The sequence below is a fragment of the Calonectris borealis genome, chromosome 12 (genome assembly GCF_964195595.1).
Source record: "Calonectris borealis chromosome 12, bCalBor7.hap1.2, whole genome shotgun sequence".
Lineage (NCBI taxonomy): Eukaryota > Metazoa > Chordata > Aves > Procellariiformes > Procellariidae > Calonectris > Calonectris borealis.
Genome location: NC_134323.1, coordinates 3565591 through 3673089, shown reverse-complemented (window position 1 = coordinate 3673089; position 107499 = coordinate 3565591). Strand labels below are relative to the sequence as shown.

General features: G+C 38.0%; 1 protein-coding gene across 2 annotated transcripts; it reads right to left on the bottom strand.

The window, feature by feature from the left end:
* Positions 1-15502: 15502 nt before the first annotated feature.
* On the bottom strand, positions 15503-61452 carry ESRP2 (epithelial splicing regulatory protein 2). Of its 2 annotated transcripts, XM_075161067.1 has the most exons (17): positions 61340-61452; positions 60955-61107; positions 59911-60039; positions 40765-40878; positions 38748-38862; positions 37916-38014; positions 37739-37793; positions 36790-36900; positions 35361-35493; positions 35124-35166; positions 34302-34603; positions 32060-32281; positions 30552-30750; positions 29132-29324; positions 27923-28100; positions 19211-19322; positions 15962-16315 (listed from the first exon to the last, which is right to left on the bottom strand). In XM_075161067.1, the coding sequence occupies exons 2-16, from the start codon at positions 61087-61089 to the stop codon at positions 19233-19235; spliced, it is 2118 nt and encodes a 705-aa protein (XP_075017168.1). In that variant the 5' UTR covers positions 61090-61107; positions 61340-61452; the 3' UTR covers positions 15962-16315; positions 19211-19232. The 2 variants fall into 2 exon arrangements, with proteins under 2 accessions (XP_075017169.1, XP_075017168.1); XM_075161068.1 differs by lacking the exons at positions 19211-19322; positions 61340-61452 and having other exon boundaries at positions 15503-16315; positions 60955-61236.
* Positions 61453-107499: the final 46047 nt, after the last annotated feature.

Below are 107499 nucleotides of genomic sequence, written 5' to 3'. Positions count from 1 at the left end.
ATTGTGTTTCTTCCATCCAAAATACACCGGGGTAGCTGATGCATCACTGAAGGCCACTTTGCAGACAGTAGAGATCTGCTGCGGATGGGCCCAGGCAAGCAGAATCAGAACTGGATACCATGCAACATAAAAAAATGTTCAGTGGTCATGTTAAAAAAGAAGAAGAAAAAAAAATCACGTTATTGAGATATTGAGCTTGCTTGTTGAGCTGTTCTGGAAGTGTTTCTCGAGCTCTCAAATTTGTTTAAAACAAGCAAGCACCTTCAAATCTTCATTTGGTATTGCTGGCACTCTACCGAGTCAGACAGACACAATTAAGTTTTCTACTCTCAACAGCATACTGACATTTTAGGATTTTTTTTTTTTTAGAAGGTAAACTGCAGCTTGGGGACAGGGGCAGGGTTGCTACAGCATTTAATCAATGTAGAGATCCCATCTTTATGCCTGCTGTTCTAATTCCCCCCAAGAAAAGCCAGGGATAAGAAAAAAGTTCACAATTAGACACAACTCATCTTTTCACCGAGTTTTCAGGACACTTCTCTGGAAGTCTCTCTCCCTTTTGTCTAGCAAATGAGGTGCGAGTGCTCACAAAACACACACCTGAATCCAGCTTAATACTTTGTGAGCTTCCCAAAGGCATAGACATTGAGCATAAAGTGAGAAGTTAATGGCACACCAGCTTTATTTGCAACTGAGAGGGAGGTTTAGGATCACATGCAGTTTGAATTATTTCTCCCCATTTGTATATTTTGAGTCACTTTATTCTCAGTAAGACTCCCACAAAATAAACATAAGCAAGCAGGAATAGATGAAATCTTACATGCAGAAAGGTCACTGAGGAAAAAAGCTTTGGCCCGCCTGCACTGAACCAAACAGAGCTAATCAGGAGGTTCGCAACCTCTACAGTTCCCTCTGTACCAAGCTCCAGTAAAGCCACTGCTGCTTCTAGTTCTAATTAACTAACGACTGCACTATCTTATACCTTTTTCACAAAAACAGTGATAGAAAATAGCCTTTCCCAGAAGACGCTAATGGAATGACAGCTAATCAAGATACAATGTCTCCAGCTGAAAGCAAAGTCTGAATTTCTGGTACCACTGCTAATATGGCAGTCACATATGCTTAATCATAGGGCTGAGGAGAACAAAGCAGAAGAGTTCAATGGAGACTTGCATTTAAAAGGAGAAAATGCTAGGAAGCCTACAAAGAGGAAAAGGTTGGAAATCGGCTGCCCCTGAGCGCTGGGTAGTGTCTGCTCTCTACCAAGAGCCAGTAATAGGCTACATATAACTACAGCGTGCTGTTTTCAGCGTACAGACTGACACAGAACACAGGGCCTCATGACACTGTGTTCTGCAGCAAGGGGCAGTATCCATCAAAGGGAGAGGAGAGAATTTAACACCTCATTGAGGCAAAAACTAAGTTTAGTAAAAGAACTGATGTTTAATATGTGGAAACATTTACATACATATGGAAGGGAAACAGCCTTTATTCTAAGAGGGTGGCCCCACGGTCTTCTACTCAAGAAAAGAATAGGATCTGGAAGAAGGGGGGCAGCAGGAGAGATTAAACTGGTATAAATCTTCTAGAAGACTTGAAAGGGAATAATGGCTATAAAAGCTAAAGATGCCCCACCAAAAAGGTGGTAGACACAAAGGCTAAACCCTTAAGTAGCTCTTATCAGAAGTGGAAAGAGCAAAGCTGTTTACTGCACAAAAGGAAAGCTTTCTCACATAGTATAAATGCAACTAGACTAAACATGAGATTGTTTGTTTATTTATTTCTACACATATGCCTTTTATTAAAAACAAACAAACAAACAATAACCCCCAAACAACAACAAACCTGCTTGCTCAGAGCATTATTATTGAACTCTGTTTGCACAACCTAAATCACACTTAACTCACAGTAGTTAAAGTAATCTGGGTAACAGCAAGGCATTCCTTATCCTAACACGTGGTGAATCCACAAGCTGAGACTTCAGGACACTTTAGCAAGTGACCCAGCTACCCAGTACTTCACCCACTCAGTTGAAATAGTAACAGAGCAGGTTCCCAATGCAAAAGGCACAGCTCGGGGAAGGGCTGACAGCACATGTGCCAGAGAGGCAAAAATAACTTCTAGTAACTGTTGGCCAGGCTGGATCACACTTTCGATTATGAGATATTTCAAATAAATGCAAAAAACTCATGTTAGTCACCAAGGAGACAACCTCCACTCAGCTTGAACGCAGCAAGTGTTTAATATTAATCACAGGAAGTCAAGAAATTAAGAAATATCATAGGTAGCTGAAATACAGATTAGTTTCAAGTAGGTATTACATAATTATCTGAGTTTGTGCAGGCCACTAAGGTAAATTTGTTCTTAAGCAACCATCATTTGAATTCCATCAAGTTATTTTCCACTATGTCCCACAGAGATAACAAAATTTCTGTTAAGTACTGTGATCCCCAGTTCCCAGAACTCAATATATGTTTTGGTTCACATTTCAGGTCACATATAAAAAGCATTTTAGGGTCTTATCGGTTATGAAATGCACCTTTTAGTCTCAGTATTTGTCAACACACCACATATTGATCATGAGTTGTTCCATCACTGATCTTTCCTGTAACTCAAACTCTTAACCATCCACAGCTTTATCAATAATTTCCCTCCCCACTCCCAGATAGATTTACCACCTAAAGTCAGTCCCAAATCAGAAGAAATTTAAGGTGCTAATGGAAGGATAATTGCTTCTTTCCCCCTGCATGCCACTCAGTGAATCTATATCAGATTCCACTTGGGAGGAGAAGAGAAGAACCAGTGGTACAGATCCTCCTAGTGAGGAACCCGAATGCAAAAGCCAGGATTAGACAGGTTCAAATGATGCACTCGCCACAGGTCCCCAGCTCTCACTGTACTCATGAAGGAAGCAAGCTGCTAAGCAGCAAGTATGTGGGGAGGGGGACAGGATAATGCTATTCAAGTGCTTATATTATCTGCAACATACACCTGCAATGGCAGCAATGCCTCCTGCCAGCTTTTTGGTTAGAGCTGTTTGTGTTATCTCATTCCATTCTGTTCCTATTATTTCATATTTACAGTCTTCCTTTTCAGCTCCAAAATTCTGCTGTTACTGAAAACTACTCAGGTTCACCTAATGCCTTATTTATGTCCCAACATCAAATTCACTTAAGTGACAGATGGTGGTTGATGAACCCTAGAAATTTTTAACACATGCTTCTCTTCTCAGTTTCATTAATTTAGAAGTAATGAATAATTTATATATAAACAATTCAGTGTCCCTCTGTTGTTCCTACAACAGTACAGAACCATCCAAACCACATGAAACAATTGCCTCAAACACCAGCCATGCTAAACAACTGCTCAGAAAGCCTTCAGTCTCCCCCTGCCACAAAAGGTACTACCTGAAAGATAAACAACTCGTTGTTTCCACAAAACAAATACACAACTAAAGAAAAGGACACATGAAGGTGTGTTTATGAAAGGCAGCGTTAAATATTACAGAACAGATTCCTGGTACCCCAAAATTTACCACAGCGCATGTCTCAACAAAAATTACGTGAGGGAAAAAAACCCTCTACAGCCTTATTTGTCTAAAAAGTATTGCAGGATTTGCACAGAGAAATCTCCCTTTGTAAGAAACAACATACTTGGCAAAAGGGGCTGGATTCAGAGGCATGGCCAGGTAGGACTGATGATTCAGTGAGAGCTTTCAGGAAGAGAAGCTGTTCCAAAAGGAAAAAATTTGTCCTTCAGGAGAAGGGCTTCCTGCTGTAGCAGAGTTAAGAGGAAATCTTTGTTTGCTCAGTGTTGGGAACATTTAAATTATTTTCTCTAAAAAATCTGCATAATTAAGGCTGGCCTTGGTTGGCCTTCCAGCAACTACTGTAGCCACTCCACTGGCTTCACACAGCTGGAGCAATGTTTACAACAGTTGAAGAGCTGAGCTCTTCTCAGAACATGGTGGGTGGGCTGGGAACAGTAGGCACAAAGTGTGCTCACGCTGCACAGCAGCAAACTGTATATTCACCAACATCAACACCCTCCTCTCCGCTCTGAGCTCTGACTTAAAAGCCAAACCATGCACCTCAGTTTGTCAGACACCTCTTGATACTTCCTATAAATATCTTCCCATCAGCATGTCCTCCCAGAAATGTCCATTAAATTACTCTTACAGCAATGCAGAAAGGATTATTTATAAAGCTCCACATTAGCAATCTTTCACGGAACGCTGCAGTAAGATAAAAGCAGAGGCACTTTTTGAAAGGGAGGAATGCTTTCCCATCATGAAGCATTATCAAGAGAACATTATCTTCAATACTTTAATACATTTGAGTCAAAAGGCTATATGTGTGGCTTGACTATTGGTCTGAAATGAACTGCAATTACTGTATTTACCTAGAAAAATAACATTTTTTTTAAAAGTTATTTCTTTGTGCTTCCAAATGAAAGTCTGGACAATTGCGGGGGGAAGTAGGGGATTAAAAAAAAAAAAAATCACAAGTTACCAATCTTATTCAGTGTTGAGATACTATGTGAAAATAGAGCATGTAAACAATTTTAAACTAAATGTTAACATCATGCTTCAAATATACCCCAAATGTAACCAAAACTGGATGAGCTCCTTTCACAAACGAAGTCTAGATTTAGGGACTATCAGAGGAAGCCTGGGCAGTGATGGCTGTTGCTTTGGGCAGATTGCTGGCCTAGACTACTTGTGCAATCCATTCAGAGAAAGGTTCAAGAAAATCACACAACAGATAACTCGATATAAAAGGCTTGCTATGCAGAGGTTACAAAGTGGGGTATATTCTGAAGAGGGAACATACAAAGAACAGGCCAGAGAAACGCGAGACCCTTAGATCTGAAACAGTCTAGGCTGTGCCACAAAGGCATTCTGGAAACACAATTTGAGGAGCTACTCATGAGCATCAAAAGGTAGGAGAAAAGCTTTCCTTTCACTCTAATCTTATTATATCACCCTTGGTATAAATTTCCACTTCGATTTTGATATTAAAAAAACCAAACAAACCTACCATGCTTTACTCATTTTAGCACTGCAAAGCCATCACGGTGACAGGGAGTGTTTTGGATTATTTTCCATATTATTCATGGTCATCTATTTTCAAACTTTGCCATTGGTGAAGAAGCAGCGAGGTTGAGTTTCAGATCTTAGATTTTATTTATCATTCATGAAAAACATCTTGTTGTAAATCTAACAAATTTGGAGTGATGGAAGGGCAGCAAGCATGAAACTATATAATTTCTAAAGCACATCAGCAGAAGAGAGAAGAGGGGATAACTGGTATTCTGTCCAACATTGTATCTTCCAGTCACACTAGTTGCCATTCTGCATGGCACGGCTACTCACTCACAAAACTACCTAAACAACATGGGTCTGCAAAGCACTGTGTGTTACTTGCATCAAGAAAGGTACTGAAAAACTAATCTCTTAGGTATCAATGTTCCGCTGTTGATTTGGGGGACTAAGGATGGAGTTTTTTTAAAAGGAAAATTCAAAAAACACCCTATGGTTTATGTGGGTAAAAAATAAAAATGAATGATAAACCACAGAGTCTTATTTTTCCTGGGTACACTGAACAATAGAGAAAAACATTCAAGTGGGGGCAGGGAGGGCAGTGGTTTTGAGCATTCAGGAAAAAATGCAAGTCCTCTTACACAAAGAGTTTGTAGAGTTCAATTTTTAGTGACATAGTCTGTTAAACAGCAACCACATTTTTCCTGTATACTTCACAAATTTTATATCTATAGCTAATATGAAACTGAATATTTCTGAAATCAGAAACAATACATAGGAATGAGAAGAATTTCTGAAGAGACGTGCTGTGCTTGCTAAACAGAATTCAAAAGTTACTCATTAATTCAGTAATAGCTTTTCTGAAGAATTTCTGACTCAAATGCCAGAGTTACAAATTCAAGGATTCTAAGATCCAAGGGTGTCTGCTTCATTACCAGCTCCATAATTATACCTCAAACAAAATTATGTGCTTTTTACAGTGACATCAATACAAACATTACATGTTCCCTCTTGCTAAATAAGCCTTGTTTTACAGGGATGAAAACTGAGGTCCTGGCATAAGAAAAGCTGTTCTTTGGCTCTTCCTTCTGATTTCAAATCCAATTTCCTATTCTACATCTAGAGGCTAAACCTTCATTTATGCTCAATGACAGACATGCAATGAACAAACTGCAATTGCATCCAGCAACCTTTCCCCCACTTTCATTTATTTTAATTGTCTCAAAAAAAAAAAAATCTAGAGTCCATCATTTTATAATCAGTTGTGACTGCAGCCCATGAGACTGGCAACATGAGCAGAATGACCTCTGTGCTGTTAACTGCATCCCTACTTTTCCAGCTTTTTGACATAACTACACTCAGTGCTGCTGAGGCTGCGTTGCTGGCAGTTCCAGAGCTACCCAGCTCAAAGCTGGTTTAGTTAAATCTACAAAGTGCTTTGGCTGATTTTTCTCCTTACCTTCACTGCTCCATTTCTGGCCTGTCCAGGATTACCCCAAGAATAGTCTGCCAGCAGTAATGCTCTTTGCCTCCAGCTCATCCCATCCTATCCACAGTATTGGCTAATACTGCAGACTGCCTCCTCAGCATATTTGCAACCTGCTTTTCCTGTTCAAAACAGGTCAGAAAATCATACCACCTTCAAAATCCTTAGAAGAGTGATGTTAATCTCTATGCCACTAGCCAAAACAGTCTAGTCATTACAAACCCTCTGAAAGCCACAATATCAGAAATTGAACTTGCACTGCAGTTGGAAGGTCTTCAGGCCCACCTCAGTTGCAAGTTACTACACTACAACATCACTGTGCTATTTCCTCAGAGTGGCCATATTTAAAAAAGAACAATTGGGTGATGTCCTGGTGTCAGTGAACAGAAGGGGGGGGGGAAACCCAACAAACCACAAACTAAAAAATGCAACCCTCAATATTGCCTTCACTGCATTCACAGTTTCCCCTGTTGTTAGCACGCTGACTCTCTGTGATGCCATCATCAGTGTCTAGGCCCATGGCATTATAATTTACTTTCTTTTCCAAACCAGCTCCAAAACTGTCCCCACAACCTGCAAATTCTGAAATTCAGAATCCTTTATCTTCTGGGGGCTTACTTCTTATGAAGTAAGATCAGGTTACTCTAATAAAAACACTGACATGCTGTTATCTCTCAGTCACCAATATCTTTTAGCTGAGCAAAAAGATTGAATTTAGAGACAAACAGAAGTCACATGTCATTGAAAACACGGAAGCTGCCATCCTTATAAGCCTTTTCCTCCTCACAAGCAAGAGAAATGGTCTTTTATTCACATGAGCACTAACAGGTATAATTCCAGCTTTTTACTGCTTCTTTAGGATATATCTACTTATGGCCTGCAGACCATCTAACCTGCCCTCCAGATCCTATCAGGAATATGATATACTTGACTTCTGATAAGTCATTTTAGAAGGATTTACGAGGTAAATACCACAGACAAAACATACAGCATTGTAAGCAATCTTACAACTTATATTCATCAGGCATAGATTACTTCAGTCTCAGTAAAAATTAAGCAAAATTGCTTACAAACAAAACAAAAATATTTTTAAGTTTTCTGCATTGCTTTTCGAAAAAGGTAGTCCTGACCTTTTCAAGGACATTTTAAATTAATGCTACTACTACAATTAATATTCAATGTAGTTTCCGTGGATTTCTACAGTAAAATTCATGATTGCACAAGGACTGCATTGCATCAAACAAAAGAAAGACACACCTAATCCAATGGGAACAAGACCCACATTTTCAGGGCATGTTAAAAATAGAATTCATTGGATTAAGTTGTAGCAACAAATGTTACACTCAAGATGAGACTCAAACCGTCCTTTCCTCACTTAACTGTCATGCCCTGCCTAGAGATGAGGAAGCCCCTACTCCTTCCCTGCCTTTTCTGCTGTTCAGTTACAGCACATCTTTTCTTTTCTCCCGCAGGTCTTTGTGTATCTGCCATCCATGAGGAAGGCAGTACACACCTGGACCTGGGAAGACAGATCCCTAACAGCAAAATAGTACGGAAAACATCAGGAAAAGATCTTGCTCTTCCTGACAAGCCCACAAGTGCTAGCTTTCAATGCAGCAAAGAAAGCTAAATTCTACTGCTACTCCATTGCATACATCAGAAAGATTTTTCCAACAAACCTTTCAACAGTTTTTCAGAGCTTCTGGAATAAAATTCCTGTAAGTTTTCCCCTCCCCAAAATACTATCATACATTTCATTCTTCCTCTCCTCAGTTATTCTGATGTGGTTTCCTTCCACCTCTAGTCCGTTCTTGTGGATGGTGGTAAGAAGAAATAGAACAATGTTTCCTTCATTTTGCTCTTGCATACTTTTTAATATCATTCTTTTAAAAGATATCCAGAGTAAAGATTTTGATGCCTTTTGCACATAAATACATATTTTAAAAGCTACATTTGCATTAATTTCAAGCATCCTAAGTTATTTTAAAAGGGAATATACACATATAAGTGACTCACGGCAGTAGCACATCAGCTTTTCCCCCACGCCCAGCAAGCAGAAAATTAAGTGCTGATAATAGATGATGATTAAAAACAAATAAACCAGCAACAACAACACAAAAACTTTCAAAAGTTACAATGCTGTAACAGCCAAGCTAGAGGTAGGGACCAGTACAAGAAATTGATATAAGCCAGAACAATTGCACATTCATCAGGTCTATTGTAAAAGCTGCTCTCCCAAAAGAAAAGCAACACAACATATTGTTGTTCACATTTTTATTTATTGCTCAACAAGGGAAGAATTTCCTTGAAGGTCTACGAGCAGTAAAGGGCATTGAACATTTCCAGGCTTTTGACACAAGGTGGGTTGCATTCTCATAAGTCTAAATTTTTTATTCTATTGGTATTGGCTTAACCTTGCTAAATTTTCTCTAAACTCTCCCTTGTTTCTACCATTCCTTTGTACTTTACGCTACCTCAACATTCCTAGTGCAAGGTCAGAAGTCTGAGTAAAATACATACTCATTACACTTACAGGAAGAAGGAAAAGAAGAAAAGAAAAGGAAAAAACCCCAGCATTTTAACACTAGAATTTCTTATGTCAAAAATTAGGGGTTTATATGCTTTCACTTAAAAACATACCTTGCAAATGAGCTTATGATTTTTTCCTTATAGTTCTGTTGCTACGCTCATATTTTAAATGAGTTTAAAATACCTCACTTAATCCTGAACTGTGTGGGAAACATCATGACACTCAATACAGGGAATGTTTCAAAGCAACAAAAATCTACAAAGACAACTCACGTGTTTGAAGGTTAAGGGTTGTGGGAGAGAGTGTTTGTTTGTTTAATTTTTTAAATAGCAGAACTATTCATGTACAAATCCCCTCCTCCCCAATCATTCCTAATTTCACAGAATTCTCTCTTGAACAAATGAGGCAGTCCCAAAATGTGGCAAGTGCTAGAGCAACACAAGAAGATCTAATACTAAACATTAAAAACCTCTCCCATTTTTATGATACCTCTTTCTGCGCACATGCTATAGTCTGAGTGATTAACATGTATGACATCCTCTACAAAGAGAAATTCTGAAGACTGTCAGTTCATGGTGCTCAACACAACCAAAGGAAATGACCTGAGAGATGGGGAAAAGGCTGAAAATGAAAACAAGCCTGCCTCATCAATTTGCCTTTTTCTTTACGAAGGGAAATTAACACATACCAGGTGATTCAGAACATCAGACATGGGCCTTAGATGGAGGGGCAAAGTAAATGTCAAGTCTGGTTCTCTTCATGCTGAGCTCCAGCTCCCTCTGAGCCATATGCAGAGGCAAAGGCAGCACCAGGAGGAGGGCAAGTACTGGCGTCCCTGTATATCTGGCCACCATGCCAGGATATCCAGCAGCTATGGATCTGGAGTAGGCTGGAAACAGGATCCAAAGCAACAACAACAGCAAATTTGCTCTCTGCCAACAGCAGTTTACAACCCCCAGCACTGAGGAGCTGAACAAACAGCTTGAGAAAGTCACCACCTCTCAAAGAGAAACCCTGCCAATATTGAGGCCATTATACCGCACAAGGAAACCAAGAATCGACCACAAGGCCAAGAGCAAGTAAATCAATCAGCAAAGCATAAACACCACACTCAGATCTACCAGTTGAGAGCAGAGAGCCATCGCAATCAAATGCATGTCCAGCTTGGGCTGCAATTGTGTTTTTCGCTACCAAATTTAATTGGTCATAAACTCTTAAATTTATGCGATTAGTATAAACTTTTTTCTTAAAGCCCAAAGACTAAAGAGTCATTTTGCTTTCATTTCTTGGACCCATAGTTTCTTATGTTTCAAAATAGTATGTCATTTTAGTATGACCTAAAACAGGTCACACTTAAAGCACTCCTTTTCCACTGGATTTCTGTTAGATATTTTAATGATTTCTTTTTGTAAGGTAATTTTTAAAAGTTTATTTTTCTGACTAAATAGAGTCAGATACTACTGTAATTTTCACAATTTGAAATAAATTTGTACATTTCAAAACAACCCTATCAAATACCTGTGAATGCACCACTCTATATGGAAAACATTTAAAATAGAAAAACAAGAACAAAATTTTAAAAAAATTAAATCAACTGTTTTACGGGGAACATAATGACCTCGGATTTTAAGACTAACGGACATCAGATTATTTACTGACCTTTGCACGCAGAAGCTTCTACTGCAGTTGCTAACAGGAAACTCACAGGCCTCCGAGCATTTGTGTTTCAAATACACTACTTGAAAATCCTGATCGAAAGGGGACATCTACTGGTAGCAAAGATTAGTGTAGGCAGTAAACGCCAAACCAACAGTTTAACAAAATTACAATACCAAACTAAAAATCCACTGATGCTCCTGACAAATCTAAAACCTGCTACTCCTGACACTAAATAAAGATTAATAAAAAACGCAAAAAAAAAAAAAACCCACAGCAAAAGATATTCTCTCAAAGACCCAGCTAACATTAAATAGACACAATTATAACAGTACTTTAGTAACGTTTACAGAAGGGAAGGCATTTTATTTAAACTCTACTTTTTATCAACATTACTTCAACATGAAGTAGCTAGATTTTTTTTTTAAATCATCAAGTATATAAAGTAAAATGAAAAAGGAATATAATAACACACCAATATAAGAAATTGCAACTGGCAAGTCTAGATTAACATACCATCATCTTTATTTGAATATTTACATTTCCAACTGCATATCCAGCTAAATAACATAGTGGCCCTCATCCAATTATATAAAAAGAAAAAAGGGGGAAAAAATATCAGGCCTCTGGTTTATTTTGGGTTTGATTTTTAAAAATCCATATAACAAATAGATCTAAAAAGGCAAAGTTTTAAATTGACTACAGGCAAACCTTGGCACATATCAAGAGAGTTTTCTGCTTTAGAATATTTCAGGTTATCTTTGGATGCAATCAGCTTTTAGAAGATACTACAGACTTTGTCAAATACAGATCTATACAAAACAGGATGCAACTGGTTAAATAGCAAGCCTTGTGATTCATTTTAACTGACTGAAATGAAACAAATACCATTTCAAAAATGAAGGTGTTAAAAGGTTTTTTTTCTTCTAAAAAAATCAGGAATTGAGTTTCACTAACAAAAGTTTGTTGAAAATATCTTAGTTCACATAAATAAGCAAAACTTATAAGCCTGTCTAGTGTGAGTCTGCTCTGCAGATGAAGAAATTCCAACACAAAACACCTGATCTGGAAGCACAGCTGCAACTATTAAAATAGTAAATGGCCATTTCAAACTCTTCAGTCTCACCTCATCTCAAACAAAAGTAATAAGAATAAGCTATCTTCTCACTAAACTGGGGAAGAACACCCATAGGATAACCAACATATAAATAATTTCTAGGTAAAACTATCAGTATCAGGAGAATGGGAGCAGAAATACACGAGTAAAGGTATCATCTCCAAACTAGCACTATAAGAAGCACGAAACTAAGAGACGAAATACAAACAACGCTAATTCTGTTCTTCAATTATATAATATAGCAAATCAAGTGCAGACTTGCTGATTTTGAGCACAGAATAAGCTTCTTTTCGAGAAACAAGTTTTATGGCTGATGACACAATGTGAGGACCCTTTCTTTAACAACAGTAACAGTCAAACCACAGTTCCTTCCCAAATTTCACTTCTTCTTTGGTGAAACAGTTAAAGCTTCACACTTTCTGTATTTGTTTTTCTTATTCCATTAAACCACATGCACATAAAGACAGCAAACCCTTTGATAAGGCTTCTGCAACACAGCATGGTCTAAAAATTCAATCACAATGAATAAATGCATACATCAAAGAGAAGAAAAATATTTAGGCCTTACCCCAAGTTCCCAGCTTTCTCCAGTGGCGTAAGCCATCATTCAAAGACGCACGATGCAAGTGTTTATGTTCTATTTGTAAAGGAGAACTCTTGGATTTGAAAGCCAGCTCATCAGCTATAAAGCCTCTACTGCCAAGCTGCAGGTAAGCAGCTCCAAACTGACATTACTTCTGGTGCATGCTGCTAAGATATAAATGTAAGCACACCTTAACTTCCACAAGTTACCTGCCATACCTGAGGTCTCCAACATCCAACAGATGTCTGCCTCAACACAAGCCCTCCTCCCGGCCTCAGAGCAGACTCCCCCCTCTCACAGCTGAGCCACATAGACCCTCGGGGGCAGCCCGCCTGCTGGGTCACATCCTCCAGGCCGGGAAGGGAGGGCCTAACGACGTGGGATTTGTTCCTTAGCCTGTTGCAAGAAAACTTCAAACGCCGACTGCAAACGCCGCCTGGTCGTGCCAGTGTCTGGGGGAAAAACTGTTTGCAATCAGGTGTCGGGTCTTGGGACACGGTGGAGGGAGGCCGACGTGCCCGCTGACATGGCGGGGGAACGGGCCCTCCAGGGCCACAGCCACCTGCGGAGGCTCCTCCGACCCCCCAGGGAGCCCGCTCGGGCACGGGCCCGTCTCACTTTGACCGCGGAGCAGGGTAAAACGCCAGGCGGCAGGTGAAGGCCGCCTTCGCTTTTAATCTCATGCGGGCCTGGGTGCCTGGGCAAGCCGCGGCCGGCGGGAGGGGCCGGTCACCGCGGGCCCCGCGCGGCTGAGGGGAGCAACGGCCGCGGGGCGGGCCTGGGCAGCGCGAGCCGCCGGCCGACCCCGCCGGGGCGGGGGGGGAGGGGGGAACCGGGGCCCTGCAGACCCGCCCGGAGCCCCGGGAGGCGCGGGGGAAGGGCCTGCCTGCCCCGCGACCCCCCGCGCCCCAAAACAAGGCCAGCAGCAGGCCGTGGGGAAGGCACCCTTTTTATTATTATTACTACCGCCACTACATCATTTTATTATTTTTATTTAATCCTGGAGCAATATGCATTAAGTGAGCTATTCCCCTGTTTGTCCTTTTACTATTATCTTCTTTCAGGCTTCTTTTAGGCAAGACCTCAGAGTCTTCAATACAAGCAAGAAAGTTCGGAGTAAGAGTGCCTCCAGGTCGGGCCTGTTGGCAGAGGCGCAGCGGGGGGCTCTGGTCTAACCAAACCGCTATCGCTGCCCTTGCAGTCGTTTTGCACAGGTAACTTCTAAAAAACATACACTGCTCACTAGGCCCACGTCAGAGGTTCTATACAAACACGCAGCCAGAAACGTCCGAGTTCAATTTCTGTAACTAGTTTCCACCATTTCATGCTGAACAGGGATTAAAACAGCAGTGGGTGATAGCTAAACTTCCTTTTTAATAGATAGCTAGATACAGACTTTGGACATGGTAGAGTCTGCTACTAATTTCAGTTCACGTTAACACTTAAGAGTTTTAAACTGCAATCATTGTTGACTAAACCATAAAGGTGTTAAAGAGCAAGGGAATGTGCACATCTAAAACATGGCTGACACATTACTTGAGGTGCTCAGCTTTCCCAACCTGCCAAGGTGCAAATCGTGCATAAACAACAACGGAAGAAGCTGTAAAAAAGACTATGTGCTTTTAGTAGGTTAAGCATCATTTTAGCTAACAGAAAACCACAAATTCCGTACAAGCTATTAAGAGAAAAATAAGATGTTTCAACTGATAGCAAAGCCATAACCAGGTGACCAGCTGGACCATGGCAGAATGTGACAGTGTGGGCTGGTAGCCACACAGCATAGGTATACTGTATTGCTCAGGATAGAGACTCCCAAAAATTTTAAAACGGAGAAGCATTCTCCTCAAAGGCACAATGATGACGTTAATTATAATGGTGCAGTCCTCTCTAGTATTACTTTAAGATTCTTGGTAGACCTCACCAAGACAAATCTTGGAAACAGATTAATTTAAACAGTCCCACTTTAAAATAATGAAAAAGCTTTCTCTCCAGTCCCACCTGATCATGATAAAACTTCAGATGGGAGGTTTTAATGACGAAATGGCATCTGGCATGGGATGCTTCTGACTAGAGAGGAACAAACATTATTTTAATACGGTTTTTTTCTCCTCTCCATTTTTACTACAGAAAGGTTGTCTGGCTCCATCATAACATCAGTGTAGCATTTTGCGTTGCGCAGAAAAGGGAGTGACCCCTTGGGCCAATTAAATCCAAACATGAACACAATTTCAAGTTCAGTACTTTGTTTCCTCTGGCACCAGAAGGAGAGAATTAAGCATGTAAACAGCTACATCACATTGCCTAAAAAGTGTTCCACTACAAGAGAAATATATATCATGCATATTTCTGGCTTACCAGCACATGCAAAAAGAAAAAAAAAGAAAAAAAAAATCACACCACTCTCGCAAGGTACATATGCTGACCTTTCTCCTAAATCTAGGACAAAGAGAAAAATGAGTAAAAGGTTATTTATCAGAGAATGATGCCCCATGAAAATATATTAAAACAAAGCCAATACACATTGTAAGCATCTCTTTTATTTGTTGTAATATAAAGAAGCATACATCATTCAGTTCTTTTAAGTACAACTCAAATTGTACACTAACAAAAAAGATCAATTCAGACATCCATGAACATGTCACAACAAGATTCATAACATTTTGCTCTGCTGGTATTGCACTTGGAATGGTTTTGAAGTAAGGCACAGTAAAAACAAAGTCATTTAGTGCTTCTACAGCAGATGTCTTTCTTTAAACACATGCTACATGACGTAAAAGTACTTCTTCTAGCTTATGTATATACACACAGGGAAAAAGAAAAAAGCATGCACTAGAGGATTTAGATTTCAACATATCTTGTTGTTTCATAATATACAAATAAAGTAGTTTAAAGTTGTAAACAAATTGCATGCACATAAACTAGAGCAAAATCTTTAATACAGTATCTGAAAGCTATTATGCTTAAATAAAAAAATATAACTTATTAGTACTCAGGTTTATGTGCCGTTTTTGTCCTGTAGAGATTAAAAGTTTGGGGCTGGGGGCAGGGAGTTATGGTGGGCAGGGAGGATTTTCCTGGTTTTGCCATTGTTTTTATTTTTTTTGCTTTATACATTGGCAGCAGTACATTGGTAAGAAAGACAAATATGGCTTTTGCAAAACAATGTATAACGAAAACATGAGAAAGCAAAATTGCATTTGGGGTCCAGCATCCTGGTATTTTCCAGTCAAGAACAAAACAAAAATCAATATGATCTACGCTTTGAACTGGGAAAGCTATGCATTCCAAAAGACCTTTCTAAAGACATTTAAACTCTACAAAAACCAGACACTTTGTCAAGTGTAAACCCTTAAAAACTAAACACAGAAGAATCTGAATGACTCAAAGCTTCGCTTTCCACTTCAAATGCTACTGAACAGGTTTCTCCCATGGCTGCGATAGCTGAAGTGCTATTAGATTGTCTTCAGAATTAACTAGATGCCAGGAGCGAGTTTGCTTATTTTTAAACAAGTACATTAGAAATTAAGTAAATTAACTGCATAATTTTTGGTTCCACTTTATCTTTGGCATAGGATACGCCATTTTTCAAATTAAATACAGGACATGTACCACTCTACATTCCAACATATTATGCTGAAAAGGCACATTTGCTGCTGCCTGGGTGGCAAGGGAAGACTTCTTATTTTGCAAAAGGCACGGTGTTTAGTGCGACATTCTTTCCCCATCCCCCAAAGAGTGTTTAGTTAGACCAGGTACAGTTCTACATAGCGGCTTCCCAGGAGCTGTCCATTTTTCTCAGCCACTGCTTTCTTAGCTAGATCCAGGCTTGGAAAAGTCACCAATGCCTCTCCACTGGGCTGGCCACTAAAGTTGTAAAGAACGAGGATGGAATCTGCGTGGAGCTGCAATGGTACAAGACGACAAAAGAAAAAAAACTATTAAGACCAGACACCACACCTGGAAATGCAGTTTTTAATGCTGTACATCTGGGTCACTCCACTCCTGTGCCTGTGACGAAAAGATTCTGGATGTGCGAATAGGAAGGAGGAGAAGGGATCAAGGATTAAAAGCTTGGCTTGGAGAACAGCAGCAGCTCTTGTTCTGCTGTTGTACTGAACAGAATGATGTAGACATAATTCCATGCAAAGATTTTGCTAGGGAAGTAATTCAAATTAAAGGTTGACAAGAAAAGAAAGACTTAGATGTTAACAAAGGGTAAATGGAGCAAGAAAGTCCAGGCATTCAGTGAATAATTCTTGTACTATGTGGACCACTGGCCAAGTGACAAAGACTATAAGGCATGTGAATACTCACACGCAAAGTTTAAAAAAAAAATAATTATAGAGCTGTATTTCTGTATTGGGAGGATGAGCTGAACTTAATACAGGTATACAATGCAAGAAAGATTGTTTGGTAAAACAAAGCAAAATTTTGTGCAGTCCAACTGAATTAAATAAACCTTTATTGTAATTTTAACAAGGATAAAAAAAAGCAGGATAGCAAATGAGATTATTTAGTCATTGGAGTTGATTTACTTTGGAGTGCATTTGCCCTCCTGAATTCTTAAAAGGCATTTTCAAAATGCTGAGTTTAAAGCAGACATTTCTGTCTGCCCTATGATACCCCAGCCATTTCTCACAACATGCTGGAAGTCCTTCCAAGCTAAGTTCGGAAGCCCTATTTGTTGCATAGAAATGGATCTCAGTGAAGTTTCAAAACCAAAGGTTGAAGGATCAAAAGCTCAGCATACAAGATTAGTTTGTTGGAGAAATCAGTGCCAGACAAAACATATGGTCTATGCTGGAAAGCCAACCAGTTTTATGAGTATTAACCCAATTCAAGTTAAGTTTATGTGACATATGTCCTCATGATTTTATAAAAGGTTAAAACATTTAAGAGTTTCACTTCTTGTAGAATTTATGCATGCCTGGTATACTGCAAGAAATATCAGACTTTTCAGCTATTACCAGCAGCAGTTTCTGATCAGCTTTACATTCAAACATATGAAAATAAAGCAAATACATGCCAGAGCTTCACTCACACAAACACTTAGCAGGCAGTAAAAGTATTCTTAAGATATAAGCAACAGTACACTTGAGAAACTAAAAGCATGTGTAAGACAGTTAGTACAGACTTCATATAATTTCTTCTCACAGAAGTTAGTTAGTCAAGAAATAGCATGCAGAAAGAAATTCAAAAGACAAATAAATCATCGTATCAGAAGCCCAGTTCAGGTTTGGACGTAATCTTGGTTTATTTCAGAATAACACTGTGCTCAAAGAGAAAGTTGTACACAGTTCGGGTTGCGCCGCAAATCTGAGCTAAAGAGATACTCTGCTCTAAACCAGCTCTTTGCTGTTAATCCATACGGGATCAAGTCGTTTAGCACATCAGTCCTGAATGTAAGTTTAATATCACAGTTCAGAGGCTGCTGAAAACACATGGAGCACAGTTAGACCTCTGAGCACAGAGGAGAGCTTTAAAAAGTAGTTTAAATAGCAGCCTTGGTGTAATACCAGGGTAAGGATCTGGAAATTCATGTTATAAGAGTTGCATAGGAAGTTAGCAGAGAAGTCTACACATTCTGCCAGCAACATAATTAAAAGGGTTAAATAAAACACTTCAGTTTCATTCTAAGACATGTACATACATATTTTAAAATATAGATTCAAATCCGTACAAATCTTTTTTTCTGGATGTTTTGTTCTAAAAAGAGTGGTATCTGTATGATACAACTTCGGACTGCTTAGAATTCAGGATAAGCTACTCCATGAATTATTTCCTAGTCAAAGACTGTTTCCATCTCATACATAGTAGAACTCTATTGCTGATCTGGTTTTCCAGTTAATCTGGGTAGAACAAGAGAGCCAAACAGATTGTTTGGTCATATAAATATGGAAATGTTCAGAATAATAATGGGTGTTCTTCTGCACACCACCAGACCACGCAGCCTCTAATCTATCTTCTCCTTGGCAGATCTAACAGTATCATGAGAAACCAACTAATTTGAAAACAACTGAGTTGATGGTGATTGTGTGAAGGTTTAGCTATGAGGGTACTTCTATCAAGGCACAGTATTCGACTGCCCTTTTGTATTGAAAAAGTTTTGTGTGGGTTTTTTTTAAGGAGAAAAACACGTAGTAACTAATCAGTAGCATTTTGCATGCAATACAATAGTATTGGGAAGTCACAAATTCCACATAGGTCACAACAAAATTTCTTTAAGAATTTCTTCTTCAAAAATGCAGGGAAGTTTACCATTAGCAAATTTAGTTAGTTGCATTAGAAAGCCACTATACCAAAGAAACATCTAAAAAAATGTAGTAGTTCACATTGCATTAAGGAGATCAAGAAACAGAGAAATTAATCTCTAGACAGCTATGTGATACAGGAAAGAGAAAGCTAGAGGTTTGGGGGTTTTTGCACATACATTTGTGTGTGCTTTGTAGCCATATGAAGAAAAAAAAATCTGCTGCTGCTATGCTAAAAATAAAATATTAGACCGAAATCTTCACATGAGAAACAAACACTAATAAACCCTTCTGGAAGTTTAACACACCATCTGAGCAGAACCAGGCAATCACACTACCTCCACCACTGCTATCCCATCAACGACAGATCACAATTAGCCTATTTCTTTAGGTTAGTTGATTTTTTAATAGGACAAAAGCAGAAAGGTTAAAGCAAGGATCCCAACGCAAGCTAAGAAGGGGAAAAAGCCATAAGCAAAAAACTCAAGCCCTTCTTTCCCTTCCCATTCACCACTGGAGATCCAGTTTCTGCCAGTCGCGTCTTACCTTCTTCAGAAGTTACAAAGAGTTACAAACAGACCCACTCTTTCGGTGCTTGTAACACACTCCTTGCTTGATCGCTCAGCTGAATAAGGCCATTGTAGTCATCAGGTGCATACTACAGTACAAGTGTGATATATGATAATCAGCAAGAGAGGAACAGTTCTGGTACAGCAAGCCACACAGATGATCATTTGCAACCATAATTAAGAGCATCAGCTATAATAACTGGCAGGAGACAGTGAATTTGACAGATACTATTTTTATGCAAGATAAAAAAAAAATATATCAACTGAATTACCGGTTGTAGAAAGATTTAAAGTAAACGCATGTGGGGAATATTCTGAACTGTGTATTTGAACTGTTCCGTATCAAGGAAGGGAAATAGTTCAGACCATGAAGTGCTCCTTTTTTTCTTCTAGTCATGAGACGGCAGCATCAGGTAACAAAACTCAGTTTTGCATAATCATGCTTCCAGTAATGACTCTTACTGGGACAGATGAGCATCTTCCAGCATGCATACTGAAGTGGGGGATTAGAAGAAGCGTACGGATCTCATTCAGATCTTTTATGGAGTCATGGAAATAAACTGCAGCTTCTCCAGGTTGAGTGATAAACACTTCAGCTGCATATAATAGTCTTACATAGGCTACACCAGTGTAGTTAAAGAAAAACAATGTCCCAGCATGAATGCACTTAGAAGATAAAATAGCATTTATACTAGTATAGTATATTTCCATATAGGAAAAAGAAATAAACTATACAATGTAACTGCATCATTGTAGTAGAAGAATATTAAAATAAAAATAGTGACTGTACAGTACAGCCACACCAATAATTTAAAACAAAAACCCCCACATGTGGATCAGACCTAAGAAATATTTGAGATCCTGAATCTGAACAGTAGTTATGCATACTATTGCAGGCCCTGGTACAAATATAAAATCTATAGTCAGTAAATAGATCTTGGGGAATATGAAACATTGTTTTGTATCTATCTCATAATCTTTCCAAAATTACATATCTTGGAAAGGGACTGAGCATACTTGCACATGCTACAAAGACCACTGGAGTAGCTCCTGTAATCCAGAAGGCAAAATGTTTAGCATAACCCAAGTTATAGAATATCCTTTCAGTGGCAAGAAGAGTTTCCTGTCTCTCCCAAAATGGCTGTTTTGCACTAACATTTTAGAGGATTGCCAAATGCACACAATGTAGACATACTATGCTGCCTTCTTTTGATATTCCTACTAATACAAAAAGTCTCCTGCCAGCTTAGGGACAAAAAGGTATTATATTTGAGTGTACAGGACACATTGTATCCATCCAAAGTGAAGTTGAAAAGAAAAAAACCAACCATCACAGTATACACCTTCCACAGAGAACAATAACCAAGAGCCCAGAGAATGTAAAAGAACAGAACCTCCCAGAATTTTTACTACTAAATTCTAGCCACCTTCACATCTAGACCCATGCCATTAAGTAAAAGACAAATATAAGAAGTATTTTCTAGATAGTCCCTGCCAGGGCAACCACACCGTGCAAATATTAGATTTATCAGTTCCCAGACCTGCCCTTGAAACAAATCTACAAAACGTAAGTTTACTCTTTGGAAGGAATGTCTCAAGATAGTACATACTTTAGATTATCAGTAGATGTACAGTAGGTAAAGGTCTATAGTCTCTTGTGAGGGACAGTGTTTAAAAGGTTACACTTGAAATGCATAAACAATGAGAAAAATATGACAGTGGGAAAACTACCCCCCAGTATAACCAGTTGCAAGTTCACTGAGCTAGATTCCTGTATAAATGCTATCGAGACCTGAGACAGTATGACAATACAGAGACAATAAGAAACTTCACGTTGTATTTTCAAATCCTACCCTTAACGCACAAGTAACTGGTAAGAAGTTGCCAAACACTGCAATAGTTCCCCTTAAATTTAAGCGAAATAAAATTAAAAGCAGACCTCAGTGTTAGTGCCTCCACTACCCTCCTCTTATCCCACTACCATCTCATTCCTACCTTCCTTGCTTCTCTGAACTGAAACACAGCCGCTTTCTTCAGAGCTGCTGCCTTCTCCCCTCCTCCCTTTGAGCTCACAGCTCTTGCAGGGGTTAGACTTCCCTTCCAACCTAAAAGATGCTGTGATTCTTTCTCACCCAGGGGTTTCCACTTACTCTCAGTATGTCAATAGTAGCATTAAAATATAGTGGTCTACTGGAAGGACGCAGTAGCAAATCTTGCTTTTTAAGCCATTACTTAATCTATGAAATACAATCTCTATCGAAGTTTTCCTTCATTTCATCTTATTAAATTGGATACTCTCATATGCTCATATGTGTTGAACGAGGGAGACCCGTTTCCTAGAATAACTGAAGGAGAATGCAGAAATAAATTCAGATAATAAAGCAATTTCTCTTTTCCCCTTGAAGTAGCCATGAAGAAGTCTAGCTTAGTCTAGTAAGGAAGATCACACAGAATACCATTGTTAAATTAAATTGTTAAATTAAGAGCTCCATTAGAAAAGTCAGCCTCAGAGTTAAGGACATCAAGATATGGTTCTCAGCATACGCTCTGGTGCTATACTGACTTGTTCCAGTCATCAGAGATGGGAGCTAGGATCAAGAAAGATGGAAACTAAATATGGAAACTAGGTATGGGATAAGGTTTGCATTTAGAACCTAACCTAGGAGAAGGAAGCAAAACAGAATCTTCGCAACGATTAGCTCTATGGCAGGCTGCAAGGTGGCAGGAAGAACATGCATATATACTGGGGAAAAAAACCACAGCTGACTGGTACAGAGATTACCATTGAATAGTGAAGAATGGTGTTTCCTGTTCCCTACATTCTTCTTCTTGTTATCTCCCCTGTGACAGTGGAGACTTTTATAGCTTAAGACATGTCTGTTAATAATGGCAAAATTACGTTTCCTGAAGGACATGTTGCTTCTTTAAAGAATCAGCAGTTTACCTTACAAGCGCAAGGTAAATACCTTTCTGGGTATTAACATTTGAAATGGCAGAGATATTTCAACTCATGTATATTAAATAACACATATTATAATATTATTATATAGTCTATTGTAATATGTTATTTAATAAGTGACAGATGTATATTAAATAACACTAACTCCTCTCTCCTAAAGGAGATGACCATTTCTGACCAACAACTACCTCCAGTATGGTAGCATCTCCCAGACAGACCATCTGCTACGCTTACTGCAGTGCAAGTCTTTTTAAGATGTTAGGAATCAGAGACAGACTGGTTAATAAAGAGGTAGTATACTACACTCTCCTTGTACATGTTTTGTTTTTTTTTTTTTTTTCTTCAAGCTATTTTATTTCTTACAGGAATACCTGCTATGTTGAGAGGAATATGGGACTGTCCTTGTCCCCTCACAGACTGCACAGATTTAACCAGGTCACTAACCAGTGAGACATTGATTTCCATTTCATTTTTGCAGTTCCTACAGTGGACATTCAAAGATCGGTCTAAAACAGCATATGCAAAGCAATCTAGGGAAAAAAAAATCCATTGCTAAAAACAAAATTAAAATTTGAAAGTATATTTAGACATGACCCAACTAGGAAAAAAACAAGGGGAAATGAAAGTTAAAAATAGTTCCCACCTGGAAAGGAAAACATCGTAGGCAAAATGGCCTCTTCAGGATTGCAGCTGCAATTCTAGCCTAAACTACCGATAAACTCTATCACAGAACGGTTCCCGAAGGGAAGAAAATCCATCTCTCAGACTTCGGGGAAAAAAGTCTAGATATAGTAAGTCTGGAACATAGAATTTGATTTAATGACTAGGTAACTGTAACCTTTGCCACAAGAGTCAGGAGAAATATCCTAACCTGGCTTTGCCACTAAAGTATATCAATTGTACCTTAAGAGTGTCGATACAAGCACTGGCAACCACCTGAATGCTCTGTGGAACAGATACCACCTGAATGTTTTGTGGAACAGATAGTGAAATATGTAATGCCTGTTCCCAAAAATACAGCTTGAAGATGGTGCCACTTAGACTCTTGCTTCAAGCATGGGAGGCAACAGACAGAAACAGTAACCACTAATTTACTACACCCAGTCTCACAGATGCTTTCTCCACACAGGCGACATTTCCAGGTGGAAGATAAATTTAGAAATGAAGCGAAACAAACAGCTCAACCCAAGTGCATGGGGGTGAGCATATAATAATGTCTATATTGCCAGATGACTTCAAATACCAGTAAGTGGGAATTCTTCCTCTACCACATCCTCTTTCCCCTCCCTAGTCAGAAGGTGCTATGCCTAGAATAGGCACACAGACGATGGGGTATCCCTCTCAGACTACGAAGTGTCAGATTTCAAAAGGAACCCATAGGAAATAGAGAATACTTCTTTGTTCAAGCATGCATTTCAGAGAAAAAAACTAATCCCTAAAAAGTCAGTAACAATGAAGCCCGCTGTCCTGATAGAAGAGAGAAATGTTGTTAATGCCCTTGGAATTTAGCCATCCCATCCACTTCCCTTCACTTCCTTATTACTGTTTTAAGCACAAGCCACCCTCCTCCTCCCCCCCAACAAAGAGCCTTGAATTCTGGGTCTCTGAAGACTTGGAGGATTAATATACTGCAAAAGCTCTTTTTAGCTGCTGATAAAAGGCACCTAAGCCCAGTACACATTTAAAGAATAGTATTTATTTTAAGCTTTCCTACATAAAAACAAGTCTCTACATTTCAATCCTAGCCTTTTTCAGCAAATTCAGGAGGCTTTAAATAAAGCTCAGATGGTGACCGTAGCCCCTAAATCTTAGTCTTCTCCTAGTTTATTTTTTTTTGCTAGTCCTGAATGAAACATACACCTAAATAGCAAGTCTGCTTTCTAAGAACTAATCCACACGGTCTTTTGCAGGCAGACATGAGTTCACTTTACATTCATGCCAACCTCCAAGAAACTGGCCAACTACTATTAAATGCATGCTGAATCCTAGCTAAGATGACAGTTGTGAACTAGCTTTTGGTCAGCTAAGACCATGGGCACAGTTAAATTGCATCTACTTGTACATAAACCCAACAGTTCTTGTCAGAATACCAACTCTGTCAATGTTAGCAATAAACCTGCATTCTCATAAGAAGCAAAAAAAAAAAGTTAGGTCATTATTTGGAGACTAGAAATATTTCTTATTGATTCATTTAGTGGCTAAAGAGTAAAATCCATAGAGGATTTAGCCAGTAAATACAGAAAAATACTTTTTAGTGAAAAATTTTGTTCTGATATGCACAAACAACTTCATGTAAACCCATCACCCAACTACACCTGTTCCTTCCTTATTTACTTGATTTCTCTCACTACTTCTACAACTGTACAGAGTGACGGCCTAAAGTAACACTGAAAAGTCTGTTGCATGGAATTACTATTTTTGCACCACTTCTTCCTCAAATTTTTCCCCATAGGATCTGAAATATGAACTATTTTTCTTAATTCTAGAAGGGTCTCTTCACAATCACATATTTTTCAAATTATAAGGGAATTTCCTGTAAACAACCATAGATCCCTTACTTCAACATAATGCCCAAAGACCAGCATCTGCTGAGCAGCTGGTGTTTTAGCACCTGTCAGAGCAACTACTGCCATCCCATTGTCCTATCTGAATTTTATGGTGGGGGTTTTTGTTGTTGTGGTTTTGGTTGTTTTGGGTTTTGTCGTTGTTGGTGGTGGTTTTTTAAGTATCCTTTAACTATGTATCCAGTACATGATTGGAGTCAAATCAATAGCCCTGTTGCATTACAACTAAAAAGCAGTTTAACATGAATTACTTACTGAATCAGAGAGTACTAATATTAGCTCTTTTGAAGATTACAGTACACTACAGTATTATACAGAAAGGTGATGGGGAAAATTACCACCTCCAAGAGTTACTATTAAAATTCTTCACAGGTTTTTCAAGATTGTTTAATGCAAGATACATTAAACACATGCAAGCTGGAAGGAATTTTCAACAATAAAAACAAGAAAGCAGAACTACAAGAAGAAATCAAGCTGCTGAACCACTAAACAAGAGGCTAGTGCTGATGAAATTAATTGAAAACTAAAATGCTGATCTGCAGATTCTTACATTATTTGTTATTAGAAGCATGTACTGATGTTGAGACCAGCTTGTTAAAGCCCATGATAAGCAAAGTCTATCTCTTAAGAGGCAGGTCTGGTATGAAAGGTGCTTTCCCTTAAATAGCAACATGTGCATTCATGCAATATACAGAGCCCATGAAGACTGAAAGAAGAAAACGGAAGAGAATAAAGCACGAACTAAAACATAAAACCTGTTCCTTTCAGACAAGGACATAGAAAGGCAAAAATCACACTTCAATCTCAGCATCTCCGATCTGGTTCCCAGAATACCAACATTGAAGCCCACTGAATACCAACATCAATTAGTTATACAGAGATTAAAACCATGCCCAAACCACTGATGATTATTAGGGGCTCACTTTATAAACGAGCAGAAGCATCGTGCAATAAATCCTTGGGCAGCAGCAGAAAATGAAAAAATAATGTGAGGAGAGAGGAAAGGGGAGAAAAAAGAAAAAAAGAGTAGTTATTGCTCCAGAGACATAATATTGTCCCAATACAGTAAGTCACCACCTCTTTTTTCCCCTAAAGGAATGAGCGAGTATAAAACTAGCATTACCACATGCGGGATTCCAAGAACAATTCAAAATAATTCCTTGGCTCCTTTATAAGATATTGAACCCGATCTCATTTGGACAACATCTTCTAAAGAAATCAAAGAGGTGACCAATTTAATAACAGTAACTGATGATGACAGGAGGTTGCAGCAGAATAATATAGTTTTCACCTTGTGGCACAATTTCTATTCATTTGAAACATTTAATTGTGCAATACAAACACTATGACTGCTCTCCAAATGCAGAAACAAGGAAAAGGGCAAATTCAGCACCAGTCCCAAAGTCCAGATTCACTAAATTGAAGATTTAGTGAAAGACAGAGTTACTAGACATTGTCACTGACCTGTTCCATGCACAGACAGGTTCAGGTCAGATTTTTCAATGGTGCACTTAGTCTTCTAGCTGAATTTCAATTTAGAAAATAGGCTTCCCCACTTAAGGTTTTAATACACCCACCCATCCATCCACCAAAACCCCCAGTCAGTTGAAAAAAAACAAAAGGTAAAATATCAATGGCTAAGCAACAGATGAATGATTACTACTGTTTGTCTGGAAATCATGAAAGCCACAAGTAATAGAATTTGGTTTGAACTCTGGAAATATTTGTTGAAGAAAAAGCCCTAAAATACAATGACATTTAGTTTGTCAAAATTCATCACACTTTTTATAAGCTAACCTTCAAATTTTTCCACTGAAAAACCAAGTATGCGAAACTACTTTCAAACATAAACGTAACATTTGAAAAGAAGCCACAAAAGGTAGAGCACTGTACCTTCCAAATACTCAAAACTTGGTACATATACATTTAAGCATCTGTTCTCAGTCTACATTCATTTACGTAGCAGACATCTGGCTCTACAAATTAAAGCCCATTGTCCTTTAAGAATCTTAAAGAAAGAAAAAAAAAAGAAAAAACACCCAACATACCATGCCTGAATGTTTCATATTAACTGCTGCTATGCATTAAAAAGAATCCATCTGCATCCTACCCTTTAGCAATATCACTGTTATCCAACTTAGAGAATTTTGAAGGACAAACATGCAAAAATTGTCTTCTTTCCATACATATCACTTGAACAGTGGTTTGAGACCCACCAAGAAGATTTAAGTCAGGGCTTCCAAGTAGTACCAAAAGGGCAGATTTGGTATTTGTGTAAGTGCTGTTATCCACAGAAGTTAAATACTCACCAGAATATACCATATTCAATTATCTTTCCTTTTAGCAAACATGTGATGACAAAATATGGATATAGATACAATATCCTCTGAGATGAAAGGCAGAAGACATGGAAAGACCCATTCCATGAATTCAAATAAGTGCTGCCGGAAAAACATGTTTGTACATGGTGCTTTTTTTTTTTAATGTTCCACAAGAAGGTAAGTTTCTATGTGTTTGCTCACTGATAGAGCACTGAATAAGTACATACTGACTGAAGTTGCCTATAGCACGTAGAATATTTGCTATCAGTACAAAATGGTTTGGAGAATACAGTTTTCCTTTAGGTTGCAATGTAATGCAGTTTTAATGGAAAATGTTCCGGCCTGTAGCCAAAATAATTAGTCCTCGAAAGAGTGTCTGACGGAGGCATCTGTCTCTCTTCTTTTGCAAGCAAGTCACCATACCTAGGTCACAGCCTTTTGTACTAGAAATTTGCTCTCAGCAGACTTAAGTCTTCAAGTCTTGAAGGTCAAACACTAACCCTACCTTGGGCTCCCACCAAAAAGTGGTCAGGACTGAAAGCTTTTGGCAGCCCTCACCTTCCTCTGGCAGCCCCTTCACACCCCCACTCACACTGGGGCTCTGCGCTTTCTCCCTCTCCCAACTCAAACCCAAACCCTAGACACTAAATCACTGCTTTCAAATTAGGTTATGTCTATCATATAAGAAATAAGGCAAATTGTATATTACTCTTTGGTCTGCCAGTTAAATATACAACATTGAGCTTGCACACTTGTTCAGCAATTTCCAAAAGCACTCACTTGCTCAGTTTGATCATTACTCGGAGGTCCAAATACAATATCAAGGAGAGGGACTGCATACTAACCTGGTACCCCTGGAAGAAACTGAGTATCTCCTTCATTCCTGTGTTATATGGCAAGCCCTGCATACGGACTAATGCTCCAGGCTGTGGTAGAATCGGAGTGTGGGTGGCAGTGGCAGCAGCAGCTACAGCTCCTGGAGGAGCTGCAATATACCCCACCGTGGTAGGGGATACTGGAGGACTGAAAGAGAAAAAGGGGCAAAATTGTTATGAAAACTAATAACTGGTTTTAGTACTCGGAATAGGCAAAGATGAAACTGAAAATTTGAATTTGAGAATTAGCCCAAAAAACACAGAAAAATAAGCAGCTGTGATGTGGACTGCTTTGTGGACTTTCTTCATTTCTCTTCAGCATCTGGTAATTTGTTTTTAGAGAAGGGAGGGAAAGGATAATAGCTAACATTTGTAGTTGAAGACATAGAGTGTGGCACTTGTTATTTCACAAGGGAGAAGAAAAATAGTAGCTGCAGATGACTTGTTCTAAAATTGTTAATAAAACCATAAAGGAAAAAAAGCTGGAGAGGAATCATGGTACGAAAAACAGGTAAGGGCCCAAATCTGGTACTTCTGAGCCACAAACCAGTGAGTAAAGTAGCATCTCTGATCAGGGCCCATCTAGCAATTTACCAGATACTCAGGCTAGTAAGTGTCACAAGCCTAGGAACTATCAATGAAGAAGCTATTTCCCCATGGACGCAAGTACCAGACTTCAGCGAGCCATGTTGAGACCATCTGTGGGAAGGGAAAAGGTGGAGGATCTTCTGTTTTGCTTACACATGTAAAGTGTTCTTTCATCTCACTGATAAAAGAAATCAAACTTAGTACACACCTATGATGAGTCTTTCAGTATGGAAACAGTATCGTAAGTACAAGAACAAACTAAGGGATGAGGGTAGAGGCACGTATTGACACAGCCTCTCATTTGGCCAAGAAATAGAACCGCCTTGATGACATTGCCCCAGTGCCAAACACACTGTTAAATATTAGACCAACATTATCACGAGATTCAAACAGAACCTAAAGAAAAGCTGAACTTCCTTACAAGGCCACAGAGAATCAGTTAAAATGGCTACTGCCTCTGCTGATGAACATCAAGTTCCCAGGATTATCTACACCAGAAATACAAATTTAAGAGCTGTTCACAGGTGACCACACAGTTGCCTGCTCCACTGAGATAAAATGTCAAGAAAAGCAGCTAAGTCTAGGGGTTACCTGGGATAGTAAGCTGTGTAATTCATATAAAGCTGAGCAGCCTGAGCTGGGTAGTAGGTAACAGTAGGAGGAGCAGCCGCGGAGGCCTGGGGAGTCCTGGTGGTTGGCAAGAGGGCTTGTGGCTGGTAAAGCGCTGCCTCTGCTGGGATCACAGCTGCTGTTTGGAAAGCAGCATAAGCTGGTGGAGAAAGACCTAAAAACAAACCAGGACACAGAAACAAAAAAGAATCAGAATGGAGATCTCTGCTATAGGAAGGGAATTACTCATCCCAATGTGATTAATACCATCTGGGCATGATTAATGAACGCTTGTACAAAGAATGCTCTCTACCCTCTCCCGTGGAGACCCCGCTACATCACCATGAATGACAACGGAGGCATTCGAAATGAGCAATTCCTAAGAGTTCACAAGTCCTAGAGCTGAGCAGCCTTTTCCATACACAAATGCAAAGTAGGGAACTTCACAGTAATTCAAAGAAAGCATAAAAGCCATGTGCATAGAGAAAGCAGGCGTGCACACCAACACACCCTCTGTTCTTTCTAACAGAAGTTGTACTCTATGGGACAAAAGTACCATAATATTAGCTACACACAGACATCCACAACTGCTGACCATGAGTCTTCATGTATAAGCCTCCTACAACTTCAAAAAGTATTTTTAGGATATAGCAAATGGAAAAAAGAAAACCACACTAGATCGCTAGTCTGATGCATTTTGATGAACAAATATCTGATTTGTATAGGAACATAAAGCTTGGCTTGGAGTGCAGTCAAACTGTTTTTAAATACTGTATTTGGCAGCTTTTTAGTATTTTGCAAATACGCCTTGGTATCTGCTTAGTGATTTGGTAGTGAGACTGATTAGAATGGTACAGTAAAGTTCCATTATAGTTCCACAATAAGGTTCACTGTAATCTTAAATAAAATAAAAATATAAAAATCTATCAAACTTCACCACTCTATGGTCTGTAGGCATATCATTCCAGTGGGTGTTTTCCTTCAAAAATAAGCCCAAAGAGTACCTTCTCAATGCTCTAAGGCAAGATAGCAAGAGCACTCATTGGCAGCTAAAATATAGAATTTCTTCCCCTCTTAAAAATCCCTCTAATTCCAAGTAGGTTTCACTACAGGCAAGTCTACCGCAGAGCTCAGAAGAACAGTACACCCATAAAAAGCAAAGTGTGCAACAATTTCACTGGCAAGGCCTTGCTGCCCTCTACTCACCACCGAAAATATAATAAAAATGCCTCTGATCAGTCCCATTATTGCCCGAAGGGAACAATTCCAATCTCGGCATGTATACAGATGGATGATTATCAATCATGGCAAAACCCAAGTCAAAAGGTGAAAGGCCACAAAGCTTCAGCACCTACCACATATCAGCCTTTAGCAGCAGAGAGCAGAAGAATTGCAGACTTACATGGTAACTTACATGGCGGTGGGGATAAGCCACTACGATTTAAAGTGCCACCCATTAAAACAAAGTTCATCTCCTCTCCTGAACACTGGAATACTTCCACATAACGGTCCTTCATCATTTTTTTGTGACATTTTTGAGCCACCATAAAGGCTTTGTCAGCAGATTTCATTTGGATAAAAGCATCACCTGACGGTCGTCCCTGGGGGAGGGGGGAAATAATCATAAGTCAATCTGTTATTAAAACACCAGAGCACAAGAAATGCAGAAAGTACTAAGATCAAATGTCTACTGAAAGTCTGTATTATTCTTCCTTCTCTGGCACCAATGACTAATAACTCAACAATTATTTTTAGGAGCAGAAAGGTAAGACTCATGTAACCAGCACTCAGTTAATACTACTTCCGTCTTCTGCAGAAAGAAATAGAGAATAATTTAGCATGGAAACAAAGTTTAGAGACCTCTAATCCAAACGCTGTTCAAAGCAGGCTAACTTTCAGGTTACATCAGGCCATTCATGGTCTTCTCCACTTGAATTCCAAGCATCTCCAGGGGTGGAGATTCCACAGCATCTCTGGGAACCTGTTTGTGTGCTTAACTAATTTCTCTTTGTCTTTTTTTTTTTTTTTCCCCCTTTTCACCCAATTGCAATTTTCCTTAATGCAGTTTATTAACATGGTTTCTTATTCTTTTGCTGTGAAGCTCTAGAAAGAGTCTGGCTTTGCCTTCTCTGTAACTACTTTTTAGGTTATAGTACAACAGTATAAAGCTCCAGACATGCTTTGGTAAAGTCCATAGCTACATTACAAAATGATTTCCAGGTCTGATTTTCTGCAATCTGACAGACATTGCTGTATGTATAAAATATTAAAAACTTTCTTAACAAAAAAGCAGAACAAATATAGTAGATCTCTCTCATTTGTTTTCTTTAATACCTCAATATTTCTGTGGCTAATAGAGTTTATTTTTAACACAGACAACAAGGAAAAAATATCCCTATGATTATGTCATTAAAATATATCCAAACCACAATTTTTAATTATCAACTTCCTTTAAAGCCCGAGAAGTCTCTAATCAAGTTAGAAGTTAGGAAAACTTAATTTTTCCACAAATACCACTCAAAAAACATAGCCACAGTTGAGCAGAAACCCTGAAGCTGACAGAGCAGCTATGCCACCTAGCATGAGACATTCCGTCTTGTGTATTTCCAGCACTTGACTGAAACACAAGGGACCATTTAAGACAGCCTCCAGGATAAAGCTATCATTAAAGGAACAAGCTTCAATCCTCCCCAGTCTTATGCATACATACATAGAAAGAAAAGCAAGTATGTACGTAAAAGGGGAGGAGAAATGAGGAGAAGGAAGGAACAAAAAGACAGGCAAACAGAACATAGTATTTTCTCAAGATTATAGAAGACCTAAAGCACAGCCAAGAACAGGTAAGCTATCCTGACTTCTAACCCTATTCAAAAACTGGAAAGTTAACTCTCCCATGCAAAATGCTGTTACCTGTTGATTAAGGACCATGTGAACTCCATGGGGCTTGATATCAGCCGTGGCATCTCCCATAAATTCCAGGATGTCATCAATGCCAGCAGTGTAAGGGAGGCCTCTGAGCCGGACACAGTCACGTATGCTACCCGTGGCAATGGTGTATGGTGGGGGTATGACAGGAATGATGGGAGTTGGGAGAGTGGGAATAAGAGGTGTTGACATGTATCGATTAAGTACCTGTTGAAAAAAAAAAGCACATTGATAGAGATTTACACATCTGGTTGAGCACAAATCAATTCTCACAATACTATTTCACACATTTAAATAAATCCACTTCCAACATCAGAGGAAAAAGAAACCTTCTTAAACCAAATTATTGCAGATAGTTTCCTGTTGGGCATTTGAAAGTTTTAAACTTGGAAGGGGAGAGAGGAAGTCTTACAAATTTAATTTGCTAGACCCTAATAACAGACCTTTCTAATCTCATTATAAAAAAGTTAAAAGCAGATTACAGTTCATTTTAGAATATCCCAAAAAGGAACATTTGAAAACCACATTTGTGCTAATAAACCAGTGTTGTCACATACAGTTCTTACTTAAATTAGGGTAAATTAAAGACAGTCATTTTAAAAGAACCGAGACCTGAAATAACTAATAAGTAAAAACACTAGCTCTAATTCCTTCATAAAACCTGATCGGTTTATGAGATAAGAAAAGAGATGAGAACTATAGGAGACCTTGATCTCAACATTTTATTTTCTCTTGACTCACTCTCAAATGACGAAAGGAACATAACTTGCTGAAAAACATATTTAGCAATGATTATCAGAAATAAACAAACACATTCCACTAAAAGAAGTACCAAAAAAGAGGTTACAAAGCTTTAGTTTTGTCAATAATGATTCAGCCTACGGAGTTTGTCTCAAGAAAGTTTGCCTTTTTCCAAGAATCTACTTGTAGCACCTTTCAGGTCAGAAATCTTCTCCCTCAGTTGTGTACAGAATATTGCAATTACTTTGTCTTAACACTAAGTAGATGACAGCTGGCTTTACCTCTTGCAATTTACCTCAAACAAAGACCCTGTAATTCTCTAAAAAAAAAAAAATCATCTCTTGCTCAAGCAGCAAGAAAATTAGGGTGTCACCCTAAACAGCTGTCGTAGAGGAAGAAGTAATGACATATTGACAGAATATAAGATACACAAGTTTTATCCAGGTCTCCCTAACAAAAATGCGAGCAAGGACTTGGTCACTGTGACAGAATGGTTTTGTTCCTTAGAGGACTTAGCTTCATTCTCTCTAAGGAGAAGAACTGAGGAGGAAGGGGAAAAAAAAAAAAAAAAAAAATCTCACCATGCCATTTCAATTAGTCTTCACAACACACATACGAGATTCTTGGCTGTTCTAACCTCCGTATCACAGTACTATGGGTAAATGGCAGGTCTACAAGTGTGGATATTCTTTCCCTTGCCCCATCACTTCTATGGCAAAGACTTCTCATGTTACATAGGTTGAAACAGTAACCATATTAAGTTTTTATAGCCAGTGGTTATGCAAAGACCAGATCAAATCTTATAATTCTCTTTGGCATTATCAGTCTAGAAATATTTTGTGTCAGGCAGAAAAATGCAATATGCAAAGTTTTTCAGAAGCTGGAACTGCTGGTGCCAAAATAAAATGGTTTTACCAGTTTAAGAAGGTGATAATAGGAACTGGTGAAGAATAGGGGAAAAAAGTGAAATATATTATCTTAGGAAAACAAATATTTCACTTCATTTCACCAAAAATCAAATACATCCTCATAATTCTTAGTTTCCAACAAAGCAGTTGTACGAATGCATCCAGATTTCGATATAATGTTAGAAATTCTGTACCTGGAGACCAGAATTTAAAGACAATACTGCAGATTTTCAAGAAGCATTACTACAATACTATCAACCTAGTATATTTTAAAATTATTTTTGTGATTCCAGTCAATCTTTAAGTAAAAGAAAATTATAGAATGATTTTTACTTCACAATCTGAGGAATGTTAAAAAAAAAAAAAAAACACAAAAACCACAAACAGTGGCAGTAAAAAAACAAAACACAATGCTGCGCAATTTTCCATGCCAATCAGGAAGCACATATTGCCCATTCTAGAACTTGACATCTTTAATATAATAGACTTTCATGGTTGTCTACAACGTATTTGCATGTAAGCGTTAGAAGAAATGTTTTAACTGTTAAGTTTCGAGTCCCACTGCCAATAGTTACAACCTGTTGGACTTCCGCTGCTGTGCTCCTGAAGAGTTCAATGTAACGTTTTCCAAGTATTTCTTTGTGCTTTTTAAGTGCATTCTGTGCATATTCTTCACAGGAAAATAACACAAATGCATCTCCTGTGGGCCTGCCATCTGGGTACTTGACAAAGAGAAGTCCTTCTTTCCCTCCTGTGACTGGGCACTCTGGCCCCAGGAACCCCAAGACATCCTCCTGAGTAGCAGTGAACGGAAGGCCTCTCATCCGGATGATAACTTGATTCTCCTTAGACAAGAACTGGGCCACTTCGTTGGAGGTGCCTGGTGGAAAGATAACAACATATGGTCAGCCAACAACATATGGTCATGCTGGTCAGTCAATTCCATAGGATGCAGGAGTGCCAAAGCATTAAGGAGCAATATAGGAGGTAAGTAGCTAGCAAAAAACCCACAGAAGACCCGAGACACTACTAACTCCCAGTAATCTATTTTTAAGTGAAACTCCCTCATGCTGAAAGTGTTTTGTATTTTAATGAAATTGGAACAAAGATGAGATTAATGTGAACTTTTACAAGGTACACAGACGTTTCCACTGCAAAGGCTCATCTTCCTCCCAAACAGCAAGACCTGTCTGTGAACATCACAGCCCAAGTGCTCACAGCTCAAGTTCAACCACATGAAACCAGAACTTGACAGGGTCAAGTATTCTTGGAAGGCAAAACAGGAAAAGCTACTTCATTATCCACTTGTGCCCTCAGCCAAAAAAAAAAAAAAAAAAATCTAAACTAGAACAACACTCCTATGAACTTCAGTAATTACACTGAACTCCAACATCACTTACCTCCTGCAATTTTTAAAAATTCTTCCCCAGTTGCTTTGTAAACCTTAAAGAGAAAAAAAAAGTCACACATGAAAATTACAATATTCAGCTCTAAAACATATGTGCTCTTCCACATGTGAGAGAATGGTATTTTGGTACTTAGAGCAAAACAGAACTGCAGCCTGTTCTCTTTTAAAACTGTAGTCTAAAATATTCAGGTTGCTCTCCAAAGATTTATTTCAAGTCACTACTTTTTACCTCAATGTATCTGCTACCCATGTGATGCTTATGTCTTTCCAGTGCAAGATCTCTCTGTTCAGAACTGACAAACCGAACCAATGCCTCCCCATTTCTTCTTCCTTGAGCATTCAGACAAAGAGCGACACCACCTCTGGAAGGTAAGACCAACAAAAATAAACTTAGTTTGAATCTTTAATACATATAATAAATCATAGAATCATTAAGGTTGGAAAAGACCTCTAAGATCATCGAGTCCAACTGTCAACCCAACACCCCCATGCCCTCTACACCATGTCCCTAAGCGCCTCATCTACACGTCTTTTAAATACTTCCAGGGATGGTGACTCAACCCCTTCCCTGGGCAGCCTGTTCCAAGGCCTGACCACTCTTTCAGTAAAGAAATTTCTCCTAATGTCCAGTCTAAACCTCCCTTAGCACAACTTGAGGCCATTTCCTCCCGTCCTATCGCTTGTTACTTGGGAGAAGAGACCAACACCCACTTCGCTACAACCTCCTTTCAGGTAGTTGTAGAGCGCGATGAGGTCTCCCCTCAGCCTCCTCTTCTCCAGACTAAACAACCCCAGTTCCCTCAGCCGCTCCTCATCAGACTTGTGCTCCGGGCCCTTCACCAGCTTCGTTGCTCTTCTCTGGACATGCTCCAGCACCTCAATGTTCTTCTTGTAGTGAGGGGCGCAAAACTGAACACAGGATTAGAGGTGTGGCCTAAATAAACAACTGCTATTATCCACAACTTAATTTCGTTTTTAATGTAACACAATTATACTGCAGAAACTGCTTCAGCGACATCTTGGATCTCATGCTTTTCACCACTTTCTCAAATTCCATGCAGATGTAAATTTGCAAGCCCTTCCTATCATCTCAGAGATGCAGATTTGAATTTCCTCATACCTCTAAATAAAAAAAAAATTATATATTTTCTCAGTGTTGAGCATCTGGAATATATATAAAGTGACAGGTACGCTAAATTAAACTCACTCTCTTTATAAGACATGTACACACATCAGTCATATGAAAATTTCTTCCAAATAGCACTTGGAGGTTTCTGAATGTGGCCTGTTTAGGACGTATAGCAAAATACTGAAGAGTTGGCATAAAATTAAAGCTTCTATTATATCTTGGACTCTGCCTTGATTAATGCATTAGGAGCTTCTCCCTTTAGGAACTAGCAATAAATGAACGTAGGTTGGTTTTCAATTGGTAAGTCTCTTTTCTTCTTCACACACTTCAAAACTCCTTCTTGCACGCCTAGGGCTGGTAAACCTGTTCAGTTTTTCATGACCATGGGGTGGGAAGGGGCCTGGGTGGGGAAAGACAGTAGATGCGAGGAGTCTAGTGGGGAGTGTGGGAGATGTGTGTTAAACAAATATTAAAATAACTTGTTATTAAAGACAAAGTGATAAAGCAAGACAAATTCTTATTATCTTACTTGGCAATGTTGAGTCCTTTGAAAAATCGAGCAATATCTTGGTCTGAAGACTGCCATGGCAAACCTCTGGCACGTATTACTGTCTCACTGTCCACTGTTTCAGATTTACTACTGCACAGAAAGAAGGAAAAATAAAAAAAAAGAAGCCAAAGTAAGCTTTAATCTAGGTTTTCCTTTATCTTACCAAATTTCATTTTGCAACTAATTTAACTTGTAAATCAGGAGTATATTTGCTGTTGAGAGTCTTTTAATTCCATTACTCATTTCAATAAAGAAAGGAAAGGTAACTGGGATAATTCTTTTATGTATTCAATACCTAAGATGCACTATGTTGTCACCACATTGCAGTTCCTTAAAAAAAAAATAGGAAGACCGTCTCAAAGTCAAGTGATAAGGAACTGGATTAATTTTATTTGAAAGATCTAACAATCCAACACAGACGGTTACAAAGCAGTTCTAAATATGAATACCTATTACTTATTCTTAAGATGTTTCATTCTCCAGTTACTGCAATGTATTTGAAAATAAAAAACCATTCTGTTTCTTCTCTCCCTAAACCCAATATGCAATATAGCATATTAGACCACTCTTCAGAAGAGCCGTGTAGTTCAGCTGCATATAGGGTGCACTAGCCATTACCCCTGTTGACTTAGGGAAAGTTCACAAATATTTCTTCACCACTGGGTAAGATAAGTCACCCTCACTGCCATGCAAAACAGAAGCTAGAGAACAAAGAGCGTTTAACTTGCAGTGACTTTAAAGAGACGGACTAAAGTACAGCATTCAACATACCAGCTATAGTCTGTCTACACTAGACTACTCAATACACTGTTACTGTTCTCAGGAACCAACCTACTTTCACAGTGACTGTGGGGAAATATTCACAAGCTTTCCTTGCTGTAGACAAGACTCATCCTCGGTTGTAAACAACCGTGACAAGGGAACTTACCAAGGACCTGTTTCATACTTGTATTTCACAGTTTCAGGCTCAGTAAATATGTGATCTGCAACAAAAGAGGAAATTGAAATATAACCAGGGTCAGAGATTACTTAAGAATGACAGTACCACTGCCAATTCTTACAGAAAAGGAAAGACTTCAGCATTCTGTATAAATAGGTCACTTACTACAACTCTCAGAGAGCATGCTGAAAATGATAGCCACCATGGTTTTCACTTGCCACACGCCAAAGTCCTCCTCTGTTTCATCTGTCCCTAAGCCTAGATCTAAACAGGTGATTACAGAAAATAACAGACTTGCACAATCATTTGTAAACAAGTCATAAGGCTTTCCTGATATTAACACAGAACTGGTAATCAAATTCAGTGGTCTTAGCGGGGACACATGACCATTAGATATTTGTTGCTCTGCTCATAAATTGGTTAATATTCACTTTAACGGTCAACAGTCTGAAAACTATTGATAGCTTACATCATTTCAGTGTTAACAATTTAAAAAAAAAAAAAAAAGCAGAATAAGTTCCTATCACTTCAAACATAACTGAACTTTAACCACATTCAGCTGGGCCACAAAAATCCTCCTAAAATGTAGATGTAGGGTGTTGGTTTTTGTCTTGTTTTTTTTTTTTTTTTTACTTAGTTCTAAACTCAGTTCAGTCAGTAGAAACAGTAGAAGCTTGCAGGCCAACTGGTGCTGAAAAGGCCTACTGATAGCTAAGCCTTTCCTTTAAGATCAAGTATCAATGCAAGTGATGTTTTTCTTTAGTGGATTTACTAAATATGGTTTAGAACTCATTGTTAGACTCAAATTGAAAAAAAAAAAATTTACAAGCGGAGCCGCCCCCTAGAACACACACTTAAGCAAACATTCCTTCCATTTTACCTGTGAGTTTTTAAAACCCATGTCTTCGTTTAGAAGAATTAAACCTGTAACGATCATACAGATAAAACCTAAAGAAGCATAATTGATTCTGGTGTAAAAGCTGCAGCAAAAGGATACATTCTGCCATGGTCTTGATAGTCTGATCTTTCACGGCGGCTGAACTAGGGTAGCAAGTATGAAATTCTTTGCGCAGATCATAAAAGGAATAGAAGCAGTCTGACAGCAGGAAGTTCTAGAAGGAAGGCAAAAAGTTTGTTTTGTACACACCATTCCTTTAAATTCTGATTAATATTTTTGGACTGAATGAGGCAGTCTCAAAAATCACATAGTTGTATGTCATCAGCTTGTCTATGATAGACCAGTTTAGTTCCTTTGTAACACAGTTCAAATTCCATAGCCTTACAGAATTAGATCTCTAGATGAGCAAACCCAAATAGCTTCCGAGCGGCAGACCTGTACAAAAGAGCTAAAGACAACAGCTAGGGGAACAAAAAAAAAAAAAAAAAAAGAAAAAATCTAGCTTTTGCTGTTTTATAACTACTCCCATTTAGGATACTGTATTTTCTCTTTTGCAGCTACACTGAAAACCAGTATTGTACCAAAACATGATAACAAAGTTTAAATAAGTATTGTTACAGTGTACAAAATATCTTCCAGCAACTTAAAGACATTTATTCATCACTGTTGTGTATTGGATAAGAATTTCAATTATATAACAGTGTTAAACAAACTTTTAAGCAGCCCTTCATTCAGACATTAGCTTATTTTTTCAAGGAATAAAACAAATAATTCTGGTCTAATTCACTATTTTCTCTCACACTCTCTGACTGTTTTACTATATAAAAGTTTGACTTTGGTATAACCAAAGAGCACCCACCTTTGTAAATAAAGAATTAAGAAAAGTCACAAGGTAGTGCTTCTTAGAATGGTAGGAATAGTAAGAGCTAAGGTCTGAGGCTTACTCACATTTAAGGTGCAGGGAGAAATGAACTTTCACAAATGAAAAAGCATTGAAAGAGAAAAAAAGAAAAAAAGAGAAAGAAATGCAATATTAAGAGACTCAACACTTGATTAGATCCATTCCTTGATCTGGTATGGACAATTATTTCTTCCACAACATTACAGTGTTTGTTTTGTTTTAGTCCATTTGTTTCAAGAGAGAAGTACAAAGAATTACCCCTAAACCATATTGCAGGATGGATGAAGTTAAAAAAAAAAAAAGTACTATTATATTTGAATGTTAAATATCATTCCTTTTCCCTTGCTTGCTTCATCCCTACATAAACATGCGCTTTTCATAAAAAGTCACAATGTTATGTTTTAATATAACACAAATGCCAAACGAATATTTGTAGAAACTCAGCATGAGCCAATACCCTTATATAGAGAAAAAAAAATACAACTGATCAGTCAACTCCTTCCATGTCAGCAGCTCCCATTCCTGTGGGGTTCCTGCAGACCTGCCAAGCAGGCTAACTCAAGAGCCACCACTCTGCACAAAGGCAAGATTCTTCTCCCCGTGCAAGACAGCCTGCTCTAAGCCCTTGCAGGAACTTGGAGTGGAAACTGCTGCTTTGTGTGGGAGCAGCAAATAAGCTGTAGCAGTACTTCCCACTGAATAAATGCAGATGGGGAACCACTGCCATTCTCCAGGGCAAGTCACTGCCTGTGTGTTTAGTCTCTACAGGACATTGACACATGGCTCCTACCAGTTTCAGATCTTGGTAGAAACCCATGGCTCTGCACAGAACCTGTGGTTTAACTCAAGCCTAAACAAAGCAATAGTTCTCCATCACCTCTGCTGAGGTTAGACCTGTACCTTTGCTTCCATTTCTTAATTCACAGAATTCAAAGTACTTGTATTGCTCCTCTCTATTCTGTCTTTCCTAATTTTCCTCTTCATTACGCTCATCTGGGTGTCCTCAAGTACTGTAGCTGACTTCCAAGAGCAAGTACCAAGAACTACTTCTCCGCCACACAGGGTTGAGACAGGGAGGGGATCATCTTAAATATTCTTGGAACACTATAGTTCCCAAGGTTGAATTGTGTTGCTTATCTCCAACTCACATAAGCTATTTTCTTTGATGTCCTTAAAACACAGTACTGCCCTCCTGCATCAGTTCTGATCTCATACCTTCTTAGATGTTTCTGGGTGGAGGACTTGTCGAATGAGTAACTGGCCATCACTGCAGAGTGTGTAAGAGCTCCTTCCAAGGACTTTCAAATCACTGGATACCAGCTGACTAAACTGAAAAATAAATTGATAAATTTCATTGTACTGACTGATACAGATAATTCCATAAAACAAGCAGTTACCATTATTAAAACACTTTTTATTTTTAAAAGAAGATTAAGTAATTCAGCACTTTGTAATAGCTTTTGAAAAAACATGATAGAGAACAGAGGTGGGCTCCTGATAAAGGTAGGCAAAGAAACTATATGCATTTGCGGAATAGAAAATAAGAACACCAGCAGTATGGTAAAAAGAACAATTAGGACAATATGGCAGAATTATAAGTTCATATGAAAGGTCATGGTATTATAATGGTAATGTTCAGAATCTGAACTAATTATAATAAAAGCTATGAAATATTTGAAATAAAAAAAACCTTTCAAGATCAATCACGATACTGATTTTGCAATAGCCTTTCTTCAACTATGGCACCTTTGACTTCAGTTATGTCCTTAAATTTTTTTTTTTTAATTTGAACTTCAAAAAGAAAAAAGCTACCCATCAGGATTTACTAATGTTTCAAAAGTTATATGCCAAGAAAAGCCAACAAATTGTGGTCTAATACCTTCAAAAGGGAAATTACAGTCAAGTTGGATCCAAGCCAATGAAAGTTCTTGGTAGAGGCACAGTGTTACAAACACTAGATAAAACAAAATTATTCCCTACCTGTAGAATGGATAACCCCCAATATATTAATTCTCAGGAGGAAAGGGCTCCATCTGTGTATTGTTCAATGTTATTTTCCAACCTTATACAACAATTTCTAGCCTTTTATTACTCCATACCAGTGTTAAATTCCTTGCTCATAATAGTCAACTAATGCATTATAGTACCTACACGTATCAAATCAGTAAATAGTAGCTTGTTAGCTAACTTTCAAGGGGACAACTATAATTATTCTAAGCTTCCCTCTTGATGCTACTCCCTCCCAGGAAAGCATCACATCACAAACAAAGCAATAATTAACATCATGATGCAGTAGCCACCCACTGCTCTCAGCAATAGCTTGCAACTCCAAAACAACCACCCCCAAAAGCAAATTACAAGTTGACTTGAAACTCAGACAATATCTTTATGCTGTCTTTTAACCTCTGTATGGGGGGCAAAGAGGGTTGGTTTGTTTTATCATCGACACATATGACGCTTTACATAGTTACAGTCTCTGCTCAGGAAAGATGATGTCCTAATGATCTGATCCACAGCTACACGGTATTCACTGTGTGAACAAATGTTGCAGCATCTGTGTCCCAAAGGTAAGGCTCCTCAAGGGAGAAATCATGTATTGAACATGATTTAGTAGGAGCAGAGACATGATTACCCAGGCTTTATTTCAAAGCAGCTGCTCAAATCCAATTCAGGCCCTTTTCAGAGAACTGAGGGACAGAGCTGGGTAAGGAGAGGCACTTGCATCAGCATCTTGTGTAAGTTGCTTAATTTGCAGATATATATATAGATATAAATATATCTATAAAATGAAGTTATTTAGTATCAAACAGAAGATATCTGAAACTTTAAGAAGGATGAAATATTCCCCCCAGCCAAACCCTTTACAATGCAATTCTTTGCACACTACCAACACACACAAAACCAACAAACACTCACTCCTCCCTCCCCTCCCCTCCCCCCCCCCCCCCCCCAAAAAAAAATGCAAACAAACAACTCAAACTCTCGCAGATTCAGAAAGCCAGTTTCCTCCCGATTGCTAGTTCAGGTTGTCTTCCTACCACAAGTTGAAGTCTTGAAGAACCTGAGGCTATAAAGCAACTCATTGTTTAAGGATGATTTAAAGTCAGAAAATTGAGATCTGAGAGTGCTCAAAATACCTCAGCTGATGTGTAAACACCAGAAAAAGAAGAAAATTCCAGAGGACTCAAAAGGAACCACTTCAGAAATGCAGTTCTGGGGACTGCCACAGTCACAGGCCAGCAACAAATATTCTCACCACAATAACAGACATGAGGAGAATTGCCTTCCTACTAAATGCAGCACCGTATTACTTTCTGGTTTAATTTCTGGGCACAATAAAGAGCAAATATTTGTAAAAAGGGATTGGAAATGGTGATAGGAATTAGGCTCCAGAAGGTGTACAGGGACTCTTGCCAAAAGGAAGCAGAGTCTTACTGATGAACAGTAATAAAACACTCCCCAAACCTTCAACTTTGTACCCTGTGCTTCTGAAGATGCAAAAGAGCCCGTATAAAAAGTGCAATTAGGGAGCTATTTTGATCAGATACAAGAAGAAATCCAACACACATAATTTGAGGGCAGCAGCAAATGTATGCAGCCTCCTGCTTTACAAATAAAACATAAGAACTGTAGTTCAAAAAGTCTTCACCAAGTTAGAAAACAAAAGGAGAAAAATGTTTGGACAAGGGAGGAAATGCTCAGGCCAAATGGTGTAAGTCAAGTTGGTAAAAATCAAGACTTGCACTGAAATATTCACATTTTTTTCAGATGGTGTTTCCCACACAACATACAGCTGAAAAGACATATAGACAACACAGATATTTTCAGAAGCCCCTGGTGAGAAGACATCAAGAAGAGCAAAATATTGCATAAGGACACCAATAAGCCCAATACTCCAAGTGTACTAAGGTTTAAGGAAGGCATGAGAGGCAGCATTTGTTTTTATTTTTAACTGAGCCTAAATATTTGCACTGCATATTTATTAAATGTCAGTGATAATATTCAACTTTGCAAACTCCTTTCCAATGGGACAATCGACATGTCAAAACAATTCTCTACTTTTCTTACCAGAGGCTAGTAGCTTAAAGTGCCTTAGATAAAATGCCACAAGGTTGGCAGGCCTTCCTGAATGCTTATTTAGGAACTTCTATTTTAAAAACAGCCTTTTTCAAACTTTGGGGTGTACTGCTCCAGAAGAGGGCAAAAGGAGTGTGGGAAGAATAGTCAGGAGACATAAGTAATCCTTCCTATCCAAAACAGCTTAGCTATCACATGGGTTAACTGAGGAGAGGAATGGGGTAGCAGAGTATGAATGAGAAGATTCACCTAGGAGAAGAGCATGGGGCAAAATAGCAAGCATAATACTGCCACAGAGGAACAACAGATATTTGAGATTAGCCTGAACTGGCATCTACATGAGATGTCTCTAAATTCTGGAAAGGTGAAATATGAAAAGCATAGCTGTGGACCAGCTCTCATTACTATAGATTACACTGGACCCTTAAGTCTTTCAGGCAATAGATACAGCCTATCACATGTATCAGAAGGAGTTAAAGCAACCAGTGCAGATGTGTTTATAAAGCCACACTGAAATATAAGTTAAGCAATTCAGAGTTCCTGCGGAAAAGCCATCCTGAGCCTCCTTCTTCGCACTATGAATTTCAGGCAGCATCTCAAAACAACCTCGAGCCAGCATACACCCAAACGTAGCAAGCTAAGGACAAGTTAAGACCAGTGCCAGATTTACATTACATTTTTCTGTCTCACATGTTGAACAACCTGTCCACAACTCTGTCATTTTGTAAATTCCATCCGCATCTCCTTTACTCCGCTAATAAAAACCCTCTCAGCTATTTACCTTCTGTCATTCATCTTCATGCTGCCCTCCATAGCACTCCCCCACTTTAGCATGCAAAGCTGCTCCACCTTAAGACTTCCTCCACCAAGCTCACACACCCTGTGTCTCCCCTGTTAATCTTCTCATTTCATAGCAACAGAGTTATAGAGTGTTAATTACCACTGTTTGCATCTTGCAACCAGCCCTCATTTCAACTGTAAGAACCACAGTGTATTGGCATCACCCTCCGCCCTTTATTGCTTATTCCACCAGATCAGTCTCTCTAGTAGAGCTCTGATGAATCATTCCATATTTAAAGGAACATGTTCAATAATTCAATACTGAGATTAAAAGCTGAACAGAGAGAAGAGGAAGAATCAAACAAGCTGCTCTGTACATTTACCTCCACGAAACTTAAAAAAGTTCTTGGAGAAAAGGTGGTGAGAGGGAAGGATAGAGTTTGAGCACCAGTTTGAAAAACTGGCTAAACAGGATTTTGGTCATGTAGCTGAGAGTACAAAGAGAGCGAAGAGACATGTTTCGCCAGCAGAAAAAGCTGGATGAAAGCCAGCACAAGCTGCTGTGTTTTCTGCAAATGAATCCCAAGTGGCTGAAATGACACAGCCCCCTTCGTGTTGCCTTAACTATAACTGAACAAAGCTGTGGATCTTAGAGAAACAACAAGATTCCTCATTAAGCTCTTTCTATAGTTACGATGCACAAAGCACCAAAATAAGCCTCTGGCTATTTGGATAATCCCATTTCCCTAACTAAAAATAGCTCTCATCCTTGAGAAAGGCCACTGCATCTGCGCTGTATCTGTGCCTGGCATGGTAATCAAATACTGAGATAATTCAGTTGCAGAATGCATCCATGTTGTCAACTGAACCATTTCTAAAACACCAACATACTCTGGGGGATTCTCTCTTTAATTCACCTCTGAGAAATAACAGAAAATCTGGCTGCTTCCTACTCATCAGACCTCCAGCAGGTCCTAGGGCGTCTTCAAAATGGGATCCTTCCCTTTAGCAATGCACAAAGTTTCTCTGTTTTGCTTCTTTTAGCCCTACTGACCCATCACAGCTAAAGGACCACACAAGACAAAATTATTCACAAAGTTTCAGAATTAAAGGCATCCTTGCAATTTAACCAGGTCTGGAACGCTATGCTAAAGCATAACATAAAAATCCAGAAAGAAGCTTAGCTTGTAGTCCACACTTAAGCTAGACATGCATCTATTCCCAAGTAGAAAGATGAGTTATTAGATTTATCAATATTCTTTGCACAAAGGATGGTTCTCACGGTATGGGGACCTGGTTTCAAATCAGTGGTATTGACAGGCATGTTACTAAATTGCCCAGAGGTAACTATTTGGTGATTACACAGGAACACATGATCAAGTTTCTGCCAAATTAGCATATCAAATAGTGCTCATTTTGACTTCTATGCCATCTTTAGACTTAGGTGGGAGGACAAATCACACCTGGTCCAGCCAAAAATTAAGACTGAGACAGACAGACGATACTTGATTTGGGATAAAGCCTGTCAAAAGAATTTGAACAAGCTTAGCATTCTAAGTCTTTTGCAAAGAAAAAACAAAACAAAACAAAACCCCCAACACTTATTCAGGAGTGACATCTTTTGGTCATTATTAATGGAAAACTTACAGGAATAACTTAGAAGAAAAGTTATTTCGGCTCACCTAGGCTCGTAATACTCCAATAGATTCCCTTGAGCTTAAAGAACTTGCATTACTAATATGTTAGTGTCTTAGAGAAAGTGAAAATATACTCCACGGATCTGTAAAACACACTGTTTGAGACAAAAAAAGTTTTACCTGAGGCACATAAATATGAACTGCTTACATCTCTCTTGCTCAAACCTGGAAAATTAGCTACACGTGTTCTTTTTTTTGCACATTCATTTTAAGAAATCAAGAATAAATTTCCGCTCTGACCAGTGCACATCTCCATGTGAAGCAGAAGCTAGAGATCTATTTTAGATCTCTTTTGCAAATTATTTTACCTACATAAGAGACTTCTTCCAGTAATGAATTATTAGAAAAAAATGTGGAGGGCAGCATAGAAACCATTAAAGGCAGGCAGCTCTAATATACAGATATATGTATCTCTGTGTACACATGCATGTTTATGTATAGAATTACATATAGTGACACAAATTATAATATTAAAAATCTCATCAGATCAGCTGAACTTTCATGTTTGCATGTCTAACAATTCAGACTTCCTAAATTTATAAAATTATTTCTAAATTTCAATTCACTGTATTTTCTTTAAGTCCTGAAATTTGTTACATTTTATTAGCATGATGAAGTTTGAGAACTACAGCTTGTAGTCTATCAGAGATTATCAAATAGAATTTACCAAAACAAATCAATAATACTATAAGATCTATATAGACTCGCACATATATAGCAGTGTTTTATGTTGTAGAACCAACTTAAGTAGCAACCACAAAGCACTTATTTTTCAATCCAGAAATATCAGAGTTCACTCTCATGCATACTCTCACACTTCACCATATATGAACTGTCAATTGAAAAAGAGATGTTAAACTTTTCTCATTGCAGTTTTCCTAGCAATGAGACCACATACGTCACATATTAACATCATATATACTACCACTTTGCAACGAACATCACATGTGCTTTGACTAAAGCCATACTGTTTATAACCATGTATGATATCCAGTCTTGTGTTTTTTTTTTTTTTTTAAATCATAATTACTTATTAGACATAACTGTAATTCACTATGTTAGAGCTTTAGACTGTCTTTTAGGCCTTTGATGTGGGTCATTCTTTGCTTGTAGCACAGAGCATATAACAATGATCTGTCTTCTTTTAGGTAACAGAGGCATGGAAAACAAATGACAATCTCCAAAACGGTCTTCCTAAAGATTGTCTACTCCAGGTTCTGCTTCAACAGGCAAAGATATTGCAGTTCTTGCCTTAAATCCTGATTTTATGGAAAGTCCTCTACAATTTATTGCCAGAGAACACCCAAAACCGATTATATAGTTGCAGGTGCGGTTCCTGAAAGGAGATCTCCAGTGGTTGAACACTGAAACAGGCTGCCCAGAGAAGTTCCAGAGTCTCTATCATTGGAGATATTCAAGACCCAACTGGACATGGTCCTTGGCAGCCTGTTCTAGCTGACCCTGCTTTCAGGGGTTGGACTAGACAACATCTGTAGGTCCCTTCCAACCTCAGCTATTGTGAGATTCTCTGATCTCTTTGGACTCTCTCGGTTTTGCCTATTCTGCAGCTACACTAAAGATCATTACATCAATGCTACCCTAGTGTATACATGTGGGGCTACATGTGTGTTTGGAGAAGGACATGTTGTCTGGGGTGAGGGAGAACTTTTCTGCCACCAAAACACAAGCAAGATTGGAGCACCACTGAAAAACAAACATCCAGCAACCCTGAAGTCTCCCTTAAGACTTAAAGGCTCTAATACAGCATGAGAAATCTCAGGAGTAACAAGCCATGGGTTTGGTATACAAAGCTTGAACACACATACAACATGTCAACTTTGGGAAATATTTTCACTTGGACTTTGTGCCTCAGACCCTACACCCATGAGAGTTTCATATTTATTTACAATACTCTCCATGGGCAGTTTTCTGCTCCTTCACTCTTCAAACCCTGGTGATAATGTCAGCCTTATCCGTGCAATGGAGGAATTTAAAGCATGTCAATACTACTGGGAGGTGCACAGACTGCATTTCAGCAGTATTTACAAATATGATAACCCTTTATTGTGCTAGGTAACTTTTTAAACAGAGAATCCTATAGTAAGCCCTTGCCTTTGTTCATCTGTTAACTGCTATTCCACATGGCTGATAATGGATACATGGTGACCTTGTACTGAAACTGCTGTATGGAAAAAAAAAAAAGAAAAAAAAGTGTAACCCACAGTACAGCCACAAGCTGCAGCTAACTTCTTTTTCCCTTCTAGCAAAATAGGAGAAATGACTGTATTTAGATACTATTCAGACACAAACATGAAAAAGAAATTGCCCCTTGGTTTTATTTCTTTGCAGGGGAAACTTGCAGAAGATGACAGAGGCAGCCCAGGTCCAGTCATTAGAAATGTTCAAAACCAATATTGCCAGTTTGATTTCTCCTATTAAGAGGAAAGCAATTTTTTGCTCTACTGAACACTAATGCCCGAGATTATTTAGTGACTGAAGACTAGCCTGGACAAAAGCATGGTTTTCATTTCAGCATGCCACAGACAATATAACTGTGCTTAATATGACCAGTCAAGTCACATATCACCTTATGCCTCCTGAGGTATTATAAACTGTATTAAATAACTGAAGGAGTAATTAGTCACAATGGCCACCATAAATGTACTCGAGAGAGAGAGATATGTACATATTACCCAAAACCAGTCAGAGTTGCCATCCAAGTTCGGAATTTGCAGCTGTAAGAGCAGGTTTGCTCTCCTCAGTCTCAAGGAGATGCAGGATGTGGCACTGAGCTTCAAGCACTGTAGACTGTCTTCTCCTCAAGTATATTATGTTGCTGTTTACTACCTACTAACCTTCTTGTCATTTTGTTTTCTTTCCTGAATAGAGGTCCAACAACAGCAAACCAGGTATCACACATCCCGCTGCTTCTGCTGCTCTTTCAAAACAGTTTCATCTACACTGGGTGTCTGTGTAGACATAAACTCATATTGTTGCCTTTCTCACAGAAGGAAACTAATTATTTTCCATCATGGCATGAGCTAACAAAGGTAACAGGATTAAGGTCTCAACTATCCTATGCTTGGGGTTCTGCCATAAAATTCCAAACATCACAAATCTTCAAAAGAAGTAGTAGTTTAAAAATACGGAATTATATTTTTAAAGCTACTCAAGATATCCTCCTTTATCTTTTACTTTCTTGGGAAGCTGAAGTTCCAAGCTGTCCTCCTCCTCCTTGTCATCACACAGGTCACCACAGAGTTTTCAAGTCAGGAAGGCACACAGCCTACATATACCTCTTATAATGACTGCAAGAGGTCAAGGGAGAAAAATGGAAGGTACTCTTCAATTTTATCACATCCTTCCATTCAACAAAACACAGAAAAGCACTTTAAAATTCATCATACTCCTTCAGAATTACATAGAGGGACCAGAAACTTTAAGCTTCGGTGAGGGCAGTCTACAGCTAATTTTCTGCAAAAAAGGAGGTTTGTTTAGCATGGTCCAGCAACAGGTAGAATATGAAATACAGAAATGGAGCAACAGTTTGTCATGCTTTGTCTGTCCAGTAACAGTTTGCAGAGCATAGAAAACAGACCATTGTAACTCAGGACTGTGATAAACTCTCTTAACGGTGAAACTTCCACATTATTTCTTTCTTTGGCTCATTTTAATTGGGCCTAGGTCTTTGTGCAACAAAGTAAACAATAGCTAACTAAAAGTTTTAATTCTTCCTAGGAAAGAATGCAAAAATCTAACCTTCTGCCAAGAGAAAGATCTGTCCAAGCCATGCCACTTGAGCATTTTATGACCATTTTTGATTAATTATTTCTTAGATGGAAGTTTGCAACACCAGATTATTTGCATGCTTTCCAGCTATGGTATCTACAGCATCTAATTCAGGTAATGCATTAAGCATAAAAGGCAAGACCATGGTTCAGGCCATCTAAATGTCACAGCAATCAGGTCACAGCTTTTATCTTCAAAAGCACAATCTGTTTTAATAAGAGAGTGTTGAAATATGCAGAGTACTCCACAAATAAGCTACTTGAAGTTAGCCTTGTGTAAGATAAAGCACCCCAGTCTAGCAACATAAGAATTTCACAGTTTCTGGACTTACTTTACTACTATATTATGTATCAGGAACCTGCTAAATAAAGAAACACTTACTGAGATAAAACAAGTTTTCACCTTTAAATTAACCTGTATGAAAAAGGCCACTAGCTATCAAAACCAACCAACCAACCAGGCAAAAAAGATGCATATCTTGCAGAACACCTTAGCATTTTTTAGCATAGATAATTCATGAGTCTGTCTTTAAGCAAAAGGAAGCTCTGAATATTAGTAACGCAAAAAAATCCATACTCTGTCAACCTTTTCCCTACACTTCATGCAGGATTACAACGGTGCCTCACACTCCTCACAGGCTGCTTGCTATAAGCTCAACTCACAGAACAAGTCATTACAGCCTGAAAGACAAGGTTGAACATACTTTCCAAACTTTAAGTTTTAATTAATGCCGTGACTGCAATATTTCCTAAAGCCTTGATTTAAGCACAAGCTCTCTCTCACAGTGTTCTATACCTCCCCCACTCCCACTTACCTCTGTTTCAAGGACAAACTTTCATTAGCAATGTGATCTTTAGCACTGGCTCTATTGACTGTAATGCATGGTACTGCTCTATTTACTCAACACTACCTCATTGTTTGTAGTGCAAGCTTAACCAGTTGTAGGAGAATAGCCAATACCTGCAAAATTAAAGCATTTTTTTCTATTGGGTTGTTTTTCAGGTTGTTTTTGTAGTAATATCCAGGGAAAGTAAAAAGAAAAGGAGACATAAAAAGAAAGAAGACATACCTATTATCCACAATTCAGTTTCCTTCAAGATTCTCTCATACTCCTGCCTCTCCTTTAAATTTATACTGTAAGAATATCATAGGCATGAACTTCCTTGAATAACAGCCTTGAGATCCATGAAGTATTTTTGCTTATATAAGAATCCAAGTGATTCTTGTTCAAACCCTTACAAATATCAGCAAAAAAGTCAAATGTTTATAAACTGGCTCTACTCTGCTTCAGAAACAGGGACTTTTCCCTTTCTTGTTCAACATGCTTTCACAAAAACATAAAGGAGAAGTGGAAGTAGATCCCTAAATCAGCTTGCCTTTAATCTCTAAAATTTTAAAGTCACAGATTAGGACAGCAACCCCATGCATCAGGAACTCATTATGTTTGATAAAAGGAAAAATGAGAGTAAGAAATTATTATCTCTAAGATTTTAGCAGTTCATAACTAAGTAAGATCAGAATTTACATTTGGCATTCAGACCTGCCCAATACAGAACAAAGACATTAATGGTGACATTATTTAGATGTTGCTTCCTCTTATAGAACTACATCCTCTCTTTCAGGTAGCTTCTTGTTTCCAAAGTGAGTTCATTATGACTGAAAAGACTTGTTATGAATTGTCTGGAATATGAAGCAAGTCACACAGCTTCCTGTGATCAATTCTCAGTGTCTGAGATTTAGAGGAAGACGGGGTTGATTTATATTTTCTTTTGTTTCTTTAAGCATACCACAAGAGCAGCAGTTTTCTTCTCCTGCACTTAATATTTACATGGTGCAATTTCACATGCTTTACAATAAGCAGAAGTTCATCCTGTAACAGTTTAATTCTGCTGTAAGAAATAACATTGGCTAATACACTTGAGTAATCAATCAAGCAAACCCTAAAACTCTGTCATAGTCATATTCTTGTGACTGCTATGTATTTTCCAGTTCTCAAGCTCATGCATCCCCCTCCAATCCAATAGTTATTTGATTCAAGAGGTTTGATGTGTTGTACACTGTCATGCGTCTCTCTTCAGCTGCAAAGGACTCCTAAATTAACTTCCAGGCTTTCAGGTACACAGCTACAATAAGATCTACTTACAGTGAAAAACCTCCACAGTGGTTTTTGCCCTTTTATTTTCCAAGTTGCGCTAATTCACTCTTAGTGCAATTCACTGCAACAGAATTACTAATCAGGACAGTAATTCTGCCATAATTTCTGTAAAGACATTTAATATCACACACTGCCAAAGTCTACACAACTCATTATAACGTTAAAGCACGTGCTTAATTTTCTCTAGAATTAGAGCCAGAGAATGGAAACACCAGTAATTAAGTTTTGATTTCAATTCAGTAAGAACGATAACACAATTCAGAGACTGCTCTAGAGCTCTAGTAATAGAACCTTTTCTTTTAAGCTAACAGGTGTCCAAAATCATCACAGGAGCCAAGTTTTTGCAAAAGAGAATACAACTGTTTCTTAATCTTAAAATTAAGTTTCTTTCCAACACACATATCAATTTCTCAACACTTTTTGCCCTTCTCTGCTCATTGCAGCTCTACAAAGAAAGGTAGCGGGGGAAAGAAAATAAAATATTTTTAAATAGAAGTTTGGGAGGAGTGGCAGCATTGTTTTGTGTTTTTTTTTTTTTGTCACTCATCACAAGTGGTAAGTATTTAAATTTCAATTCCCAATATCTTTTACATAATATTTATCTTATAACTCACATCTACCTTCACAGTAGATTTAAGGAACGAGGGACAGGTTAGTAAAGCAGCTGTTTATAAACAGTTATAAACAAAGCAAGAACAGAGGCTGTCGTATAGAAGTCTACTGGAGTAAGTTGTAAACAGTTTAAAGAACATCAACACAGATTTATCAAAGCAAAGCACTAAAAAATGATTTGTAGAGCAAACATGACTTCTGATTCAGTACCTTCTTAGGACACACACATGAAGTTGCCTTTCAGAGTATCAATATTTTTCTCCTTTCTTGAAACAAGGTTGTAGCTAACAGAAATTGATAATGAAGGAAAACAACAACACGATATCTCTGCAGTTTTTATGCAAAGCAGCAACTATTATGAAGGAAAAAAATCTTTTCCAGAGCAGACAGGAGATGGCAAAGACACAAATGTGAGGAAGAGGGAGAATTACTGTTTATGTTTCTAATTAAGAGACATAAAAGTTCCAATTTTAACCATAGAAATTATAAAATAAAAGGGGGCTGACATTATGTTGCTAAAAAAAAAAGTTAATCTCCAATCAGCATTTTTAGTTTTGGCCACAACACTGCTTTGCTAGCAATATCAATTCCAGCATCTATGCGTCACTCTTAAACCTAACTGTTCAGCAAAGAAGTGCTGCAACACGTTGACAGAGATGTTGCCCTTGTTTGGCAGCACTTAGCTACCCAAGACCTTCTGCATATAACTTAAGGGTGTTTTCTTTTTTAAAAAAAAAAAAAATTCCAAGTAAACCAACACACAGATGCAAGAACTGTGCAACCCTTTCAAAAGCTGTGACAAGAACCAGATAAAATGCTACCAGAGGAAGAGGGAAACAGTGGGGGTTTGCAGAAAATCCATAGTATCCACACAAAGTTTTCTAAGCTGCTTCCATGTTAACATGTAAGAACTGGTAGAAGCACTGCATGTATACTTATTGTCAAAATGGTAGAACACAAATCCTTTATTCCTCATTTATTTTTCCTCAGCCACCTTTGAAAACCCTGACAATAGTTCGTCAACACATTTCCAGTGACTTTTTCAGTAGCTACTTACAGCAAGTTAGAGGAAAGAAGTTCAAAGTCTTTGAGGATCATGTAATCCAGTAATCTTTGTATTAAAAGGCTTCTACCCCGTCTTTAACTGTCTTCCAGTGACTTTGAAAAAGCTGCAAGTACCATTTCAAGAGAAATTCAAGTATTCACATATAATATAGCTACGAGAACATTCAAATGTGCTAGTGACACAGTTTTCAAACACTGCACAACACCACACTGGGTGAAGACAGGCGTTTCAAGCTATTTCTGGACAGGTCATAGTAAAGTTTATTTTTCTATATATGCTAATCCACCCAGACTTGGTAAAAGATTCAATGTTACTGTTTAACTTCACTGGAACAAGCAGCAGCATCCACTATCATAAAAAGTCTACCCAGGCTCATCCTCAAACCACTGGGCCAGATTATTCACTTCTAATGAATATTGGCACTTCTAATTTTAAGAGAAGAAGGTAGCCCAGCTAGCCAAGACTACCACATTTTTATGCTTGCAAAGAAAAGAATGTGCAGCTTCAGACAAATTCCTTTATCTAATCCTCTGCTCATTCTGAAATGCACCTAAATATAGGAACAAAGCAAGATTTAAGGGAATACTTGAGGAATTCAGATGGAAGTATTGCAGCCTTCGGAGAAGCTAAGGTTATTGCTCTTCCACAAAACCTAACAGAACATAAATGCTGCCAATAACAAATGCATTCACATGATCTAGATATAATATATTCATGTATACATGAATGTATTATATACATAACAGAAGAACTGTTTCTGCTATTAACTCTTCTCTTTTTTGAGAGAACAGATTTGAGTGTTTCAATAATAATTTAGTGGGAGCTGGGTAGCACAGAGGATTTGTAAAGGGAAAAAATAGTTCACCTATATCATCAACAACAGAATTACAACTAGGGTTCTGAAACAAGAGTTAGCCATCCATTTTTGCTGCTAAAGAAAAAAAATTCCACGCTGTAACAGCCTGCAGCTACAGGAAGCATTAGCACATCCTTACTTCCCCACAATAAAGACTGACGATATTCCAATTATTAGTATCAAACATAATTTAACCAATGCTCATCTAAGTTCATCAATGGAAATAGGGAACTATTAGATGCTAATACATAGTAAGAACCCTGCATAAGGCTACATGCACACAGTACACTCAGCCCTCCTGTAAGAGCAGGAGTTTATCACTTACCTGCCCTGACAACTTGAAGGCCACCTTGTGTCTTTCAAGAAATCCCCATCACTCACTGCTGATACCAAACCAAGGCCACAGTTTCACAATACAAACTGCTTGGTGGCCAACCCGTCTTAAAACATTTCTCTCCTTTCACCACACTGCTTGCCACACCTTGGCGCTATGGCTGCCCTCAGAAAAACTATCTAATCTGCTACACTGTACATCAGACAGAACTGCTCCAAACCAGAACTGTTTTTAACTCAGAACAGTGCCCTGCTCCAGTTCAGTATGCACCCCCCAAAAACTTCTGTATTGGCAGAATGACGGTGAGGGAGGTCCATGTATCAGCACCTACCCAAGTGAAAGGTGCCACTAAAAAGTTTTCATACAACTGCAGCTTGAGAAAATGATGCGGGGGCAGAAATACCTTAAGCTAGTATCGCCATCAAACATGTTGGATCATGAAAATACAACCAAAGGGTGTAGTTTCATGGGACATGAGCTTGGACAGCAAAGCAGCTTAGAAGTTCCCACCCTACCTGCTCATTTCAGTGATCCTGTTTTACAGCACAGCTTCACAAAGAGTTTTACTGACACAACAAAAAGATGGCAAAGTATGGTTCAGGGGCAAGAAAGAAGCTGGCTTCACTGCTGAAGCCAAATCTTGGGAAACTACACCCTAAGTATTTGTTGTGGAGAGAACACCCTGCTCAGGAACACTTGCCAAAGGTTTGCCAAACACCTGCTCCAAAACTTCAGAACTCAGACCCAGCAAATATTCCAAAATACAGACTCTGTTAGGAGTTTTATAGAGGTAATGCAGTCACCAAATAATCTGAAGTTGGAAGAACAACCACAAGACTCAAAATAAAAAATAATAAAAAAAAAAACACCAAACAAACACCAAAACCAAACCACCCTGCATTTTCAGGCTTTTTTCTGCAGTCTGAAGCTTCAGAGGTGTATTAAAAAAAAATTCAAAAAATCATTTATCCGAAATGAAAGTGTGACAGCTGGCAAGCAGGCCAAGAAAACTTTCTGCTAGCACTTTGTGAAGAAGAGGCTGCAGAACAAGTTTCTCTTAAAAAAAAAAAAAAAAGTTGTAACCGGTTTATCAGGTTAGAGGAATTCACTGGTTCTTCCGCCTCTCCCCCCATCCCATTTGTTTCCAAATGCTCATCTAACCAGCTTGTTTCTTGCTGAATTTGTTGATATGTGAGAAAATAAGTTGCACCTGCAGCTCAGCTGGATGATCAATAGGCATCCAAACATGCTTTAGAGAATTGGTAATTTGCTATCACCTGATGAAGTGGCAACCCCTCAGTATTTTCAATTTGTGCACAGTTTTGGAGAGTGGGGGGGAAAAAAGGCCCAGCTTTGTCTTTCTATGTTTAAGAATATGAATCGAATCTATCATTGATGTTTTGGATTCAATGTACAATGCAATGAAAGATCAGCAAGACTAGGACAGTCTTTCAAACAATCTTTTAATACTTAAATGTCAATCCATTGATGAAATTTGGATGTTTTCGATAGGTCCAAAAGCAGACCCGGCTCTCATGAGAACCTCTCCCTTTTCATGTATATCGTTCAAAGTAAGATGGTAATTACACCTAAATACTGCAGACAGCTCTCCAAAATTATTAGCTCTTCTTAGACTTATCCTTTGTCAGGGAGACATGCAAATATTGCCTTGCAAAAGGAAAGTAACATGTCTTAAGGCAAGTCATGCTGATTCAGCCAGGTTTTCTGTATGAGAAGGATTAAGAAATCCACAACACTTTCAACTTAGTATTCGATCTTTAACTTAGAACCCCCATGGCTAGAATCAGGGAAGCACATGAAGATGTCAGCTTTTTGATGACAGGGTAATGGGGCTGAGAGAAAGGCAAAGTTCATTTTGGTTTTGCTCTTTAAAAGCAAGCTTCCATTCCTGCAAGGTTTCAGAGCAACCTGAAAACAATTTTCTCCCTTGAAAGCTTGGAAACTGGGAAACCATAAAGCTCCAGCAGTTATTTAGGAAAATACAAATAACATGCTAAATAAGCCAGTCCTGTGATTTGAGGATCTGAACAATGAAACCTAGCAAGAATGTCCCAGTAATGCAGGAAGAAACATAGGATGCTATTCCCTATAGTAAGTAGTGTAGGTAATGCATATTTAGAGGCTTACATCACAGGCTCAAGACAGTTCCAAATACACACTTGAACAAAAGATCTCCTACTTACTTTGTTAAAAAAAATCCTCACATTTTTCTACTCTGTAGCATTCTGCAACTACAACAACACATCTCAGTCAGCAGCTATAGGTTCACCGTTATTGGTTCAACAACAGAGATAAGTTATTAATGCCACTTTGAACTAAATACATCAAGCAACTGCTTCCAAAGGGCACACACTTTATGATTTCAGGTAACTATTTCCCTAACATTTGTACATTACCAGGATCTCCCCTCCCCACCCAAAACATAGCTATCAAAACATTGCACATCACCTGTCAGAAAATATAGCTGGATCCCATAAATGCACTAGTATCTGCGGAATCAAATGCTTGTTAACTTGGACAATTACAGTATTTAAAAACTTGCAGCAAAATGTACAGAACATACACTGCAGCAAACAGCTTGGTTATTTGGGGGCATTGTGCTTCAGAACCTCACTTTTAAAATTACACGGCAGAAATATATCGGTGGGGGACCCTATTTTAGAATATTTCTGAAGACAAACCCAAGTAGTAAGTCGTGTGAGATGTAACACTGTAAGAATGTGAAATAAAATTGAATTTGTTGAAGTGCCTTGTTGCAAGCAGAGTAAAGACAACCACAGATTACAGGCTTTTGGTAGATCCTATTATTGCTAAATAGACCCTAAATAGTAATAGAAGGAGGCTTTCTGTGGTCAATGGAAAAACTCCAGACCCACAGTAGCTGATCTACTGTTTACCAGTTAGAAATCACAGAATCAGAATCACAGAATTGTTGAGGTTGGGAAGAAACCTCTGAAGTATTGATAAAAGTTACAATGGATTTGTGCGTAGTGATTCTCACTTCCCTCTACATGTAAAGACTGGGAACCCAAGCCAGAAGCAGGCACTGAAAATTCCATTTATGTGATTGAGATGTGTGCTAAAGTGAGTGATTTTCAGCTGCATCATCAGATTTTCTACCACAATCCAAACAGGGTGTGGAAAGCTAATTTCACATAGTCTATAACATTATCCTAAATCAAGGTACAAGTCTACTTCCTTTTCCTCCTTCTTTTCAAATAATCACTTCACCCACCTGTGCTTTTGCTAATCAAAACACTTAACTGAGAAAAAAAAAAAACCTGTATGTGTTGACAAATACCTGACTAATCCTTAAAATACATGATGCAATTAAAATATTTAATGGCTCTTCAAAACTGCAGAAAAGGATCTACTATTAAAAAATATGGAATTTTGCTTTTTGCCACCATTGCAAGTGGGAGGATGAATTAATTCTCTCCCAACTCCCACGGAATCAGGACACATGGAGGGGAAGGGAGACGAGCTTAGGTAAAGTGTGTTCCAGAAGACCTGTGACGGAACTGGCCACATCACAACTGGCATCCAACAATTAACAGCAAAGTCATTATTTAGTTGTATAGATATGCCAAACAAAAAGGAAAAAAATTGTTGTTTTTCAAGAGTCTCTACCCACCTACACACAAAGGTAGTATTTCCTTTTATTTGCTAAAGCAGACCCACCTACGATGCAATTTACGGCAATAAGATACAATCTCTCATAAAGTATTGAGTATAATTAAAGTGTGTCTGTTATAAAGGTAAACAGAGTGTACTAGGCTAAGCTGTTCCAGATGTCTTTAGTGCAAGATCTGGGACAAGATCAAACCTGCAGCTGCACATTTTCTCAGGGGTTATTTTGAAACTTTAAAAAAAAAAAAAATCACCTCTTGGTCTTGGACTCTAGCAAAACTAGTGCAAGTAGAATAAATGCCATTTGCAGCTAATGTTGACAGATTTTAAGACACATAAAAGTTACACATTTCTGTTTTCAAAGATACTCACTCCAGAGTGAAGTGTTAACCATTCAATATCAAAGAGGGTTAGGACCTAGTCTGCCAAGCTATCTGTGTCACCAGGAGTTACAGCAACATGAACCTGTTCTACTGCCTAAGCAAGTTTCTTGCTGAAACACACCTACGAATGATTCAGACAAGGTGTGGAAAGCTAGTTTTATATGTTACACAAAAATGCACTATTGTATTTTTCCATTCAAGCACATTTCATATATAGAAAAGACAGTGAAAGCAAGCAAACTTTCAGGAACTATATACGTATACTTTATTTGCATTAAAATTTTTTAGGTAACTTAGGGCCTCTTGAACCACAAGGATGACACAGATTTACAGATTTACTGTCTTAGTGTGACATTAAGTGAGCCAAAAAGCAAAATACAGAAATCGCAGGGAAAAAAAACTAATCACTTTATAATCCACTAAACTAATTAAGCTTATCTGGAAAAGAGTGATACACAACAAGCACAGCTGATGTTTTACAAAAGTATAGTTTTGAAGATTTCAACTAACTTGAAGAATCAAAAAATGAGAAAAGGTCAAGTTTTTTTTAATACACGTTATAGCAGTGAACCTGTAGATTAAAACATACCACCTGAATTTTGAAAGTTTGATTAGCACTGCTAAATTAAGTAGTGCTTTTATCGGCCTATTCTTTTAAGGCTTGAGTAAGAGAAATTTGGAATAAAAGTAGACCCATTAAAATAACCAGAAGCCAGATCTTCCAAGGACTAGAGCATCAGCTCAAATACTCTGGTATTGTACATAACTGTTTCAGAATTATGGGGTTCCCATTTCAAATGGTTCAGGTCTCTTTTGGGTTAGCTTTAAAATAAGCACAAAAACTTGCTAGTGAGTTCAAAGCAAAAGGCAAAATTAGAGTCTATTTCTTTCATCAAATCAATTGAGTCTTGTTCCCAGGCTTCATCATCAATAGCCCCTGCTCCCAAGAGCAGCACCTCACCTGTTGAAGAACCCGGTCCAGTGGTTCAGCTTTGCCCAATCCCTCTGGTGTTAAGCCACTCACTTCGCGACACTGGTCACTTAAGTCCAAGTTGTCTGCTTTCACCAGGGATTTGTGTAGAGTCCCTACCTAAAAACATTTAAGAAATTATGGACAAAAGTGAGGAACAATCGAATTAGCTCTTTTTAACAACACGTTCAGACTGCAGAAAAATCAGAAAGGTGCAGTATCGTGTTCCCGATAACAATCGCAATGAGAAAAAGCATTTGTCGATTTCACAAATCGAAACCTTTTGCCTCGGTTTCTTTCCCTCCCACCCCGAGAGCCACGCTCTCTGCTTCCGTGAATCGGAGCCAGTTTTCATGTGACGCCTTTTGCAGTTAGCACCGATTTTTGCGGGAGTTGTTAATTGCAAAGGGAAGATCACATAATCTTAAGGCAGTTTCCTGAATCTATTCATGAAATTGATAGTCATGTTTGTTTTATCAAAGGCCTTCATCTCTAGGAGGTTCTTGCTTATGATAGGGCCTTTGGAAGAAAAAAATAGAGCATATTTTCAAATTAGCCTAAAAATTAAAGGAAGTCAATATTCTCTTAAAGGTTATCCAAACATCGGTTAAAAAAAAAAAAAAATTCTCCCGCAGCAGGCCGCAAAGGGTCCAACGGTTACCCTGAGACAGCTCCCGTGAAAGCATGCACGTTTGGAGCCTACCGAGGGCAGCTTTTTGTTTTAAAGCTTCAAAGTCCGTAGGCATCTTCGAATTTGAAGCTACAGATGTTTTAAGGGGGACGGGGCAGGGGGGTAAAAGCGGCCAAACTTTCTTTAAAAGTTACTTCTTCCCTTAAAACGGAACAAAAAGGACCTTCTTGAGTGACTAACCCGAGGAGTGAATGACCCCCGGGCACGGGGGCCCCGCTCCCTCCCCTCCCCTCGGTGCATTTGTGAAATGAACAAACGGCTCCGGGGAGGCGGCGAGCGGCCGGGCGAGCCTGCTCGCCCTGCGCCCGGGGAACGCGCCCTCGGACCGGGTGTCGAAGCCATACCTTCTTGCTGTGTAGATCCACAACTTGCCACACCAAGAGAATTAGTTCCCTCTCATCCGAACCCAGTTTAGCCCCATATGCACCAGCTGTTGCCCCAAACAACACCACCAAAGAGTCACTGTGCGAAGCCGTCATGACCACAGGGGGAAACAACTACAATCAAAAGCAGAGGTCAAAAAAAAGAGAGAAAAAAAAGAAAAAAAAGAAAGACACACAAACAAACGAAAAAAAGAACAAAAAAATCCCACAAGGCTCACCCCCTACCTCCAAGTGATCAAAGGGGAAAGGAGCGAACGAGGAGTCACAATATCAAGAGGAGAGAAAGAGCTATTTAGGAGGTAAGGGTGTTTGAGACAAAAAAAATGGTGAAAGCTTGCATCTCTACCTGTTCCCGGTGATCTCCTTCTTCCCGGGGCTGATTGGGAGGTGAAATTAGCAAGCTGTGGGTTTCTTTCCCTCTGACATCATGGCAGAAGCCCAGCCTGGGCTTGGGCTTTTTTTTTTCTCTCTCTCTCTCTCTCTTTTTTTTTTTTTTTTCCTTCCCCCTTCCCCTTCCCCTCTCCTGAGTTACCTGCCCTTGGTGCAGCTCATGTGACTCTAGTCAATCTCCCAGAGGGACAAGGCCATTGGGCCTTTGGAAAAGGTGTAGGAGGGACGGAGGGAGAATCAACGCCTGGCTGATCTGGCCTGATTGGTTTTTGAGGGAGATCAGAGGAAAACTCCTCTTTCTCTCTCTTTAATTCTGCCTGCAGGAAGTGCCTTTACCTGCTTTCAGTTTTGCGGGATCCCGTCCGGCGCTGGGCGCGGGCAATGCGCGCTCCGGCTGCGCGCCCGCGGAGAGGCGCGGCCGCCCGCGGCCCCTCGCCCGGGGGGAACGTGGGGGTCTGTGCAATCAGACCGGGTCCCTTTTTTTTGGAAATCTGAAGGATATACACGTACTGTTGCTAAAACACAATCTATGATTTAGCTTTGAAATGCACAAAAGTCTTCACCTGCTTCTAATTAATTGCCTTTTATGCACGTTGCCGTGTATGTATTGAGCTACCAACGCCAACGTTAATGTATAATAAAAGTGTAGTATTACACGGGGATTTTTAAGGGATATTACAGGCAGAAAGTACTTTGCGTTTTAGGCCCTATTCTGCATATGGTTTGCAAAGTGGGTCCTAGTACAATAATTTTTGTTTTTGAGAAAGTGTGTATCTAGGATGTTTTGCAACATAGAAATATAAAGCCCTGTATTTTCTACCCTGTAACTGCTCAATAAAGAACTATCTTCTGGGCATTTATGGCAGTCCAGGACTGGCAGTTTTTCTCTATACCTCTTTTCTGTTTCACAGGTGAGACTCTACAATGGGAAAACACCACCTAGTTTAGCTGCTATAAACATACTCCTCTAAGCATTTCTGCTCAATGGGAGCAACGGTAATATTTTTAACATCGGGGACCGAGAGAATTTTTGGAGACATTGTCAAACTCAAATTTATTTTAAAGCAAGAATGAAAATCAAAAAGCCTCTAAACTGTTTTGACCATGTTATTACTTTTCCTGTTGCCACCACTGATGAGTTACTAATGATTTTTAAAGGCCAAATGCTGCAAGTTAGACTAGTCATAATTTTTCTTTTGCTTAATTAAATCTTCAGTTTGTACTTCAATATTAGTGTTGTGTTGAAATTCAGTTTTCACTGAATGAAAAATCATGCTGCTATTTAGCTACTCATGTCTGTCATGGGAAAATGCAGAGCTGGACATTTAATTGTGATTATCTGATGGGTTTAAATATTAATATCATATTTTCTCTTCTTTTAACATGCTAATTTTATAATTGTTTAATTATAGCAGTTATTATGGACCTCCTTCAGCAAACACCAATTCACATGCTAACACCATCACCAAGACTATTTCCATTTATTTCAATGAAAGTAAACTACAGTTCAAGGATGCTATCTCATGTGAATTATCTTAGAATTCATGTATTGCAAGTATTCACCTGGCAGAGGCCATGCAGAGAATTTCGCAGTGCACAGGTGTATCTCACTGAACATTACCAGATAGCTGTTAAATGCCTCTCAGCTGTTCTCTCTGCTGCTCACATGTGCAGCTGCCTGAAAAGCAGTCCTGAAGATAGATCATTGTTATAGAAAGGGCAAATTCCCAAACACTCTGAGATGAAAACTTTAATCTGTAACATATATATATTTACATATTCAAAATGTTTTCAGCAGTATATTTTCTGGCATTGCTGAATTTATGCAACAGCTGTATTCTCCTCTGTCAATACATGTCTAGAAGTCCTTGGTAGAATAAAAACCCATTCATATTCCTTTTGGTTAGTTATATCCTTTGGATATAGTGGTAATGAAGCAGCATTAACAGCCTATTCATTGTGTATGGGATGATTCTTATCCCTTAAGTCTGTAATAAGAACCATAAAAATACATTGACTTCAAGTGTGAGAACTGTTCCTCTTATCCCAAGCTATTCCTCCCCTCCCAAATATACATATATCACGGGGGTGTCTGGGGGGAGGCAATGCCTGTTCATAGAAATGTAAACACAGATTTTACCTGTAGCTATGTTCACAGAAAAAAGTACCAGTTCGCTATAATTTAGTTGCATTCATGAGGGTGCCATTTCATAGGTCTTATATGTAACTACTTCATACAAAATGGGATTATAATTAGCAGATTTCTATAGAAGATCATACACATGATATATTCTTCGCCAGCTTGACATATATGCCCACAGGCTTCAGTGGCACGGACAATGTCAATACCTATGTAACTGTCTCCTAGGATCTAACGTGAAAGAAAAAAGTATCGTAATTCACTTATAGCAAATTAAAGAAGTCCTACTCATACCAATGCCAAAGACCCTTGAAAACTTATTTGAAATCTATGCATGGTATCAAAGGCTAGTGAGCCCAAAAGGTTGTATGCTTTTCACAATTATATTAGCTGATCTAATAAAATGTACTATCTCTTCCTGGAAAACCTATCTGGTTTCTACTGTTAGACTATCTTGTCTCATATATTTCTACTGTCACTAACTTATCTAAACTATTCTAGCTAAATTGACTTCAAACCTATTCTAAAATGTTTAAAAGAAAAATTCAAATAAACACTGGTCTTTCTGGGGTTTCAGACATTTTCAAGTATCAAATTATGCAATTGTTTTCCCATTCATCTTCTATCCACAACCTTCCATCTCTCTGCATGCAACCCTTAATTATACCAGTCTCTGCAATGTTATTGATCTAAAAAATTTAAAGGAATGACATCGCATGTCTCCACAGAACAGCAACAGGATCCACTTCCTGAAACAACATGTGGGACAAGCCCTTGTACACTGAGCATTAGCAAAGTTAATTTGTAACCAAGATCTTGCTGAAATAAAGAGTTATTGCTCACCTTCAGCTTTAATCCTGGCAGGCATATTTATGGAGGTTCTTGTTTGTAGGCCCCATACAAGGCTAATGTCTCATAAATGTAACTGGGTGGAGAATAAAAGTTTTAAAAATGGACATTCATTGTTATCCAAGTTCAGTATTGCGATTATTTTGTTTGTTTCTTTTTTTAATCAAACAAACAAAACTGGAAAATAGGACGGTTTTACAGTTAGATCACATGAGAATGCTGAGGAAGCTCATTAAATGCATTGTGCTGGCAATGGACAAATCTGTAGTGACAATTTCATTCTTACTATACATACTATCCAGTTTCATGAATCAAGACAAAGAAAGATTAAAAAAAATAGAAAAGAAAACATCACCCCCCCTTTTACCTTTACTACATTATTATTAAAAACCCCCATGGACGGAATGTCCTGATCACTGAAGTTCATTTGTTATAGCCTAATAAAAGGAGTAGGAAACTTGGAGACATGAGATCTGGAGTAAATCCTGGCCACATTCAGATCTACAGCAATACTTCAATTACCTTTCAGGGAAGCTAAAAGTCAATCTTCTGTTCCAAACTTGTATGATATTGAAAAGATATTTGTCTTCCTTATGAATACTTTTCTCATCAGTTAAAATGAAGACAATGATGATGATGTTTAACCTTGTAAAACGGTTTGAAATGCCCTGAGAAAAGTGAACTAACTTTGAAGTTGGGTCTAACTTCAAATTTGGCCATGCTGGTGGGGCAGGGAGGTTGGCCCAAATGACCTCCAGAGGTCTCTTCTAGCCAAAATTATTCTGTGGTTCTGAGAAACAGGGATGCTAAATTAAATAAGTATGGAGCCTTGGTGTTTATCTGCACAATAGGGATACCAGTAAATTCTCTGGGTGCCTCAGCATCTCCAAATTGAACTGGCACAGGAAATAAAAGATCTATAAGTGATCTGTAAGTAAATGTGAAAAGACATTTAGATTTCATACGCATTCAGTCCTTGGCTCCTGGATGGGATTATAAGCAACTGTAGCAATTTCTTCTGAAGGAGGAGCTTACTGTAACTCCTGAAACATAAACCCATATGTAAAGAATTTTCTGGCATCCTTTCTTTAACAGCAAATGAGTGGGAAAGGGCATGGGAACAACTGCTTAACAGTGTTCTTTGATTGCTGTCCAGATGTTTGGAGAGATCTGATTTTTTGGTCTGCCAGGTAGGTCTGTCATGATTACAATGCAGTGTAGAAGCCTTGAAATCATTTCCATTGGGATATTCACAAAAGCTCGGCAATATGCAAAAGTGCTTCAGAAAGGTGGTTTCCAATGGATTGTTACCCTGCAGATACTAGCCCCATCAAGCCATTCTGAAAGCATTCACTTAGAATCACGTATCAGTTGGAATTTAATTTCTATTCACTCAAAGGTAAATTAAAACATAAATTTGGTGACTAGGCTAGATAAATAAAAATGAAATTACTTTCCCTATTATTTTACATAGCTTCTCTCCTTTATGGGATGACAATCAATCCAGTGTCTTAATCCTACAAAGGTTTTATACATGCTCAGATCCCACTGGAGTATAGGTGTATGCTGTTTAGCCAAATTTCTCCAGATTACAGGTATCAGGCTTTTGAAGATATAAGCATTTACTTTTATATAAAATTTATGGACAGATTAAACATGCATGCATAGTAGTGTCTTTCATTAATATTATTATAGACTTACATTAAAGTGAACGGTTTACAACAAGTACACAGTGAATTTAGATTTTTCTCTCATCGGAAATAATGCTTTCCTTCAAATAATTTACCAAAGTTTTGTGGAATTAGATTCATTGAAATGTTAGCTGGCGGGGACCTCTGGAAGTGCTCTTGTCCAACATTGTGCCCACAGCTGAACTACTGCCAACACTAGATTGAACCAGCCAATGCTTTGTCTAGCTGCATCCTGAAAACCTCCAAGGGCAGAGATTCCAAACCTCCATGGATGACCTGTTCCAATGCTGCACTACATTGCTGATGAGAAACTTTCTCCTAGTGGCCAATCTGATCTCACTGCTAAATTTTTAAATAATTCACTGCAACTAGTTGAGACAGGATCTTTAAGCTGCGGTAAGTTAGACAAGCCATGTGATACGATTTCTGTTACCTAATGAGATGAATATGCAAGTACTTCCTGAACCTTTCAATCTACTTACCTGTGATTGAAAATTCACTTTGTGTGAAGCTTTATTGCCCCTAGAATCTGCCTAAATAAATTTTCATTGCAGTTGGTCACTTTTTCACTAGTCTCAGGTATAATATGAAAATGGAAATTAAATGGAAAATATTATTTCTATGTCACGTTTTTAAGCAAATGTTCACCCTTAGATTAAAACACTTCTATTACTAACCCATCCTCTCTTTGTCCATTGAAAGGATATAGTAGTTTACAAGTCTGTCAGTGTGACTGCATACCCAACAGTAAAAAACTTGCTTTTTAACGATGAGGTTTAATATAATGAGTTGTTTGTTACATCAACTATAAAGGAAAAAACCCGACTACTATCATTCTTGCTACCATCACTACCACTCTTTAGCAAAAAGAGTAAATACATAAATCGATAACACAATTCACTGCAACAGCTGAAAGCCAAAATGCTGGCTTTCGTTCACTACTATTTAAGTGCAATTAAATAGAATCATTTTATTAATTTATAAGCAATAAAATTTAAAATTACTTTGCATGTTTAAAGTTCAACAGGATAAACTTTATATCCTCTTGTGAAAAGATCAAGTGGTTAACTCCTCGTAACAGAAAATGAGAATGATCTGATGTCTACATGAAGCATTTAGTTTTGGCCATTTTATACTTTATATTTAAGAGACCAACTCAGAGACTTCCAATCATTGGAATAGCAAGACAGGAAATCCAGTAGTCCTTTAACTTTTTACAAAAGAATTTTTGTATTCACTCCTCCAATGAATTGTTGATATTCAGCCCACCATATTCCCACACATAAATGCAATCACACTGTAGATCTAGAAAGTTCTCAGAAGTTCACTGAAACACAAACATCACTGATGTTTCAAAGTGAGACAGCCAAAGCCATGTGGAACTTCGGATATCCTACTCCAGTCACCTTGGATGCAAACATAAAAAACAATTAGACAACATAAGAAATGTAAATGTCACTATCTACATCAAAAGATCTGCATGGTGTACACTACTCTCACTTATGAGAGTTGATAATCAATTCTGCAATATAGCAGTGATGAAAGAACTGATCATCAAGTGAATACAAAAGACTGTGTACTAGAAGTCCAAATTGCTCAACGAAAAACAACTGTACGAATTACACAATTAATGATGAATTTATGCAAGTTACATTTTCTCAAGCTTTACTGACAACTGGCTGATACTGGCCTCAGGAGAATATCTTGGCAGAGATTACTAAGCTCTGGCTTTTTATTCAAATTGTACCACAAGCTCTCAGCTGACTTAAAAACCCTGATAAAAAAATGAGGGTGTGTTCCTATAATACTTCATTCCCATTTGATTTAGCTGCTCTGATATTTAACCTGTTTCTTCATTATAATTTAATTAAACTTATTCCACATACAGATATGCTAATACACATCTTTTTCTCACCACAGTATAAACAGAAGTAAAATATAAATGCAAAACTTAAGCAAAACTTAACCACCTGTCAAAGTACTTGGGCTTTAAAAACATTTAATCGAAGTATTTTGTATAACACAGAGATGAATGCAATTATGTGCATCCAAAATAGACATGATAGGAGACCTATCATTCAATGGTTTCTTTTCTTTCATCTTGATTATGTTTATTTTGCTCCACTTCACTTCCACCACCAATTATTACATACTTAGGATCTGACAGGGGATTTCAAACATGGTCTATGTCCTATTCTATCCAATTACAATGACGGAACAATTTCCCCAGAGAATCAGGCCTCTGATACAACTTCTGTATTTTTGTTTTTACCATCTTTGTCTTGAAAGTACATGGTCTTTGAAAAGCTAAGTCTTGTCTGACTCGTTACTACCAGACTCTAGCAGAACTAATATGCCAATTTATAGGAAGATTAGATTAGTTTATTTTTTTACTCTACCATTTGCAATTTGATAAGACAACTACGGTTTTTGCAAAGATATCTCATTTTTTCTACAGCACCTCTAGATGCAATTGCTTGCATGGAAGACTCTAGTTTACACTGAACTGTATTATGTAGTTACAGTTATGTCAGTAGAGTCATCAGATTCTCACTCAAATAAATTTCATTGTTTCTATTCAACAAATCATCTCTTCACTTTAACCTCTGAGCACAGTTGAGCAAATATCTTTCTTCCTTTGGCCTGATGGTGGATTTTATACGCTGTGGAATATACAGTGGAAGTAAGACAGAAGTAGTGTCCTTACTGATACATCTGGCTGATACTACAGAGTAATATGAATTCCTGAGAAGAAACATTCTCAAAGAAACATACTGCACAGTCAGTAAATGTATTCAAGTAAAAAACAAAAATAGCAAAAAAAAAAAAAAGAGGACAACTCTACTTAGATTCTTCCCTTTGGCATACTGCAGAAATTTTAAATTTAAGATGCTATATGATGCAATTCAGTGCATTTTATCACTTAATAGCCACAGAATTGCTTTATAAACACAGATAATAACTAAGCACACGGCAAGCAGGTGCAATGAGTTCTGCCCTTTCCCTTCCCAATAAGTTGGAGTTGTGATAACATACCGTGACAGAGCTGTTTTATAAGTGCCAGTACTACCACACCTCCTTTCCACAGCCCTCTGCTAATGTGACACACCCTTGTTTGACAGGAAACGTCACCTTGTGTTCAGTCATTCCTTGGTTTTCTTAACTATTTCAATCATAGTGTGACACAGTTAACATACATTAAGATTTTCCCTTTTCTACACTGAAATATATGGTGGTGAGGAAAAGGAAAAGAGCCCTGGGACACACACAAGAGAAAGCTGCCTGGCACATCCTGGGAGTGGCTACACAGTGGGTAGAGTGAACGTACTGATAACGCTCTGGGTGAAGTAGATGTCCAGGACGTAACTTTACCTTACCATCTTTCAACCATTCCTTTCCATTCTCTAGTGCTTTGCTTTGTGTGAGCAGGGAGGCAGAGGAGTCCGATCTACTCCTTCATTATTTTTCAGATAGATTAAATCCTAGTATGCACTACAAACAAACATACCCCCACTGAAGAAATGAGAATAGTTAGTAGTTGGTTGAGTCTGCTATATATGACAAGCTGTGCTCTTAAGCTGTAGGTTTCATAATAAAACATGTTTGACATAAATTTCAGGCATACCTTGTTCATCCAGCCTCAGCTATTCATCCTCATCCCACCCTTAGCTCATTGTCTTCTCTGATTCTTCACTATTTGTGGGGCTATACTGTGAATCAGCTTTGAAATACTGATCCCGTTTCAGGAAGCTGGATCTGATTCAGTTAAAACCAAACAGAACACCACATCACCTTATTTTGGTAGAGAATTCCTTAAGACAGATCCATTCCCTCATCTGGTTCAGAGGTTGGTCCCACAAACAGTTATCCTGGCAAAAACAAGACAGAAACTCATGGGAATGGGAAAACAAGAGGGGTACTGCTGCCTTATAGTATCATGAATCCATGGCTTCAGGGCACATCAAGCTTTTCTATGGCCAGTTACTACTGAACACCTGCAGCTGTCACTTCAGTCAGGTTGGCTATTACTTTTACAGATGAGTCATGTTGGATAGCATTTTACACCTACTTTGTATAGATATAAGTTGTAAGACTATGAAGATCAGGTCCTCTTGTCTCTTCAGATCTCTGGATTACTTTCTATCTATGCAGGAATCCCTGTCTGAGGGTGTATCTAAGTAGGAAAAAAGCGTGCTTTTGCCATGTAGATTCCTGGAAAAGGGAACACTGTCTATAAATTAAATTCTTGTTAGCCAGATGAAAGTACCAGCAATCTGCTTTGCCTTGTGTAAGAGCTGAACTTGTGCTGGTCAACTCCTGGTAAGAACACATAATTACCCTTGGGGAAGACAAGGCAAAAGGACTCAATAACAAAGGGTGGGGATTTTTTTCACTATTATGGGTTCTGCTCCATATCTCTCAGTGTAAGATGAGCCATTCTGCACAGGGTGATGAGATTTTTAATCAAGGACACAGGGCTTTTCCTCTTATTTAACATTATGTTTGTGATAAAATAACATGTAAATTTAATCTCTTTTTCTCACAATACATCTTGCAAAAATGACTAAAAAACATTCCTTTGCATTGGTATTGAAAGCACAAGACTTAATCTATCCAACCCTTGTGAACCTGTTGGGTGTAGGGGAACAAGGTGGAGCCCACCAACTTCAATCAAATATTAGCTGCTTTAATCAAAGAGATGTGAATAGCGTGCATTCTCAACTTTTGATTTCCACAAAGCCTGTTTGTTTTACTTAAGGCTAGTTTACTACGCCCCTGTTACCATGGAATTGCTAGGGAGCTAAGCCACACCTTTATGAACATACTTAGCACTTCCTGCTCCTTAAGAGCAGTCTCCTATACTCCAGAGAGATAATTGGAGGTAAAAAAGCATAAACAGCTAGATCTTAAGATCTTGGCTGGCTGGCAAAGCCAGTGCACGTCACCTGTCTTTGTGCTCTTGTTAAATAGCTCACACAAGGTTTTGGGGAAGCATTTACCCTGAGATATATTTTTCAAAAGTATTTGATGCTTAGGATACTGATAATATGTTTCCTACCCTTTCATCGGTTTGAATCCAGCTTTTCCATTGGTGGCTGCATTGTGACTAGAAGAAAATGAATTGGTGGGTTCCTCTCAAATCCCTCTGGGCTGATATATACGCTGTATTAGAGTAATGGTAGGCTGACTGGCAGCTCCAGCAGACAGGATAAGGGTTCATTATATGTAAACAACCCTCTCAGTGCTCTGAGGCAGCATCATGGTATAATTGCTAGAACACTATCCTCCTTTTTCTGGTTCATCTATAATTTAAATTATTATGTAAAAATATTTGTCAGTCCTGTCAATGCTCAGTATTTATATGAATCTCAGGAAGTTGTTGTCTGTGCTTATTTTGTTTTTTTTTTTTTAAACATAGTATACTAAAAGAAACAATTTTTAAACATACGCATTGAGTACTATAAAAAAATCAAAGCCCAGAACTCACTGCTGAAACTTAAGCTGCCTAAAAATGCCTAAAGCACACCAAACACTCATATTAGAAACCTTCTTACTGATGAATCATTCCCGTAGTTTCACAGATTTCCCCCTTTACCCCCTCTGATTCAGGATATAAAACCATCTTTTGTTTTATTGCCACTGCATACTGCAAATGGGCTAGTAGTAGAGTTTGTGCAATAGCAAAGAAAATTTAATGTAATATAAAGACTGGGACTTCAGGTTACCACTAAGTATTTCTTACAGTTTTTGTGACATGTTACAAATTATAGTAGCTTCTAAGGCTTGGGTGGATAGTGATGATGATTAATAAGATACAGTTACTAGCACAGCAGTAAGGTGGAGTAGCTGTGAGTAATTGTATTCTGTGGGAACTTAATCAGAATCCTCCAGCTCAGGGGCATGAAAGCATTTTGTAATCACAACAATTAAAAGAAAAGACAGAAAATCAACAGCATTTTAATGCAAGTTTCCTTCAGGATTTCTTTAAAGAGGAAAATATTTACAGGCAGACAACTGTAGAAAATGCCCTTCTGAGAATGAAACCTGCAGTACACATTAGAATGATGTAGGCTCAAATGTGATGGGAAAGGATTCATACTTTAAGAATTACAACTTGGTTGCACAGGCCTAAAAGCAGTAGAGGAGACTAACAATGCATTTGAGGATGCATCTTCACCGCTTCAAAGGAACAGCAGTCTCCATAATAGATAGTCACAATATACTATTGGGGGGGCAGGCGAGAAGGAGATTGTGAGCATATACATACTGAAACAAAACTAGTGGGTGTAAAATAACAGCCAGTTTCATTTATTTGTGCAGTTTATCTATAGTAGCAACCAAAGCCCCAGTATGCAAACAGCCTGGGCAACTGGGGTGAAGGAATGTATTCCACAGCTCTGCAAAGATTTCATATGAAGCAATACACTTTTACTGGGATTAGTTGCCTTTCTCAAGACTAGGCTCAAAGGGATTTACAAAACCACTATATACGCACACTCAGAGTCATAGAGTAACTTCTTCATTGTTGTATGGACAATATGCTGCATAAGATAGACTTTTTCTCTCACGTAGAAAAGAAAACATCCCTTTCTTAGAAGAATCCTAAGGGACTGGTAATATGTGGGTTAAGCAGGCAGGATTATACAGTCTCACCTGAAAAAAAAAAATCATATGATCAGTGACAAAAAGTGTTAAGTCTGTTTCAGGAAAAGGGATAATTAAGCCAACAGTTCTGCAAGTCAGGCCCACAGTTCCTGGTTCTTGGGCAACAAATATTCATTGTCAAGTGCTGCTATTTAATATAAAATTTGCTCTTCAGTCTTCGTTTGTCTTTCTACAATACAATCAAGGCTAGATGACAAAAAAACATTTGTCACATTTCAACAGGGAACTTGGCTTGGCATTAGGCATGATGGTTTGCGCAATGGTTGAGATATACTGCGGCAAAGGATGTGTATCAGAATGCTCTCAAACTTATAAAGCCTCAGTTGCTGCCTTCATTTTTGATGTAAAACAAAAACTTCAGCATGTATCAAGGAAGATTAGTATGAGAATGAAACATTGAGGAGTTTATTTGATCCACTGTCTCCTTGTGAGACAAAACCCAGTAATTTCAAGAGCATTGATTATTCACGAAGGAAAATCAGAGCTCAGGGATCTATTTGATTAATTTCTTTAGCCGTTTAGAAGCTAATTTACATACTGTTTGAAACACTTCAGTGACCTCAACATCAGATTTCAAAGAATCAAAATATAACAGTTCAATTTCCTAATCTATTTCCTAGACCAAAATACATCTTATTTCAACCAAGGTAACATTAATGTTTGGATAGCAAGCTCACCAAAATACTTGATCCCATATTATAGACAAATATGTATGTATATGTACATGTACATATACATAGATCCTTTGTCATATATTCATTTTCATTCCTCATCTTTGTGCTCCCTCAGAGTTTTCAAGTTTGAGCCAAAGGCAGACACTTGATCTGTTCCTTTTTAGCATTCCTGGCCTCCTACAATCTTCCTTTAGTTTATATTTTTCTATACTTTCTCTCAAGTATCTGAAAATGCAGAATATTAGCTGAGTATATAGCAACACAGAATGATCAAATGTCTGTAGAGATCACAAGTTTCCCACAATAGTATTACAAGTATAAAATGAATACATGTTATTTAACTCATCATTCAGGACATATAGTCATTACCGTATCCCACTTCCCCCCAATGAAGGGAAGTAACACTTCAAAGAAAAACTGCCTTAACAGGGTGAAATTCACACCTGCTATAATGCCACTATACACTTAACATTTTTACATTTGATTTGAAGGTGACTCTTTCGCTTTTCTACCAGCGGTACATAGGACCCTTTTTTAGAACGGTTGCCTAGGAGAGACATGCTCCTTCCACATAAATGCTTCTTGATGATACCTTTCCTCCACACCTCCCAGCAATGCCTTCATGGGTAAGCAGCTTCACTCTGAAGTTACTATACCTATGCAACAGTTGCTTCTTGTGTAGCCCTTAATAATTGCTTTGCATCTGGATTATGCTGTTGTCATGCACTCTGCATAAGGCTGCACCTTAAAACCTAATAAAATGAAATTCACGTCAGTACAGCAAGGACTACTTCTGAACTGCTTGACTCAAAGCAACTTCTTTTTTCTTCATATGTTGGTTATGAACTACAAGTACTACACAGAATGGGTGTATAATCTCTTATCTTTTTTTCTCATTACTGCTTCCTCTGTGTACATACATGCCGACACATGGCCACAGTTGCAGTCCATGTGCCTCAATTTTATATCCTTGATATAACAAAAGGCGTGACTAGCAGAATTCTCTGTGAGGGTTCAGAAACTCAGGATATCTGCCCCTACTTAGAAATAGCGTGAAATTATATTTTAGCCACAATTCAAAAGACATCTGCTTGACAAGGCCTTTGGAAGGGGATGAGGATATGCTTCCATTGATTAAGAATGTAGAAAAGAACTCTTTGTATATCAAGTCAACTCCAATGGCAGGCTTTAGTCCAAAGCTGGATCATGACTGAATTTTTCCCAGGCCATACGAAGATCCCAAATGTGATGTAAACCACATTCCTGCAAAAGTTCTCATATTTCTTACCATTTGCACAGTTTCTCAAGAAGTTTCATTGTGACATGACAGATGTCAGTTGTGAAGGCAGCATTCAGCACAGAGCTAACTTGTTGCATTGAAGTTTCACTATTGCTTCCTGCTAAGCAGACTCAATAGAAGTCAGCAGATAAAAGACCCCAGCAGGCTTTGTAAAAATTCATTTGCTAGTCCTGAATAGTACACGGGTGAATTCCTGTTGAAAGTTAAAACAAGGAAAAGCTTTATTGCCATTATTTTTACATAAATTATTTATATTATACTTCCTGGACTCTGGATCCATTCTGAATAAAGAATGCATTGGTAGTGTCATGCTTGATGTACCCTACTCCTTTGCACTATTTGGATGCATTTTATTCCACCATGGTAAGATATGCAGTGAATGCAGGTTTTAAGGTTAGTCGTAATACTTGGCTTCATTTTCATCTTGAAAATTCCAAAACTGTGTCCTTTGCCATGGCTAAAGGGCAGAATTATACTAATGGAACATAACTGTCATTTAATCTCTGCAAGACCACACACTGGCTTAGGCACGCAGTGAAGTATGCTCTAAAAAGCTGGAATTAGTGTGGGAGTCTTTAAGTAGACACAATATCATGATGCATTTGTGTTTGGCCATGAAACTATGAATCTCTTATAAGAAATGCTCTGGAAGATGGTAGTGGCACAGTATCCCATACCAGTGCTCTGCAGTTACTGTCTTACCTTTAAATCAAATTGTAAGTGCTATCAACTGAACTAACATCTCATAATGGATTTTCTCCTATGGACTCATTCAAATAATAATCCACACTAATTTGTATGTCGTTCAGGAAATAACAGAAGGATGTAACATTAAGCTCTGCCTAGACTACTTCCACGGCTGGGCCACTGTGCTGATCAAACCCCGTTCAGATTTGCAAAGTCAGTCTTAAATAACTAACTTCACATGAAAAGATTCTTGCTTTTGTTTGTTTTACAAAGCATTATAGAAGAAATCTCTGCTCAACAGTTACACAATACCTTTTGCCTTCTCTTTCTTTTTGCTTCCTTCAGCTTAATTCTTATAATTCTCCTTAATGTCTTGGGAAGATGACAGTCAAATTCTACCCAATGATGAGACTTTTCCCTCAAGTTTTGTGTTCTCTGGACCAATTTGAATTTTTTACCCTGAAGAGTATCAAAACAAGTAGATGTATCTAAAAAATATAGGAGGCATGTTCAAACAGTAATAAGTCTCACCCTTCATATGCACTACAAAGAAAACCACAGGATAATAGACACATCCAATTTTAAATATGAAATATGTATGTTTATATACATATAATAATGACATGTGGGAATCAGCTATGAGACTTTCATAATATAGAGGTGATAGACAGAAGCCTTGAAGAGTCCATGGATATTCTTTCCCTTTCCAAACAGGCATTTTTGTTTATAGCCCACCCAGAATTAGGTCACTTTTGAAAGCGTTCTTAGCCAGTGGATGTGCGATACACCCACGGCAAGAGGACAAACATACTGCTGTTGCAGTTGCACTGCTAGTTTGTCTCAATGAGGCACGAAGAGAAAAGAAATATTTCAACTTGTTAGGAAAAAAAAAAAAAAAATCTGAGTCTTTTGTCTTGAATTGTGGCTCCAAAAAACTGAGAGAAAAATTTACAGTCCATAGGAGCATTCAGCAGTAGCAGTGTTTGTTAACAGAAACACTACATCACATATGTTAAATGGTAAGTATCCATTTATTTGCTCAGTTTAGTTTTCATCATTACTACATTTACCCTTACAGCCGAATAATATGGTATCCTATGCTTGAACATTTTCTACTATATAGATCAGGGTAGTCAAGCTATGATCCAGAAGGCAAACACAATTCACAACTTAATTCAGCTCTCATGTGGCCTATAGCCAATCATTTTTCATATTTTGTGTGAATTGTAACTGGTTTACGCAGAAATATGTACTAATAGTTGGCCTGCCAAAAGTATTTCAAAGATCTATTCAGCCTCAGAGTAAGCAAAATGTTTCCAGACCTGGTATAGATAAAGTTTACTTTGTGAACAGTTTTGTCAGCTGAGAACAATAATACATCCCATTTACTTCTCAAAGCTTCTACAGCAGGAAGTGCAGCCTTCTTGGGTCTACTGTCAGAAAAGGCAGGTACATGCTATCTCATTTCCTTCAGTCATCTGCTTCAGTTTGAACAGCCAACAAAGACATTTTAGGACATTTGGGATGATTTCACCCATAGAGTACTAGGGAGCATTCATATGATCTTTGCTGCTGCCAGAACTGCTCAGTAGTTCCGCTGCTCTGAACTGCTCCAGATGACAGGAACAAAAAAACCCAGGTTGTGTGTGATAGCATGTTCAATAGTCTCAGCAGCATTGCTAAGAACACTAGACTAGAGTTTAAGAAACTGCTGAAATCATAGTAAACTGATACACTGCTCTGCCACTTTTCATCTTCACGGGCATGGTAAGATTACTGCAAAACTGGCTTGAGGGTATTTAAGTCTCGGTACATTTTGTTTCATTGAATGGTATTACCAAGGGAAATTTTTTAGAACTTTAATATAGAGATGATACCTAAGTCTAAAACTTTAATGGTTTGAATAGTTATCAGACAACAGGCTCACATGACCACCTGCAAGTTTTAATTGAATTCTGAACTTAAACTCTGTTCTGAAAAATCTTTAATTTGACACTTGCCTTTTCAAGCAAAACTTCTGAACACAATTTTTGAAGTTAAATAGTACAGCTAAGCTGGTTTGACAGCTTGCCACTGCCAGAAGTGGGAGGTCCTTCTTGTTTCCCCACTCTTCTCTTTCCCAGCTTCATGTATCCCATCTCTTTGTACCTGCTGTGGTTGTGGTCAGACTCTAGCTGAGCCAATGCAACTTGTTAATTCACCAGTAAAACACCTTTCAGTCACCAGGCTGAGTTTGTTCCACACAGAGTCTGTTACTGCCAGAGCCTATATAAATAGAGGGGCATACAGTCAGGAGTGGGAGTAAGGAGTCTCCCCCTTTCAGCAAACAGTAAGGCTGGCCAAAGCCATGACGCAACATCCCTCTCATTACTTACACATTGTAAAAAGCTGATTTTGTGTTTGTAACCAGGAGTTTAAAACTTGTTTTGGCAAGTAAATTTTTCAGGGAATTTTCAGAAGCCTTGACTCCCTAACTATCCTTTAGCTAAAGCAGTTTCACAACCTTTTTCTTTTTGGGGGTTGGTTGGGGCTGGAAATGCTGTTTTAACTATAAGCTGCTTCAGCAAGTACTGCTGCCAAGAAGAATGATCATGATATTATGCCCTTATAGGGTCCTTCAAACAAATATAATGTTAGTATGAGAAGTGACATAACAGATTCCTTAAGATGTCATAACTAAAATCTTACAGCATACATCCTAATCAGTTTAGTACAGACCATATTGATCTAAAGACATAACAGTTATTTACTTCAGATGCATGTACAGGAGACAAAGCAATAGAATGAGATTAAACAGTAAGCAGCCAAACTCTCCATTGGTTAATGGGTCATGCACTCATAGCTACTTAGCATTATTTTAAAATATCCACAGCAACCATTTCAGCCTCCAGGTCTTTCAAATTACTTTTGGAATTTTACATTTTCAAATCTTTTTAGAGTGATAGCTAGAGCACAGATGTAACAGCTGAGGAAAAAGAATAGTACAGCACTACCCTTAAACTTTTTATACCATCGATGTATGAGACAGCAACTGATCTTGGACAAGAATGTCAGTGTTTGTTTCCCAGAATATCACAAAAACCTGATGGTATGAAGGACAGACCTTTTCAACCTATCAGATGCATGAGCATATGTATTTTGAGTGTTCCTTTTAGGTAGTTCTGAACATGCATCTATATGCACAGACACACTCTTTTGAACAGTTGCTTTCTTCAAGTATAATTTTAGTCTGCACAAAGTGATTCAAGTTTTCAGGAAGGGACTCCAATCTGATGGTTGGAATAGTCAGCTCAGAAACATCCTGTCCCTATTTGTTAACCAGTTTTGCTCCTAAATAAATACCATGCAGCCAGCTTTTTTCCCCTCCCCTTCCCACCTTTTAATAACAAAAGCAGCCTCAGGCCATTGAGCCCTCCCATCACCTGTTAATCTCCAGGAAACAGCTTCTTTCTCAATTGTTGTTGCTTAACTAATGCAACATTTAACACCCCAGGTGAATCAGCACTGAGGTACTAGGTAAGCTTCTCTGTCTGTCTACTGTCCCTTCAGCTCCACAATACTAAATTTACTGATGAAAGTGTCAGGACTCAAGATGATCTCCATTTTGGGAGGTCATTCTAGAGCCCACATTTGTCTCTGATGCTTTCTTACCTCTTCTTCCTTTGAATCCATCTCTAGATTCTGGTAAATGCAATTCATTTCTATGATGACTATGATGTAGTTCATTCTAGTTATCAGAACTTATAACATCTATATAGTTTTTTTGTTCTTAGCTGGAAAGGTCCTAGATAATGTTTTTGAAGTTTAGGGATCCAGGGTTTAGTCCCTGTATGACCTTACTAAACATAAAAATAAAGTATTCTGTTGGTAGAGCCACTGAAGAGACAGCAGTTCCAGTGAACAGAAACCAGTTTATCTTTCTCATCTGAGCTTAACAAGAAACTCCAGTGGATGATGGAAACAAGATGACAGAAGGATCAACGAATTTGTTAGGAACGCTTTCCTCAACAACACAACATCTACATTTATATATATACACGCACATATATATATAAAAATGTATATTACATAAATATATATACACACACTTTTTTCCCCAAACAGTTATTCAGAAGGATGGCCAAGGATGAAATCCCTTAATGTTTTTGCTGGAGTTCTAACTTGTTCCTGTGCATACTTTTTTTTTGTTTTCCCCCTCAATTTAATCAAGCAGAATGGCCTATGTGTAATACAAATAGCATCAGTTAGCAAGATCTTGTCTTCAACTGTTAATGCTTATAAGCAGCAAATAAAATGACCCAGAAATCAGAAAAGGAAATCTCCACTTTTTTTTTTAACTTCTATTCTTGTAACTCCTCACTATCCCAACCAGGAAGAACGTATTGTCTTTTAGGCAACTGCTCTAGTAATGTTTTTCTTCAGTCATGCAGATGATCTCATCCACCCTCCTCAAGGGGTGAGGCTGTGGGCTGCGTTTATTGAGCAGCCTCTAGTGGTTCAGCATAGGAGCTACCCTAGGCTATAACTTCATGTGCTGCAGTTGCAGCGTGTACCTGCTCGTACCTTGCACAGTGCTGTCCAAGATGCTCTTGACCACATGCTGGCCTATGAACAAGGATGAAGAAAGACAGTAGAAAGATAATAAGCCAGTAACATTGACCTCTGTGCCATAAACGTTGATTTGATCCCAAAACATTTACATTCTAGTAAGGGCTTACAGGAAATGCATAAAATCAAAGCAAAGAAAGAAGAAATAGTCACAGGGTGTTTGATTTGTCCCGAGTGCAGTACGTAAGGGGAAGAAGAAAATAAAATTCTGACAGTGATATTTATCTTGGACGTTATGTATTCATTCTTCAAACATGCTAGAAATTTCCCATAAATAGATGGAAGATTTCCAAGATATCTCATATTCTAATGTGAAAGTCTTCTAGGAATTCCTATTCCATTCACAACTTCAAAAATCTACAATTAGTTAACCTACAACGACACTCTAGCAAATATAGCAATTGCTCACAGGAAAACTAGTGCACTACGCAAGTCTTTTTAGTTGTTCTTTCATTTTAGTCAGAAGAGCTAGGTATTGGAGATGCCAGAGTCACAAGACTAGCTAGACTACCTTTTGAAATCTTTAGGAGACATTAGGTGAAAAGATGGAGGCTTAAGGTATGCCTTGAAGATCAAAATTGAGCTTATTGCTGGGAATGATAAACCCCAATTGCTTACCTTCTAATTGCACACTATTAGGAGTTAATTTGTGATACTCTGTCAGATATAGTTAGTGAAACAGTATCTGACCCACGTAAGGTAGGCAACACAGTGTTGAACAACATCCTGTAGAGAATGAAGTTGCACGGGTAATAACTGACCTCTCAGCTATCTACATTGAGAGGCTGGGTAGTAAGTTAGTCCTGTCACTGTTCTTTTACATATTCATCTGCACTGGAGTGGCTGATGCTTCCCTGAAGGAAGAATATTGCATATGTGAGTAGGATGAGGCAGCACGTAGGAAAGCAGCCGGTGCAAGAAATCTTATGTTTCAGATCAGAACATTTATTCCTGCTTCTTAGCGCAAGAACTGCAGCACTGTGAGCTATTCACACAGTAATCCTTCCTCATTTGATAGATTGCCCATAGAGAACATTGTACCAGAAAGAAGACCAAAACCAAGTACACAGGTGTCACAGATAACAATCCCAATCTGATTCTTACCATATAGACTCCACTTTTGTTACAACAGTTCGATTTAGCTATAATTTCACCCATTCAGGAGATTAAATGTGGCAAGGTACTTCAGAAAGGCTTTTTTATTTTCTGCCTATACTATATTCACTGTCAGCACCCCAAGAGCACTAGTAGGCCTTAGGTGACCAGACTCAGCTCAGCTGGGGCTTCCATCCACATAGAGTCCACTTCAGCTCAGCCGTGGGCTCCTGAGCCCTTTCCTTAGCCATGCTGCACATGTACCTGTGTCATAGGTAGCTTGTCTCTCTCCAGTGTGATCTCTGGCCCCATCTCCTCCTGCTGCTGCTGACTGGGACTCCCAGAATTGACCCTGGCTTGATAACTTGCTTTATCTGGGACAGTTGAAGGATCATGACCTCTGCACACCCAAGTCAGTTATTGCAGGACTACCCCTTGCCCAGCAAAGGGGCAGTCTGTGCAGTAGTCACCCATGACTCCAGGGTTGCTGTCCCCTCCCAAACACATCGAGCAGCCCCACTCTTGCTGCTCCTTGACAGGGAGCTCAGGCCAGGAACAGCTTCCCAGGCCTGAGCTGAAATAGGGCTCCTGGACCAATTGGCAAGGCGTGTGGGTGGAGGCCCCAGGTGACGCTGGTCAGAGCAATAAAGGCTTATCAGTGCAGCCAGTACTCTGACACTCTGGAGACAGGTTTTATGTATAACTTACCTTCATTCTGCACAGTTAGTATCTCCCATTTCAAAATAAAATTAAAAAATATTAATGGATTTGCAGTTATAGCCTGGGGGCAATGCTCTTCTTTAAAAGTAAGTATTATAATAACCAACCTCTTCAGTTTTGGAAAGCAAGAAACGATCATCTTATGTTAGACATTACCACCGACTTTCTTATTGTTGAAAACAAAAAATATTTACAATGTGCATTTATCTTAATGGTCACAGGTAAAATGAGAATTATCAGAAATGTACATCACCATTTGAATGAAACTTGTCTGAGATACTCCTTATCTCAAGCTCTGATGGATGCTGAATTTTTGTAAATAAATTAAACTGTAAAGGGTAAAAAGTATAGAGAAGACAGAATCAGACTCTTCTTGGAGGATGAGTAAAAGGACAGAGGCACAGGCTGCAGCAAAGGACACTCTGATGACATATAAGGAGATGTATTTTTCACCATGAGGTGGTCAAATGTCCAAACATGGACCCAGAGAGGCTGTGAAATCTCTATGTTTGAGATATTCATATCTTCATTGGACAAGCGCTGTGTAACTTGATTGTACCACAGACCTCTCAACCTATACTATTCTATAATTTTTCTATTATTAAAATCCATAAGAATGATTATATGCAATAATCTCTGAAGAGTGTCACTCAACTAACATTTAATTCAAAGAGAAATTAACATGCATATCTATTTTCCTGAAATATTTTTTTCTTCCAAAATATAATAGAACTGTAATTTATGAGTATAATCTTCTGGATTAGGAATGAAACTGAAACTTGTACTTACAAGGTGCAGAAAAAAAATCTTCAGACGTACAATTGGTGCTGTTCTCTTGTGAGGTAGGAGATTACCAGAATTCATCACCTGGCTCCAGTTGTACCAGTGTAACTGGTTTACCCAGTATTTCTGTTTTTAGTTCATATGTAGCACTGCTCAGGATAATTTTTAGGAGCTCTCAGAGGTCAAGAGTAACAATCAATCTGATTATTTCCAGGAGGCTCAAATGACTGGATCATGTTGTTGTATGAGAATAAAATTTGTTGAGGAAAGTTAAAGATGACTTCTGCATTTTGTGGTGAAAACATCAGATTATTTTTCTGTCTTCTCTTCTGTGAGGGAGCCAGGTAAATTTCAGGATAAGTCTTGGAGAACTTCCGTCACAGGCACTCAGACACTGAAATAAACAATAAGCCATAAAAAAAGTTAAAATGAAGGCTTCACAGGAATGAGCTTTCAATGAAAGTAACGTATCTTTTACTTTCTTAAACTTTAGTCTTCCTCTTCTAGACATGTCATTGAAGTGTCAAGATACAAGGAATCAAAAGCAGTCACTGACCTTGCTTGTAGTTGAAGCCAACCTTGGAAGCACAAAGTCAGTAACTTTTCTACTTTGGGGAACCTTTTATAAATCTTGGCTTTTGTTTACATGTTTGGAATGTACAAACAAAATAAAAAACCCCAATTTTTCAGTCTGGGAAGGTAAAGAGGGGGACATCATTAAATATATCAGCTGCTTCAGACCCAAAGTTAATTTTCATGATGAAGCCAGCAAAATTCTTATTTTGTTTCTGTATTTCAAACACGTCATGAACCACCCACACTCTTTATGTTGTAGAAAGCAATCCTCAGACTCTCTAAACCTCTTGCTACTACAAAAAACCTGCTACTATAAACGTGTTACTATATCATATTTACACTGTGCAATTCTGAGCAAGCTGTATGGGAGAATATATTTTATGTGAGAGTCTTCACCTAAAGTTTCCTTGAACCTCAGTGAAATTACAGAAGGGATTAATTCAAATTCCCCTTATCTGACTAGGAAAGGAAACAAACAAGACAATCTGCATATACCCCAGGTACCGGTACAGGGATCACTCAGTTTGCCTTTGAGCTTCCTAAACCAGAACTGCATCATAACTACTCTTACCTTTCTGTCTTACTCCCTTCTTTTCTTACAAGGAATAGTAAGACCTCTTTACCTTTTTCTTCACCGGCCTAAGGACAGAGCTATTTCCTGTACTGCTAGTAGGGGAATAAGCCCTCTGGGTATCCAGCCAGGTGATGGTGCAGTAATCAGAGACAAGGCCATTCAATAGGAAGGCACTGCTGCTCATTGCATTGATAACAGCACTCTCCAAGCTTGAGAGTCATCCATCTCAGCTAATCTCTAGGTTTTAATTGAGCTGTATAGGAAAAAAGGTGATTTCAGATTCTCTGGACAACACCGGTAAGTACAGAAGAACAGAGAGATTCACAATCTGAAGTACTCATCTATATTTCTTTTTTAGTATATAATACCAGTGTAATCAAGTGTGATATTTGGTCCTTCGTTATGGGTAAGAACTGAATTACTTTACAATTACCCTTGTGGCCTTCCTGTTGATGGTTTAGAACCCTGAACCCTGATAGAGCAGCTGTGTGTACACATAGATAGGCCTCCTGTTATGTTAATTGGAATTACATTTATTTATTTGGTCCTGATCTTCTTCTGAGATTCTTCCATATTAAGTCTGTGATGTAAAAAGAAAGAAACTATTTCTTCTCAGAGTATTATCCAGTATAACCGAGTGTAATATAGATTGCTTTTCAAAATTCCCCATAACCCAGTCTGTATGTTCATCCACATTTCAACAAAGTTAGAAACCGTTACTCTACTGTCTCAGCATATCTTACATTTTGCCTTTTTTCCTGATTAATCTCTCAACTAAAGGTTCATAGCACCCCAAAAATGCTGTCCTCCAAATTTTGTTTCTGACAGGAATATTGGTTTCCTCTTTTTTTTGTTAAACTTAGTGTCAGAAAATTCAAAGCTGAAAATTCATTACTTGTAGAAAACAATAAAAATGAAAAAGGGACTCTTCTTTTCCCACCATTGGAACTCTCCCCAAGTTTTTATGTGACCCTAAAACCTTATGTTGCACATAATGAGTTTTACATTTAAACATATGGTAAGACCGGAAACCTGGAACACAGTGAGTGTTCTCTCAACTCTGAGGTCTTTCCTCAGCTGCCTCCCTTTGGATTGGTGAGTTTTGCAAACTCACTAAAAAGGTCTGGAATACATTCTGGAAAGCTGATAAAGCAATAGAGATTCAACTCTGTTACTGGTCACGTTCCCTTACGAATCAGCCATAAACTAGCCGGAAGATGTAATAGGAAAAAATCCTTTAACCATTAAAATTTAAGAGCTGTCAAGAAATCTCTGTTTCATTTCCTCTGCCACTTAATTCTTATATGGAACCTTGGATAGAGCAGCAAGCATCTGTGCCTCATTCTTCTCTATCTGAAAAACAGGTTTGGTTTTCTTTCACTAGGACCAGTTTTGTAAGCATGAATAGTAGCTCAGAGAAATGGTCTGAAATTGGCACCTTGATACTGAAAAAACTGGAGAGTCTTTCTTTAGCCATCTCCAGTTTGACAGAGAAATTCTTCTAGCAATGAAAAATCTTTATTAGAAACCAACAATTGAGATAAAACTTCCTATTACTGAAAGATTCCTGCTTAGGATAATAAAATCTTTTTTATTCATAAAAGCAGTACTTATTGGGCAGCAGCAATGTGAGCTAGCCTACAACTCTCCACAGATTTTGTTCAGCCAGTAAAGGCAAGCATAATACTCCGTTTCTGTGCACAAATAACTGATATCTGCTGCAAATCTGCTGTCCAAGATGACTGGCTAATGGTATGCTGACAGTGTCACAGGAGTTACAGACACAGCATCAAACATGACAATCTTGTCAGGAATGTACTAATCAGAAAATGCTCAGATTCAACATACCTAGACATTAAGAGCTTTTTCCTAGTGACTGCAAGAATATGAAGGAAGTGAAAACAAGAAGGAAAGGACATAAAATGCTTGAAAATGCTGTGCTATTCTTGACACACAATGCTAGAATTCAGAGACACTGAAAATAATTCTTTTCTATTCCTTCTCCTAGGTCTGCAGCTTTCCTCATGAACATCATATTATAGGGAAGTAGCTACAGGATCAAGGAAAGAGCAGCTCGACAAAAATCCAGAGGCAAAGCCTGAACTTAGATTAGACCCTCATATGACAGGAAACACTGATCATCAGTCAGAGTGGATCAAAGGGATCTGTGGCAAAACTCCTTTAATTTTACCTAGTATATTCCATGATCTTTGTTCTGTCCAAGGATTGTGGATTGCAATAGCTTTGTAACACAATTGACGTTTCTCATCAGCAGGCAAGCCCTCGGGTAGGGACAGAAAAGATTGAGCTGTCTAGATTTTATTTATTACCTCCTCCCCTGCTAGTCAGACAGTTCACTAGTCAAAACTTGTTGGAACTGACTTTTAGGTTTTGATGGTCAGTCTCCTGCAAGTTAAGGTGTCTGCATATTAGCTGCTCTTTATTAGGCTTTTGTTGCCTTTCAGTGTATTTCTGTTACCTTGCCATATTTGGAATACTGAATACTATCATATTACTGAATACTATCATGTGAAATGATGTCTTACTAGCCTCTACTCCCATGCTACTGTCTCTTCATAATAGCACAATCTCACCTTTCCATTGCTTTTCATTTCTACAGTCCAGACACAGAGGAAGTTTTACAAAGCAATTACAAGGCACACACTGTTTACAGGATCTCCCTGTGCCACACTGAAATGCAGTCACCCTTGAAGTGTAAGTCAGCTGCCTAAAGGGAGGGAACCAGTAACACAGACATCTTAACATAGAAAGTGGAGAAAACCTTGTCTAGTTGAAATTAGAGGGGATTTAGGTAGGAAATGTAATTATCATACTGGAATTTGGCAACGACACCTGGATTGACATTTTTCTTTCACAGGGCATCAGGGATTTTTGATGACTGCAGGCAAGAAAAATCTTAGGTTTGTCTTTTTCCAGAAAGTTTCCACTTTCATCAGAAGACTGATCCAATGTTGTCAGAAAGACTTTTTTCTCCGAACTAAAATTTACATGCAAATAGAAAACCAAAACAATTGAGGTTTTTTTCATTAAAATACAAATTGGAGAAATAAGTCTATGTAATTCTATCAAAGCCATTGTTCAAAAATCTACAAGCCTTCTATAGTTTATTTTTTACTTTGCTTTTACATAAAGTAGTTTACAACAGTTCTTTCTACAAAAATGTTTTAATAAAAAATAAATTTTCACTAAGATTCTTTTAAAAAGCTTGTAAGAACTGATTGGCTTTAACAGAGGTCAACGCTTAAAGTCGAAGAAATTTCTATATTTCTTGTATATTACAAGAAAAGAGCCACCGACTGGTCCCTGAGCCTCCATTTCTACAACATCTGGACAGCTCCTGAAAGTTCCCTTTCCAATTAGCAGATTGCTTCATGACTGAAACCTGCTTTAATACCAATCACTGAAACTTTTGTTTCTCCAGAAAACTACTGTTATATAAGTAGATAACTTGGATATTTACAGTAAGAATGGCCAAGCCAATGATAAAAATGTGGGAAAATCTGACTCAGTTGACTCTGACAGGGTCAGATAAGAGCAAATATAACCCCCAAATCAGGTAGTGAAAGGTTGTGGTTGATGGGGAAAGGATGTGTACGGCAGGGGATGGGAGGGATGGAGCTACCACTATGCTCTCAGAGATCATCTTGGTCATCTTAAATTGCTGTGCAACTAGACCCTGACCGAGGACAGCCCAGGCTACCTGAGAGCCCTGGACCCTGGTCCAGGGTAAATAATCACCTCAGGAAGACAGGGATCTCAATCAGTGTCTTATAAAAAACTAAGTAATACACTTTATACAGCACAGTTAATACCATACAAAAGATATTCAACATATGAAAGGCTGAATATATATTAATCATGTAAAAACATAATTATAAAATTAATTATAAGGGCCTTTTAATTGTTGCCATTGTTTATAATTATCAAATTAATTATAAGGGCCTTTTAATTGTTGCCACTGTTTATGTTTACATACGTAAATTTGGTGCCCTAACTTTTTGTTCTATTAACTCGCAAATTTAATATAAAGGACTTCAGGTTTACGTAGAAATTTTGGTTTCTGAAACTTACAAAACCATGATGTCTAATTATTTTGTGATGACAGACTGATATAAATGAATATGACTCAACTTTTAGCATCAGTTTTTTCCACTAAAGATTAAGAAAACAAGAGTCAGGCAGCAGGGCTTTGGGCTCAAGGACAGACTTTACATTCTGTTCTGCATTGCTCATGGATGTATGGATCCCCATGTATGGCTGAAAGAATAAGGATCTTGTCTTTTAGTGCCATATGTAAAAAGTCATTATTTGCTTAGGAAAAAATATCAGTTATGTAAAGTAGAGAGCATTTTTATTTGGGAATTTTCTTTGCTTTGAACATCCCACTAATATTGGTGTTACTCCAGTACTACGTAAGTGTGACAATGAGAGAATGAAACTCAGCACCACTACAGAATCAGGAATATCCATCTAGTTTCCTCTTCTAAACTGAGATAAGCATAATATCATTTATAAGCTCTGACCATTCAAATGTCTTTATGTTACTATCTTTATACCTGCTATTAAATTTATTGGGACCCACACACTTTTTAATGTGAGTATGCAGAACTGGTGTTATTTTCTAATCAAAATACTTTAGGCGTGTTTTTTTCCTATGCCCATATCACAGATCAGTGAGACACCTGAAGTTAACCGAATTACCAGAAAGCAACTAAATAGTCAGAGGACTGCATGAGCTGAAGATGCTGATGAAAATAGTCTTCCTAAGTATATACTTCATTTCTGCTGCAGAAGTTCAGCTGCCCATGGATCAGCCCCTGACCTGCCATAGTTTCAGAACACCTTGCTATGAACTGCAATCTAGGTGATCTGAGAGTGGCTTTGCAGTTCTGACTAACAAAAAAGCTAAGCTTGATGTGCACCCTGCCTCTATGTGCTTTGTAGAGGTTCAGCCCAGTTGCTTGTGAAGCAGCTGTGAAGCTTGTGAACCAGTAGCTGTACTGCTGCAATTTATAATCCAACACATTGAAGATAAATATCACAGATTTTGGTGTTCTTTAACATGGCAGGCTGTAAAATATAGAAAAATATGTCCAAAACCATGCACAAATTCAGCACCGCTGCATGAATGGCTGCAGCATCCCTGAAGACCAGCAAGGTGGAGAGTATGGATATGAACAACGGCAATCATACAATGTAAAGGGTCCCTGCTCGTGAATTCAAGCTGTCAGTCATCCTCTGAGTAGAGTCAGTAGCAGATACACAGGTCTAAAGATCTCATGAGCCAGTTGAAGCTAGGCTGGACCAGATCATTAAACCAAGTCCTGAGGCAAAGCTAACGACAGAATCAAGTAATTTTCTTCTAATTTTATGCCCATATATGCTAGTTTACATGTAAAAACTAGTGATCATCACAGTGAAAAAGTTTTTAAAGTATCTACTTAATAATTCCTCCGGCAACCTGAAACTTTAAACTCTCAAAAGTTCCAACCATTTTGTTCAGTCTGGTTAGGATTCTGACAGAAGATTTTTCAGCTGATTCTTTTAATTTTCATCCTAAACTGACACAAATGGAAGGGCCAGCTTCATTGCTAGCCTGGCTAAAACTACTGTTGAAGCAAGCTCTTCCCAGCAGCAATTACTCACTGCAACAGACATGTTTTTACTTACAACCTAAGATCCACCAACCCTGCCCCAAGGGGAGAATAGCTACCCCACCTGTCAGCATGCAAATATGTTTGGTATGTTGAGTCACATTCACTGGAAAGCTTGTGATCCCATTAACAAAAAGATGAAGGTTTCTTATTACTTTGAGACACATTTTCAAGAGATCAAAACAGTGGACCAAAGAGATACTCTAAAAGTGGGAAACCAAATTTGCAAGATTTTATACTTCTATAAAAGATACAGGGAACGCCTAAAAAAAGCTTCTGAAACCACGGTGCAGCCTGAGGCTATTAACTCTCTCTCATCCATAATGCAAAACTGCTTTCAGGTGACACAAGCTTCATGTTTTAGATCATTTCATGATGTTCTGAAATAATCTCTCATAAATCCAGAATCAAGAAATAATTTCAAAAGTATTATTTGTGCTAAGTTAAAGAATATTTCTGTTGTCATTGCTTTGTTCTTCTTACTTCTTACAAGGTAGGAAGGGCTAAGAAAGTCTGCCATCCAAGATCTGGGAAACAAACTTATTAAATATCTGGACTCTCATGAAACTGTGGGATGCAAAAGGGATCATGGAACAGAAAACTGTTCAACAGTCTTTTCTACAGAGTGGTGTTACCAAGGTTTTGCATCCTTCTAATTTGGGCAATGCAAGAGTGCACGCACCAGAACTGTGTGGTCTGGAACAGCAAACAAATCAACCTGTGTCCTTTTTTTTAGTTAGGAATGTTAAATTTCCCTTTTTAAAATTTTTTTCTTACCCCCAGTAAAACTTCATGTCATCTCCATTCTTCTCCCTTTCTTCCCCAATAAAGACGAGGGGGTACAGCAGTGGGGTAAGATAATGCATGCTGTGACTGCAACCATTAGCGTTGTTCTTAGCATAATACAGTAATCCTACCTCCCAGCTATGGCAAGGCTTGGTTAATGTACACACGTAGCCTTCACTATCAAAAGAATACAATGTAACTTAGCTTTATCATACATAGTTTTGATCCTGCCCTGGAGACCTAAATAAGAAAGTTATTTTAAAAGGTGTAAAATTACATTCTTAAAGGCTGAATCTGTCTATGGAGGAAATAAAACATAATCTGTAGTAGTCCAGGCTAGATTTAACTTCCACATCCTTTAAGCTGCATCTCTCTGCTGATGCAAATCAAAAGGCCAGTTCAGACAGATTTTTTTTTTTTTCAGTAAGAACACTTAAGGATAAGCAATACCTATAAAAAAATTTTAGTGACACAAACCAGATTGTAATCTACTTCCTATTTTAAGACTGATTGACAAATTTCCAATTAGAGAAACTTTCTCACTAGCAATGATTTGTTCTTATGCCTCCTGCCTTTCAAACTGGTGAACTGTTATTGGTGATGACGATTAAGCACTTGCTTAAACTTGTGAATGGAGTAGATATAATTTTAAAGGTCACTGAAAAGAAATAATGTGTAGAACTAAACCTGAAAATGTGTACTGTCTATTTGCAATTATACCAAAAAAACCAAACAGAATGGATCTGTAAGAAAATCAGGCAAGTAGTGTCCCAGTTCTGCTTCTTTTACTATAATTACCTAACTGATGATCTTGTTGTCAATTTACCAGTTACATTTATGACTGACCACTCTTGAAATATTTGCTGCTCTCTAGTGGCTTCCATAGAAACAATAAAGCACATTTCTACACTGAAAAAATGTGAAAACAAAAATTTACTTTTCAAATGCTTGAAGGAAGGGACTGTCTTGGTATTCTGTGTTTTCTGTAGCAAAATCTATTTAAAGAGTTCCCTGCCCCCGTTCTGGGGTTTGGTACAATGGTTCATACAAATGCTTGTGGGGCCGCTTGATGAAACATAACAAGTAACTGTTCTCTGTTAAAAATAACCCTTTTTCTTAGGATATTAAGGGTTAAGACAACCCCAAGAAAAAGGTTTATTTTCAACACAGATAATTTCCCTGATCTGCTTAACCATGAGGCTCACAAACAGTTGTACTATCATAACCAGGGACCACGCACGAGGATAGAGGTACAAGGTGAGCAAATCCTGTAAACCGTCTTTGTCACTGAGAGAAAAAACTGTGCATCCACGGTCCAAATTCCTGATTTCTTAAGCATTTCTGTGGACTGACTGTGCACAATCAGCTCTTGCTTTGGCAATAACGAGAACACTACCAAAACTAAAGAGAATGCGAGCAAAACAAATTTATACACTAATCATACACATATTATGTTTTAAATTAAATCTTTCAAAAATGCTGTTAAAATCAGTCAGAGGTTCTGCTGATATCTTTCTTTTTTTGCCCCACCTCATCCTTCCATTTACAGGCCCAATCAGGTTGGTCCTCCACAGTGGTTTTTACCTGTCATTCCAATATTTCCAGCCAGATGCCAATTTTTGCTGCTTGTTTATTTTATTTATGCCAAAACCTGCCTTTCACACTACCCCTTAAACCTAGAAAACCCTGCTCAAATTAATTAGTATTCAACTTAAAATCCACCCTCAAGACATGTTTTTACTTTGATGCTTACAGTAAACTGCCAGTTAACAGTGGAGAGGAAGATTGCATGCAGGAAATTTTGATACCATAAACACTGTTTACTTCCAGCTTCAGGAAGTCTACTAAGTACGCAAATAACTAGACTTGTTGCTCTGTGTTGTTTCTTATTTATTCCATTAAATTAGTTTGCACAGCTACTGCAATATACTAAATGAAATAAATCTCTGTGCACTGTATTAAGAACATGAGACAGAAAGCTGGCTATTGCTGTTATCTCTTCCGTTTGATACTGTGGTTGTATGAAGTGATATCCATGTGCCAGGAGCAAAGTTGCCTAATTTACATTTATACTCATGGTAGTGCTGTGCACAATTGACTTTTTTTTTTTCTTTTTTCGATCCATACTTATTTCAACTAAATTTAGAAGCAAAGTTATTCTTTCCTTAAAGCTGTTAGTGAGGTATAGTAAATTTTACTTTTATCTGCCTTACTTTGGGAAAGGAATTGAAGGACCAAAGGCAGCTCTCTTACTTCAATCCTCACTCCATATCCCGAGGGAAAAATTCAGTCATCTGTAAAACAGGAAAGGAAATGTAATAGAGCAAACTATCAGATCGACTAAGCTTCACCAAAATAAACTAATCTGATCCTATATTATACTGTTCAAGAAAGAAAATCATCAATCCCTGAATTTTATAAGCAGAAATTCAGTTCATTCCTGATTTCTAATATATTTTCTATGCATACACATACACACACACACACTAGAAAAGGGCTCCTCCTCATCCTCTGAATGTATGTCATTTTTGCATATTTTCAGAGGAATCTATAGACCTGCAGTGTAGCATGTTAGCAAATTAAAACTCTTCTGAATGTTAATAGATGAAAACAATTCTCTTAGCACTACTATATTAAGGATTAACAATGAAGCATTACCTATGTATGTACATTGGCCCAGAAAACACTGGCCCAGAAGAGAAGGTAACTCTTTATGGCTTGTTACATGAATAATACCTTGATAAATAGCTCGTTAGGAGATTCTTTGGAATTCCTGTCTTAGTATGCCAGGAATGTACAGGGTCAATAGCCATGAAAGCTTCCATAACTTTTCCAAAAGCACTTGTGTTATGGTCTACTCAGCAATAGGTTGAGACATAGTTTACAGATAACAAACTTTATTATTGCAGTAGTAGCTCACACAGTGTTAAAGGATGATTCACAGACAGTCACAAAGCTTCATTTTGTAGTTAGACTATTCAATTTGTGCATGATGTCAGGCATTTATGAGGACGAAAGACAAGAAAATAGACATACAAAATATTGAGCAGAATTAATCAGCTCTGTGTCATAGTAAAGCCTCTGTTGTCAAATACTGTGTGAGTCTGCTTTCATTTGCAAGTTCAAGTTATGATAGAACAAAAGTTTATGGGATAGTTTTACAAGGCTTAGCAGGACTTGTATTAATGTCTCACTGATACAATAGCTCAAACCCATCTTTTTTATCCCTCTTCCAATATTTTATATTGTGAGCTTTCTTCTTTTAGCACCAATATGACAAAGGTCCTGTAAAACCTCTCATAGGGGGGACTTGAATAACTGAAAGATGTGGCTAAGGAAACAAGGCAGAAAGGAAACAAGAGGATGAATGTAGGAGAAAAGAAAAGTTTAAAAATCATTATGTATGCTACAACTGTTGGGAGAGATATATAAAGAGAACAAGTTGATACAAAGAACAAGTACACCAAAAGTATCAGTGGAGTAGCATGATGTACATGAGAAAGATAATCTAATGGGAAAAAAGCTGCCATAGAATCAGAAAGTCTTGATTCTATTTCCAAATTACCTACCACAGTTCTAAAAAATCCTGAAGAGGATACTTAATCCACTACATTTTTTGTCTGTAAAATCAGAAAGAATGCTTATTTGATAGGCAACACAGGAATATGAAAATCTGTAAGTAATCTTCAGATCTATTAATTTTCATGTACTGAAAATGAGATTTACACAATTGCTTCCAAACACATGTTCTCATACAGCCAGCCCTCCACACATTTGCTGAGCAGTGCAGCGGCTTCCCTTGTCTTCCCTCATCTCACTGGAAGACAGACACCTCTCAGTCACAGTCCCAACCCGAAACCCTGCAGCCTACAGTCGCAGCACTTTCCCAAAACATCTGAATTGAGGCACCCGTGCTATGTGATCTACGGCATGAGCACATGCCACTGTTCGTTTGATGGGGTCTCCTGTTTATGGAGCTACAGATGTAAGATGCTACAGAACTGGAGAAATTAAAATCTGTAGGTTGATGGAAGCATCTTCTGAACCAAATATTTGGCTAGAACTGTAACACCAGGAAAAAGTAAAATCTCTGACTCATCCGATTTGACAGGGGTTAAACAAATGAGTGAACAAGTTTGACTTATTGAAGTGTTGTCTCTTACTTTTCCTGAGGCTTTTTTCCTATTTGCTAGTGATGTCTTGCTCTGTTACAACCTCCTGCACTTTTTTGCTGGAAAAACAAGACTGAAATACGAAAAAAACTATATAATTGGACACCCCCTCCCCAAATTAAATGTTATACAGAAAGTAAGCAACTGTAGAGAGAACTATGTTGTCAAATAGCCAACAGCATTCAGAGCAGAAAATTCAAACAGATGTAGCCAAAGCAACTGCAGAAGAATGCAAACACTAAGCAATTACATAGCTAGAAGAGGAGTAATAATGAGAACAAAAGATATATTGTTAATACAAATGATGGAGTGGGAAGAATTATAAACAAAGTCACACACTGAAAGAAACATCAAAATAAGTATTGAGTGAATGAAAAAAAAATTTAAAAAAAGCCCCACACCTGGAAATGTAAACAAAAGAAGTACTGAGAGGAGAAAATATCACCAGAAAAATGAGAGAGATGCCAAATAGAAAAGATTAACAATGGAAAAAAGTCAATAAGGACCATAGAATATTTTCCAGCTTGCTCTGGAGGTTGGATTTGGAACAGGGAAGATGAAGGTGGGGTATTTATACCACATAAAGTTAAACCTTTAGTTTAAGAAGATAAATTGGAAAAGTAATCTCCTTATTTTTTAATATAAATATCTATATTGAGAGACGAATAAGATCTTCCTCTAAATTGCTTCAGGAGCTACTTACTTCTTTCTACAGGTTAAATAGGGAGTCCAGAGGGTGACAACTGGCTGAGCCAAATTAACAGTTCTTGGATGGAGGGCATCCAGTCCTGTCCCCCCTTTCCAGTTTCTTTTTCTTTTCTCCCACAGCTTTCTTGTCTTGCCTCTGGAGTTTATCTGATTGATCTCAAAGTCAGGCAACTAAACTCACTAACCTGGCAAAAATGTACACCTTTGGAAGGTGGGCAAGGACAAATTTTTGCTGTTTTATCAGGTTGAACAACCTGTAGTCAGATGAGTTCCAGGGATGGCTCAAGGTAAGCAGTGGGATCACGTAGCCAAGAGCAGAGAGGGTTACAGGAGAAAGGCGGAGGGAAGAGAGAAGTCATTTTTGGCAGCATCAAGGTTTTAATTTAATTTAAGACATCTCCTGAAGTCATAGGGAGCCAATTTTGTAACTTAACCACCTTAGTTAAATACCTTAAGTTAGATGGTGAGAACTGTGCTGCTGCCATCATTTATGTACACAGAAGAAAGGCTATTAGTATTCTTAAGCACTTTTCAAACTTGTATCTTCAGATTCTTATGTCTTTTCTATTCATGTTAACCAAGTCATGCCCCCAAAAGTTTGAGTAAAGTAAAATTAGTAATGTCCTCAATTCCCAAACTCTCCTTTCCTACTTTGCTCCACAGCACTGCTTTTTTATTATAGTACTCGAAGTATTATATGCTTTCAAAAGGAAGCTACCATTAGATTTGCACCCTTGTGTTTTTTATTGGAAATCTCATTATGCTTGTTAGGTTTCATTTTTAATCTCAAAACCTTACATTATGCAAATAGATCAGAATCTGCGTTTTCAGATTTTCATTTCTCAGGGGTGTTCACTGTTTTCTTGTTTATAGAGACTTTGGTTATATATTAAAAATTTCCCTGCTTCTTTAATATACTTTGATATACCTTAGTCAGGAAGGCTTTGTATGGTATTCAGACTAAATTTAGCCAATTTAATACTAGTTTTTTTCTATTTCTACTATCCTGGCTGCTTGCACCTATTAAATGAAGTTTGAGCAAAAGGTGAAACAAGGATTCTACTGCCTATAGGTACAGATGTACAAACAAGCTACTACAGGGCATGCTAGGGTGTGAACATGCAGCACATCACATGCTCTGCAGAAGCTGTCTGCAACCTGTTCTTTCTCTAGTTTATTATGTGCTATTACTACACAAAAGTGGACTTTATGATACTTTGTTAGCCAACAGCAACTTGTGTACAATATATACATATTCAGGCTAGATGACCATGCTGGGCCCTTCTTTCTTAATATACAAAATTATTTCCTTCTGGGAGTTACAACTTTTAAATATCTTTAGATAGTAGATACATCTCATATTTCAAACACATATGCACATAGCAATAGACTACACATGTGAAGAAACTGTTGTAGATATCAGAAATATCAACAGGCAGAGTAAAATACATCTTAGGCATTTCTTCCAAAATAAAAAAATCCTTGGAACTACCTTTCTGTTTAGGAAGATTTTTATACTCTGGTTCCTCTGAAAATCTAAACATTCAGCACATACTTAATTTTAAGCTTGGGAGTGGTCATATTAAAGTCAATGAGAGTAAATAATGCACGCAACAGTTATGCAGGAACAAACTTTGCACAATTAGGGATTTTCCTTGCTTTTATAACATATATTTTTGATTTACTTATAACTTTAGTAAAACCAATTTATTTATCCTGTGAAAAAACATGACACTCTGTATATGCAATCTCTCCCTATATACAACAGTGTATGTGCATGCATACAGATGTGTGCACACAAACACAAACTGTTATTGTACACTGATTGGTTCCTTGTGTTGATTGAGCAAAAGGTAAAATGACGATTCATTAGCTCATTAAATCTTTTCTAAATACGTATGATCTTCTCTATATTCTAGTGAACATGTGAATATTGTAGGTTATAAAAGAAATAAATGCCAGAGGCAATGAGATAGCCATGTTACATAAAACTGAAAGTTAAGTGAAAGAGCTGTGTGTCATCTGCAGCATCCACCCAGTTCAACATACTGAGCAACAGGGTGAAAAATGGAGAGCTGCGAAGACATGAATAATACGTCAGAAATACCAGCTTCCCATTGGATTGTTTTTTTCTAAACGCAATGATTCATGATGGGCAGTCCGACTTGGAGACAATGTTTAAACTCCGGAAGAAAGCTGTCCATGATAAATACCTGAAACTAAAGTAATACCTGAGATAAATACGTTTTAGACTGAGAAGGAAATCCATTTTAGATGGATATATGAGAGATGTAGCCTTCACCTTCTTTGGCTTCTCTGAAGTATAAGTTTCCCAAAATTAAGCTCATCTACAAAAAATCTGTCCTGTACTATTGTGCTCATTACATCTAAGCGGAAAATATACAACCAATTTGAAACGTAATTTTAGAAGTCTAATGTTAAAACAACAAATCATGACACAGCATACCAGAAAACATACTTTCAGAAAGTAAAAATCAGGGATGATACAACAGGGGTCCTTAATATATTAATAATTCTAAAAATTAAAGCTTGTATTATCAATGAAAAATGCTAGGCTTCAAAGTGCATTTCTAATTTGTTACAAGTCTGAGTCTACAATGTTTTTTTGGTTCTAGTCCAAAACTAGAATAAGAACCACTCCTTTTGTTCTGTGGGCTTCTTCTGTGGGCTTCTAAGGCATCTTAAGGTAGCCTCTGGGCTCATTTCTAAAAGGAGGGATTACATGTGATGGACATAAACAACGATTTATGTATGATCTTCCCTGTAAATGTAAGAAGTAATAACCTGGGATTCCAGTCTGACCTCTGAGACATGTTGAAATCAAATACGTAAAGAGTAGGTGTTCACTCTGAAGACTGTTATTTTTTAGTTTCTGCAAAATGATTTTTCCAGATAAAAATTGCTGTTTGAGATTGTTTTGTGACTCTATATTCCTTGCTTTTGTTTAAAACTTCTTTAGAGACTTTTGCAATAAAAAGCTAAAACTTCTGCTTTAATTAAGATGTGGGAAGCTTTGTCTGTAAAGGCAATTATTTATATACTTAATATATACTTTATATATATAACTCTTTGTTCATTCTAAGTATACTCTGAGAAAATGTTAATTTTTAAATTTTAATGTATTATTTTAATGTAACTTTCTCTATTATTATTTCTCCCTTATTCTCAATCCAGGAAGTCACTTGCAAAACCCTACTAAATTTAATTCCATACTAGTTTAAGGAGTCTAACTTCCTGAAATACCAATTCTATAAAAAGCCAGCAAAGTCTTTTAATAATAAAATTCTTGAAGTATTTTGCCTACCTGTGCTGTATGTTGCTAATTTTGTTACACCTGTACTTAACTATGGTAATATATTATTACACTTTTCTAACTCTTAGCCTGACACTTGTTGTGTAGCCTTGGGTACCTCCCTTCACCTTCCATTTTCCTATCTGTAAACTGGGAGTAATAATAGCACAGATTAGTATCACAAATAGCACAGCCTCTGTCAGTTGTGCAGAGGGTTTTTTGCTTGCATGCAGGTCATCAAGGCAGCACCTGTAATCCATTCTTATCTTTGGCTTGCATTTTGAGGCATGATGGAATTTCTACAGAAATGTTTTATATTAAATACAAAACGGAACTCTTTGTCCAGAATCATCAACCATCTAAGGTTTCTAGGAATGTGAATTCTACTCGGAAAAAAACAAACAAAAATCTTCTGAGATACATGTAATGTTGGGGTATTAAAAGGAGTGTCCTCCTGACCCCCAGCTTATATCCTAAGGCAGTAGATAGGGTTACTTCCTATCATTGCCTTAGCTTGTATAACTGGTCATAAAATTAAAGCGCTTTAAAATTCCTGCAACAGTATTTCCAGCAGCCCTGGTTTCCATAGGTCAGTTATAAATTTAGTAGAGAAATGTTTCTTTACTTTCACTGCCTTTCTTACTATGGCATCCCCCTATTTTCTTGTTGATTGAATGGAGTCTCCTCAATTCTGTTAACCACTGCAAAGAGGCAGTTTTCCGTTTCCTGAGCCTCTTTTTATGCAGGTTAAGATCATTCTTCCTTAAAAAAAAAAAAAATTATGCTGTATTCCTATCATGTAATCATTAATTACACATCCAGAGTTAGTGTTTAAACAACAGATTTTAGAGATAGATAATTAACTGTTCAAAGCAGTTCATGATGTTATAGAAAAAGAGATAAATCCTTCAGTTTTCCTGCCATGATTTTTTAGTAATTACTATTCCTTTAACAGACCTCTTTGAAGAATTGAATAAATTATAATATTAATCAAAATATGGGAAGTTGCTAGCTTAAGAGGCTAATCTTTTCCTTCTGATTCAGACAAATCAAATTGGTTTTCCCTTTGTTTTGTGGTCCACTTTACAGAAAAATAATGATCTGAGGCATGTTTCCACATCACAGTTACAGCCTATGCCAGGGATCAGAGACACCATCGTACTTCTTAAACAGGAATGATGGTGAGCTACTTTGCATGTGGAAAGGGGAAGAAGTAGAAAGAAAAAGAAGCAGTTTTGGCTAAAGCAGCTAAGTTGAAAAGTAAACCTATGTTTACACTTAGCCTGAAAGCATGAAACTTCACTTCCCAAGCTTATCAATGCCACACTCTGTGTGTTTAATTTTCCCTGTAAATGTAGAAAATGAGAAGGGATTTCCTTGGCATACAAAAAGTAGGACATTTGGGTATGTATCTATTCGCTACTGTCTCACTATGCTACTCTGACATGCTGAAAAAGAGCTAGAAATGAGTACACCTGAAATCAAACTCATGCCTGCAGAGCTGGGAGGTCTGGCACAGGGTGAAGCCACATGGGCAGCTCCCAGGCCTGGGGTGGCAGGGCCCCAGCTCCTTCCGAAATGGTGTTTCCAAGCTGTCATAAACAATTAGGAACTAAGCAGCTATAATTAGCAGCTATAATAGCAGAAAGGGGCGTTATCTCCCCTAATGTAAGGAGGAATGTGTGTGTGAGGGAAGTGTAAACCGGGCCATGCTGTCAGGTCAACTCAGGCTAGAGGCCTGCTCACCTCCTGCAGCTCCCTCACCTGTTGGTAAAAAAGGCAGGAAAATGCTCTGTGGGTTCTTAAACAGTTTAATTCCCTTTGATATAACTTAATACTTGTGGATAACACCAGCAATTTGAAACATTAAAATAACATCACTACCTCTCTATGAAACTATCAGTGTGCCTAAAACTATTCATGTGTGTAAAATTATATAGCAACAGGAAACATATACTTTATAGCTAATGCAATATGAATTTCATGTTTGGGAAATGCATCATTATGTTTTTAAACACATACCAAGCATTTTTTCTTTTTTGCTACTGTGCTTAGGATGCTAAATATTTAACTTTATTCAACCAATGGCATTCATCTAAATGAAATGAAAGATCATATCACATGGCCAGTCCAACAGTTACATTGGGCTATTTAATCGTCTGGTTAACTCCAGTCAAAGTTCAGTGATCCAAAGCAGGTGACATTCTCAGTGCAGTTTGTGATAACATCTTTGTGATCAGAACTGCGTATGCTTTCCTAGCTCCTTCTCTTATAGAATTTCCATATATTTCCAAAGGTGAAAAGTTAAGACTTAATTTTCTGTATCTCAGAGGAAGCAAAATACCTCCCTGTGTTTCAAACACAAAGAAACTGTGATAAGACTTGAAGATTTTTGGAAAGAAAAAGGGTTAGATGTAGGAAGAAGACTCTGAAGTTCTTATATTAAAATTCTTCTTCAGATGTAATACTAAATTTACAAGGAACGTAAATATCAGTGAAAAAGTGGCAGCCTTGAAATGTTAAAAAGCAAAAACAACATAATTTTTTCTCTGAGGCTCCCCCTCTTTATACAAAGTTGCCCAACTTAAGCCATTACATAAAATGGCAATTGAGGCTTATGGGCATTATTCAATGGATAATTTGCATTATCCTGCTCTTGTTCTTTGGTGTTTCCATTGCTGCTGAGAATCTATCAGGTCCCTGAGTGTACTAATAACCCTTAATGACCCTGATTAGCTCCACCAGAGGTCATCACTCCACAGACCCTGCCTATAGGTCCTGGAGTCCATATAAACTCAGGCCTGGATATGTTGTTGGAGTGCCTGTTTTGAGTTCTGCTATAGCCATGCTTGTGCTTGGCCATATACCTTGTTGATACAGACCCTGATCTGCGGACTGACTTTCTGGCTTGACCTCAGCCCTGACTAACCACTGTGGTCCTGCCTGGTGATCACTGGGCTGTATCTGATGCTGAGCGCTCTCGGTGGACCTGACCCTGACATACTGATTGACTTCCTGGCTTGACCCTTGGACCAGCCCTGTCTGCATAACAACAAACAACAGGAGCCCTGAGTGAACCCACAGAGAAAGAAAATCTTCAATTTTCATGTTACTTTAGTCATCACAGAGCAAAGTAAGGTGTGTAATGTAAAATGGCTGTTTTTTAGTGTAATATACAATGCAAGTCTTGGGGTAGAATGGATATTTAATGAAAGACATAGGTAGAACCCTTCAATTCAGGAGCTCTTCTTCCTAGAAGTGCTTATGAGAAGTTCTTCAGCAAAATCAGTTTCTTCTGATTCTGATCTCTTTAAAAGTAGGATTAATCAATTAGTATAATGCTATTCAATATGACAAATGTAAATGGATTAAGCCAAGCCTTGTTCATAGACAGACTCTAAAAGCATTGCATACAGAAACTAAACATTGCAATAGAGAAAAAGGGAATTTGGAATCAAATCTCTTAGATTCTGTTTTCTGCTTTACTCTTAATACTTCTCCTTTTTTCTTAAAAGCAAAGCTTTTGTGATTTTCTTACCATGGACATCTTTAAGACTGCAGAAATTATTCCTAATTTTATCATAATGAAGTCAAGACCTTTTGAAACTTTCTGAGAGTAATTTCTCAAAATTACCAAGAGCCTAGAAATCAATACTATCACCTGGGATGAGATATGACCTACTCAAGTTCAAGAGTCAGGGTCTAGCTCAACATGCTTATTGATGGTTTTGTTAGGAAAAAAAAAGTCGTTTTCAACATAAGCTTTTCACAAACCGTCATGAGATAATTATATTCTGTCAAAAGTTCTCAGCCTGCCTAATTTATGCAATGTTTAAAATAATGTGGGCTTGGGTTCCTGAAGAGTAAGAAAAGAACCAAGTAGATCACTCTGAAATGAATAGGACCTGGATGCTTAATATACTGTTGTGGTTTTTTGTGAACCTTTCTGTCTCAATGACCTGAATCTTAAAATACAGTTCACAACTGAAACAATGAACAAAGTACCTCACCAGTTGTTTCAGCGACTTTGAGAGTATTGTAATTAGGCCTAACTTTTCTAAATGGAAGAGCCACATGGTGGCAGGAGAGAACAAGGCATGTAAAAAGAATGCTATGCTAAATGCTTCCTTCAGTTTTAACTACATAATGCTCCCTTCTACAGCGTAGCTGAAGGTTCATGGCTATATTTTTAAATCTAACAGACAGGAACATAATTCATTAGTTACAATGTTTAAAAAAAGTCCATGAATTATAAGTTTCTGATCCTACTCACCAAGTTCAATAGGGAATTATACAGTGAATGTTAATATTGCAACAACTGTTGAAATTATGATGTGGAATTCTGCAACATGTTTTTAGGTTGTCTACACTGCCACATCTTACCATAGCGTGAGGTGTCAATGACTAGAAGTGATCTTCACATAGCTATTTTCCTATTGTCACTTTTATGCTGACATTACCAGGTCAATGACAGGCCATAAATGGTGCTTCAAATTCATAATTCTCTGAAAATGAAATATTTAGACCTTCATTTTTTTATGTAATGTGCTACATCATGAACAGGTCTGCGATACAAAAATGAAAAGTCAGATTTTTCACTTTAAGATCTACTAAGAGCAGTCCAAACTACTAATCCTCTGATTTAAGACCATCTTTGGACATACAGTTCACTTTATGGACATCCATAATTATGATACACTAATGTTTCCAGATGTCTCATTACAGTTAGCACTGTTTTCTAGTTAATAGCCAATGGAAACAGTGATGCACTTAGTTGTACACACTGTTAGTACTTACACATTTGCAGCCAAAACTGGAGTGTAACCAGTTACCTTTATAATCAAGATGCAGTTCAGGTAGCTGATTTCTATTAAATTAAGAGTAAGTGGATTTTGCAGTTGTAGCAGACGTGTAATCTTCCCAACTTAAGAGTTGTGACTGTTTAACCTGTACTGAAAGATTTTATAGCACCCTCTCCATTAATTACACCACTTAAATCACTGACTTCACACATTCCATAAAAATAATTTTCTTCTAATCTGAACCTTTTTTCCAACTGAAATCAATCTAGTTTAAAATATTGAATCCTTACTAAGAACCACGAGCATGACTTCTAAAATAATTGATTTAAGGGGAAAGAAGACATGACGGAATCAAATAGCATACGATTCTATTATCTCCATACCTATCAGTGGAAGAATTTTCTTAGTACTGTAAACAGTGTTGTAAAGTTTCTGAAATCCTAGTGGCCATCATCATAGCCCTCGTCACACCCAACTCTTAATGCTAACAGGAGCAGCACAAGCTACTCACACTCTCAGAGGACAGGGTTGTGTCTCTCTAAACTGTGTTTTATTGGATTTTTTTCTTTAACCTATTAACTACCCGTGGAGATCTAGCCGAGGAGTTTTCTAATAAAGAACTGTTTTAGGGATTAACTGATCTGACAAGAAAGCATTTACAAAAACTTGAAACTGCCTTGCAACAGAATAGTTCTCACTTCCCTCTCTGTTCTCTTTGTATACTCAGCTTTCATAGCTGAACTTCTCAATTTCATTCTGAGGTCATATTTTTCTTAATAATCTTAACTGACTTATTTCTCACTTGCTTTTCCACTCCAATAAAATATAAATTTTTCCTTACTCCTTCCCTTTTCCCTATACATGCAGAAAAGGAAGTAATACAAGAGTTGTAGGGTATAAAACTAGAGAAAAACGTCACCATTGTTAATATTTGCTAATTCTGCATCTTCTGAAATATTTATTTTGGATCAGACTCTTGCTTGAATGTGAAAGAATTTGCATGCCTATGTAGTCTCCATGCCATCTGTTAGCTTCCAGGTTCTTTTACTCCTTTCACCCGAGTCCTGCATGCAAATCTACCTTTTAGTCCTGTTAATAGTAATCCTAAGAGTTCCATAACTGCAGTCTTAACTGTCTTTAAAATGTCTCTTAACTTTAGCTCTACTTCTTCCTAGACAATGTTCTGCTGATTTCGTTAAAGAAAAAAAAAATTCTTTAGTATAATGCAGTTATACTAAAGAAAGTTGTACTGTTTCTGCCTGCAAACAAGGATCTCTGTGATTTCCCTTGCGTTACTTCTTAAATTACAAGTTGCCTCTAAATATCCACAAAGCTCCACTGTTTTAATCCAGACCTCTGTAATAACTATTTTACCATGATGCTTACAGAAAACTTTTGATGTCAGCAGACAACAAAAGGTGCAAGACTGATACTTTTTCTTTGTGTTCTTTTTTATTGGCTATCCATGAACTAAAAATACTTTAGGCTCTCCTTCAATCCTGTTAATACAGCATGAATTCACTTTATGCAGCATGATCCTACTACAGTAAATGTGATAAATTTCTGATGTATACCCATGGAATGTTCACAGCAAGTTTCAGGCTGGGCAAGACTTTAATGTTAGAGATTCATGTTAGAAGATTATTACTTTTTACAAACACGAGAAATTCAAACCATCTGGTCACCTCCTAGTACTCGGTGTTCTAAGCAGTGTTGCATTGATTCCACATAATGTTCCCTGTACTTCAGTGTAATCTGAGGTGATTTGACTCAGGTGACTGAAGTGGCCCTCTCTTAGCTGAGCCTTCTTCCTTGCTGTGTCATGAGAAATAGCTGGACACTGACACCACAGAGATAGACTTCATAAACAAGGACGGAAGAGTTAGGAAGTAAGAAAAATAAGAGGAACTCAAATAAGAAGAAATCTCATTTTTCTCGGAAGGGTCCAAGTGTCTCAAAAGTTACTAGTAAGACTGCTTTCACCTCCAAGTCACTGCTTTGAACTAGCTTGAACAATCAAGGAAAGTCTGTGCTTTCCATCAATCTTCCAATATAATCTACAAGATGGATATGTAATGTAGTCAACAAGAAGCATGAAGTATCACTATCGTAAGATGCAGCACTTCGGACCAAATCTATGCTAGGTCTTAGGTTTGGCTGGGATTCAGTACTTTAGAGGACGAGAACATCCACCGTCCCTTGGCTGAATGGGCCTATTGGAATCCCTGTAGTTTTGTGATAGAGCACATTAGTATAGATAGAAGGGGTAAATCTTGCTACATCGATAGGCCTGATGTACACCTTTTAAAGAAAGAAGCAGTCAACCATGTCATCAGCTTATACTTCTACATTGACTCTTATGGACTCAGTTACATCATGGCTGTGTTGCCAAAAATATTAAATTAGTGGGGTTTTTTATCTGTGCATACCAACGTTTACAAGAATTAACTCTATTTCCTCTGTAGAAAAGTGAAATCAGTTAAGGTTGTTGTTTTAGCATCTTTTACCACTCCTCAAACAGCCTTCAAAAGAAACATAGTTCTTAAAGATTACTGACTACTGGAGGCAGCCGTCCAAGGCCATTAATGTGAACATAAGAGGACGATTCTAGCTCCTTGATGGATTGCATGTTTTACAAGTACTTCAGTACTGCAATTGTGAGTAAAAAGTAGCGGAGAAAATGTGAGAACTGAATATTGAGGCAGAAAATTCATGCTATCTACTGTCAAAGCACAGAAGTAGAATATAGCTAATGTGCTGCTTTTTGGCCTGTTGACCATAAACATTCTCATTGTTTAGTTAAATTAGTTTAGGTCTCTATATTAAGTACTGTAATTTCAGTGGAAGAGCAGCGCCTGGTAGTAAATGATTCTGAATCCTCAGAGTAACAGCTTTCAATTCAAAACTGCCTTAACTAATCACTTTATTATTCCCTAGAATGTATTTACTGATCTGTGAATGTTACTAGTTCCCTTTTTAAGATTCCTGGATGCTGGGCAGGATGCAGCCTGAGCAGCAAAGTTCACTTGTCTGTGAGTGACAGGATAAAAAGAAAAGAAAAAAGGTCTGATGCATTATTCCTTACCCATTGATTTAAACAAACAAAAATCAAACACCACTGCAGTAGGCAGTATTGCACAGACTATATTATCTGGCCACTGATCCCTTTATAGTCTGTCCTGGGTTAGGCTGGGCATAAGACACTTAATATGCAGTCAGTGCTCCCAACAGACTTCTTAAATAGCAAATGCCACAAAAAAAGACTGCCTCATTCATGAGATAGATGATACATACACAGAGATGGTTAGGGGTTTAACCCAATTCCTAATAAGAATATGGGTTATAGCTATAGGGCACAGACTGATAGAAAGGAAAATTCCGGTCAGGTAGCTTGTACTAAAGTTTGTCTGGATCTTTTCCCAACCTGTAAGTTGTGAAATGCTTGGCTCCTTGTGGCCTAGAACTCCAGTTCAGTTGCAGTGCTCATGTGCTTATTATCTCCTCATCTCTTCTGTGTTGTTGTTGAACAGTGAGTGACTCCTATCTCAAGAACATATTGGGAAATACAGCTTCACTTTTTTTATGCAATAGATAACTAAAGTTGCTGCTTTTATTGTGAGATAATGCCCCATTGCTATATTGAATATACTAATAGCAATTAAAGAGCCATTAGTGGGCTGAAAAAAGTGATAAGTGGATGGGGTAAAGTCTAAGGCATTTCATCTGCTGCTTACTCTTTGCTGCAAACAAAGTCTTGCTAAAGTTTTATTTACCTTAATTTCAGTGAAGGAGTCCTATTGATGGAAAGCCCACTGTGGTGTGGACTTTCCTCCTATTGGGTAGAAAAAATGACTTTTTCATAAGAAGCAGGAATAACAAATACATATGCAAAGTTTAGAGAAATATTCTTCCATTAACAGGTAAGGATTTTACTTCCCTGTGTTTATTTCAGTTTATAAGCTAAATTAATACAACTCAAATATCCTTGGTTGTTACATAATCAGATTTTGAAAATTAAGTTCTAATTAGTATTGTAATTTCTTTGTAAAGATGAGTAACATAGCTATTTACCAGCTGTCCAGAACAATGTACAGGAAATTACAATATGTTTCTTAGTAACCAGTAGTTATCTTGATCTTATTACAAATCATTGACTTAAAAATAAGCAAGAGTAAGCATAAAAAATGTTAGGCATAACTGAAAGAAAACAAGCTTCAAAAGTAAACACTTGATGCCATGCAGTTTTTCCACAGTGAGTTTGCACACATTCACAAAACTACAATAAGGTCCTTGTAAG

Excerpts from the sequence above, each read along its gene's own strand:
- ESRP2 (XM_075161068.1), bottom strand. The coding sequence starts at position 61,089 with ATGACGGCTTCGCACAGTGACTCTTTGGTGGTGTTGTTTGGGGCAACA. Across the intron at positions 32,282-34,301 it reads CAGCAGCGGAAGTCCAACAG|GTACTTAATCGATACATGTC; the intron begins GTTGTAACTATT and ends TTTTTTCAACAG. Across the intron at positions 29,325-30,551 it reads ACCGCCATGTAAGTTACCAT|GTCTTTCTCCACCAGCTTAT; the intron begins GTAAGTCTGCAA and ends GTTTGTTTTTAG.